This window comes from Dama dama, chromosome 2 (genome assembly GCF_033118175.1).
Source record: "Dama dama isolate Ldn47 chromosome 2, ASM3311817v1, whole genome shotgun sequence".
Taxonomy (NCBI): Eukaryota; Metazoa; Chordata; class Mammalia; order Artiodactyla; family Cervidae; genus Dama; species Dama dama.
This window is the reverse complement of record NC_083682.1, coordinates 53,953,710-54,096,640: the sequence shown is the minus strand read 5'-3', so window position 1 is coordinate 54,096,640 and position 142,931 is coordinate 53,953,710.

Genomic DNA, 142,931 nt, shown 5'->3' with positions numbered 1-142,931 from the left:
GTCTCCACGTGAGGCGGGAGACCCAGGGTCCCTTTCCACGTGCCACAGGGATCCTGGGACTCCTATCCATTTTCAAGAGGAGTCAGGAATCGTCTCCTTTGGAAGCATTGATCTCCGCGGTCCTCTCGAATTTTCAAGGATGTGAGGCCTCCGGTCGCGATGAGGCGGAAAATTAGGTCTTTCTCTGTGGTCTCCACAGGGGATTCAGACATCCCTTCTTCTTGGGAAATGCAAGACGAGCCTGCATTCAATTCACTGCAGGGATATCCGGCCTTACTTCGAGTCAGAGCATCTCGGTGTCCATTCCACTTGAGGCCACAAACTCAGGGTCTCTCTCACATACCTGTAGCTGAGAGAAGCCTCCTCTTGAGGTGATTGTGGAAAGTTGGTATTCCTCATGAGTCGAAGCCAGGGACTAAGCTATCATCTCGAGTTGATTTGGGGTCCACGGAGCCCTTTCGTGTTTCTCCAGTGACCTCAGGATTCCTCTAGACTTGAGACAGTGACCTTGGGTTTTCTCTGGAGTGCCATCAAGGAAATCAAGGCTCCTTTCCTGTTTGATGAGGAACACGGAATTGCTCTGCACGCAGTGCAGGGGATCGGGCCTCATCTCGCGGCGAGGGGGAAGTCTCATGGTTTTTCTCGAGTTGCGGCCGGAACCTGGGGTATATTCTTGAGTTACGACGGGGAGGGCCCTTCCAGACACGTGTTTGTTCAGCGACGTCAGGACTCCTGCCTAGGTGCGAGGGACACTTCGGGATTCTCCTCGAGTCTTGGCATGGCAATTGGGACCCGTCTCCACGTGAGGCGGGAGACCCAGGGTCCCTTTCCACGTGCCACAGGGATCCTGGGACTCCTATCCATTTTCAAGAGGAGTCAGGCATCGTCTCCTTTGGAAGCATTGATCTCCGCAGACCTCTCGAGTTTTCAAAGGATGTGAGGCCTCCGGTCGCGTTGAGGCGGAGGACTAGGTCTTTTTCTGTGGTCTCCACAGGGGATTCAGACATCCCTTCGTATTGGGCGATGCAAGACGAGCCTGAATTCAATTCACTGCAGGGATATCCGGACTTACTTCGAGTCAGAGCATCTTGGTGTCCATTCCACTTGAGGACACAAACTCACGGTCCCTCTCACATACCTGTAGCTGAGAGAAGGCTCCTCTTGAGGTGCTTGTGGAGCGTTGGTATTCCTCTTGAGTCGAAGCCAGGGAATAAGCTATCATCTCGAGTTGATTTGGGGTCCACGGAGCCTTTTTTCTTGCTCAAGTGACCTCAGGATCCCTCTAGACTTGAGACAGTGATCTTGGGTTTTCTCTGGAGTGCCATCAAGGAAATCAAGGCTCCTTTCACGTTTGATGTGGAACACGGAATTGCTCTGCACGCAGTGCAGGGGAATCGGGCCTCATCTCGCGGCGAGGGGGAAGTCTCATGGTTTTTCTCGAGTTGCGGCCGGAACCTGGGGTATATTCTCGAGTTACGACGGGGAGGGCCCTTCCAGACACGTGTTTGTTCAGCGACGTCAGGACTCCTGCCTAGGTGCGAGGGACACCTCGGGATTCTCCTCGAGTCTCGGCATGGCAATTGGGACGCGTCTCCACGTGAGGCGGGAGACCCAGGGTCCCTTTCCACGTGCCACAGGGATCCTGGGAATCCTATACATTTTCAAGAGGAGTCAGGCATCGTCTCCTTTGGAAGCATTGATCTCCGCGGACCTCTCGAGTTTTCAAAGGATGTGAGGCCTCCGGTCGCGATGAGGCGGAGAATTAGGTCTTTCTCTGTGGTCTCCACAGGGGATTCAGACATCCCTTCGTCTTGGGAGATGCAAGACGAGCCTGCATTCAATTCACTGCAGGGATATCCGGCCTTACTTCGAGTCAGAGCATCTCGTTGTCCATTCCACTTGAGGCCACAAACTCAGGGTCCCTCTCACATACATGTAGCTGAGAGAAGCCTCCTCTTGAGGTGCTTGTGGAAACTTGGTATTCCTCTTGAGTCAAAGCGAGGGACTAAGCTCTAATCTCGAGTTGATTTGGGGTTCTCGGAGCACTTTCCTGTTGCTCCAGTGACCTCAGGATCCCTCTAGACTTGAGACAGTGATCTTGGGTTTTCTCTGGAGTGCCGTCAAGAAAATCAAGGCTCCTTTCACGTTTGATGTGGAACACGGAATTGCTCTGCATGCAGTGCTGGGGAATTGTTCCTCATCTCACGTCGAGGGGGAAGTCTCATGGTTTTTCTCGAGTGGCGGCCGGAACCTGGGGTATATTCTCTAGTTACGACGGGGAGGGCCCTTCCAGACACGTGTTTGTTCAGCGACGTCAGGACTCCTGCCTAGGTGCGAGGGACACCTCGGGATTCTCCTCGAGTCTTGGCATGGCAATTGGGACGCGTCTCCACGTGAGGCGGGAGACCCAGGGTCCCTTTCCACGTGCCACAGGGATCCTGGGACTCCTATCCATTTTTAAGAGGAGTCAGGCATCGTCTCCTTTGGAAGCATTGATCTCCGCGGACCTCTCGAGTTTTCAAAGGATGTGAGGCCTCCGCTCGCGATGAGGCGGAGAATTAGGTCTTTCTCTGTGGTCTCCACAGGGGATTCAGACATCCCTTCGTCTTGGGAGATGCAAGACGAGCCTGCATTCAATTCACTGCAGGGATATCCGGCCGTACTTCGAGTCAGAGCATCTCGGTGTCCATTCCACTTGAGGCCACTAACTCCGGGTCCCTCTCACATACCTGTAGCTTAGAGAAGCCTCCTCTTGAGGTGCTTGTGGAGCGTTGGTATTCCTCTTGAGTCGAAGCCAGGGACTAAGCTCTCATCTCGAGTTGATTTGGGGTCCACGGAGCCCTTTCGTGTTGCTCCAGTGACCTCAGGATTCCTCTAGACTTGAGACAGTGATCTTGGGTTTTCTCTGGAGTGCCATCAAGGAAATCAAGGCTCCTTTCACGTTTAATGTGGAACACGAAATTGCTCTGCACGCAGTGCAGGGGAATTGGGCCTCATCTCACGGCGAGGGGGAAGTCTCATGGTTTTTCTCGAGTTGTGGCCGGAACCTGGGGTATATTCTCGAGTTACGACGGGGAGGGCCCTTCCAGACACGTGTTTGTTCAGCGACATCAGGACTCCTGCCAGGTGCGAGGGACACCTCGGGATTATCCTCGAGTCTTGGCATGGAAATTGGGACGCGTCTCCACGTGTGGCGGGAGACCCAGTGTCCCTTTCAACGTGCCACAGTGATCCTGGGACTCCTATCTATTTTCAAGAGGAGTCAGGCATCGTCTCCTTTGGAAGCATTGATCTCCGCGGACCTCTCTGCCGGGCCAGCCGGAAGATTTCAGCGAGCAACACTACGCGTTCCTTTAGGCTAAGAAATAAAGGAGACAGAACAGATGGGGTCGAGAGGATCGCTGCAGTCAACGATGATTCTTTATTTCTCAGGGTTACATATATACTAAACCAAGAAGAGAGGCATCACAAAGAAAATTCTTCCCCATGTACATCATCTTTAAGATAACAATAACCAGAGCTCTCTCATGGCGCCAAAGGCATCCTACTTATCTTAAGGGCAGTCGTGCAAAGCCATCTATCTGCACCTTGTGTACATTCAAGGCTCACTAATGGTCTGTTAGGAGTTAACTTGGATAGTAAATTTCAGAGGGGTGGCGGGACAGAGAGCTATGTCTGCGAACAGACCCTTGATAATCAATCAAGGCAGCTCCCAGAGTCAGCTTTTTCAAGCCGCTCCCCGCAGCTCCCCCTCTTTTATTAAATAAAATGGCACGCCTGATTCTTTTGGCGTAAATAATTACTGTGTAGGACAGCCTTGATGTCCCACAACTCTTTGACAAATTTCTTTATGATACAAGGAGTAATGCACACAAAAAGCGCTAATACCAGAAGCACGGCCACGACCCCTGAAAAAAGATGCCAAAGTGAGGTTATTGAAGGAAAATTGGAAAACAAACTTTTAACAAACTCTTCAGCATTTTCTGCCAAATCCATACTAGCCCGAGGAGCATTTTCTATATCAAGAATTTCCTGATGAAGTTGTAATAGATCTAAGGAAATGTTTTCATTATGCCAAATACCATCTAAATGTAATTTTATCTTATTCCAAGGGGTCTCAGTATTATTATAAATTTTTGGAGTTACACAAATCCAACGATAGTTAGCATGACACCTGATTTTTGCCCTCAGTTTCAAGCCTAATATTTCTTCTCCCAAAATCTCACGGTATCATAGAGGGCATTTAGCCTATCTTCTAGTTTTCTATCTATATCTTCCTGAATTCCTAAAGCTTTTGAAGTGTTCTTTGCTAAATCATCTACAATATTAGCAGTATGTACAGATTGAGCTAAGGATACAGAAGTAGTAGTAGCAGAAGCAATTAAAGTTATAAGCGTTACTACTCCTAGAATTATTAATCCTATCCCCCTTCGTGGCCTAGCAAGGGCTGTACGCACTTTATTCCACAGCTCAAGCCCTGACTCTTCATACCAGGGCTCAGTAAGATTTACAGGCATCATGACGAAGGGTGGTTGTTTAACTATCAGAGCCCCAGAATTATTTTCCATACCTCTTATACAATTAGTCAGGGTACAATTAAAACAATGAACATGATATAGGCCAGCATTTTTAGAAAGAGTCACAGAGCCAACAAGGATCATAAAGGGATAGGGTACGCAGGCCCGAGGATATCTCCAAGTCTCATTCTACCAATACGCTCTCCAGGATAGTACTCCTTTGGTCTTTCCTCCAGTCCGTAAAAGGGACCCATCTGTTCTGAAAGCAGCCAACAGCTTCCATATCTCAGTCTGATACACCGTGGTGCCACCAAGATTCCAAATTCTAGCTGCAAGTTGTCTGCCGCCTTCCTTTCCGGGGTTCCTGTTGGAGTCTGGCGACCAGTCCCAAAGTGAATGTGTGTCATTAGTAATAGAATATACAGTAGCAGTCTCATCTCTACAAAGTTTCCATGGCACAGCTATATATCGTCCTTTTACCCCCAGGCCACAAAATGGAATGTCTTTAGGTCCGGTTCCATTGACTCGTCGTGCATATCCTGTAGATTTCGTAATGCTAGGAATATCCACTATCCAATTACGGTGGTCATGGTCATAATCATAACCAAAGTATTCTGCATCTGTAACAGTAAGACATCCTGAAACATTACGATTTCGGAAAAAGCACATTGGTAATTGTGAAGAGGATCCCGAATAAGAAATACTGGCATTCTGTGGAAAAATATGCTTATCAGAAAACCCCCCCAAAAGTATTGTGTCATTCACATACACAGGAACAGAACTCATTTCCCATCCAACAGGCTGTAAAAGAGGGGGATCAGGAACATACGCCCAGAAGATACTGGCTTCCATGGAACTTATCTGGTTTAAAAGAAGTAATAATGAAATTAATATACTAGTAGGAGAGGCAGGGGAAGGGTTGGAAGCATTCTCACATGCCATCTGTAACAGTGCCTGTATCTGCTGAGCTGTCGGCAGCGGGACCGTCTCCTGGATTGTGAGCTGTCTCATTCGCTCCACCAGTGAACTCCTCTGCCGTGCGTACCAACCTTTCCGGGAGCCAGCGCGGCGCTTCAGCATTCTACGGGAAAACACAAACATGACCTCTCCCCCATATTAGAACTGGATCCGGCCCATGCCATCTGCCTTCCAGCGGGTCTTTCCATCTGACTAATGGCCGTGCCTTTTTATTATCATAGTGCCAAAAACGTTGAGCTGCTGATTTTCCATTTTTATCGAGGCTCAGAAAATTTAAAACAAACAAAGCATGACTAAGAAGATTGTTAGGCGTAATAGCATACAAACTCCCCCTTTTTAATTTTTTCAGTTGGTGCTGAAGGGTTTGATGTGCCCGCTCAACAATTCCTTGGCCCTGTGGATTATATGGGATTCCAGTCTTGTGTACGATGTGCAGCTGGGCACAAAAGGTTTGAAAATTGCGGCCAACATATCCAGGGCCATTGTCTGTTTTGATGCATTTAGGTAGGCCCATAGCAGAAAAACTCCGTAAGCAATGCTGAATACAATGCTTGCTAGCCTCTCCAGATTGAAGTGTGGCCATGATAAAACCAGAGAAAGTATCAATAGTAACATGCACATATTTCAGTTTTCCAAAATCAGAAATATGTGTAACATCCATTTGCCACAAATCATTGGGGAGTAAACCCCGAGGATTGACTCCATATGTTGGGAGCACAAAAAACTGTGGACAAGTAGGACAAGCTTTTACAATTTGACGAGCGGCTTCCCGAGAAATTCCAAATTGCAGCCGTAATGAATTGCTATTCTGATGGTGTATTGCATGAGAGGCCTGTGCTGCAGAGGTAAGGGTTAAGGAAGAATAACATACCGTACGGGTGACTTCATCAGCCAGAGCATTCCCAGCCGCTAAAGGCCCAGGAAGGGCAGTGTGAGCACGTATGTGCCCAAAAAAGCAAGGATGAGTTCGGGCTCGAATGAGATTCTGAATTTTCAAAAACAAGGTTTGAATAGAGGCCTTAGCAGCTCCAATGAGGGGTACTGTTTCAATGACTGAGAGAGCTCTGACAACATAATGACTGTCAGAGTATAAATTAAAACTTTGAGGAACACGTTGCAGAGCCTGGAGTACTGCAAAAAGCTCTACTTCCTGAGCTGATGAATATGAGGTTTGACAATAATAAGATTCATTTTCGATTATCAAACTGGCTATGCCATTGGAAGATCCATCAGTAAAGACAGTTGTCCCCTTTTCCAAAGGGCATTGTTGCACGACTTTTGGAAAAATAAACTGATGCAGCTGTGCAAATTGTAACAATTTATTAGCAGGGTAATGTTGTTTAATCTCCCCTGCATACTGTGCAAGCGCAATTGCCCAATCATCAGAAAATTGAGAGAGCCATAGTTGCTGTTCAGTTGAAAAAGGGATACAGATAAAGTGGGGATCTCTTCCCAAATAAGTCACAGATTCCTGTCTTCCTTTTGCTATTACTTTGGCTACAAGAACATGGTAAGGACTTAATACCCGTAGGGGAGAGACTGATAGATAAATCCACCTTAAAGGATTATCTTGAAACAACACACCGGTAGGTGAATGTTCTGAGGCAAGAATATAAAGTCCCCAAGGCCTTTCATAGTCACAGTAACTGGAGTGCTGCTGTGATAAGGCAGTTTCTACTTTCTGAAGAGCTCGCTCTCCAGCTTCTGTGAGGCTGCGTGGGGAGGTAGGATTCTTATCCCCCTTTAAGATATCAAAAAGAGGCTTCAATTCGTATGTAGCAAGATGTAGGTAGGGTCTAATCCAATTAATGTCCCCGAGCAACTTTTGAAAATCATTAAGTGTTTTCAGATTATCCCTTCGTAATGCAATGGGCTGAACTCCAAATGTTTCTCTTTCTAAACGAAAGCCAAGATAGGAATAAGGAGGAAAGGTTTGCACCTTTTCTTTGGATATTATTAGCCCTACTGCTTTTAAGGCAGGTTCCATGAAGGCATAAACTGCTAATAAATACTCTTTATCAATATGTGCTAGCAGTATATCATCCATGTAATGCAGAATATAAGCATCGGAGTATTTTGTCCGAGTTTCCTGCAATGCTGCTGCAACAAACTTCTGGCACAAGGTGGGGCTATTGGCCATACCCTGTGGCAAAACTTTCCAATGATACCTGAGCATTGGTTGGGAAAAGTTAACAGATGGAACACTAAAAGCAAATCGAGGGCAATCTTGAGGTGCTAGAGGAATAGTATAAAAGCAGTCTTTTAAATCTAAGATTATTATGTGGGCATCCCTCGGAATAGCCATGGGAGAAGGCAATCCTGGTTGTAATGCTCCCATGACTTCCATAGTTTCATTAACCTTTCGCAGATCCTGTAAAAGCCTCCATTTCCCAGATTTTTTCTTAATAACGAAAATGGGTGAATTCCAAGGTGAATTAGACTGTTCAATATGTCCCAGTTCCAACTGTTCCTGCACCAGTTGTTGGGCAGTGTCAATTTTCTCTTTGGAAAGGGGCCACTGATCAACCCACACAGGCTCCCCAGACTTCCAAGTAATAGGATCTGCGTGAATTACAGGAGGATCAGAGGTCCCTTCTAAAAATACCCAAGTCCACTTCTTTTTGGTAACCTTTTTGTCTGAACAGGCGCAACAGTTCCCTGATTATTTCTTCCAAGTCCCGAGGTGGGAAGAAGCCCTTGATCTAAAAGCTGATTGCTAACCTGATCACTGGGGCTGTATAAATATACTCCCATATGAGTCATAACATCTCGTCCCCACAAATTTACAGGGAGGTTTGGGAGGACATAAGGTCTAATGTCTCCTTCGTGACCCTCATGGTCAGTCCAATGTAACAGCTCTGTACTTTGTTCAGGGTTATTAGTTTGACCAATTCCTTGCAATGTTGATATAGCTATCTGTTTAGGCCATTCTCGGGGCCAGTGTCTCTCAGCAATAACAGAAACATCAGCTCCTGTGTCCAGAATGCCTGTAAAGAACTTTCCATTTATTCTTAACGTGAACTCAGGACGATTATTAGTTATTGCCTGGACCCAGTAGGCGTCAGAGGATCCAAAGGCACCTTCCCCTCTCCTGGAAGCCAATGCTTTTCCTGTTTGCACCGCAGGGACCAATATTAATTGAGCTATACGCTGTCCGCTAGCTATGGTGGTAATGCATTGTGGAGAATGGGCCATAATTTTGATTTCTCCTGTATAATCAGCATCAATTACTCCAGGAGCTATGAGCAGCCCTTTTATGGTAGAGCTACTGCGTCCGAGTAAAAGTCCCACGGTTCCATCAGGCAAAGGGCCGTATACCCCAGTGGGCAGAGCCTGCATTCCCATTTCGGGAGTCAGTACTGTGTAGGAGGAGGAACAGAGGTCCAAGCCTGCACTCCCTGAGGTGGCTCTGAACAAGTCTGTAACTCTCCTTCTACCATCTGATTTCCCTGCATTGCCCCATAACATTGTTTCGGTGCCAGGGGCTGGCCCCTCACCCAGTTTCCCGACTGCGAGGGAAGTGGGTTGCCCTGGACATCAATTTTAGATTTACAATCTTTTGCCCAATGTCTTCCTTTTTTACACCTAGGGCATAAATTAGGAGTTTTATTATTCCCTGAATTGGCTCGTTGGGAGCAAAAGGCAGCACGATGTCCAGGCTGGCCACAAACAAAACAGCCAGCATTTCCTCTACTAGGTAATCCTCGTTTATTTTTCATTTGCTGTTGATATAATACTTCTTTTATGCTTTTCCCTTGTAAAGCTGCAGCCAGGGTAATACCCTGCATATAGGAAGGTCCGATATCAGCACATATACGAATGTAATCTGATAGACCTCCCTTTTTTCTGTACGGTCTAAGTGCAGCCTGACAGGCAGAATTTGCATTTTCATAGGCTAATTGTTTAGTAAGCACTATTCCAGCCTGCTCATCAGCTATAATCTTACCTACTGCTTCAAGAAGACGAGCCACAAAATCTTGATATGGTTCATCAGGCCCCTGACGAATTTTTGAAAGATCCTCAGTCTTATTACTAGAGCAAGGGAGCTTTTTCCAAGCCTGCCGGGCAGCATTAGAAATTTGAGCATATGCTCCAGGCAAATAGTTCAATTGAGCATTGGTATTTTGGTAGGCCCCTTCCCCTACCAACATTTCATATGTAGTATTGATCCCTTGTCGCTGGTTTAGTTCAGCTATATGGCCACATTGTTCTGTAAATTCTGATTTCCATAATAAATAGTCCCCTCCTGATAAGCAAGCTCTTGCAATTTGTTTCCAATCACTAGGTGGCAAATTTTGACCTCCTAGGCTCTCTATCATGGTCTGGGTAAAAGGAGCCGTAGGTCCATATTGAGCACAGGCAATTTTTAATTCCTTTAGTTGTTTGAAAGGTAAAGCTTCATAATACCTTTGGTTTTCATGTTCGAATACCGGGAAAGTAGCAGAGAATCCCTGAACAGTTTCTCCAGCTCTTTGGGCTTGTTGCATAGCCTTTTGCAAGGGGGACAAACTGTGTGATTCACGAGTTATATTCAACAAATTTTCAGGTTTGGAAATAGGTGGAGGATCTAATCCAGCAATAGTTGAGGGTGCATAAGCAGGAGGCGCAGTAGAGATTGCACCAGCGCCTTCATCCCTACCTTCCCTTTTTATTTCTTCCTTTATTGTTATTAATAATTTCTGCATGAGTGCCTCCAGACCCTTTGTCGGAGGGGCAGCTGCTGCCTGCACATTCGAATTGTCAGTTACAAGTAATTCCCGATGATCATCCTTATGATAAGCAGCTGCCTGTTCTTCTAAACTTTCCTCATCCTCTGAAGTCAGCGTTCCCTCATTTTCCTTCAAAGGTTTTGCATATTCTAATTCAAAGGTTGTGGGTCCTTTCCCTTCAGGAGTAGCATAAACTTTAGGAGTAGCATAAATTGGTTCTTTGGGTGGGAGCATGTGTTTTAATTTACTCCCTTCCTCATGTTCAAAATCAAGGCAGTCTCTTATTAAAGACCATAATGAAAATGTTTCCACAGGAACCTTATTAGGTCCGTGGAGAGTATAATATGTTTGAATCTGTTTCCCTATCTTTTTCCATATCTCTAAACTCATAGTCCCTTCCTGTGGAAACCAGGGACATACTTCCTCAACAAAACTAAGAAAAGTCTGCAATTTTGTTTTAGTAACCTGAATTCCCCGATCCTTCAACATTATCTGTAACATATGCACAAACAACTGACGACTATTATCTTGTCCCATGGTTTATACTCTCGACAATATTCCTTCCTGCCCCTCAATATACAAATACACACACTCTTACTTACCTTAATAGTTTCAACGGGCAGCGGCCGCAAGGAACTTTCGTCGAGCTCCACGCTGTTGGGCGCCACTTGCCGGGCAAGCCGGAAGATTTCAGCGAGCAACACTACGCGTTCCTTTAGGCTAAGAAATAAAGGAGACAGAACAGATGGGGTCGAGAGGATCGCTGCAGTCAACGATGATTCTTTATTTCTCAGGGTTACATATATACTAAACCAAGAAGAGAGGCATCACAAAGAAAATTCTTCCCCATGTACATCATCTTTAAGATAACAATAACCAGAGCTCTCTCATGGCGCCAAAGGCATCCTACTTATCTTAAGGGCAGTCGTGCAAAGCCATCTATCTGCACCTTGTGTACATTCAAGGCTCACTAATGGTCTGTTAGGAGTTAACTTGGATAGTAAATTTCAGAGGGGTGGCGGGACAGAGAGCTATGTCTGCGAACAGACCCTTGATAATCAATCAAGGCAGCTCCCAGAGTCAGCTTTTTCAAGCCGCTCCCCGCACCTCTCGAGTTTTCAAAGGATGTGAGGCCTCCGGTCGCATTGAGGCGGAGGACTAGGTCTTTCTCTGTGGTCTCCACAGGGGATTCAGACATCCCTTCATCTTGGGAGATGCAAGACGAGCCTGCATTCAATTCACTGCAGTGATATCCAGCCTTACTTCGAGTCAGAGCATCTCGGTGTCCATTCCACTTGAGGACACAAACTCAGGGTCCCTCTCACATACCTGTAGCTGAGAGAAGCCTCCTCTTGAGGTGCTTATGGAAAGTTGGTATTCCTCTTGAGTCGAAGCCAGGGACTAAGCTCTCATCTCGAGTTGATTTGGGGTACACGGAGCCTTTTCGTGTTGCTCCAGTGACCTCTGGATCCCTCTAGACTTGAGACAGTGATCTTGGGTATTCCCTGGAGTGCCATCAAGGAAATCAAGGCTCCTTTCACGTTTGATGTGGAACACGGAATTGCTCTGCCCGCAGTGCAGGGGAATCGGGCCTCATCTCGCGGTGAAGGGGAAATCTCATGGTTTTTCTCGAGTTGCGGCCGGAACCTGGGGTATATTCTCGAGTTACGATGGGGAGGGCCCTTGCAGACACGTGTTTGTTCAGCGATGTCAGGACTCCTGCCTAGGTGCGAGGGACACCTCGGGATTCTCCTCGAGTCTTGGCATGGCAATTGGGACGCGTATCCACGCGAGGCGGGAGACCCAGGGTCCCTTTCCACGTGCCACAGGGATCCTGGGACTCCTATCCATTTTCAAGAGGAGTCAGGCATCGTCTCCTTTGGAAGCATTGATCTCCGCGGACCTCTCAAGTTCTCAAAGGATGTGAGGCCTCCGGTCGCGATGAGGCGGAGGACTAGTTCTTTCTCTGTCGTCTCCACAGGGGATTCAGACATCCCTTCGTCTTGGGAGATGCAAGACGAGCCTGCATTCAATTCACTGCAGGGATATCCGGCCTTACTTCGAGTCAGAGCATCTCGGTGTCCATTCCACTTGAGGCCACAAACTCAGGGTCCCTCTCACATACCTGTAGCTGAGAGAAGCCTCCTCTTGAGGTGCTTGTGGAAAGTTGGTATTCCTCTTGAGTCGAAGCCAGGGACTAAGCTCTCATCTCGAGATGATTTCGGGTCCACGGAGCCCTTTCGTGTTGCTCCAGTGACCTCAGGATCCCTCTAGTCTAGAGACAGTGATCTTGGGTTTTCTCTGGAGTGCCATCAAGGAAACCAAGGCTCCTTTCACGTTTTATGTGGAACACGGAATTGCTCTGCACGCAGTGCAGGGGAATCGGGCCTCATGTCGCGGCGAGGGGGAAGTCTCATGGTTTTTCTCGAGTTGCGGCCGGAACCTGGGGTATATTCTCGAGTTACGACGGGGAGGGCCCTTCCAGACACGTGTTTGTTCAGCGACGTCAGGACTCCTGCCTAGGAGCGAGGGACACCTCGGGATTCTCCTCGAGTCTTGGCATGGCAATTGGGAGGCGTCTCCACGTGAGGCGGGAGACCCAGTGTCCCTTTCCACGTGCCACAGGGATCCTGGGACTCCTATCCATTTTCAAGAGGAGTCAGGCATCGTCTCCTTTGGAAGCATTGATCTCCACGGACCTCTTGAGTTTTTAAAGGATGTGAGGCCTCCGCTCGCGATGAGGCGGAGAACTCGGTCTTTCTCTGTCATCTCCACAGGGGATTCAGTCATCCCTTCATCTTGGGAGATGCAAAACGAGGCTGCATTCAATTCACTGAAGGGATATCCGGCCTTACTTCGAGTCAGAGCATCTCGGTGTCCATTCCACTTGAGGCCACAAACTCAGGGTCCCTCTCACATACCTGTAGCTGAGAGAAGCCTCCTCTTGAGGTGCTTGTGGAAAGTTGGTATTCCTCTTGAGTCTAAGCCAGGGACTTAGCTCACATCTCGAGTTGATTGTGGTCCACCGAGCCCTTTTGTGTTGCTCCAGTGACCGCAGGATCCCTCTAGAATTGAGACAGTGAACTTGGGTTTTCTCTGGAGTGCCATGAAGGAAATCAAGGCTCCTTTCACGTTTGATGTGGAACACGGAATTGCTTTGCACGCAGGGCAGGGGAATCGGGCTTCAAGTCGCGGCGAGGGGGAAGTCTCATGGTTTTTCTCGAGTTGCGGCCGGAACCTGGGGTATATTCTCGAGTTACGACGGGGAGGGCCCTTCCAGACACGTGTTTGTTCAGCGACGTCAGGACTCCTGCCTAGGTGCGAGGGACACCTCGGGATTCTCCTCGAGTCTTGGCATGGCAATTGGGACGTGTCTCCACGTGAGGCGGGAGACCCAGGGTCCCTTTCCACGTGCCACAGGGATCCTGGGACTCCTATCCATTTTCAAGAGGAGTCAGGCATCGTCTCCTTCGGAAGTATTGATCACCGCGGAACTCTCGAGTTTTCAAAGGATATGAGGCCTCCGGTTGTGTTGAGGTGGAGGACTAGGTTTTTCTCTGTGGTCTCCACAGGGGATTCAGACAACCCTTCGTCTTGGGAGATGCAAGACGAGTCTGCATTCAATTCACTGCAGGGATATCCGGCCTTACTTCGAGTCAGAGCATCTCGGTGTCCATTCCACATGAGGCCACAAACTCAGGGTCCCTCTCACATACCTGTAGCTGAGAGAAGCCTCCTCTTGAGGTGCTTGTGGAAAGTTGGTATGCCTCTTGAGTCGAAGCCAGGGACTAAGCTCTCATCTCGAGTTGATTTGGGGTCCACGGAGCAATTTCGTGTAGCTACAGTGACCTCAGGACCCCTCTAGACTTGAGACAGTGATCTTGGGTTTTCTCTGGAGTGCCATCATGGAAATCAAGGCTCCTTTCACGTTTGATGTGGAACACGGAATTGCTCTGCACGCAGTGCAGGGGAATCGGGCCTCATCTCGCGGCGAGGGGGAAGTTCATGGTTTTTCTCGAGTTGCGGCCGGAACCTGGGGTATATTCTCGAGTTACGACGCGGAGGGCCCTTCCAGACACGTGTTTGTTCAGCGACGTCAGGACTCCTGCCTAGGTGCGAGGGACACCTCAGGATTCTCCTCGAGTCTTGGCATGGCAATGGGACGCGTCTCCACGTGAGGCTGGAGACCCAGGGTGTCTTTCCACGTGCCACAGGGATCCTCGGTCTCCTATTCATTTTCAAGAGTAGACAAGCATAGTCTCCTTTGGCAGCATTGATCTCCGCGGACCTCTCGAGTTTTCAAAGATGAGGCCTCCTGTCGCGATGAGGCGGAAAACTTGGTCTTTCTCTGTGGTCTCCACAGGGGATTCAGACATCCCTTCGTCTTGGGAGATGCAAGACGAGCCTGCATTCAATTCACTGCAGGGATATCCGGCCGTACTTCGAGTCAGAGCATCTCGGTGTCCATTCCACTTGAGGCCACAAACTCAGGGTCCCTCTCACATACCTGTAGCTGAGAGAAGCCTCCTCTTGAGGTGCTTGTGGAAACTTGGTATTCCTCTTGAGTCGAAGCCAGGGACTAAGCTCTCATCTCGAGTTGATTTGGGGTTCTCGGAGCACTTTCGTGTTGCTCCAGTTACCTCAGGATCCCTCTAGACTTGAGACAGTGATCTTGGGTTTTCTCTGGAGTGCCATCAAGGAAATCAAGGCTCCTTTCACGTTTGATGTGGAACACCGAATTGCTCTGCATGCAGTGCAGGGGAATTGGGCCTCATCTCACGTCGAGGGGGAAGTCTCATGGTTTTTCTCGAGTGGCGGCCGGAACCTGGGGTATATTCTCTATTTACGATGGGGAGGGCCCTTCCAGACACGTGTTTGTTCAGCGACGTCAGGACACCTGCCTAGGTGCGAGGGACACCTCGGGATTCTCCTCGAGTCTTGGCATGGCAATTGGGATGCGTCTCCACGTGAGGCGGGAGACCCAGGGTCTCTTTCCAAGTGCCACAGGGATCCTGGGACTCCTATCCATTTTTAAGAGGAGTCAGGCATCGTCTCCTTTGGAAGCATTGATCTCCGCGGACCTCTCGAGTTTTCAAAGGATGTGAGGCCTCCGCTCGCGATGAAGCGGAGAATTAGGTCTTTCTCTCTGGTCTCCACAGGGGATTCAGACATCCCTTCGTCTTGGGAGATACAAGACGAGCCTGCATTCAATTCACTGCAGGGATATCCGGCCGTACTTCGAGTCAGAGCATCTCGGTGTCCATTCCACTTGAGGCCACTAACTCCGGGTCCCTCTCACATACCTGTAGCTGAGAGAAGCCTCCTCTTGAGGTGCTTGTGGAAAGTTGGCAGTCCTCTTGAGTCGAAGCCAGGGACTAAGCTCTCATCTCGAGTTGATTTGGGTCCACGGAGCCCTTTCGTGTTGCTCCAGTGACCTCAGGATTCCTCAAGACTTGAGACAGTGATCTTGGGTTTTCTCTGGAGTGCCATCAAGGAAATCAAGGCTCCTTTCACGTTTAATGTGGAACACGAAATTGCTCTGCACGCAGTGCAGGGGAATTGGGCCTCATCTCGCGGCGAGGGGGAAGTCTCATGGTTTTTCTCGAGTTGTGGCCGGAACCTGGGGTATATTCTCGAGTTACGACGGGGAGGGCCCTTCCAGACACGTGTTTGTTCAGCGACATCAGGACTCCTGCCTAGGTGCGAGGGACACCTCGGGATTATCCTCGAGTCTTGGCATGGCAATTGGGACGCGTCTCCACGTGTGGCGGGAGACCCAGTGTCCCTTTCAACGTGCCACAGGCATCCTGGGACTCCTATTTATTTTCAAGAGGAGTCAGGCATCGTCTCCTTTGGAAGCATTGATCTCCGCGGACCTCTCTGCCGGGCCAGCCGGAAGATTTCAGCGAGCAACACTACGCGTTCCTTTAGGCTAAGAAATAAAGGAGACAGAACAGATGGCGTCGAGAGGATCGCTGCAGTCAACGATGATTCTTTATTTCTCAGGGTTACATATATACTAAACCAAGAAGAGAGGCATCACAAAGAAAATTCTTCCCCATGTACATCATCTTTAAGATAACAATAACCAGAGCTCTCTCATGGCGCCAAAGGCATCCTACTTATCTTAAGGGCAGTCGTGCAAAGCCATCTATCTGCACCTTGTGTACATTCAAGGCTCACTAATGGTCTGTTAGGAGTTAACTTGGATAGTAAATTTCAGAGGGGTGGCGGGACAGAGAGCTATGTCTGCGAACAGACCCTTGATAATCAATCAAGGCAGCTCCCAGAGTCAGCTTTTTCAAGCCACTCCCCGCAGCTCCCCCTCTTTTATTAAATAAAATGGCACGCCTGATTCTTTTGGCGTAAATAATTACTGTGTAGGACAGCCTTGATGTCCCACAACTCTTTGACAAATTTCTTTATGATACTAGGAGTAATGCACACAAAAAGCGCTAATACCAGAAGCATGGCCACGACCCCTGAAAAAAGATGCCAAAGTGAGGTTATTGAAGGAAAATTGGAAAACAAACTTTTAACAAACTCTTCAGCATTTTCTGCCAAATCCATACTAGCCCGAGGAGCATTTTCTATATCAAGAATTTCCTGATGAAGTTGTAATAGATCTAAGGAAATGTTTTCATTATGCCAAATACCATCTAAATGTAATTTTATCTTATTCCAAGGGGTCTCAGTATTATTATAAATTTTTGGAGTTACACAAATCCAACGATAGTTAGCATGACACCTGATTTTTGCCCTCAGTTTCAAGCCTAATATTTCTTCTCCCAAAATCTCACGGTATCATAGAGGGCATTTAGCCTATCTTCTAGTTTTCTATCTATATCTTCCTGAATTCCTAAAGCTTTTGAAGTGTTCTTTGCTAAATCATCTACAATATTAGCAGTATGTACAGATTGAGCTAAGGATACAGAAGTAGTAGTAGCAGAAGCAATTAAAGTTATAAGCGTTACTACTCCTAGAATTATTAATCCTATCCCCCTTCGTGGCCTAGCAAGGGCTGTACGCACTTTATTCCACAGCTCAAGCCCTGACTCTTCATACCAGGGCTCAGTAAGATTTACAGGCATCATGACGAAGGGTGGTTGTTTAACTATCAGAGCCCCAGAATTATTTTCCATACCTCTTATACAATTAGTCAGGGTACAATTAAAACAATGAACATGATATAGGCCAGCATTTTTAGAAAGAGTCACAGAGCCAACAAGGATCATAAAGGGATAGGGTACGCAGGCCCGAGGATATCTCCAAGTCTCATTCTACCAATACGCTCTCCAGGATAGTACTCCTTTGGTCTTTCCTCCAGTCCGTAAAAGGGACCCATCTGTTCTGAAAGCAGCCAACAGCTTCCATATCTCAGTCTGATACACCGTGGTGCCACCAAGATTCCAAATTCTAGCTGCAAGTTGTCTGCCGCCTTCCTTTCCGGGGTTCCTGTTGGAGTCTGGCGACCAGTCCCAAAGTGAATGTGTGTCATTAGTAATAGAATATACAGTAGCAGTCTCATCTCTACAAAGTTTCCATGGCACAGCTATATATCGTCCTTTTACCCCCAGGCCACAAAATGGAATGTCTTTAGGTCCGGTTCCATTGACTCGTCGTGCATATCCTGTAGATTTCGTAATGCTAGGAATATCCACTATCCAATTACGGTGGTCATGGTCATAATCATAACCAAAGTATTCTGCATCTGTAACAGTAAGACATCCTGAAACATTACGATTTCGGAAAAAGCACATTGGTAATTGTGAAGAGGATCCCGAATAAGAAATACTGGCATTCTGTGGAAAAATATGCTTATCAGAAAACCCCCCCAAAAGTATTGTGTCATTCACATACACAGGAACAGAACTCATTTCCCATCCAACAGGCTGTAAAAGAGGGGGATCAGGAACATACGCCCAGAAGATACTGGCTTCCATGGAACTTATCTGGTTTAAAAGAAGTAATAATGAAATTAATATACTAGTAGGAGAGGCAGGGGAAGGGTTGGAAGCATTCTCACATGCCATCTGTAACAGTGCCTGTATCTGCTGAGCTGTCGGCAGCGGGACCGTCTCCTGGATTGTGAGCTGTCTCATTCGCTCCACCAGTGAACTCCTCTGCCGTGCGTACCAACCTTTCCGGGAGCCAGCGCGGCGCTTCAGCATTCTACGGGAAAACACAAACATGACCTCTCCCCCATATTAGAACTGGATCCGGCCCATGCCATCTGCCTTCCAGCGGGTCTTTCCATCTGACTAATGGCCGTGCCTTTTTATTATCATAGTGCCAAAAACGTTGAGCTGCTGATTTTCCATTTTTATCGAGGCTCAGAAAATTTAAAACAAACAAAGCATGACTAAGAAGATTGTTAGGCGTAATAGCATACAAACTCCCCCTTTTTAATTTTTTCAGTTGGTGCTGAAGGGTTTGATGTGCCCGCTCAACAATTCCTTGGCCCTGTGGATTATATGGGATTCCAGTCTTGTGTACGATGTGCAGCTGGGCACAAAAGGTTTGAAAATTGCGGCCAACATATCCAGGGCCATTGTCTGTTTTGATGCATTTAGGTAGGCCCATAGCAGAAAAACTCCGTAAGCAATGCTGAATACAATGCTTGCTAGCCTCTCCAGATTGAAGTGTGGCCATGATAAAACCAGAGAAAGTATCAATAGTAACATGCACATATTTCAGTTTTCCAAAATCAGAAATATGTGTAACATCCATTTGCCACAAATCATTGGGGAGTAAACCCCGAGGATTGACTCCATATGTTGGGAGCACAAAAAACTGTGGACAAGTAGGACAAGCTTTTACAATTTGACGAGCGGCTTCCCGAGAAATTCCAAATTGCAGCCGTAATGAATTGCTATTCTGATGGTGTATTGCATGAGAGGCCTGTGCTGCAGAGGTAAGGGTTAAGGAAGAATAACATACCGTACGGGTGACTTCATCAGCCAGAGCATTCCCAGCCGCTAAAGGCCCAGGAAGGGCAGTGTGAGCACGTATGTGCCCAAAAAAGCAAGGATGAGTTCGGGCTCGAATGAGATTCTGAATTTTCAAAAACAAGGTTTGAATAGAGGCCTTAGCAGCTCCAATGAGGGGTACTGTTTCAATGACTGAGAGAGCTCTGACAACATAATGACTGTCAGAGTATAAATTAAAACTTTGAGGAACACGTTGCAGAGCCTGGAGTACTGCAAAAAGCTCTACTTCCTGAGCTGATGAATATGAGGTTTGACAATAATAAGATTCATTTTCGATTATCAAACTGGCTATGCCATTGGAAGATCCATCAGTAAAGACAGTTGTCCCCTTTTCCAAAGGGCATTGTTGCACGACTTTTGGAAAAATAAACTGATGCAGCTGTGCAAATTGTAACAATTTATTAGCAGGGTAATGTTGTTTAATCTCCCCTGCATACTGTGCAAGCGCAATTGCCCAATCATCAGAAAATTGAGAGAGCCATAGTTGCTGTTCAGTTGAAAAAGGGATACAGATAAAGTGGGGATCTCTTCCCAAATAAGTCACAGATTCCTGTCTTCCTTTTGCTATTACTTTGGCTACAAGAACATGGTAAGGACTTAATACCCGTAGGGGAGAGACTGATAGATAAATCCACCTTAAAGGATTATCTTGAAACAACACACCGGTAGGTGAATGTTCTGAGGCAAGAATATAAAGTCCCCAAGGCCTTTCATAGTCACAGTAACTGGAGTGCTGCTGTGATAAGGCAGTTTCTACTTTCTGAAGAGCTCGCTCTCCAGCTTCTGTGAGGCTGCGTGGGGAGGTAGGATTCTTATCCCCCTTTAAGATATCAAAAAGAGGCTTCAATTCGTATGTAGCAAGATGTAGGTAGGGTCTAATCCAATTAATGTCCCCGAGCAACTTTTGAAAATCATTAAGTGTTTTCAGATTATCCCTTCGTAATGCAATGGGCTGAACTCCAAATGTTTCTCTTTCTAAACGAAAGCCAAGATAGGAATAAGGAGGAAAGGTTTGCACCTTTTCTTTGGATATTATTAGCCCTACTGCTTTTAAGGCAGGTTCCATGAAGGCATAAACTGCTAATAAATACTCTTTATCAATATGTGCTAGCAGTATATCATCCATGTAATGCAGAATATAAGCATCGGAGTATTTTGTCCGAGTTTCCTGCAATGCTGCTGCAACAAACTTCTGGCACAAGGTGGGGCTATTGGCCATACCCTGTGGCAAAACTTTCCAATGATACCTGAGCATTGGTTGGGAAAAGTTAACAGATGGAACACTAAAAGCAAATCGAGGGCAATCTTGAGGTGCTAGAGGAATAGTATAAAAGCAGTCTTTTAAATCTAAGATTATTATGTGGGCATCCCTCGGAATAGCCATGGGAGAAGGCAATCCTGGTTGTAATGCTCCCATGACTTCCATAGTTTCATTAACCTTTCGCAGATCCTGTAAAAGCCTCCATTTCCCAGATTTTTTCTTAATAACGAAAATGGGTGAATTCCAAGGTGAATTAGACTGTTCAATATGTCCCAGTTCCAACTGTTCCTGCACCAGTTGTTGGGCAGTGTCAATTTTCTCTTTGGAAAGGGGCCACTGATCAACCCACACAGGCTCCCCAGACTTCCAAGTAATAGGATCTGCGTGAATTACAGGAGGATCAGAGGTCCCTTCTAAAAATACCCAAGTCCACTTCTTTTTGGTAACCTTTTTGTCTGAACAGGCGCAACAGTTCCCTGATTATTTCTTCCAAGTCCCGAGGTGGGAAGAAGCCCTTGATCTAAAAGCTGATTGCTAACCTGATCACTGGGGCTGTATAAATATACTCCCATATGAGTCATAACATCTCGTCCCCACAAATTTACAGGGAGGTTTGGGAGGACATAAGGTCTAATGTCTCCTTCGTGACCCTCATGGTCAGTCCAATGTAACAGCTCTGTACTTTGTTCAGGGTTATTAGTTTGACCAATTCCTTGCAATGTTGATATAGCTATCTGTTTAGGCCATTCTCGGGGCCAGTGTCTCTCAGCAATAACAGAAACATCAGCTCCTGTGTCCAGAATGCCTGTAAAGAACTTTCCATTTATTCTTAACGTGAACTCAGGACGATTATTAGTTATTGCCTGGACCCAGTAGGCGTCAGAGGATCCAAAGGCACCTTCCCCTCTCCTGGAAGCCAATGCTTTTCCTGTTTGCACCGCAGGGACCAATATTAATTGAGCTATACGCTGTCCGCTAGCTATGGTGGTAATGCATTGTGGAGAATGGGCCATAATTTTGATTTCTCCTGTATAATCAGCATCAATTACTCCAGGAGCTATGAGCAGCCCTTTTATGGTAGAGCTACTGCGTCCGAGTAAAAGTCCCACGGTTCCATCAGGCAAAGGGCCGTATACCCCAGTGGGCAGAGCCTGCATTCCCATTTCGGGAGTCAGTACTGTGTAGGAGGAGGAACAGAGGTCCAAGCCTGCACTCCCTGAGGTGGCTCTGAACAAGTCTGTAACTCTCCTTCTACCATCTGATTTCCCTGCATTGCCCCATAACATTGTTTCGGTGCCAGGGGCTGGCCCCTCACCCAGTTTCCCGACTGCGAGGGAAGTGGGTTGCCCTGGACATCAATTTTAGATTTACAATCTTTTGCCCAATGTCTTCCTTTTTTACACCTAGGGCATAAATTAGGAGTTTTATTATTCCCTGAATTGGCTCGTTGGGAGCAAAAGGCAGCACGATGTCCAGGCTGGCCACAAACAAAACAGCCAGCATTTCCTCTACTAGGTAATCCTCGTTTATTTTTCATTTGCTGTTGATATAATACTTCTTTTATGCTTTTCCCTTGTAAAGCTGCAGCCAGGGTAATACCCTGCATATAGGAAGGTCCGATATCAGCACATATACGAATGTAATCTGATAGACCTCCCTTTTTTCTGTACGGTCTAAGTGCAGCCTGACAGGCAGAATTTGCATTTTCATAGGCTAATTGTTTAGTAAGCACTATTCCAGCCTGCTCATCAGCTATAATCTTACCTACTGCTTCAAGAAGACGAGCCACAAAATCTTGATATGGTTCATCAGGCCCCTGACGAATTTTTGAAAGATCCTCAGTCTTATTACTAGAGCAAGGGAGCTTTTTCCAAGCCTGCCGGGCAGCATTAGAAATTTGAGCATATGCTCCAGGCAAATAGTTCAATTGAGCATTGGTATTTTGGTAGGCCCCTTCCCCTACCAACATTTCATATGTAGTATTGATCCCTTGTCGCTGGTTTAGTTCAGCTATATGGCCACATTGTTCTGTAAATTCTGATTTCCATAATAAATAGTCCCCTCCTGATAAGCAAGCTCTTGCAATTTGTTTCCAATCACTAGGTGGCAAATTTTGACCTCCTAGGCTCTCTATCATGGTCTGGGTAAAAGGAGCCGTAGGTCCATATTGAGCACAGGCAATTTTTAATTCCTTTAGTTGTTTGAAAGGTAAAGCTTCATAATACCTTTGGTTTTCATGTTCGAATACCGGGAAAGTAGCAGAGAATCCCTGAACAGTTTCTCCAGCTCTTTGGGCTTGTTGCATAGCCTTTTGCAAGGGGGACAAACTGTGTGATTCACGAGTTATATTCAACAAATTTTCAGGTTTGGAAATAGGTGGAGGATCTAATCCAGCAATAGTTGAGGGTGCATAAGCAGGAGGCGCAGTAGAGATTGCACCAGCGCCTTCATCCCTACCTTCCCTTTTTATTTCTTCCTTTATTGTTATTAATAATTTCTGCATGAGTGCCTCCAGACCCTTTGTCGGAGGGGCAGCTGCTGCCTGCACATTCGAATTGTCAGTTACAAGTAATTCCCGATGATCATCCTTATGATAAGCAGCTGCCTGTTCTTCTAAACTTTCCTCATCCTCTGAAGTCAGCGTTCCCTCATTTTCCTTCAAAGGTTTTGCATATTCTAATTCAAAGGTTGTGGGTCCTTTCCCTTCAGGAGTAGCATAAACTTTAGGAGTAGCATAAATTGGTTCTTTGGGTGGGAGCATGTGTTTTAATTTACTCCCTTCCTCATGTTCAAAATCAAGGCAGTCTCTTATTAAAGACCATAATGAAAATGTTTCCACAGGAACCTTATTAGGTCCGTGGAGAGTATAATATGTTTGAATCTGTTTCCCTATCTTTTTCCATATCTCTAAACTCATAGTCCCTTCCTGTGGAAACCAGGGACATACTTCCTCAACAAAACTAAGAAAAGTCTGCAATTTTGTTTTAGTAACCTGAATTCCCCGATCCTTCAACATTATCTGTAACATATGCACAAACAACTGACGACTATTATCTTGTCCCATGGTTTATACTCTCGACAATATTCCTTCCTGCCCCTCAATATACAAATACACACACTCTTACTTACCTTAATAGTTTCAACGGGCAGCGGCCGCAAGGAACTTTCGTCGAGCTCCACGCTGTTGGGCGCCACTTGCCGGGCCAGCCGGAAGATTTCAGCGAGCAACACTACGCGTTCCTTTAGGCTAAGAAATAAAGGAGACAGAACAGATGGCGTCGAGAGGATCGCTGCAGTCAACGATGATTCTTTATTTCTCAGGGTTACATATATACTAAACCAAGAAGAGAGGCATCACAAAGAAAAGTCTTCCCCATGTACATCATCTTTAAGATAACAATAACCAGAGCTCTCTCATGGCGCCAAAGGCATCCTACTTATCTTAAGGGCAGTCGTGCAAAGCCATCTATCTGCACCTTGCGTACATTCAAGGCTCACTAATGGTCTGTTAGGAGTTAACTTGGATAGTAAATTTCAGAGGGGTGGCGGGACAGAGAGCTATGTCTGCGAACAGACCCCTGATAATCAATCAAGGCAGCTCCCAGAGTCAGCTTTTTCAAGCCGCTCCCCGCACCTCTCGAGTTTTCAAAGGATGTGAGGCCTCCGGTCGCATTGAGGCGGAGGACTAGGTCTTTCTCTGTGGTCTCCACAGGGGATTCAGACATCCCTTCATCTTGGGAGATGCAAGACGAGCCTGCATTCAATTCACTGCAGTGATATCCAGCCTTACTTCGAGTCAGAGCATCTCGGTGTCCATTCCACTTGAGGACACAAACTCAGGGTCCCTCTCACATACCTGTAGCTGAGAGAAGCCTCCTCTTGAGGTGCTTATGGAAAGTTGGGATTCCTCTTGAGTCGAAGCCAGGGACTAAGCTCTCATCTCGAGTTGATTTGGGGTACACGGAGCCTTTTCGTGTTGCTCCAGTGACCTCTGGATCCCTCTAGACTTGAGACAGTGATCTTGGGTATTCCCTGGAGTGCCATCAAGGAAATCAAGGCTCCTTTCACGTTTGATGTGGAACACGGAATTGCTCTGCCCGCAGTGCAGGGGAATCGGGCCTCATCTCGCGGTGAAGGGGAAATCTCATGGTTTTTCTCGAGTTGCGGCCGGAACCTGGGGTATATTCTCGAGTTAAGACGGGGAGGGCCCTTCCAGACACGTGTTTGTTCAGCCACTTCAGGACTCCTGCCTAGGTGCGAGGGACACCTCGGGATTCTCCTCTAGTCTTGGCATGGCAATTGGTACGCGTCTCCACGTGAAGCGGGAGACCCAGAATCCCCGTCCATGTGGACAGGGATCCTGGGACTCCAAACCATTTTCAAGAGGAGTCAGGCATCGTCTCCTTTCGAAGCATTGATCTCCGCGGACCTCTCGAGGTTTCAAAGGATGTGAGGCCTCGGGTCGCGATGAGGCGGGGAACTAGGTCTTTCTCTGTGGTCTCCACAGGGGATTCAGACATCCCTTCGTCTTGGGAGATGCAAGACGAGCTTGCATTCAATTCACTGCAGGGATATCCGGCCTTACTTCGAGTCAGAGTATCTCGGTGTCCATTCCAATTGAGGCCACAAACTCAGGGTACCTCTCACATACATGTAGCTGAGACAAGCCTCCTCTTGAGGTGCTTGTGGAAACTTGGTATTCCTCTTGAGTCGAAGCCAGGGACTAAGCTCTCATCTTGAGTTGATTTGGGGTCCACGGAGCCCTTTCGTTTTGCTCCAGTGACCTCAGGATCCCTCTAGACTTGAGAGAGTGACTTTGGGTTTTCTCTGAAGTGGCATCAAGGAAATCAAGGCTCCTTTCAGGCTTGATGTGGAACACGGAATTGCTCTGCACGCAGTGCAGGGAAATCGAGCCTCATCTCGTGGCGAGGGGTAAGTCTCATGGTTTTTCTCGAGTTGCCGCCGGAACCTTGGGTATATTCTCAAGTTACGACGGGGAGGGCTCTTCCAGACACGTGTTTGTTCAGCGACGTCAGGACTCCTGCCTAGGTGCGAGGGACACCTCGGTATTCTCCTCGAGTCTTGGCATGGCAATTGGGACGCGTCTCCACGTGAGGCGGGAGACCCTGAGTCCCTTTCCACGGGCCACAGGGATCCTGGGACTCCTATCAATTTTCAAGCGGAGTCAGGCATCGTCTCCTTTGGAAGCATTGATCTCCGCGGACCTCTCGAGTTTTCAAAGGATGTGAGGCCTCCGGTCGCGATGAGGCGGAGGACTAGGTCTTTCTCTGTGGTCTCCACAGGGGATTCAGACATCCCTTCGTCTTGGGAAATGCAAGACGAGCCTGCATTCAATTCACTGCACGGATATCCAGCCTTAGTTCAAGTCAAAGCATCTCAGTGTCCATTCCACTTGAGGCCACAAACTCACGGTCCCTCTCACATACCTGCAGCTGAGAGAAACCTCCTCTTGAGGTGCTTGTGGAAAGTTGGTATTCCTCTTGAGTCGAAGACAGGGAATAAGCTCTCATCTCGAGTTGATTTGGGGTCCACGGAGCCCTTTCGTGTTACTCCAGTGACCTCAGGATCCCTCTAGACTTGAGACAGTGATCTTGGGTTTTCTCTGGAGTGCCATCAAGGAAATCAAGGCTCCTTTCACGTTTGATGAGGAACACGGAATTGCTCTGCACGCAGTGCAGGGGAATCGGGCCTCATCTCGCGGCGAGGGGGAAGTCTCATGGTTTTTCTCGAGTTGCGGCCGGAACCTGGGGTATATTCTCGAGTTACGACGGGGAGGGCCCTTCCAGACACGTCTTTTTTAAGCGTCGTCAGGACTCCTGCCTAGGTGCGAGGGACACCTCGGGATTCTCCTCGAGTCTTGGCATGGCCATTGGGACGCGTCTCCACGTGAGGCGGGAGACCCATGGTCCCTTTCTACGTGCCACAGGGATCCTGGGACTCCTATCCATTTAGAGGAGTTAGGCATCGTCTCCTTTGGAAGCATTGATCTTCGCGGACCTCTCGGGGTTTCAAAAGACCTGAGGCCTCCGGTCGCGATGAGGCAGAGAACTAGGTCTTTCTCTGTGGTCTCCACAGGGGATTCAGACATCCCTTCGTCGTTGGATTTGCATGACGAGCCTGCATTCAATTCACTGCAGGGTTATCCGGCCTTCCTTCGAGTCAGAGCATCTCGGTGTCCATTCCACTTGAGGCCACAAACTCAGGGTCCCTCTCACATACCTGTAGCTGAGAGAAGCCTCCTCTTGAGGTGCTTGTGGAAAGTGGGTATTCCTCTTGAGTCGAAGCTAGGGAAGAAGCTCTCATCTCGAGTTAATTTGGGGTCCACGGAGCCCTTTCGTGTTGCTACAGTGACCTCAGGATCCCTCTAGACTTGAGACAGTGATCTTGGGTGTTCTCTGGAGTGCCATCAAGGAAATCAAGGCTCCTTTCATGTTTGATGTGGAACACGGAATTGCTCTTCACGCAGTGCAGGGGAATCGGGCCTCATCTCGCGGCGAGGGGGAAGTCTCATGGTTTTTCTCGAGTTGCGGCCGGAACCTGGGGTATATTCTCGAGTTACGACGGGGAGGGCCCTTCCAGACACGTGTTTCTTCAGCGACGTCAGGACTCCTGCCTAGGTGCGAGGGACACCTCGGGATTCTCCTCGAGTCTTGGCATGGCCATTGGGACGCGTCTCCACGTGAGGCGGGAGACCCAGGGTCCCTTTCCACGTGCCACAGGGATCTTGGGACTCCTATCCATTTTCAAGAGGAGTCAGGCATCGTCTCCTTTGGAAGCATTGATCTCCGCGGACCTCTCGAGTTTTCAAAGGACGTGAGGCCTCCGGTCGCAATGAGGTGGAGAACTAGGTCTTTCTCTGTGGTCTCCACAGGGGATTCAGACATCCCTTCGTCGTGGGAGATGCAAGACGAGCCTGCATTCAATTCACTGCAGGGATATCCGGCCTTCCTTCGAGTCAGAGCATCTCGGTGTCCATTCCACTTGAGGCCACAAACTCAGGGTCCCTCTCACATAACTGTAGCTGAGAGAAGCCTCCTCTTGAGGTGCTTGTGGAAAGTGGGTATACCTCTTGAGTCGAAGCCAGGGAGGAATCTCTCATCTCGAGTTGATTTGGGGTCCACGGAGCCCTTTCGTGTTGCTACAGTGACCGCAGGATCCCTCTAGACTTGAGACAGTGATCCTGGGTGTTCTCTGGAGTGCCATCAAGGAAATCAAGCCTCCTTTCATGTTTGATGTGGAACACGGAATTGCTCTGCACGCAGTGCAGGGTAATCGGGCCTCATGTCGCGGCGAGGGGGAAGTCTCATGGTTTTTCTCGAGTTGCGGGCGGAACATGGGGTATATTCTCGAGTTACGACGAGGAGGGCCCTTCCAGACACGTGTTTGTTCAGGGATGTCAGGACTCCTGCCTAGGTGCGAGGGACACCTCGGGATTCTCCTCGAGTCTTGGCATGGCCATTGGGACGCGTCTCCACGTGAGGTGGGAGTCCCAGAGTCGCTTTTCACGTGCCACAGGGATTCTGGGACCTCTATCCATTTTCTAGAGGAGTCAGGCATCGTCTCCTTTGGAAGCATTCGTCTCCACGGGCCTCGCGAGTTTTCAAAGGATGTGAGGCCTCCGGTCACGATGAGGCGGAGAACTAGGTCTTTCTCTGTGGTCTCACAGTGGATTCAGACATCCCTTCGTCGTGGGAGATGCAAGACGAGCCTGCATTCAATTCACTGCAGGGATATCCGGCCTTCCTTCGAGTCAGAGTATCTCGGTGTCCATTCCACTTGAGGCCACAAACTCAGGGTCCCTCTCACATACCTGTAGCTGAGAGAAGCCTCCTCTTGAGGTGCTTGTGGAAAGTGGGTATTCCTCTTGAGTCGAAGCTAGGGAAGAAGCTCTCATCTCGAGTTGATTTGGGGTCCACGGAGCCCTTTCGTGTTGCTACAGTGACCTCAGGATCCCTCTAGACTTGAGACAGTGATCTTACGTGTTCTCTGGAGTGCCATCAAGGAAATCAAGGCTCCTTTCATGTTTGATGTGGAACACGGAATTGCTCTGCACGCAGTGCAGGGGAATCGGGCCTCATCTCGCTGCGAGGGGGAAGTCTCATGGTTTTTCTCGAGTAGCGGCCGGAACCTGGTGTATATTCTCGAGTTACGACGGGGAGGGCCCTTCCGAACACGTGTTTGTTCAGCGACATCATGACTCCTGCCTAGGTGCGCGGGACACCACGGGATTCTCCGCGAGTCTTGTCATGGCCATTGGGATGCGTCTCCACGTGAAGCGGGATAACCAGGTTCCCTTTCCACGTGCCACAGGGATCCTGGGACTCCTATTCATTTTCAAGCGGAGTCAGGCATCGTCTCGTTTGGAAGCATTGACCTCCGCGGACCTCTCGAGTTTTCAAAGGACGTGAGGCTTCTGGTCGCGATGAGGCGGAGAACTAGGTCTTTCTCTGTGGTCTCCACAGGGGATTCAGACATCCCTTCGTCGTGGGAGATGCAAGACGAGCCTACATTAAAAACACTGCAGTGATATCCGGCCTTCCTTCGAGTCAGAGCATCTCGGTGGACATTCCACTTGAGGCCACACACTCAGGGTCCCTCTCACATACCTGTTGCTGAGAGAAGCCTCTTCTTGAGATGCTTGTGGAAAGTGGGTATTCCTCTTGAGTCGAAGCCAGGGACGAAGCTCTCATCTCGAGTTGATTTGGGGTCCAGTGAGCTCTTTCGTGCTGCTACAGTGACCTCAGGATCCCTCTAGACTTGAGACAGTGATCTTGGGCGTTCTCTGGAGTGCCATCAAGGAAATCAAGGCTCCTTTCATGTTTGATGTGGAACACGGAATTGCTCTGCACGCAGGGCAGGGGAATCGGGCCTCATCTCGCGGCGAGGGGGAAGTCTCATGGTTTTTCTCGAGTTGCGGCCGGAACCTGGGGTATATTCTCGAGTTACGACGGGGAGGGCCCTTCCAGACACGTGTTTGTTCAGGGACGTCACGACTCCTGCCTAGGTGCGAGGGACACCTCGGGATTCTCCTCGAGTCTTGGCATGGCCATTCGGACGCGTCTCCACGTGAGGCGGGAGACCCAGGGTCCCTTTCCACGTGCCACAGGGATCCTGGGACTCCTATCCATTTTCAAGAGGAGTCAGGCATCCTCTCCTTTGGAAGCATTGATCTCCGCGGACCTCTCGAGTTTTCAAAGGACGTGAGGCCTCCGGTCGCAATGAGGAGGAGAACTAGGTCTTTCTGTGTGGTCTCCACAGGGGATTCAGACATCCCTTCGTCGTGGGAGATACAAGACGAGCCTGCATTCAATTCACTGCACGGATATCCAGCCTTCCTTCGTGTCAGAGCATCTCGGTGTCCATTCCACTTGAGGCCACAAACTCAGGGTCCCTCTCACATACCTGTAGCTGAGAGAAGCCTCCTCTTGAGGTGCTTGTGGAAAGTGGGTATTCCTCTTGATTCGAAGCCAGGGAAGAAGCTGTCATCTCGAATTGATTTGGGGTCCATGGAGCCCTTTCGTGTTGCTACAGTGAACTCAGGATCCCTCTAGACTTGAGACAGTGATCTTGGGTGTTCTCTGGAGTGCCATTAAGGAAATCAAGGCTCCTTTCATGTTTGATGTGGAACACGGAATTGCTCTGCACGCAGTGCAGGGGAATCGGGCCTCATCTCGCGGCGAGGGGAAAGTCTCATGGTTTTTCTCGAGTTGCGGCCGGAAGCTGGGGTATATTCTCGAGTTACGACGGGGAGGGCCCTTCCAGACACGTGTTTGTTCGGCGACGTCAGGACTCCTGCCTAGGTGCGAGGGACACCTCGGGATTCTCCTCGAGTCTTGGCATGGCCATTGGGACGCGTCTCCACGTGAGGCGGGAGACCCAGGGTCCCTTTCCACGTGCCACAGGGATCCTGGGACTCCTATCCATTTTCAAGAGGATTCAGGCATCGTCTCCTTTGGAAGCATTGATCTCCGCGGACCTCTCGAGTTTTCAAAGGATGTGAGGCCTCCGGTCGCAATGAGGAGGAGAACTAGGTCTTTCTCTGTGGTCTCCACAGGGGATTCAGACATCCCTTCGTCGTGGGAGATGCAAGACGAGCCGGCATTCAATTCACTGCACGGATATCCGGCCTTCCTTCCTGTCAGAGCATCTCGGTGTCCATTCCACTTGAGGCCACAAACTCAGGGTCCCTCTCACGTATCTGTAGCTGAGAGAAGCCTCCTCTTGAGGTGCTTGTGGAAAGTGGGTATTCCTCTTGAGTCGAAGCCAGGGAGGAAGCTATCATCTCGAATTGATTTGGGGTCCATGGAGCCCTTTCGTGTTGCTACAGTGACCTCAGAATCCCTCTAGACTTGAGACAGTGATATTGGGTGTTCTCTGGAGTGCCATTAAGGAAATCAAGGCTCCTTTCATGTTTGATGTGGAACACGGAATTGCTCTGCACGCAGTGCAGGGGAATCGGGCCTCATCTCGCGGCGAGGGGAAAGTCTCATGGTTTTTCTCGAGTTGCGGCCGGAACCTGGGGTATATTCTCGAGTTACGATGGGGAGGGCCCTTCCAGACACGTGTTTGTTCAGCGATGTTAGGACTCCTGCCTAGGTGCAAGGGACACCTCGGGATTCTCCTCGAGTCTTGGCATGGCCATTGAGACGCGTCTCCACGTGAGGCGGGAGACCCAGGGTCCCTTTCCACGTGCCACAGGGATCCTGGGACTCCTATCCATTTTCAAGAGGACTCGGGCATCGTCTCCTTTGGAAGCATTGATCTCCGCAGACCTCTCGAGTTTTCAAAGGACGTGAGGCCTCCGGTCGCGATGAGTCGGAGAACTAGGTGTTTCTCTGTGGTCTCCACAGGGGATTCAGACATCCCTTCGGCGTGATAGATGCAAGACGAGCCTGCATTCAATTCACTGCAGGGATATCCGGCCTTCCTTCGTGTCAGAGCATCTCCGTGTCCGTTCCACTTGAGGCCACAAACTCAGGGTCCCTCTCACATACCTGTAGCTGAGAGTAGCCTCCTCCTGAGGTGATTGTGGAAAATGGGTATTCCTCTTGAGTCGAAGCCAGGGATGTGGCTCTCATCTCGAGTTGATTTGGGGTCCACGGAGCCCTTTTGTGTTGCTACAGTGACCTCAGGATCCCTCTCGACTTCAGACAGTGATCTTGGGTGTTCTCTGGAGTGCCATCAAGGAAATCAAGGCTCCTTTCATGTTTGATGTGGAACACGGAATTGCTCTGCACGCAGTCCAGGGGAATCGGGCCTCATCTCGCGGCGAGGGGGAAGTCTCATGGTTTTTCTCGAGTTGCGGCCGGAACCTGGGGTATATTCTCGAGTTACGACGGGGAGGGCCCTTCCAGACACGTGTTTGTTCAGCGACGTCAGGACTCCTGCCTAGTTGCAAGGGACACCTTGGGATTCTCCTCGAGTCTTGGCATGGCCATTGGGACGGGTCTCCACGTGAGGCGGGAGACCTAGTGTCCCTTTCCACGTGCCACAGGGATCCTGGGACTCCTATCCATTTTCAAGAGGAGTCAGGCATCGTCTCCTTTGGAAGCATTGATCTCCGCGGAACTCTGGAGTTTTAAAAGGACGTGAGGTCTCCGGTCACGAAGAGGTGGAGAACTAGGTCTTTCTCTGTGGTCTCCACAGGGGATTCAGACATCCCTTCGTCGTGGGAGATGCAAGACGAGCCTGCATTCAATTCACTGCAGGGATATCCGGCCTTCCTTCGAGTCAGATCATCTCGGTGTCCATTCCACTTGAGGCCACAAACTCAGGGTCCCTCTCACATACCTTTAGCTGAGAGAAGCCTCCTCTTGAGGTGCTTGTGAATAGTGGGTATTCCTCTTGAGTCGAAGCTAGGGAAGAAGCTCTCATCTCGAGTTGATTTGGGGTTCACGCAGCCCATTCGTGTTGCTACAGTGACCTCAGGATCCCTCTAGATTGAGACAGTGATCTTGGGTGTTCTCTGGAGTGCCATTAAGGAAATCAAGGCTCCTTTCATGTTTGATGTGGAACACGGAATTGCTCTGCACGCAGTGCAGGGGAATCGGGCCTCATCTCGCGGCGAGGGGAAAGTCTCATGGTTTTGCTCGAGTTGCGGCCGGAACCTGGGGTATATTCTCGAGTTACGACGGGGAGGGCCCTTCCAGACACGTGTTTGTTCAGCGATGTTAGGACTCCTGCCTAGGTGCAAGGGACACCTCGGGATTCTCCTCGAGTCTTGGCATGGCCATTGAGACGCTTCTCCACATGAGGCGGGAGACCCAGGGTCCCTTTCCACGTGCCACAGGGATCCTGGGACTCCTATCCATTTTCAAGAGGACTCAGGCATCGTCTCCTTTGGAAGCATTGATCTCCGCAGACCTCTCGAGTTTTCAAAGGACGTGAGGCCTCCGGTCGCGATGAGTCGGAGAACTAGGTGTTTCTCTGTGGTCTCCACAGGGGATTCAGACATCCCTTCGGCGTGATAGATGCAAGACGAGCCTGCATTCAATTCACTGCAGGGATATCCGGCCTTCCTTCCAGTCAGAGCATCTCCGTGTCCGTTCCACTTGAGGCCACAAACTCAGGGTCCCTCTCACATACCTGTAGCTGAGAGTAGCCTCCTCCTGAGGTGATTGTGGAAAATGGGTATTCCTCTTGAGTCGAAGCCAGGGATGTGGCTCTCATCTCGAGTTGATTTGGGGTCCACGGAGCCCTTTTGTGTTGCTACAGTGACCTCAGGATCCCTCTCGACTTCAGACAGTGATCTTGGGTGTTCTCTGGAGTGCCATCAAGGAAATCAAGTCTCCTTTCATGTTTGATGTGGAACACGGAATTGCTCTGCCCGCAGTCCAGGGGAATCGGGCCTCATCTCGCGGCGAGGGGGAAGTCTCATGGTTTTTCTCGAGTTGCGGCCGGAACCTGGGGTATATTCTCGAGTTACGACGGGGAGGGCCCTTCCAGACACGTGTTTGTTCAGCGACGTCAGGACTCCTGCCTAGTTGCAAGGGACACCTTGGGATTCTCCTCGAGTCTTGGCATGGCCATTGGGACGGGTCTCCACGTGAGGCGGGAGACCTAGTGTCCCTTTCCACGTGCCACAGGGATCCTGGGACTCCTATCCATTTTCAAGAGGAGTCAGGCATCGTCTCCTTTGGAAGCATTGATCTCCGCGGAACTCTCGAGTTTTAAAAGGACGTGAGGTCTCCGGTCACGATGAGGTGGAGAACTAGGTCTTTCTCTGTGGTCTCCACAGGGGATTCAGACATCCCTTCGTCGTGGGAGATGCAAGACGAGCCTGCATTCAATTCACTGCAGGGATATCCGGCCTTCCTTCGAGTCAGATCATCTCGGTGTCCATTCCACTTGAGGCCACAAACTCAGGGTCCCTCTCACATACCTTTAGCTGAGAGAAGCCTCCTCTTGAGGTGCTTGTGAATAGTGGGTATTCCTCTTGAGTCGAAGCTAGGGAAGAAGCTCTCATCTCGAGTTGATTTGGGGTTCACGCAGCCCATTCGTGTTGCTACAGTGACCTCAGAATCCCTCTAGATTGAGACAGTGATCTTGGGTGTTCTCTGGAGTGCCATTAAGGAAATCAAGGCTCCTTTCATGTTTGATGTGGAACACGGAATTGCTCTGCACGCAGTGCAGGGGAATCGGGCCTCATCTCTCGGCGATCGGGAAGTCTCATGGTTTTTCTCGAGTTGCGGCCGGAACCTGGGGTATATTCTCGAGTTACGACGGGGAGGGCCCTTCCAGACACGTGTTTGTTCAGCGACGTCAGGACTCCTGCCTAGGTGCGAGGAACACCTCGGGATTCTCCTCGAGTCTTGTCATGGCAATTGGGACGCGTCTCCACGTGAGGCGGGAGACCCAGGGTCCCTTTCCACGTGCCACAGGGATCCTGGGACTCCTATCCATTTTCAAGAGGAGTCAGGCATCGTCTCCTTTGGAAGCATTGATCTCCGCGGACCTCTCGAGGTTTCAAAAGACGTGAGGCCTCCCGTCGTGATGAGGCAGAGAACTAGGTCTTTCTCTGTGGTCTCCACAAGGGATGCAGACATCCCTCCGTCGTGGGAGATGCAAGACGAGCCTGCATTCAATTCACTGCAGGGATATCCGTCCTTCCTTCGAGTCAGAGCATCTCGGTGTCCATTCCACTTGAGGTCACAAACTCAGGGTCCCTCTCACATACCTGTAGCTGAAAGAAGCCTCCTCTTGAGGTGCTTGTGGAAAGTGGGTATTCCTCTTGAGTCGAACCCAGGGACGTGGCTCTCATCTCGAGTTGATTTGGGGTCCACGGAGCCCTTTTGTGTTGCTACAGTGACCTCAGGATCCCTCTAGACTTGAGACAGTGATCTTGGGTGTTCTCTGGAGTGCCATCAAGGAAATCAAGGCTCCTTTCATGTTTGATTTGGAACACGGAATTGCTCTGCACACAGTACAGGGGAATCGGGCCTCATGTCGCGGCGAGGGGGAAGTCTCATGGTTTTTCTCGAGTTGCGGCCGGAACCTGGGGTATATTCTCGAGTTACGACGGGGAGGGCCCTTCCAGACACGTGTTTCTTCAGCGACGTCAGGACTCCTGCCTAGGTGCGAGGGACATCTCGGGATTCTCCTCGAGTCTTGGCATGGCCATTGGGACGCGTCTCCACGTGAGGCGGGAGACCCAGGGTCCCTTTCCACGTGCCACAGGGATCCTGGGACTCCTATCCATTTTCAAGAGGACTCAGGCATCATCTCCTTTGGAAGCATTGATCTCCGCGGACCTCTCGAGGTTTCAAAGAACGCGAGGCCTCCGGTCGCAATGAGGCAGAGGTCTTTCTCTGTGGTCTCCACAAGGGATTCAGACATCCCTCCGACGTGGGAGATGCAAGACGAGCCTGCATTCAATTCACTGCAGGGATATCCGGCCTTCCTTCGAGTCAGAGCATCTCGGTGTCCATTCCACTTGAGGCCACAAACTCAGGGTCACTCTCACATACCTGTAGCTGAGAGAAGCCTCCTCTTGAGGTGCTTGTGGAAAGTGGGTATTCCTCTTGAGTCGAAGCTAGGGAAGAAGCTCTCATCTCGAGTTCATTTGGGGTTCACGGAGCCCTTTTGTGTTGCTACAGTGACCTCAGGATCCCTCTAGATTGAGACAGGGATCTTGGGTGTTCTCTGGAGTGCCGTTAAGGAAATCAAGGCTCCTTTCATGTTTGATGTGGAACACGGAATTGCTCTGCACGCAGTGCAGGGGAATCGGGCCTCATCTCGCGGCGAGGGGGAAGTCTCATGGTTTTTCTCGAGTTGCGGCCGGAACCTGGGGTATATTCTCGAGTTACGACGGGGAGGGCCCTTCCAGACACGTGTTTGTTCAGCGACGACAGGACTTCTGCCTAGGTGCGAGGGACACCTCGGGATTCTCCTCGAGTCTTGGCATGGCAATTGGGACGCGTCTCCAGGTGAGGCGGGAGACCCAGTGTCCCTTTCCACGTGCCACAGGGATCCTGGGACTCCTATCCATTTTCAAGAGGAGTCAGGCATCGTCTCCTTTGGAAGCATTGATCTCCGCGGATCTCTCGAGTTTTCAAAGGACGTGAGGCCTCCGGTCGCGATGAGGCGGAGAACTAGGTCTTTCTCTGTGGTCTCCACAGGGGATTCAGACATCCCTTCGTCGTGGGAGATGCAAGAAGAGCCTGCATTCAATTCACTGCAGGGATATCCGGCCTTCCTTCCAGTCAGAGCATCTCCGTGTCCGTTCCACTTGAGGCCACAAACTCAGGGTCCCTCTCACATACCTGTAGCTGAGAGTAGCCTCTTCCTGAGGTGATTGTGGAAAATGGGTATTCCTCTTGAGTCGAAGCCAGGGATGTGGCTCTCATCTCGAGTTGATTTGGGGTCCACGGAGCCCTTTTGTGTTGCTACAGTGACCTCAGGATCCCTCTCGACTTCAGACAGTGATCTTGGGTGTTCTCTGGAGTGCCATCAAGGAAATCAAGGCTCCTTTCATGTTTGATGTGGAACACGGAATTGCTCTGCACGCAGTCCAGGGGAATCGGGCCTCATCTCGCGGCGAGGGGGAAGTCTCATGGTTTTTCTCGAGTTGCGGCCGGAACCTGGGGTATAATCTCGAGTTACGACGGGGAGGGCCCTTCCAGACACGTGTTTGTTCAGCGACGTCAGGACTCCTGCCTAGTTGCAAGGGACACCTTGGGATTCTCCTCGAGTCTTGGCATGGCCATTGGGACGGGTCTCCACGTGAGGCGGGAGACCTAGTGTCCCTTTCCACGTGCCACAGGGATCCTGGGACTCCTATCCATTTTCAAGAGGAGTCAGGCATCGTCTCCTTTGGAAGCATTGATCTCCGCGGAACTCTCGAGTTTTCAAAGGACGTGAGGTCTCCGGTCACGATGAGGTGGAGAACTAGGTCTTTCTCAGTGGTCTCCACAGGGGATTCAGACATCCCTTCGTCGTGGGAGATGCAAGACGAGCCTGCATTCAATTCACTGCAGGGATATCCGGCCTTCCTTCGAGTCAGATCATCTCGGTGTCCATTCCACTTGAGGCCACAAACTCAGGGTCCCTCTCACATACCTTTAGCTGAGAGAAGCCTCCTCTTGAGGTGCTTGTGAATAGTGGGTATTCCTCTTGAGTCGAAGCTAGGGAAGAAGCTCTCATCTCGAGTTGATTTGGGGTTCACGCAGCCCATTCGTGTTGCTACAGTGACCTCAGGATCCCTCTAGATTGAGACAGTGATCTTGGGTGTTCTCTGGAGTGCCATTAAGGAAATCAAGGCTCCTTTCATGTTTGATGTGGAACACGGAATTGCTCTGCACGCAGTGCAGGGGAATCGGGCCTCATCTCGCGGTGAGGGGGAAGTCTCATGGTTTTTCTCGAGTTGCGGCCGGAACCTGGGGTATATTCTCGAGTTACGACGGGGAGGGCCCTTCCAGACACGTGTTTGTTCAGCGACGTCAGGACTCCTGCCTAGGTGCGAGGGACACCTCGGGATTCTCCTCGAGTCTTGGCATGGCAATTGGGACGCGACTCCACGTGAGGCGGGAGACCCAGGGTCCCTTTCCACGTGGCACAGGGATCCTGGGACTCCTATCCATTTTCAAGAGGAGTCAGGCATCGTCTCCTTTGGAAGCATTGATCTCCGCGGACCTCTCGAGGTTTCAAAAGACGTGAGGCCTCCGGTCGTGATGAGGCAGAGAACTAGGTCTTTCTCTGTGGTCTCCACAAGGGATGCAGACATCCCTCCGTCGTGGGAGATGCAAGACGAGCCTGCATTCAATTCACTGCAGGGATATCCGTCCTTCCTTCGAGTCAGTGCATCTCGGTGTCCATTCCACTTGAGGTCACAACCTCAGGGTCCCTCTCACATACCTGTAGCTGAAAGAAGCCTCCTCTTGAGGTGCTTGTGGAAAGTGGGTATTCCTCTTGAGTCGAACCCAGGGACGTGGCTCTCATCTCGAGTTGATTTGGGGTCCACGGAGCCCTTTTGTGTTGCTACAGTGACCTCAGGATCCCTCTAGACTTGAGACAGTGATCTTGGGTGTTCTCTGGAGTGCCATCAAGGAAATCAAGGCTCCTTTCATGTTTGATTTGGAACACGGAAGTGCTCTGCACACAGTACAGGGGAATCGGGCCTCATGTCGCGGCGAGGGGGAAGTCTCATGGTTTTTCTCGAGTTGCGGCCGGAACCTGGGGTATATTCTCGAGTTACGACGGGGAGGGCCCTTCCAGACACGTGTTTCTTCAGCGACGTCAGGACTCCTGCCTAGGTGCGAGGGACACCTCGGGATTCTCCTCGAGTCTTGGCATGGCCATTGGGACGCGTCTCCATGTGAGGCGGGAGACCCAGGGTCCCTTTCCACGTGCCACAGGGATCCTGGGACTCCTATCCATTTTCAAGAGGACTCAGGCATCATCTCCTTTGGAAGCATTGATCTCCGCGGACCTCTCGAGGTTTCAAAGGACGCGAGGCCTCCGGTCGCAATGAGGCAGAGGTCTTTCTCTGTGGTCTCCACAAGGGATTCAGACATCCCTCCGACGTGGGAGATGCAAGACGAGCCTGCATTCAATTCACTGCAGAGATATCCGGCCTTCCTTCGAGTCAGAGCATCTCGGTGTCCATTCCACTTGAGGCCACAAACTCAGGGTCACTCTCACATACCTGTAGCTGAGAGAAGCCTCCTCTTGAGGTGCTTGTGGAAAGTGGGTATTCCTCTTGAGTCGAAGCTAGGGAAGAAGCTCTCATCTCGAGTTGATTTGGGGTTCACGGAGCCCTTTTGTGTTGCTACAGTGACCTCAGGATCCCTCTAGATTGAGACAGGGATCTTGGGTGTTCTCTGGAGTGCCGTTAAGGAAATCAAGGCTCCTTTCATGTTTGATGTGGAACACGGAATTGCTCTGCACGCAGTGCAGGGGAATCGGGCCTCATCTCGCGGCGAGGGGGAAGTCTCATGGTTTTTCTCGAGTTGCGGCCGGAACCTGGGGTATATTCTCGAGTTACGAAGGGGAGGGCCCTTCCAGACACGTGTTTGTTCAGCGACGACAGGACTCCTGCCTAGGTGCGAGGGACACCTCGGGATTCTCCTCGAGTCTTGGCATGGTCATTGGGACGCGTCTCCAGGTGAGGCGGGAGACCCAGTGTCCCTTTCCACGTGCCACAGGGATCCTGGGACTCCTATCCATTTTCAAGAGGAGTCAGGCATCGTCTCCTTTGGAAGCATTGATCTCCGCAGACCTCTCGAGTTTTCAAAGGACGTGAGGCCTCCGGTCGCGATGAGGCGGAGAACTAGGTCTTTCTCTGTGGTCTCCACAGGGGATTCAGACATCCCTTCGTCGTGGGAGATGCAAGAAGAGCCTGCATTCAATTCACTGCAGGGATATCCGGCCTTCCTTCCAGTCAGAGCATCTCCGTGTCCGTTCCACTTGAGGCCACAAACTCAGGGTCCCTCTCACATACCTGTAGCTGAGAGTAGCCTCCTCCTGAGGTGATTGTGGAAAATGGGTATTCCTCTTGAGTCGAAGCCAGGGATGTGGCTCTCATCTCGAGTTGATTTGGGGTCCACGGAGCCCTTTTGTGTTGCTACAGTGACCTCAGGATCCCTCTCGACTTCAGACAGTGATCTTGGGTGTTCTCTGGAGTGCCATCAAGGAAATCAAGGCTCCTTTCATGTTTGATGTGGAACACGGAATTGCTCTGCACGCAGTCCAGGGGAATCGGGCCTCATCTCGCGGCGAGGAGGAAGTCTCATGGTTTTTCTCGAGTTGCGGCCGGAACCTGGGGTATATTCTCGAGTTACGACGGGGAGGGCCCTTCCAGACACGTGTTTGTTCAGCGACGTCAGGACTCCTGCCTAGTTGCAAGGGACACCTTGGGATTCTCCTCGAGTCTTGGCATGGCCATTGGGACGGGTCTCCACGTGAGGAGGGAGACCTAGTGTCCCTTTCCACGTGCCACAGGGATCCTGGGACTCCTATCCATTTTCAAGAGGAGTCAGGCATCGTCTCCTTTGGAAGCATTGATCTCCGCGGAACTCTCGAGTTTTCAAAGGACGTGAGGTCTCCGGTCACGATGATGTGGAGAACTAGGTCTTTCTCTGTGGTCTCCACAGGGGATTCAGACATCCCTTCGTCGTGGGAGATGCAAGACGAGCCTGCATTCAATTCACTGCAGGGATATCCGGCCTTCCTTCGAGTCAGATCATCTCGGTGTCCATTCCACTTGAGGCCACAAACTCAGGGTCCCTCTCACATACCTTTAGCTGAGAGAAGCCTCCTCTTGAGGTGCTTGTGAATAGTGGGTATTCCTCTTGAGTCGAAGCTAGGGAAGAAGCTCTCATCTCGAGTTGATTTGGGGTTCACGCAGCCCATTCGTGTTGCTACAGTGACCTCAGGATCCCTCTAGATTGAGACAGTGATCTTGGGTGTTCTCTGGAGTGCCATTAAGGAAATCAAGGCTCCTTTCATGTTTGATGTGGAACACGGAATTGCTCTGCACGCAGTGCAGGGGAATCGGGCCTCATCTCGCGGCGAGGGGGAAGTCTCATGGTTTTTCTCGAGTTGCGGCCGGAACCTGGGGTATATTCTCGAGTTACGACGGGGAGGGCCCTTCCAGACACGTGTTTGTTCAGCGACGTCAGGACTCCTGCCTAGGTGCGAGGGACACCTCGGGATTCTCCTCGAGTCTTGGCATGGCAATTGGGACGCGTCTCCACGTGAGGCGGGAGACCCAGGGTCCCTTTCCATGTGCCACAGGGATCCTGGGACTCCTATCCATTTTCAAGAGGAGTCAGGCATCGTCTCCTTTGGAAGCATTGATCTCCGCGGACCTCTCGAGGTTTCAAAGGACGTGAGGCCTCCGGTCGTGATGAGGCAGAGAACTAGGTCTTTCTCTGTGGTCTCCACAAGGGATGCAGACATCCCTCCGTCGTGGGAGATGCAAGACGAGCCTGCATTCAATTCACTGCAGGGATATCCGTCCTTCCTTCGAGTCAGAGCATCTCGGTGTCCATTCCACTTGAGGTCACAAACTCAGGGTCCCTCTCACATACCTGTAGCTGAAAGAAGCCTCCTCTTGAGGTGCTTGTGGAAAGTGGGTATTCCTCTTGAGTCGAACCCAGGGACGTGGCTCTCATCTCGAGTTGATTTGGGGTCCACGGAGCCCTTTTGTGTTGCTACAGTGACCTCAGGATCCCTCTAGACTTGAGACAGTGATCTTGGGTGTTCTCTGGAGTGCCATCAAGGAAATCAAGGCTCCTTTCATGTTTGATTTGGAACACGGAATTGCTCTGCACACAGTACAGGGGAATCGGGCCTCATGTCGCGGCGAGGGGGAAGTCTCATGGTTTTTCTCGAGTTGCGGCCGGAACCTGGGGTATATTCTCGAGTTACGACGGGGAGGGCCCTTCCAGACACGTGTTTCTTCAGCGACGTCAGGACTCCTGCCTAGGTGCGAGGGACACCTCGGGATTCTCCTCGAGTCTTGGCATGGCCATTGGGACGCGTCTCCACGTGAGGCGGGAGACCCAGGGTCCCTTTCCACGTGCCACAGGGATCCTGGGACTCCTATCCATTTTCAAGAGGACTCAGGCATCATCTCCTTTGGAAGCATTGATCTCCGCGGACCTCTCGAGGTTTCAAAGGACGCGAGGCCTCCGGTCGCAATGAGGCAGAGGTCTTTCTCTGTGGTCTCCACAAGGGATTCAGACATCCCTCCGACGTGGGAGATGCAAGACGAGCCTGCATTCAATTCACTGCAGGGATATCCGGCCTTCCTTCGAGTCAGAGCATCTCGGTGTCCATTCCACTTGAGGCCACAAACTCAGGGTCACTCTCACATACCTGTAGCTGAGAGAAGCCTCCTCTTGAGGTGCTTGTGGAAAGTGGGTATTCCTCTTGAGTCGAAGCTAGGGAAGAAGCTCTCATCTCGAGTTGATTTGGGGTTCACGGAGCCCTTTTGTGTTGCTACAGTGACCTCAGGATCCCTCTAGATTGAGACAGGGATCTTGGGTGTTCTCTGGAGTGCCGTTAAGGAAATCAAGGCTCCTTTCATGTTTGATGTGGAACACGGAATTGCTCTGCACGCAGTGCAGGGGAATCGGGCCTCATCTCGCGGCGAGGGGGAAGTCTCATGGTTTTTCTCGAGTTGCGGCCGGAACCTGGGGTATATTCTCGAGTTACGACGGGGAGGGCCCTTCCAGACACGTGTTTATTCAGCGACGACAGGACTCCTGCCTAGGTGCGAGGGACACCTCGGGATTCTCCTCGAGTCTTGGCATGGCCATTGGGACGCGTCTCCAGGTGAGGCGGGAGACCCAGGGTCCCTTTCCACGTGCCACAGGGATCCTGGGACTCCTATCCATTTTCAAGAGGAGTCAGGCATTGTCTCCTTTGGAAGCATTGATCTCCGCAGACCTCTCGAGGTTTCAAAGGATGTGAGGCCTCCGGTCGTGATGAGGCAGAGAACTAGGTCTTTCTCTGTGGTCTCCACAGGGGATGCAGACATCCCTCCGTCGTTGGAGATGCAAGACGAGCCTGCATTCAATTCACTGCAGGGATATCCGTCCTTCCTTCGAGTCAGAGCATCTCGGTGTCCATTCCACTTGAGGTCACAAACTCAGGGTCCCTCTCACATACCTGTAGCTGAAAGAAGTCTCCTCTTGAGGTGCTTGTGGAAAGTGGGTATTCCTCTTGAGTCGAACCCAGGGACGTGGCTCTCATCTCGAGTTGATTTGGAGTCCACGGAGCCCTTTTGTGTTGCTACAGTGACCTCAGGATCCCTCTAGACTTGAGACAGTGATCTTGGGTGTTCTCTGGAGTGCCATCAAGGAAATCAAGGCTCCTTTCATGTTTGATTTGGAACACGGAATTGCTCTGCACACAGTACAGGGGAATCGGGCCTCATGTCGCGGCGAGGGGGAAGTCTCATGGTTTTTCTCGAGTTGCGGCCGGAACCTGGGGTATATTCTCGAGTTACGACGGGGAGGGCCCTTCCAGACACGTGTTTCTTCAGCGACGTCAGGACTCCTGCCTAGGTGCGAGGGACACCTCGGGATTCTCCTCGAGTCTTGGCATGGCCATTGGGACGCGTCTCCACGTGAGGCGGGAGACCCAGGGTCCCTTTCCACGTGCCACAGGGATCCTGGGACTCCTATCCATTTTCAAGAAGACTCAGGCATCATCTCCTTTGGAAGCATTGATCTCCGCGGACCTCTCGAGGTTTCAAAGGACGCGAGGCCTCCGGTCGCAATGAGGCAGAGGTCTTTCTCTGTGGTCTCCACAAGGGATTCAGACATCCCTCCGACGTGGGAGATGCAAGACGAGCCTGCATTCAATTCACTGCAGGGATATCCGGCCTTCCTTCGAGTCAGAGCATCTCGGTGTCCATTCCACTTGAGGCCACAAACTCAGGGTCACTCTCACATACCTGTAGCTGAGAGAAGCCTCCTCTTGAGGTGCTTGTGGAAAGTGGGTATTCCTCTTGAGTCGAAGCTAGGGAAGAAGCTCTCATCTCGAGTTGATTTGGGGTTCACGGAGCCCTTTTGTGTTGCTACAGTGACCTCAGGATCCCTCTAGATTGAGACAGGGATCTTGGGTGTTCTCTGGAGTGCCGTTAAGGAAATCAAGGCTCCTTTCATGTTTGATGTGGAACACGGAATTGCTCTGCACGCAGTGCAGGGGAATCGGGCCTCATCTCGCGGCGAGGGGGAAGTCTCAAGGTTTTTCTCGAGTTGCCGCCGGAACCTGGGGTATATTCTCGAGTTACGACGGGGAGGGCCCTTCCAGACACGTGTTTGTTCAGCGACGACAGGACTCCTGCCTAGGTGCGAGGGACACCTCGGGATTCTCCTCGAGTCTTGGCATGGCCATTGGGACGCGTCTCCAGGTGAGGCGGGAGACCCAGGGTCCCTTTCAACGTGCCACAGGGATCCTGGGACTCCTATCCATTTTCAAGAGGAGTCAGGCATCGTCTCCTTTGGAAGCATTGATCTCCGCGGACCTCTCGAGGTTTCAAAGGACGTGAGGCCTCCGGTCGTGATGAGGCAGAGAACTAGGTCTTTCTCTGTGGTCTCCACAAGGGATGCAGACATCCCTCCGTCGTGGGAGATGCAAGACGAGCCTGCATTCAATTCACTGCAGGGATATCCGTCCTTCCTTCGAGTCAGAGCATCTCGGTGTCCATTCCACTTGAGGTCACAAACTCAGGGTCCCTCTCACATACCTGTAGCTGAAAGAAGCCTCCTCTTGAGGTGCTTGTGGAAAGTGGGTATTCCTCTTGAGTCGAACCCAGGGACGTGGCTCTCATCTCGAGTTGATTTGGGGTCCACGGAGCCCTTTTGTGTTGCTACAGTGACCTCAGGATCCCTCTAGACTTGAGACAGTGATCTTGGGTGTTCTCTGGAGTGCCATCAAGGAAATCAAGGCTCCTTTCATGTTTGATTTGGAACACGGAATTGCTCTGCACACAGTACAGGGGAATCGGGCCTCATGTCGCGGCGAGGGGGAAGTCTCATGGTTTTTCTCGAGTTGCGGCCGGAACCTGGGGTATATTCTCGAGTTACGACGGGGAGGGCCCTTCCAGACACGTGTTTCTTCAGCGACGTCAGGACTCCTGCCTAGGTGCGAGGGACACCTCGGGATTCTCCTCGAGTCTTGGCATGGCCATTGGGACGCGTCTCCACGTGAGGCGGGAGACCCAGGGTCCCTTTCCACGTGCCACAGGGATCCTGGGACTCCTATCCATTTTCAAGAGGACTCAGGCATCATCTCCTTTGGAAGCATTGATCTCCGCGGACCTCTCGAGGTTTCAAAGGACGCGAGGCCTCCGGTCGCAATGAGGCAGAGGTCTTTCTCTGTGGTCTCCACAAGGGATTCAGACATCCCTCCGACGTGGGAGATGCAAGACGAGCCTGCATTCAATTCACTGCAGGGATATCCGGCCTTCCTTCGAGTCAGAGCATCTCGGTGTCCATTCCACTTGAGGCCACAAACTCAGGGTCACTCTCACATACCTGTAGCTGAGAGAAGCCTCCTCTTGAGGTGCTTGTGGAAAGTGGGTATTCCTCTTGAGTCGAAGCTAGGGAAGAAGCTCTCATCTCGAGTTGATTTGGGGTTCACGGAGCCCTTTTGTGTTGCTACAGTGACCTCAGGATCCCTCTAGATTGAGACAGGGATCTTGGGTGTTCTCTGGAGTGCCGTTAAGGAAATCAAGGCTCCTTTCATGTTTGATGTGGAACACGGAATTGCTCTGCACGCAGTGCAGGGGAATCGGGCCTCATCTCGCGGCGAGGGGGAAGTCTCATGGTTTTTCTCGAGTTGCGGCCGGAACCTGGGGTATATTCTCGAGTTACGACGGGGAGGGCCCTTCCAGACACGTGTTTGTTCAGCGACGACAGGACTCCTGCCTAGGTGCGAGGGACACCTCGGGATTCTCCTCGAGTCTTGGCATGGCCATTGGGACGCGTCTCCAGGTGAGGCGGGAGACCCAGGGTCCCTTTCCACGTGCCACAGGGATCCTGGGAATCCTATCCATTTTCAAGAGGAGTCAGGCATTGTCTCCTTTGGAAGCATTGATCTCCGCGGACCTCTCGAGGTTTCAAAGGATGTGAGGCCTCCGGTCGTGATGAGGCAGAGAACTAGGTCTTTCTCTGTGGTCTCCACAGGGGATGCAGACATCCCTCCGTCGTTGGAGATGCAAGACGAGCCTGCATTCAATTCACTGCAGGGATATCCGTCCTTCCTTCGAGTCAGAGCATCTCGGTGTCCATTCCACTTGAGGTCACAAACTCAGGGTCCCTCTCACATACCTGTAGCTGAAAGAAGCCTCCTCTTGAGGTGCTTGTGGAAAGTGGGTATTCCTCTTGAGTCGAACCCAGGGACGTGGCTCTCATCTCGAGTTGATTTGGAGTCCACGGAGCCCTTTTGTGTTGCTACAGTGACCTCAGGATCCCTCTAGACTTGAGACAGTGATCTTGGGTGTTCTCTGGAGTGCCATCAAGGAAATCAAGGCTCCTTTCATGTTTGATTTGGAACACGGAATTGCTCTGCACACAGTACAGGGGAATCGGGCCTCATGTCGCGGCGAGGGGGAAGTCTCATGGTTTTTCTCGAGTTGCGGCCGGAACCTGGGGTATATTCTCGAGTTACGACGGGGAGGGCCCTTCGAGACACGTGTTTGTTCAGCGACGTCAGGACTCCTGCCTAGGTGCGAGGGACACCTCGGGATTCTCCTCGAGTCTTGGCATGGCCATTGGGACGCGTCTCCACGTGAGGCGGGAGACCCAGGGTCCCTTTCCACGTGCCATAGGGATCCTGGGACTCCTATCCATTTTCAAGAAGACTCAGGCATCATCTCCTTTGGAAGCATTGATCTCCGCGGACCTCTCGAGGTTTCAAAGGACGCGAGGCCTCCGGTCGCAATGAGGCAGAGGTCTTTCTCTGTGGTCTCCACAAGGGATTCAGACATCCCTCCGACGTGGGAGATGCAAGACGAGCCTGCATTCAATTCACTGCAGGGATATCCGGCCTTCCTTCGAGTCAGAGCATCTCGGTGTCCATTCCACTTGAGGCCACAAACTCAGGGTCACTCTCACATACCTGTAGCTGAGAGAAGCCTCCTCTTGAGGTGCTTGTGGAAAGTGGGTATTCCTCTTGAGTCGAAGCTAGGGAAGAAGCTCTCATCTCGAGTTGATTTGGGGTTCACGGAGCCCTTTTGTGTTGCTACAGTGACCTCAGGATCCCTCTAGATTGAGACAGGGATCTTGGGTGTTCTCTGGAGTGCCGTTAAGGAAATCAAGGCTCCTTTCATGTTTGATGTGGAACACGGAATTGCTCTGCACGCAGTGCAGGGGAATCGGGCCTCATCTCGCGGCGAGGGGGAAGTCTCATGGTTTTTCTCGAGTTGCGGCCGGAACCTGGGGTATATTCTCGAGTTACGACGGGGAGGGCCCTTCCAGACACGTGTTTGTTCAGCGACGACAGGAATCCTGCCTAGGTGCGAGGGACACCTCGGGATTCTCCTCGAGTCTTGGCATGGCCATTGGGACGCGTCTCCAGGTGAGGCGGGAGACCCAGGGTCCCTTTCAACGTGCCACAGGGATCCTGGGACTCCTATCCATTTTCAAGAGGAGTGAGGCATCGTCTCCTTTGGAAGCATTGATCTCCGCGGACCTCTCGAGGTTTCAAAGGACGTGAGGCCTCCGGTCGTGATGAGGCAGAGAACTAGGTCTTTCTCTGTGGTCTCCACAAGGGATGCAGACATCCCTCCGTCGTGGGAGATGCAAGACGAGCCTGCATTCAATTCACTGCAGGGATATCCGTCCTTCCTTCGAGTCAGAGCATCTCGGTGTCCATTCCACTTGAGGTCACAAACTCAGGGTCCCTCTCACATACCTGTAGCTGAAAGAAGCCTCCTCTTGAGGTGCTTGTGGAAAGTGGGTATTCCTCTTGAGTCGAACCCAGGGACGTGGCTCTCATCTCGAGTTGATTTGGGGTCCACGGAGCCCTTTTGTGTTGCTACAGTGACCTCAGGATCCCTCTAGACTTGAGACAGTGATCTTGGGTGTTCTCTGGAGTGCCATCAAGGAAATCAAGGCTCCTTTCATGTTTGATTTGGAACACGGAATTGCTCTGCACACAGTACAGGGGAATCGGGCCTCATATCGCGGCGAGGGGGAAGTCTCACGGTTTTTCTCGAGTTGCGGCCGGAACCTGGGGTATATTCTCGAGTTACGACGGGGAGGGCCCTTCCAGACACGTGTTTCTTCAGCGACGTCAGGACTCCTGCCTAGGTGCGAGGGACACCTCGGGATTCTCCTCGAGTCTTGGCATGGCCATTGGGACGCGTCTCCACGTGAGGCGGGAGACCCAGGGTCCCTTTCCACGTGCCACAGGGATCCTGGGACTCCTATCCATTTTCAAGAGGACTCAGGCATCATCTCCTTTGGAAGCATTGATCTCCGCGGACCTCTCGAGGTTTCAAAGGACGCGAGGCCTCCGGTCGCAATGAGGCAGAGGTCTTTCTCTGTGGTCTCCACAAGGGATTCAGACATCCCTCCGACGTGGGAGATGCAAGACGAGCCTGCATTCAATTCACTGCAGGGATATCCGGCCTTCCTTCGAGTCAGAGCATCTCGGTGTCCATTCCACTTGAGGCCACAAACTCAGGGTCACTCTCACATACCTGTAGCTGAGAGAAGCCTCCTCTTGAGGTGCTTGTGGAAAGTGGGTATTCCTCTTGAGTCGAAGCTAGGGAAGAAGCTCTCATCTCGAGTTGATTTGGGGTTCACGGAGCCCTTTTGTGTTGCTACAGTGACCTCAGGATCCCTCTAGATTGAGACAGGGATCTTGGGTGTTCTCTGGAGTGCCGTTAAGGAAATCAAGGCTCCTTTCATGTTTGATGTGGAACACGGAATTGCTCTGCACGCAGTGCAGGGGAATCGGGCCTCATCTCGCGGCGAGGGGGAAGTCTCATGGTTTTTCTCGAGTTGCGGCCGGAACCTGGGGTATATTCTCGAGTTACGACGGGGAGGGCCCTTCCAGACACGTGTTTGTTCAGCGACGACAGGAATCCTGCCTAGGTGCGAGGGACACCTCGGGATTCTCCTCGAGTCTTGGCATGGCCATTGGGACGCGTCTCCAGGTGAGGCGGGAGACCCAGGGCCCCTTTCCACGTGCCACAGGGATCCTGGGACTCCTATGCATTTTCAAGAGGAGTCAGGCATCGTCTCCTTTGGAAGCATTGATCTCCGCGGACCTCTCGAGGTTTCAAAGGACGTGAGGCCTCCGGTCGTGATGAGGCAGAGAACTAGGTCTTTCTCTGTGGTCTCCACAAGGGATGCAGACATCCCTCCGTCGTGGGAGATGCAAGACGAGCCTGCATTCAATTCACTGCAGGGATATCCGTCCTTCCTTCGAGTCAGAGCACCTCGGTGTCCATTCCACTTGAGGTCACAAACTCAGGGTCCCTCTCACATACCTGTAGCGGAAAGAAGCCTCCTCTTGAGGTGCTTGTGGAAAGTGGGTATTCCTCTTGAGTCGAACCCAGGGACGTGGCTCTCATCTCGAGTTGATTTGGGGTCCACGGAGCCCTTTTGTGTTGCTACAGTGACCTCAGGATCCCTCTAGACTTGAGACAGTGATCTTGGGTGTTCTCTGGAGTGCCATCAAGGAAATCAAGGCTCCTTTCATGTTTGATTTGGAACACGGAATTGCTCTGCACACAGTACAGGGGAATCGGGCCTCATGTCGCGGCGAGGGGGAAGTCTCATGGTTTTTCTCGAGTTGCGGCCGGAACCTGGAGTATATTCTCGAGTTACGACGGGGAGGGCCCTTCCAGACACGTGTTTCTTCAGCGACGTCAGGACTCCTGCCTAGGTGCGAGGGACACCTCGGGATTCTCCTCGAGTCTTGGCATGGCCATTGGGACGCGTCTCCACGTGAGGCGGGAGACCCAGGGTCCCTTTCCACGTGCCACAGGGATCCTGGGACTCCTATCCATTTTCAAGAGGACTCAGGCATCATCTCCTTTGGAAGCATTGATCTCCGCGGACCTCTCGAGGTTTCAAAGGACGCGAGGCCTCCGGTCGCAATGAGGCAGAGGTCTTTCTCTGTGGTCTCCACAAGGGATTCAGACATCCCTCCGACGTGGGAGATGCAAGACGAGCCTGCATTCAATTCACTGCAGGGATATCCGGCCTTCCTTCGAGTCAGAGCATCTCGGTGTCCATTCCACTTGAGGCCACAAACTCAGGGTCACTCTCACATACCTGTAGCTGAGAGAAGCCTCCTCTTGAGGTGCTTGTGGAAAGTGGGTATTCCTCTTGAGTCGAAGCTAGGGAAGAAGCTCTCATCTCGAGTTGATTTGGGGTTCACGGAGCCCTTTTGTGTTGCTACAGTGACCTCAGGATCCCTCTAGATTGAGACAGGGATCTTGGGTGTTCTCTGGAGTGCCGTTAAGGAAATCAAGGCTCCTTTCATGTTTGATGTGGAACACGGAATTGCTCTGCACGCAGTGCAGGGGAATCGGGCCTCATTTCGCGGCGAGGGGGAAGTCTCATGGTTTTTCTCGAGTTGCGGCCGGAACCTGGGGTATATTCTCGAGGTACGACAGGGAGGGCCCTTCCAGACACGTGTTTGTTCAGCGACGACAGGACTCATGCCTAGGTGCGAGGGACACCTCGGGATTCTCCTCGAGTCTTGGCATGGCCATTGGGACACGTCTCCAGGTGAGGCGGAAGACCCAGTGTCCCTTTCCACGTGCCACAGGGATCCTGGGACTCCTATCCATTTTCAAGAGGATTCAGGCATCGTCTCCTTTGGAAGCATTGATCTCCGCGGACCTCTCGAGTTTTCAAAGGACGTGAGGCCTCCGGTCGCGATGAGGCGGAGAACTAGGTCTTTCTCTGTGGTCTCCACAGGGGATTCAGACATCCCTTCGTCGTGGGAGATGCAAGAAGAGCCTGCTTTCAATTCACTGCAGGGATATCCGGCCTTACTTCGAGTCAGAGCATCTCGGTGTCCATTCCACTTGAGGCCACAAACTCAGGGTCCCTCTCACGTACCTGTAGCTGAGAGAAGCCACCTCTTGAGGTGCTTGTGGAAAGTTGGTATTCCTCTTGAGTCGAAGCCAGGGACTAAGCTCTCATCTCGAGTTGATTTGTTGCCCACGGAGCCCTTTCGTGTTGCTCCAGTGACATCAGAATCCCTTTAGAGTTGAGACAGTGATCTTGGGTTTTCTCTGGAGTGCCATCAAGGAAATCAAGGCTCCTTTCACGTTTGATGTGGAACACGGAATTGCTCTGCATGCAGTCCAGGGGAATCGGGCCTCATGTCTCGGCGAGGGGGAAGTCTCATGGTTTTTCTCGAGTTGCGGCCGGAACCTGTGGTATATTCTCGAGTTACGACGGGGAGGGCCCTTCCAGTCACGTGTTTGTTCAGCGACGTCAGGACTCCTGCCTAGGTGCGAGGGACACCTCGGGATTCTCCTCGAGTCTTGGCATGGCAATTGGGACGCGTCTCCACGTGAGGCGGGAGACCCAGGGTCCCTTTCCACGTTACACAGGGATCCTGAGTCTCCTATCCATTTTCAAGAGGAGTCAGGGATCGTCTCCTTTGGAAGCATTGATCTCCGCGGACCTCTCGAGTTTTCAAAGGATGTGAGGCCTCCGCTCGCGAAGAGGCGGAGAACTCGGTCTTTCTCTGTCATCTCCACAGGGGATTCAGACATCCCTTCGTCTTGGGAGATGCAAGACGAGCCTGCATTCAATTCATTGCAGAGATATCCGGCCTTACTTCGAGTCAGAGCATCTCGGTGTCCATTCGACTTGAGGCAACAAACTCAGGGGCCCTCTCACATACCTGTAGCTGAGAGAAGCCTCCTCTTGAGGTGCTTGTGGAAAGTTGGTATTCCTCTTGAGTCGAAGCCAGGGACTAAGCTCTCATCTCGAGTTGATTTGTGGTCCACGGAGCCCTTTCGTGTTGCTCCAGTGACCTCAGGATCCCTCTACACTTGAGACAGTGATCTTGGGTTTTCTCTGGAGTGCCATCAAGGAAATCAAGGCTCCTTTCACGTTTGATGTGGAACACGGAATTTCTCTGCACGCAGTGCAGGGGAATTAGGCCTCATCTCGCGGCGAGGGGGAAGTCTCATTGTTTTTCTCGAGTTGCGGCCCGAACCTGGGGTATATTCTCGAGTTACGACGGGGAGGGCCCTTCCAGACACGTGTTTGTTCAGCGACGTCAGGATTCCTGCCTAGGTGCGAGGGACACTTTGGGATTCTCCTCGAGTTTTGGCATGGCAATTGGGACGCGTCTCCACGTGAGGCGGGAGACCGAGGGTCCCTTTCCACCTGCCACAGGGATCCTGTTACTCCTATCCATTTTCAAGAAGAGTCAGGCATCGTCTCCTTTGGAAGCATAGATTTTCACAGACCTCTCGAGTTTTCAAAGGATGTGAGGCCTCCGGTCGTGTTGAGGCGGAGGACCAGGTTTTTCTCTGTCGTCTCCACAGGGGATTCAGACATCCCTTCGTCTTGGGAGATGGAAGACGAGCCTGCATTCAATTCACTGCAGGGATATTGTGCCTTACTTTGAGTCAGAGCATCCCGGTGTCCATTCCACTTGAGGCCACAAACTTAGGGTCCCTCTCACCTACCTGTAGCTGAGAGAAGCCCCCTCTTGAAGTGCATGTGGAAAGTTGGTATTCCTCTTGAGTCGAAGCCAGGGACTAAGCTTCATCTCGAGTTGATTTGGGTTCCACGGAGCCCTTTCTTGTTGCTACAGTGACCTCAGGATCCCTATAGACTTGAGACAGTGATCTTCGGTTTTCTCTGGAGTGCCAACAAGGAAATCAAGGCTCCTTTCACGTTTGATGTGGAACTCGGAATTGCTCTGCACGCAGTGCAGGGCAATCGGGCCTCATCTCGCGGCGAGGGGGAAGTCTCATGGTTTTGCTCGAGTTGCGGCTGGAACCTGGGGTATATTCTCGAGTTACGACAGGGAGGGCCCTTCCAGACACGTGTTTGTTCAGCGAAGTCAGGACTCCTGCATAGGTGCGAGGGACACCTCGGGATTCTCCTGGAGTCTTGGCATGGCAATTTTGACGCGTCTCCACGTGAGGCGGGAGACCCAGGGTCCCTTTCCACGTGCCACAGGGATCCTGACACTCCTATCCATTTTCAAGAGGAATCAGGCTTCGTCTCCTTTGGAAGCATTGATCTCCGCAGTCCTCTCGATTTTTCAAAGGATGTGATGTCTCCGGTCGCGATGAGGCGGAGGACTAGGTCTTTCTCTGTCGTCTCCACAGGGGATTCAGACATCCCTTCGTCTTGGGAGATGCAAGACGAGCCTGCATTCAATTCACTGCAGGGATATCCGGCCTTACTTCGAGTCAGAGCATCTCAGTGTCCATTCGACTTGAGGCCACAAACTCAGGGTCCCTCTCACATACCTGTAGCTGAGAGAAGCCTCCTCTTGAGGTGCTTGTGGAAAGTTGGTATTCCTCTTGAGTCGAAGCCAGGGACTTAGCTCTCATCTCGAGTTGATTTGGGGTCCACGGAGCCATTTCGTGTTGCTCCAATGACCTCAGGATCCCTCTAGACTTGAGACAGTGATCTTGGGTTTTCTCTGGAGTGCCATCAAGGAAATCAAGGCTCCTTTCACGTTTGATGTGGAACACTGAATTGGTCTGCAGGCAATGCAGGGGAATCGGGCCTCATCTCACAGCGAGGGGGAAGTCTCATGGTTTTTCTCGAGTTGCAGTAGGAACCTGGGGTATATTCTCGAGTTAGGACGGGGAGGGCCCTTCCAGACATGTGTTTGTTCATCGATGTCAGGACTCCTGTCTAGGTGCGAGGGACACTTCAGGATTCTCCTCGAGTCTTGGCATGGCAATTGGGACGCGTCTCCACGTGAGGCGGGAGACCCAGGGTCCCTTTCCACGTGCCACAGGGATCCTGGGACTCCTATCCATTTTCAAGAAGAGTCAGGCATCGTCTCCTTTGGAAGCATTGATTTCCACAGACCTCTCGAGTTTTCAAAGGATGTGAGGCCTCCGGTCGTGTTGAAGCGGAGGATCAGGTCTTTCTCTGTCGTCTCCACAGGGGATTCAGACATCCCTTCGTCTTGGGAGATGGAAGACGAGCCTGCATTCAATTCACTGCAGGGATATTGTGCCTTACTTCGAGTCAGAGCATCTTGGTGTCCATTCGACTTGAGGCCACAAACTCAGGGTCCCTCTCACATACCTGTAGCTGAGAGAAGCCTCCTCTTGAGGTGCTTGTGGAAAGTTGGTATTCCTCTTGCGTCAAAGCCAGGGACTTGGCTCTCATCTCGAGTTGATTTGGGGTCCACGGAGCCCTTTCGTGTTGCTCCAGTGACCTCAGGATCCCTCTAGACTTGAGACAGTGATCTTGGGTTTTCTCTGGAGTTCCATCAAGGAAATCAAGGCTCCTTTCACGTTTGATGTGGAACACGGAATTGCTCTGCACGCAGTGCAGGGGAATCGGGACTTATCTCGCGGCGAGGGGGAAGTCTCTTGGTTTTTCTCGAGTTGCGGCTGGACCCTGGGGTATATTCTCGAGTTACGATGGGGAGGGCCCTTCCAGACACGTGTTTGGTCAGCGATGTCAGGACTCCTGCCTAGGTGCGAGGGACACCTCGGGATTCTCCTCGAGTCTTGGCATGGCAATTGGGACGCGTCTCCACGTGAGGCGGGAGACCCAGGGTCCCTTTCCACGTGCCACAGGGATCCTGGGACTCCTATCCATTTTCAGGAGGAGTCAGGCATCATCTCTTTTGGAAGCATTGATCTCTGCAGACCTCTCGAGATTTCAAAGATGTGAGGCCTCCGGACGCGATGAGGCGGAGGACTAGTTCTTTCTCTGTCGTCTCCACAGGGGATTCAGACAACCCTTCGTCTTGGGAGATGCAAGACGAGCCTGCATTCAATTCACTGCAGGGATATCCGGCCTTCCTGCGAGTCAGAGCATCTCGGTGTCCATTCCACTTGAGTCCACAAACTCAGGGTCCCTCTCACGTACCTGTAGCTGAGAGAAGCCTCCTCTTGAGGTGCTTGTGGAAAGTTGGTATTCCTCTTGAGTCGAAGCCAGGGACTAAGCTCTCATCTCGAGTTGATTTGGGGTCCACGGAGCCCTTTCTTGTTGCTCCAGTGACCTCAGGATCCCTCTAGACTTGAGACAGTGATCTTGGGTTTTCTCTGGAGTGCCATCAAGGAAATCAAGGCTCCTTTCACGTTTGATGTGGAACACGGAATTGGTCTGCAGGCAATGCAGGCGAATCGGGCCTCATCTCGCGGCGAGGGGGAAGTCTCATGGTTTTTCTCGAGTTGCGGCCGGAACCTGGGCTATATTCTCGAGTTACGACGGGGAGGGCCCTTCTAGACACGTGTTTGTTCAGCGACATCAGAACTCCTGCCTAGGTGCGAGGGACACCTCGGGATTCTCCTCGAGTCTTGGCATGGCAATTGGGACGCGTCTCCACATGATGCGGGAGACCCAGGGTCTCTATCCACGTGCCACAAGGATCCTGGGACTCCTATCCATTTTCAAGAGGAGTAAGGCATCGTCTCTTTTGGAAGCATTTATCTCCGCGGACCTCTCGAGTTTTCAAGGGATGTGAGGCCTCCGATCGCAATGAGGCGGAGAACTAGGTCTTTCTCTGTGGTCTCCACAGTGGATTCAGACATCCCTTCGTCTTGGGAGATGCAAGACGAGCCTGCATTCAATTCCCTGCAGGGATATCCGGCCTTACTTCGAGTCAGAGCATCTCGGTGTCCATTCAAATTGAGGCCACAAACCTAGGGTCCCTCTCACATACCTGTAGCTGAGGGAAGCCTCCTCTAAAGGTGCTTGTGGATACTTGGCATTCCTCTTGAGACGAAGCCAGGGACTAGCTCTCATCTCGAGTTGATTTGGGGTCCACGGAGCCCTTTCGTGTTGCTACAGTGACCTCAGGATCCCTCTAGACTTGAGACAGTGATTTTGGGTTTTCTCTGGAGTGTCATCAAGGAAATCAAGGCTCCTTTCACGTTTGATGTGGAACACGGAATTGCTCTGCACGCAGTGCAGGGGAATCGGGCCTCATCTCGCGGCGAAGGGGAAGTCTCATGGTTTTTCTCGAGTTACGGCTGGAACCTGGGGTATATTCTCGAGTTACGCCAGGGAGGGCCCTTCCAGACACGTGTTTGTTCAGCAACGTCAGGACTCCTGCCTAGGAGCGGTTGACACTTCGGGATTCTCCACGAGTCTTGGCATGGCAATTGGGACGCGTCTCCTTGTGAGGCGGGAGACCCAGGGTCACATTCCACGTATCACAAGGATCCTGGGACTCCTATCCATTTTCAAGAGGAGTAAGGCATCGTCTCTTTTGGAAGCATTTATCTCCACGGACCTCTCGAGTTTTCAAGGGATGTGAGGCCTCCGATCGCAATGAGGCGGAGAACTAGGTCTTTCTCTGTGGTCTCCACAGTGGATTCAGACATCCCTTCATATTGGGAGATGCAAGAAGAGCCTGCATTCAATTCACTGCAGGGATATCCGGCCTTACTTCGAGTCAGAGCATCTCGGTGTCCATTCCACTTGAGGCCACAAACTCAGGGTCCCTCTCACATACCTGTAGCTGAGAGAAGCCTCCTCTTGAGGTGCTTGTGGAACGTTGGTATTCCTCTTGAGTCGAAGCCAGGGACTAAGCTCTCATCTCGAGTTGATTTGGGGTCCACGCAGAAATTTCGTGTTGCTCCAGTGACATCAGGATCCCTCTAGACTTGAGACAGTGATCTTGGGTTTTCTCTGGAGTGCCATCAAGGAAATCAAGGCTCCTTTCACGTTTGATGTAGAACACGGAATTGCTCTGCACGCAGTTCAGGGGAATCGGGCCTCATCTCGCAGCGAGGGGGAAGTCTCATGGTTTTTCTCGAGTTGCGGCCGGAACCTGGGGTATATTCTCGATTTACAACGGGGAGGGCCCTTCCAGACACGTGTTTGTTCAGCGACGTCAGGACTCCTGCTTAGGTGCGAGGGACACTTCGGGATTCTCCTCGAGTCTTGTCATGGCAATTGGGACGCGTCTCCACGTGAGGCGGGAGACCCAGGGTCCCTTTGCACGTGCCACAGGGATTCTGGGACTCCTATCCATTTTCAAGAAGAGTCAGGCATCGACTCTTTTGGAAACATTGATCTCCGCAGACCTCTCGAGTTTTCAAAGGATGTGAGGCCTCCGGTCGCAATGAGGCGGAGGACTAGGTCTTTCTCTGTGGTCTCCACAGGGGATTCAGACATCCCTTCGTCTTGGGAGATGCAAGACGAGCCTGCATTCAATTCACTGCAGGGATATCCGGCCTTACTTCGAGTCAGAGCATCTCGGTGTCCATTCCACTTGAGGCCACAAACTCAGGGTCCCTCTCACATACCTGTAGCTGAGAGAAGCCTCCTCTTGAGGTGCTTGTGGAAAGTTGGTATTCCTCTTGAGTCGAAGCCAGGGACTAAGCTCTCATCTCGAGTTGATTTGGGGTCCACGGAGCCCTTTCGTGTTGCTCCAGTGACCTCAGGATCCCTCTAGACTTGAGACAGTGATCTTGGGTTTTCTCTGGAGTGCCATCAAGGAAATCAAGGCTCCTTTCCTGTTTGATATGGAACACGGAATTGCTCTGCACGCAGTGCAGGGGAATCGGGCCTCATCTCGTGGCGAGGGGGAAGTCTCATGGTTTTTCTCGAGTTGCGGCCGGACCCTGGGGTATTTTCTCGAGTTAGGATGGGGAGGGCCCTTCCAGACACGTGTTTGTTCAGCGACGTCAGGACTCCTGCCTAGGTGCGAGGGACACCTCGGGATTCTCCTCGAGCCTTGGCATGGCAATTGGCTCGCGTCTCCACGTGAAGCGGGAGACCCAGGGTCCCCGTACATGTGGACAGGGATCCTGGGAATTCTAACCATTTCAAGAGGAGTCAGGCATCGTCTCTTTGGAAGCATTGATCTCCCCGGACCTCCCGAGTTTTCAAAGGATGTGAGGCCTCCGGTCGCGATGAGGCGGAGAACTAGGTCTTTCTCTGTGGTCTCCACAGGGGATTCAGACATCCCTTCGTCTTGGGAAATGCAAGACGAGCCTGCATTCAATTCACTGCAGGGATATCCGGCCTTACTTCGAGTCAGAGCATCTCGGTGTCCATTCCACTTGAGGCCACAAACTCAGGGTCCCTCTCACATACCTGTAGCTGAGAGAAGCCTCCTCTTGAGGTGCTTGTGCAAAGTTGGTATTCCTCTTGAGTCGAAGCCAGGGACTAAGCTCTCATCTCGAGTTGCTTTGGGGTCCCCGCAGAAATTTCGTGTTGCTCCTGTGACATCAGGATCCCTCTAGACTTGAGACAGTGATCTTGGGTTTTCTCTGGAGTGCCATCAAGGAAATCAAGGCTCCTTTCACGTTTGATGTAGAACACGGAATTGCTCTGCACGCAGTGCAGGGGAATCGGGCCTCATCTCGCGGCTAGGGGGAAGTCTCATGGTTTTTCTCGAGTTGCGGCCGGAACCTGGGGTATATTCTCGAGTTACGACGGGGAGGGCCCTTCCAGACAAGTGTTTGTTCAGCGACGTCAGGACTCCTGCCTAGGTGCGAGGGACACCTCGGGATTCTCCTCGATTCTTGGCATGACAATTGGGAGGCATCTCCACGTGAGGCGGGAGACCCAGGGTCCCTTTCCACGTGCCACAGGGATCCTGGGACTCCTATCCATTTTCAAGAGGAGTCAGGCATCGTCTCCTTCCGAGGTACTGATCTCCGCAGACCTCTCGAGTTTTCAAAGGATATGAGGCCTCCGGTTGCATTGAGATGGAGGACTAGGTCTTTCTCTGTGGTCTCCACAGGGGATTCAGACAACCCTTCGTCTTGGGAGTGCAAGACGAGCCTGCATTCAATTCACTGCAGGGATATCCGGCCTTAGTTCGAGTCAGAGCATCTCGGTGTCCATTCCACTTGAGGCCACAAACTCAGGGTCCCTCTCACATACATGTAGCTGAGAGAAGCCTCCTCTTTAGGTGCTTGTGGAAAGTTGGTATTCCTCTTCAGTCGAAGCCAGGGACTAAGCTCTCATCACGAGTTGATTTGGGATCCACGGAGCCTTTTCGTGTTGCTCCAGTGACCTCAGGATACCTCTAGACTTGAGACAGTGATCTTGGGTTTTCTCTGGAGTGCCATCAAGGAAATCAAGGCTCCTCTGACGTTTGATGTGGAACACGGAAATGCTCTGCATGCAGTGCAGGGGAATCGGGACTCAACTCGCGGCGAGGGGGAAATCTCATGGTTTTTCTCGAGTTGCGGCCGGAACCTGGGGTATATTCTCGAGTTAGGACGGGGAGGGCCCTTCCAGACACGTGTTTGTTCAGCGACGTCAGGACTCCTGCCTAGGAGCGAGGAACACCTCAGGATTCTCCTCGAGTCTTGGCATGGCAATTGGGAGGCATCTCCACGTGAGGCGGGAGTCCCAGGGTCCCTTTCCACGTTCCACAGGGATCCTGGGACTCCTATCCATTTTCAAGAGGAGTTAGGCATCGTCTCCTTTGGAAGCGTTGATCTCCGCGGACCTCTCGAGTTTTCAAAGGATGTGAGGCCTCCGCTCGCGATGAGGCGGAGTACTCGGTCTTTCTCTGTCATCTCCACAGGGGATTCAGACATCCCTTCGTCGTGGGAGATGCAAGACGAGCCTGCATTCAATTCACTGCAGGGATATCCGGCCTTACTTCGAGTCAGAGCATCTCGGTGTCCATTCCACTTGAGGCCACAAACTCAGGGTCCCTCTCACGTACCTGTAGCTGAGAGAAGCCACCTCTTCAGGTGCTTGTGGAAAGTTGGTATTCCTCTTGAGTCGAAGCCAGGGACTAAGCTCTCATCTCGAGTTGATTTGTTGCCCACGGAGCCCTTTCGTGTTGCTCCAGTGACATCAGAATCCCTCTAGAGTTGAGACAGTGATCTTGGGTTTTCTCTGGAGTGCCATCAAGGAAATCAAGGCTCCTTTCACGTTTGATGTGGAACACGGAATTGCTCTGCACGCAGTCCAGGGGAATCGGGCCTCATGTCTCGGCGAGGGGGAAGTCTCATGGTTTTTCTCGAGTTGCGGCCGGAACCTGGGGTATATTCTCGAGTTACGACGGGGAGGGCCCTTCCAGACACGTGTTTGTTCAGCGACGTCAGGACTCCTGCCTAGGTGCGAGGGACACCTCGGGATTCTCCTCGAGTCTTGGCATGGCCATTGGGACGCGTCTCCACGTGAGGCGGGAGACCCAGGGTCCCTTTCCACGTTACACAGGGATCCTGAGACTCCTATCCATTTTCAAGAGGAGTCAGGCATCGTCTCCTTTGGAAGCATTGATCTCCGCGGACCTCTCGAGTTTTCAAAGGATGTGAGGCCTCCGCTCGCGAAGAGGCGGAGAACTCGGTCTTTCTCTGTCATCTCCACAGGGGATTCAGACATCCCTTCGTCTTGGGAGATGCAAGACGAGCCTGCATTCAATTCATTGCAGAGATATCCGGCCTTACTTCGAGTCAGAGCATCTCGGTGTCCATTCCACTTGAGGCAACAAACTCAGGGGCCCTCTCACATACCTGTAGCTGAGAGAAGCCTCCTCTTGAGGTGCTTGTGGAAAGTTGGTATTCCTCTTGAGTCGAAGCCAGGGACTAAGCTCTCATCTCGAGTTGATTTGTGGTCCACGGAGCCCTTTCGTGTTGCTCCAGTGACCTCAGGATCCCTCTACACTTGAGACAGTGATCTTGGGTTTTCTCTGGAGTGCCATGAAGGAAATCAAGGCTCCTTTCACGTTTGATGTGGAACACGGAATTTCTCTGCACGCAGTGCAGGGGAATTAGGCCTCATCTCGCGGCGAGGGGGAAGTCTCATTGTTTTTCTCGAGTTGCGGCCGGAACCTGGGGTATATTCTCGAGTTACGACGGGGAGGGCCCTTCCAGACACGTGTTTGTTCAGCGACGTCAGGATTCCTGCCTAGGTGCGAGGGACACTTTGGGATTCTCCTCGAGTTTTGGCATGGCAATTGGGACGCGTCTCCACGTGAGGCGGGAGACCCAGGGTCCCTTTCCACCTGCCACAGGGATCCTGTTACTCCTATCCATTTTCAAGAAGAGTCAGGCATCGTCTCCTTTGGAAGCATAGATTTTCACAGACCTCTCGAGTTTTCAAAGGATGTGAGGCCTCCGGTCGTGTTGAGGCGGAGGACCAGGTTTTTCTCTGTCGTCTCCACAGGGGATTCAGACATCCCTTCGTCTTGGGAGATGGAAGACGAGCCTGCATTCAATTCACTGCAGGGATATTGTGCCTTACTTTGAGTCAGAGCATCCCGGTGTCCATTCCACTTGAGGCCACAAACTCAGGGTCCCTCTCACCTACCTGTAGCTGAGAGAAGCCCCCTCTTGAAGTGCATGTGGAAAGTTGGTATTCCTCTTGAGTCGAAGCCAGGGACTAAGCTTCATCTCGAGTTGATTTGGGTTCCACGGAGCCCTTTCTTGTTGCTACAGTGACCTCAGGATCCCTATAGACTTGAGACAGTGATCTTCGGTTTTCTCTGGAGTGCCAACAAGGAAATCAAGGCTCCTTTCACGTTTGATGTGGAACTCGGAATTGCTCTGCACGCAGTGCAGGGCAATCGGGCCTCATCTCGCGGCGAGGGGGAAGTCTCATGGTTTTGCTCGAGTTGCGGCTGGAACCTGGGGTATATTCTCGAGTTACGACAGGGAGGGCCCTTCCAGACACGTGTTTGTTCAGCGAAGTCAGGACTCCTGCATAGGTGCGAGGGACACCTCGGGATTCTCCTGGAGTCTTGGCATGGCAATTTTGACGCGTCTCCACGTGAGGCGGGAGACCCAGGGTCCCTTTCCACGTGCCACAGGGATCCTGACACTCCTATCCATTTTCAAGAGGAATCAGGCTTCGTCTCCTTTGGAAGCATTGATCTCCGCAGTCCTCTCGATTTTTCAAAGGATGTGATGTCTCCGGTCGCGATGAGGCGGAGGACTAGGTCTTTCTCTGTCGTCTCCACAGGGGATTCAGACATCCCTTCGTCTTGGGAGATGCAAGACGAGCCTGCATTCAATTCACTGCAGGGATATCCGGCCTTACTTCGAGTCAGAGCATCTCAGTGTCCATTCGACTTGAGGCCACAAACTCAGGGTCCCTCTCACATACCTGTAGCTGAGAGAAGCCTCCTCTTGAGGTGCTTGTGGAAAGTTGGTATTCCTCTTGAGTCGAAGCCAGGGACTTAGCTCTCATCTCGAGTTGATTTGGGGTCCACGGAGCCATTTCGTGTTGCTCCAATGACCTCAGGATCCCTCTAGACTTGAGACAGTGATCTTGGGTTTTCTCTGGAGTGCCATCAAGGAAATCAAGGCTCCTTTCACGTTTGATGTGGAACACTGAATTGGTCTGCAGGCAATGCAGGGGAATCGGGCCTCATCTCACAGCGAGGGGGAAGTCTCATGGTTTTTCTCGAGTTGCAGCAGGAACCTGGGGTATATTCTCGAGTTAGGACGGGGAGGGCCCTTCCAGACATGTGTTTGTTCATCGATGTCAGGACTCCTGTCTAGGTGCGAGGGACACTTCAGGATTCTCCTCGAGTCTTGGCATGGCAATTTGGACGCGTCTCCACGTGAGGCGGGAGACCCAGGGTCCCTTTCCACGTGCCACAGGGATCCTGGGACTCCTATCCATTTTCAAGAAGAGTCAGGCATCGTCTCCTTTGGAAGCATTGATTTCCACAGACCTCTCGAGTTTTCAAAGGATGTGAGGCCTCCGGTCGTGTTGAAGCGGAGGATCAGGTCTTTCTCTGTCGTCTCCACAGGGGATTCAGACATCCCTTCGTCTTGGGAGATGGAAGACGAGCCTGCATTCAATTCACTGCAGGGATATTGTGCCTTACTTCGAGTCAGAGCATCTTGGTGTCCATTCGACTTGAGGCCACAAACTCAGGGTCCCTCTCACATACCTGTAGCTGAGAGAAGCCTCCTCTTGAGGTGCTTGTGGAAAGTTCGTATTCCTCTTGCGTCAAAGCCAGGGACTTGGCTCTCATCTCGAGTTGATTTGGGGTCCACGGAGCCCTTTCGTGTTGCTCCAGTGACCTCAGGATCCCTCTAGACTTGAGACAGTGATCTTGGGTTTTCTCTGGAGTGCCATCAAGGAAATCAAGGCTCCTTTCACGTTTGATGTGGAACACGGAATTGCTATGCACGCAGTGCAGGGGAATCGGGCCTTATCTCGCGGCGAGGGGGAAGTCTCTTGGTTTTTCTCGAGTTGCGGCTGGACCCTGGGGTATATTCTCGAGTTACGATGGGGAGGGCCCTTCCAGACACGTGTTTGGTCAGCGATGTCAGGACTCCTGCCTAGGTGCGAGGGACACCTCGGGATTCTCCTCGAGTCTTGGCATGGCAATTGGGACGCGTCTCCACGTGAGGCGGGAGACCCAGGGTCCCTTTCCACGTGCCACAGGGATCCTGGGACTCCTATCCATTTTCAGGAGGAGTCAGGCATCGTCTCTTTTGGAAGCATTGATCTCTGCAGACCTCTCGAGATTTCAAAGATGTGAGGCCTCCGGACGCGATGAGGCGGAGGACTAGTTCTTTCTCTGTCGTCTCCACAGGGGATTCAGACAACCCTTCGTCTTGGGAGATGCAAGACGAGCCTGCATTCAATTCACTGCAGGGATATCCGGCCTTACTTCGAGTCAGAGCATCTCGGTGTCCATTCCACTTGAGGCCACAAACTCAGGGTCCTTCTCACATACCTGTGGCTGAGAGAAGCCAACTCTTCAGGGGCTTGTGGATAGTTGGTATTCCTCTTGAGTCGAAGCCAGGGACTAAGCTCTCATCTCGAGTTGATTTGGGGTCCACGGAGCCCTTTCTTGTAGCTCCAGTGACCTCAGGATCCCTCTAGACTTGAGCCAGTGATCTTGGGTTTTCTCTGGAGTGCCATCAAGGAAATCAAGGCTCCTTTCATGTTTGATGTGGAACACGGAATTGCTCTGCACGCAGTGCAGGGGAATAGGGCCTCATCTCGCGGCGAGGGGGAAGTCTCATGGTTTTTCTCGAGTTGAGGCCGGAACCTGGGGTATATTCTCGAGTTACGACGGGGAGGGCCCTTCCAGACACGTGTTTGTTCAGCGACGTCAGGACTCCTGCCTAGGTGCGAGGGACACCTCGGGATTCTCCTTGAGTCTTGGCATGGCAATTGGGACGCGTCTCCACGTGAGGCAGGAGACCTAGGGTCCCTTTCCACGTGCCACAGGGATCCTGGGACTCCTATCCACTTTCAAGAGGAGTCAGGCATCATTTCCTTTGGAAGCATTGATCTCCGCGGACCTCTCGAGATTTCCAAGGATGTGAGGCCTCCGTTCGCGTTGAGGCGGAGGACTAGGTCTTTCTCTGTGGTCTCCACAGGGGATTCAGACATCCCTTCGTCTTGGGAGATGCAAGACGAGCCTGCATTCAATTCACTGCAGGGATATCCGGCCTTACATCGAGTCAGAGCATCTCTGTGTCCATTCCACTTGAGGCCACAAACTCAGGGTCCTTCTCACATACCTGTAGCTGAGAGAAGCCTCCTCTTGTGGTGCTTGTGGAAAGTTGGTATTCCTCTTGAGTCGAAGCCAGGCACTAAGCTCTCATCTCGAGTTGATATGGGGTCCAGGGAGCCCTTTCGTGTTGCTCCAATGACCTCAGGATCCCTCTAGACTTGAGACAGTGATCTTGGGTTTTTTCTGGAGTGCCATCAAGGAAATCAAGGCTCCTTTCACGTTTGATGTGGAACACGAAATTGCTCTGCACGCAGTGCACGGGAATCGGGTCTCATCCAGCGGCGAGGGGGAAGTCCCATGGTTTTTCTCGAGTTGCGGCCGGAACCTGGGGTATATTCTCGAGTTACGACGGGGAGGGCACTTGCAGACACGTGTTTGTTCAGCGACGTCAGGACTCCTGCCTAGGTGCGAGGGACACCTCGGGATTCTCCTCGAGTCTTGGCATGGCAATTGGGACGCGTCTCCACGTGAGGCGGGAGACCCAGGGTCCCTTTCCACGTGCCACAGGGATCCTGGGACTCCTATCCATTTTCGAGAGGAGTCAGGCATCGTCTCCTTTGGAAGCATTGATCTCCGCGGACCTCTCGAGTTTTCAAAGGATGTGAGGCCTCCGGTCGCGATGAGGCGGAGGACTAGGTCTTTCTCTGTGGTCTCCACAGGGGATTCAGATAACCCTTCCTCTTGGGAGATGCAAGAGGAGCCTGCATTCAATTCACTGCAGGGATATTCGGCATTACATCGAGTCCGAGCATCACGGTGTCCAATCCACTTGAGGCCACAAACTCAGGGTCCTTCTCACATACCTGTGGCTGAGAGAAGCCAACTCTTCAGGGGCTTGTGGATAGCTGGTATTCCTCTTGAGTCGAAGCCAGGGACTAAGCTCTCATCTCGAGTTGATTTGGGGTCCACTGAGCCCTTTCGTGTTGCTCCAGTGACCTCAGGATCCCTCTAGACTTGAGCCAGTGATCTTGGGTTTTCTCTGGAGTGCCATCAAGGAAATCAAGGCTCCTTTCACGTTTGATGTGGAACACGGAATTGCTCTGCACGCAGTGCAGGGGAATTGGGCCTCATCTCAGGGCGAGGGGGAAGACTCATGGTTTTTCTCGAGTTGCGGCCGGAATCTGGGCTATATTCTCGAGTTACGACGGGGAGGGTCCTTCCAGACACGTATTTGTTCAGCGACGTCAGGACTCCTGCCTAGGTGCGAGGGACACCTCGGGATTCTCCTCGAGTCTTTGCATGGCAATTGGGACGCGTCTCCACGTGAGGCGCGAGACCCAGGGTCTCTTTCCACGTGCCTCAGGGATCCTGGGACTCCTATCCATTTGCAAGAGGAGTCATTCATCGTCTCCTTTGGAAGCATTGATCTCAGCGGACCTCTCGAGTTTTCAAAGGATGTGAGGCCTCCGTTCGCATTGAGCCGGAGGACTAGGTCTTTCTCTGTGGTCTCCACAGGGGATTCAGACATCCCTTCGTCTTGGGAGATGCAAGACGAGCCTGCATTCAATTCACTACAGGGATATCCGGCCTTACTTCGAGTCAGAGCATCTCGGTGTCCATTCAACTTGAGGCCACAAACTCAGGGTCGCTCTCACATACCTGTTGCTGAGAGAAGCCTCCTCTTGAGGTGCTTGTGGAAAGTTGGTATTCCTCTTGAGTCGAAGCCAGGGACTAAGCTCTCATCTCGAGTTGATTTGGGGTCCACGGAGCCCTTTCATTTTGCTCCAGTGACCTCAGGATCCCTCTAGACTTGAGACAGTGATCTTGGGTTTTCTCTGGAGTGCCATCAAGGAAATCAAGGCTCCTTTCACGTTTGATGTGGAACACGGAATTGCTCGGCACGCAGTGCAGGGGAATCGGGCCTCATCTCGCGGCGAGGGGGAAGTCTCATTGTTTTTCTCGAGTTGCGGCCGGAACCTGGGGTATATTCTCGAGTTACGACGGGGAGGGCCCTTCCAGACACGTGTTTGTTCAGCGACGTCAGGACTCCTGCCTAGGTGCGAGGGACAACTCGGTATTTTCCTCGAGTCTTGGCCTGGCAATTGGGACGCGTCTCCACGTGAGGCGGGAGACCCAGGGTTCCTTTCCACGTGCCACAGGGATCCTGGGACTCCTATGCATTTTCAAGAGGAGTCAGTCATCATCTCCTTTGGAAGCATTGATCTCCGCGGACATCTCGAGTTTTCAAAGGATGTGAGGCCTCCAGTCGTGAAGAGGTGGAGAACTAGGTTTTCTCTGTGGTCTCCAAAGGGGATTCAGACATCCCTTCATCTTGGGAGATGGAAGACGAGCCTGCATTCAATACACTGCAGGGATATCCGGCCTTACTTCGAGTCAGATCATCTCGGTGTCCATTCCACTTGAGGCCACAAATTCAGGGTCCCTCTCACATACCTGTAGCTGAGAGAAGCCTCCTCTTGAGGTACTTGTGGAAAGTTGGTATTCCACTTGAGTCGAAGCCAGGGACTAAGCTCTCATCTCGAGTTAATTTGGGGTCCACGCAGCCCTTTCCTGTTGCTCCAGTGACCTCAGGATCCCTCTAGACTTGAGACAGTGATCTTGGGTGTTCTCTGGAGTGCCATCAAGGAAATCAAGGCTCCTTTCACGTTTGATGTGGAACACGGAATTGCTCTGCACGCAGTGCAGGGGAATCGGGCCTCATCTCTGGGCGAGGGGGAAGTGTCATGGTTTTTCTCGAGTTGCGGCCGGAACCTGGGGTATATTCTCGAGTTACGACGGGGAGGGCCCTTCCAGACACGTGTTTGTTCAGCGACGTCAGGACTCCTGCCTAGGTGCGAGGGACACCTCTGGATTCTCCTCGAGTCTTGGCATGGCAATTGGGACGCGTCTCCACGTGAGGCGGGAGACCCAGGGTCCCTTCCAACGTGCCACAGGGATCCTGGGACTCCTATCCATTTTCAAGAGGAGTCACGCATCGTCTCCTTTGGAAGCATTGATCTCTGCGGACCTCTCGAGTTTTCAAAGGATGTGAGGCCTCCGGTCCCAATGAGGCGGAGGACTAGGTCTTTCTCTGTCGTCTCCACATTGGATTCAGACATCCCTTCGTCTTGGGAGATGCAAGACGAGCCTGCATTCAATTCACTGCAGGGATATCCGGCCTTACTTCGAGTCAGAGCATCTCAGTGTCCATTCCACTTGAGGCCACAAACTCAGGGTCTCTCTCACATACCTGTAGCTGAGAGAAGCCTCCTCTTGTGGTGCTGTGGAAAGTTGGAATCCTCTTGAGTCGAAGCCAGGGACTAAGCTCTCATCTCGAGTTGATATGGGGTCCAGGGAGCCCTTTCGTGTTGCTCCAATGACCTCAGGATCCCTCTAGACTTGAGACATTGATCTTGGGTTTTCTCTGGAGTGCCATGAAGGAAATCAAGGCTCCTTTCACGTTTGATGTGGAACACGGAATTGCTCTGCACGCAGTGCAGGGGAATCGGGCCTCATGTCGCGGCGAGGGGGAAGTCTCATGGTTTTTCTGGAGTTGCGGCCGGAACCTGGGGTATATTCTCGAGTTACGACGGGGAGGGCCCTTCCAGACACGTGTTTGTTCAGCGACGTCAGGACTCCTGCCTAGGTGCGAGGGACACCTCGGGATTCTCCTCGAGTCTTGGCATGGCAATTGGGACGCATCTCCACGTGAGGCGGGAGAACCAGTGTCCCTTTCCACGTGCCACAGGGATCCTGGGACTCCTATCAATTTTCAAGAGGAGTCAGGCATCGTCTCCTTTGGAAGCATTGATCTCCATGGACCTCTCGAGTTTTCAAAGGATGTGAGGCCTCCGGTCGCGATGAGGCGAGAACTAGGTCTTTCTCTGTGGTCTCCACAGGGGATTCAGACATGCCTTCGCCTTGGGAGATGTAAGACGAGCCTGCATTCAATTCACTGCAGGGATATCTGGCCTTTGTTCGAATCAGAGCATCTCGGTGTATATTCCACTTGAGGCCACAAATTCAGGGTCCCTGTCACATACCTGTAGCTGAGAGAAGCCTCCTCTTGAGGTGCTTCGAAAGTTGGTATTCCTCTTGAGTCGAAGCCAGGGACTAAGCTCTCATCTCGAGTTGATTTGGGGTCCACGGAGCCCTTTTGTGTTGCTACAGTGACTTCAGGATCCCTCTAGACTTGAGACAGTGATCTTGGGTTTTCTCTTGAGTTACAAATAGGAAATCAAGGCTCCTTTCACGTTTGATGTGGAATACGGAATTGCTCTGCATGCAGTGCAGGGGAATCGGGCCTCATCTCGCGCCGAGGGGGAAGTCTCATGGTTTTTCTCGAGTTGCGGCCGGAACCTGGGGTATATTCACGAGTTATGACGGGGAGGGCCCTTCCAGACACGTGTTTTTTCAGCGACGTCAGCACTACTGCCTATGTGCGAGGGAACCTCGGGATTCTCCTCGAGTCTTTGCATGGCAAGTGGGACGCGTCTCCACGTGAGGCGGGAGCCCCAGGGTTCATTTCCACGTGCCACAGGGATCCTGGGACTCCTATCCATTTTCAAGAGGACTCAGGCATCGTCTCCTTTGGACGCATTGATCTCCGCGGACCTCTCGAGTTTTCAAAGGATGTGAGGCCTCCGGTCGCGATGAGGCGAGAACTAGGTCTTTCTCTGCGGTCTCCACAGGGGATTCAGACATGCCTTCGTCTTGGGAGATGTAAGACGAGCCTGCATTCAATTCACTGCAGGGATATCTGGCCTTACTTCGAATCAGAGCATCTCGGTGTATATTCCTCTTGAGGCCACAATTTCAGGGTCCCTCTCACATACCTGTAGCTGAGAGAAGCCTCCTCTTGAGGTGCTTCGAAAGTTGGTATTCCTCTTGAGTTGAAGCCAGGGACTAAGCTCTCATCTCGAGTTGATTTGGGGTCCACGGAGCCCTTTTGTGTTGCTACAGTGACTTCAGGATCCCTCTAGACTTGAGACAGTGATCTTGGGTTTTCTCTGGATTTACAACAAGGAAATCAAGGCTCCTTTCACGTTTGATGTGGAACACGGAATTGCTCTGCACGCAGTGCAGGGGAATCGGGCCTCATCTCGCGCCGAGGGGGAAGTCTCATGGTTTTTCTCGAGTTGCGGCCGGAACCTGGGGTATATTCTCGAGTTACGACGGGGAGGGCGCTTCCATACACGTGTTTGTACAGCAAGGTCAAGACTCCTGCCTAGGTGCGAGGGATACCTCGGGATTCTCCTCGAGTCTTTGCATGGCAATTGGGACGCGTCTCCACGTGAGGCGCGAGACTCAGTGTCTCTTTCCACGTGCCTCAGGGATCCTGGGACTCCTATCCATTTGCAAGAGGAGTCATTCATCGTCTCCTTTGGAAGCATTGATCTCAGCGGAACTCTCGAGTTTTCAAAGGATGTGAGGCCTACGTTCGCATTGAGCCGGAGGACTAGGTCTTTCTCTGTGGTCTCGACAGGGGATTCAGTCATCCCTTCGTCTTGGGAGATGCAAGACGAGCCTGCATTCAATTCACTACAGGGATATCCGGCCTTACTTCGAGTCAGAGCACCTCGGTGTCCATTCCACTTGAGGCCACAAACTCAGGGTCCCTCTCACATACCTGTAGCTGAGAGAAGCCTCCTCTTGAGGGGCTTATGGAAAGTTGGTATTCCTCTTGAGTCGAAGCCAGGGACTAAGCTCTCATCTCGAGTTGATTTGGGGTCCAAGGGGAAATTTCGTCTTGCTCCAGTGACGTCAGCATCCCTCTAGACTTGAGACAGTGATTTTGGGTTTTCTCTGGAGTGCCATCAAGGAAATCAAGGCTCCTTTCACGTTTGATGTGGAACACGGAATTGCTCTGCACGCAGTGCAGGGGAATCGGGCCTCATCTCGCGGCGAAGGGGAAGTCTCATGGTTTTTCTCGAGTTACGGCTGGAACCTGGGGTATATTCTCGAGTTACGCCGGGGAGGGCCCTTCCAGACACGTGTTTGTTCAGCAACGTCAGGACTCCTGCCTAGGAGCGGTTGACACTTCGGGATTCTCCACGAGTCTTGGCATGGCAATTGGGACGCGTCTCCTTGTGAGACGGGAGACCCAGGGTCACATTCCACGTATCACAGGGACCCTGCGACTCCTATCCATTTTCAAGAGGAGTCAGGCATCGTCTCCTTTGGAAGCATTGATCTCCGCAGACCTCTCGAGTTTTCAAAGGATGTGAGGCCTCCGGTCGCGTTGAGGCGGAGGACCAGGTCTTTCTCTGTCGTCTCCAAAGGGGATTCAGACATCCCTTTGTCTTGGGAGATGCAAGACGAGCCTGCATTCAATTCACTGCAGGGATATCCGGCCTTACTTCGAGTCAGAGCATCTCGGTGTCCATTCCACTTGAGGCCACAAACTCAGGGTCCTTCTCACATACCTGTGGCTGAGAGAAGCCAACTCTTCAGGGGCTTGTGGATAGTTGGTATTCCTCTTGAGTCGAAGCCAGGGACTAAGCTCTCATCTCGAGTTGATTTGGGGTCCACGGAGCCCTTTCTTGTAGCTCCAGTGACCTCAGGATCCCTCTAGACTTGAGCCAGTGATCTTGGGTTTTCTCTGGAGTGCCATGAAGGAAATCAAGGCTCCTTTCATGTTTGATGTGGAACACGGAATTGCTCTGCACGCAGTGCAGGGGAATCGGGCCTCATCTCGCCGCGAGGGGGAAGTCTCATGGTTTTTCTCGAGTTGCGGCCGGAACCTGGGGTATATTCTCGAGTTACGACGGGGAGGGCCCTTCCAGACACGTGTTTGTTCAGCGATGTCAGGACTCCTGCCTAGGTGCGAGGGACACCTCGGGATTTTCCTCGAGTCTTGGCATGGCCATTGGGACGCGTCTCCACGTGAGGCGGGAGACCCAGGGTCCCTTTCCACGGGCCACAGGGATCCTGGGACTCCTATCCATTTTCAAGAGGAGTCAGGCATCGTCTCCTTTGAAGCCATTGATCTCCGCGGACCTCTCGAATTTTCAAAGGATATGAGGCCTCCCGTTGGGTTGAGGCAGAGAACTAGGTCTTTCTCTGTGGTCTCCACAGGGGATTCAGACATCCCTTCGTCGTGGGAGATGCAAGACGAGCCTGCATTCCATTCACTGCAGGGATATCCGGCCTTCCTTCGAGTCAGAGCATCTCGGTGTCCATTCCACTTGAGGTCACAAACTCAGGGTCCCTCTCACATACCTGTAGCTGAGAGAAGCTTCCTCTTGAGGTGCTTGTGGAAAGTGGGTATTCCTCTTGAGTCGAAGCTAGGGAAGAAACTCTCATCTCGAGTTGATTTGGGGTTCACGAAGCACTTTCGTGTTGCTACAGTGACCTCAGGATCCCTCTAGATTGAGACAGTGATCTTGGGTGTTCTCTGGAGTGCCATTAAGGAAATCAAGGCTCCTTTCATGTTTGATTGGAACACAGAATTGCTCTGCACGCAGTGCAGGGGAATCGGGCCTCATCTCGCGGCGAGGGGGAAGTCTCATGGTTTTTCTCGAGTTGCGGCCGGAACCAGGGGTATATTCTCGAGTTACGACGAGGAGGGCCCTTCCAGACACGTGTTTGTTCAGCGACGTCAGGACTCCGGCCTAGGTGCGAGGGACACCTCGGCATTCTCCTCGAGTCTTGGCATGGCCATTGGGACGCGTCTCCACGTGAGCCGGGAGACCCAGGGTCCCTTTCCACGTGCCACAGGGATCCTGGGACTCCTATCCTTTTTCAAGAGGAGTCAGGCATCGTCTCCTTTGGAAGCATTGATTTCCGCGGACCTCTTGAGTTTTCAAAGGACGTTAGGCCTCCGGTCGCGATGAGGCGGAGAACTAGGTCTTTCTCTGTGGTCTCCACAGGGGATTCAGACATCCCTTCGTCGTGGGAGATGCAAGACGAGCCTGCATTCAATTCACCTCACGGATATCCGGCCTTCCTTCGAGTCAGAGCATCTCGGTGTCCATTCCACTTGAGGCCACAAACTCAGGGTCCCTCTCACATACCTGTAGCTGAGAGAAGCCTCCTCTTGAGGTGCTTGTGGAAAGTGGGTTTTCCTCTTGAGTCGAAGCCAGGTTCGTGGCTCTCATCTCGAGTTGATTTGGGGTTCACGGAGCCCTTTCGTGTTGCTCCAGTGACCTCAGGATCCCTCTAGACTTGAGACAGTGATCTTGGGTTTTCTCTGGAGTGCCATCAAGGAAGTCAAAGATCCTTTCACGTTTGATGTGGAACACGGAATTGCTCTGCACGCAGTGCAGGGGAATCGGGCCTCATCTCGTGGCGAGGGGGAAGTCTCATTGTTTTTCTCGAGTTTCGGCCGGAACCTGGGGTATACTCTCGTGTTATGACGGGGAGGGCCCATCCAGACACGTGTTTGTTCAACGACGTCAGAACTCCTGTCTAGGTGCGAGGGACACCTCGGGATTCTCCACGAGTCTTGGCATGGCAATTGGGACGCGTCTCCACGTGAGGCGGGAGACCCAGGGTCCCTTTCCACGTGCTACAGGGATCCTGGGACTCCTATCCATTTTCAAGAGGAGTCAGGCATCGTCTCCTTTGGAAGCATTGATCTCCGCGGACCTCTCGAGTTTTCAAATGATGTGAGGACTCCGGTCGCGATGAGGCGGAGAACTAGGTCTTTCTCTGTGGCCTCCACAGGGGATTCAGACATCCCTTCGTCTTGGGAGATGCAAGACGAGCCTGCATTGAATTCACTGCAGGGATATCCGGCCTTACTTCGAGTCAGAGCATCTCGGTGTCCATTACACTTGAGGAAACAAACTCAGGGGCCCTCTCACATACCTGTAGCTGAGAGAAGCCTCCTCTTGAGGTGCTTGTGGAAAGTTGGTGTTCCTCTTGAGTCGAGGCCAAGGACTAAGCTTTCATCTCGAGTTGACTTGGGGTCCACGGAGCTCTTTCGTGTTGCTACAGTGACCTCAGGATCCCTCTAGACTTGAGACAGTGATTTTGGCTGTTCTCTGGAGTGCCATTAAGGAAATAAAGGCTCCTTTCATGTTTGATGTGGAACACGGCATTGCTCTGCACGCAGTGCAGGGGAATCGGGCCTCATCTCGCGGCGAGGGGGAAGTCTCATGGTTTTTCTCGAGTTGCGGCCGGAACCTGAGGTATATTCTCGAGTTACGATGGGGAGGGCCCTTCCAGACACGTGTTTGTTCAGCGACGTCAGGACTCCTGCCTAGGTGCGAGGGACACCTTGGGATTCTCCTCGAGTCTTGGCATGTCCATTGGGACGCGTCTCCTCGTGAGGCGGGAGACCCAGGGTCGCTTTCCACGTGCCACAGGGATCCTGGGACTCCTATCCATTTTCAAGAGGAGTCAGGCATCGTCTCCTTTGGAAACATTGATCTCCGCGGACCTCTCGAGTTTTCAAAGGACCTGAGGCCTCAGGTCGCGATGAGGCGGAGAACTCGGTCTTTCTCTGTGGTCTCCACAGGGGATTCAGACATCCCTTCGTTGTGGGAGATGCAAGAAGAGCCTGCATTCAATTCACTGCAGGGATATCCGGCCTTCTTTCGAGTCAGAGCATCTCGGTGTGCATTCCACTTGAGGCCACAAATTCAGGGTCCCTCTCACATACCTGTAGATGAGAGAAGCCTCCTCTTGAGGTGCTTGTGGAAAGTGGGTATTCCTCTTGAGTCGAAACCAGGGACTAAGCTCTCATCTCGAGTAGATTTGGGGTCCACGGAGCCCTTTCGTGTTGCTACAGTGACCTCAGGATCCCTCTAGACTTGAGACTGTGATCTTGGGTGTTCTCTGGAGTGCCATCAAGGAAATCAACGCTCCTTTCATGTTTGATGTGGAACATGGAATTGCTCGGCACGCAATGCAGGGGAATCGGTCCTCATCTCGCGGCGAGGGGGAAGTCTCATGGTTTTTCTCGAGTTGCGGCCGGAACCTGGGGTATATTCTCGAGTTACGACGGGGAGGGCCCTTCCAGACACGTGTTGGTTCAGAGCCGTCAGGACTCCTGCCTAGGTGCGAGAGACACCTCGGGATTCTCCTCGAGTCTTGGCATGGCCATTGGGACGCGTCTCCACGTGAGGAGGGAGACCCAGGTTCGCTGTCCACGTGCCTCAAGGATCCTGGGACTCCTATCCATTTTCAAGAGGAGTCAGGCATCGTGTCCTTTGGAAGCATTGATCTCCGCGGACCTCTCGAGTTTTCAAAGGACGTGAGGCCTACGGTCGCGATGAGATGGAGAACTAGGTCTTTTTCTGTGGTCTCCACAGGGGATTCAGACATCCCTTTGTCGTGGGAGATGCAAGACGAGCCTGCATTCAATTCGCTGCAGGGATATCCGGCCTTCCTTCGAGTCAGAGCATCTCGGTGTCCATTCCACTTGAGGCCACAAACTCAGGGTCCCTCTCACATACCTGTAGCTGAGAGAAGCCTCCTCTTGAGGTGCTTGCGGAAAGTGGGTTTTCCTCTTGAGTCGAAGCCAGGGACGAAGCTCTCATCTCGAGTTGATTTGGGGTCCACGGAGCCCTTTTTTGTTGCTCCAGTGACCTCAGGATCCCTCTAGACTTGAGACAGTGATCTTGGGTGTTCTCTGGAGTGCCATCAAGGAAATCAAGGCTCCTTCCATGTTTGATGTGGAACACGGAATTGCTCTGCACGCAGTGCAGGGGAATCGGGCCTCATCTCGCGGCGAGGGGGAAGTCTCATGGTTTTTCTCGAGTTGCTGGCGGAACCTGGGGTATATTCTCGAGTTACGACGGGGAGGGCCCTTCCAGACACGTGTTTCTTCAGCGACGTCAGGACTCCTGCCTAGGTGCGAGCGACACCTCGGGATTCTCCTCAAGTCTTGGCATGGCCATTAGGACGTGTCTCCAAGTGAGGCGGGAGACCCAGGGTCCCTTTCCACGTGCCACAGGGATCCTGGGACTCCTATCCATTTTCAAATGGAGTCAGGCATCGTCTCCTTTGGAAACATTGATCTCTGCGGACCTCTCGAGGTTTCAAAGGACGTGAGGCCTCCTGTCGCGATGAGGCAGAGAACTAGGTCTTTCTCTGTGGTCTCCACAAGGGATTCAGACATTCCTTCGTCGTGGGAGATGCAAGACGAGCCTGCATTCAATTCACTGCAGGGATATCCGGCCTTCCTTCGAGTCAGAGCATCTCGGTGTCCATTCCACTTGAGGCCACAAACTCAGGGTCCCTCTCACATACCTGTAGCTGAGAGAAGCCTCCTCTTGAGGTGCTTGTGGAAAGTGGGTATTCCTCTTGAGTCGAAGCTAGGGAAGAAGCTCTCATCTCGAGTTGATTTGGGGTTCACGGAGCCCTTTCGTGTTGCTACAGTGACCTCAGGATCCCTCTAGATTGAGACAGTGATCTTGGGTCTTCTCTGGAGTGCCATTAAGGAAATCAAGGCTCCTTTCATGTTTGATGTGGAACACGGAATTGCTCTGCATGCAGTGCAGGGGAATCGGGTCTCATCTCGCGGCGAGGGGGAAGTCTCATGGTTTCTCTCGAGTTGCGGCCGGAACCTGGGTAATATTCTCGAGTTACGACGGGGAGGGCCCTTCCAGACACGTGTTTGTTCAGCGACGTCAGGACTCCTGCATAGGTGCGAGGGACACCTCGGGATTCTCCTCAAGTCTTGGCATGGCCTTTGGGACGTGTCTCCACGTGAGGCGGGAGACCCAGGGTCCCTTTCCACGTGCCACAGGGATCCTGGGACTCCTATCCATTTTCAAGAGGAGTCAGGCATTGTCTCCTTTGGAAGCATTGATCTCCGCGGACCTCTCGAGGTTTCAAAGGACGTGAGGCCTCCGGTCGCGATGAGGCGGAGAACTAGGTCTTTCTCTGTGGTCTCCACAGGGGATTCAGACACCCTTCGTCGAGGGAGATGCAAGACGAGCCTGCATTCAATTCACTGCAGGGATATCCGGCCTTCCTTCGAGTCAGAGCATCTCGGTGTCCATTCCACTTGAGGCCACAAACTCAGGGTCCCTCTCACATACCTGTAGCTGAGAGAAGCCTCCTCTTGAGGTGCTTGTGGAAAGTGGGTATTCCTCTTGAGTCGAAGCCAGGGAAGAAGCTATCATCTCGAGTTGATTTGGGGTCCAAGGAGCCCTTTCGTGTTGCTACAGTGACCTCAGGAGCCCTCTAGACTTGAGACAGTGATCTTGAGTGTTCTCTGGAGTGCCTTTAAGGAAATAAAGGCTCCTTTAATGTTTGATGTGGAACACGGAATTGCTCTGCACGCAGTGCAGGGGAATCGGCCTCATCTCGTGGCGAGGGGGAATTCTCATGGTTTTTCTCGAGTTGCGGCCGGAACCTGGGGTATATTCTCGAGTTACGACGGGGAGGGCCCTTCCAGACACGTGTTTCTTCAGCGACGTCAGGACTCCTGCCTAGGTGCGAGGGACAGCTCGGGATTCTCCTCGAGTCTTGGCATGGCCATTGGGACGCGTCTCCACGTGAGGCGGGAGACCCAGGGTCGCTTTCCACGTTCCACAGGGATCCTGGGACTCCTATCCATTTTCTAGAGGAGTCAGGCATCGTCTCCTTTGGAAGCATTGATCTCCGCGGACTTCTCGAGTTTTCAAAGACGTGAGGCCTCCGGTCGCGATGAGGCGGAGAACTAGGTCTTTCTCTGTGGTCTCCACAGGGGATTCAGACATCCCTTCGTCGTGGGAGATGCAAGAAGAGCCTGCGTTCAATTCACTGCAGGGATATCCGGCCTTCCTTCGAGTCAGAGCATCTCGGTGTCCATTCCACTTGAGGCCACAAACTCAGGGTCCCTCTCACATACTTGTAGCTGAGAGTAGCCTCCTCCTGAGGTGATTGTGGAAAGTGGGTATTCCTCTTGAGTCGAAGCCAGGGATGTGGCTCTCATCTCGAGTTGATTTGGGGTCCACGGAGCCCTTTTGTGTTGCTACAGTGACCTCAGGATCCCTCTAGACTTGAGACAGTGATCTTGGGTGTTCTCTGGAGTGCCATCAAGGAAATCAAGGCTCCTTTCATGTTTGATGTGGAACACGGAATTGCTCTGCACGCAGTCCAGGGGAATCGGGCCTCATCTCGCGGCGAGGGGGAAGTCACATGGTTTTTCTCGAGTTGCGGCCGGAACCTGGGGTATATTCTCGAGTTACGACGGGGAGGGCCCTTCAAGACACGTGTTTGTTCAGCGATGTCAGGACTCCTGCCTAGATGCGAGGGACACCTCGGGATTCTCCACGAGTCTTGGCATGGCCATTGGGACGCGTCTCCACGTGAGGCGGGAGACCCAGGGTCCCTTTCCACGTGCCACAGGGATCCTGGGACTCCTATCCATTTTCAAGAGGAGTCAGGCATCGTCTCCTTTGAAGCCATTGATCTCCGCGGACCTCTCGAATTTTCAAAGGATGTGAGGCCTTCCGTCGCGATGAGGCAGAGAACTAGGTCTTTCTCTGTGGTCTCCACAGGGGATTCAGACATCCCTTCGTCGTGGGAGATGCAAGACGAGCCTGCATTCAATTCACTGCAGGGATATCCAGCCTTCCTTCGAGTCAGAGCATCTCGGTGTCCATTCCACTTGAGGCCACAAACTCAGGGTCCCTCTCACATACCTGTAGCTGAGAGAAGCCTCCTCTTGAGGTGCTTGTGGAAAGTGGGTATTCCTCTTGAGTCGAAGCTACGGAAGAAGCTCTCATCTCGAGTTGATTTGGGGTTCGCGAAGCCCTTTCGTGTTGCTACAGTGACCTCAGGATCCCTCTAGATTGAGACAGTGATCTTGGGTGTTCTCTGGAGTGCCATTAAGGAAATCAAGGCTCCTTTCATGTTTGATGTGGAACACGGAATTGCTCTGCACGCAGTGCAGGGGAATCGGGCCTCATCTCGCGGCGAGGGGGAAGTCTCATGGTTTCTCTCGAGTTGCGGCCGGAACCAGGGGTATATTCTCGAGTTACGTCGAGGAGGGCCCTTCCAGACACGTGTTTGTTCAGCGACGTCAGGACTCCGGCCTAGGTGTGAGGGACACCTCGGGATTCTCCTCGAGTCTTGGCATGGCAATTGGGACGGGTCTCCACGTGAGGCGGGAGACCCAGGGTCCCTTTCCACGTGCCACAGGGATCCTGGGACTCCTATCCATTTTAAAGAGGAGTCAGGCATTGTCTCCTTTGGAAGCATTGATCTCCGCGGACCTCTCGAGTTTTCAAAGGACGTTAGGCCTCCGGTCGCGAGGAAGTGGAGAACTAGGTCTTTCTCTGTGGTCTCCACAGGGGATTCAGACATCCTTCGTCATGGGAGATGCAAGACGAGCCTGCATTCAATTCACTGCAGGGATATCCGGCCTTCCTTCGAGTCAGAGCATCTCGGTGTCCATTCCACTTGAGGCCACAAACTCAGGGTCCCTCTCACATACCTGTAGCTGAGAGTAGCCTCCTCCTGAGGTGCTTGTGGAAAGTGGGTATTCCTCTTGAGTCGAAGCCAGGGACGAAGCTCTCATCTCGAGTTGATTTGCGGTCCATGGAGCCCTTTCTTGTTGCTACAGTGACCTCAGGATCCCTCTAGACTTGAGACAGTGATCTTGGGTGTTCTCTGGAGTGCCATCAAGGAAATCAAGGCTCCTTTCATGTTTGATGTGGAACACGGAATTGCTCTGCACGCAGTGCAGGGGAATCGGGCCTCATCTCGCGGCGAGGGGGAAGTCTCATGGTTTCTCTCGAGTTGCGGCTGGAACCTGGGGTATATTCTCGAGTTACGACGGGGAGGGCCCTTCCAGACACGTGTTTGTTCAGCGATGTCAGGACTCCTGCCTAGGTGCGAGGGACACCTCGGGATTTTCCTCGAGTCTTGGCATGGCCATTGGGACGCGTCTCCACGTGAGGCGGGAGACCCAGGGTCCCTTTCCACGGGCCACAGGGATCCTGGGACTCCTATCCATTTTCAAGAGGAGTCAGGCATCGTCTCCTTTGGAAGCATTGATCTCCGCGGAACTCTCGAGTTTTCAAAGGACGTGAGGCCTCCGGGCGCGATGAGGTGGAGAACTAGGTCTTTCTCTGTGGTCTCCACAAGGGATTCAGACATCCCTCCGTCGTGGGAGATGCAAGACGAGCCTGCATTCAATTCACTGCAGGGATATCCGGCCTTCCTTCGAGTCAGAGCATCTCGGTGTCCATTCCACTTGAGGCCACAAACTCAGGGTCACTCTCACATACCTGTAGCTGAGAGAAGCCTCCTCTTGAGGTGCTTGTGGAAAGTGGGTATTCCTCTTGAGTCGAAGCTAGGGAAGAAGCTCTCATCTCGAGTTAATTTGGGGTTCACGCAGCCCATTCGTGTTGCTACAGTGACCTCAGGATCCCTCTAGATTGAGACAGTGATCTTGGGTGTTCTCTGGAGTGCCATTAAGGAAATCAAGGCTCCTTTCATGTTTGATGTGGAACACGGAATTGCTCTTCACGCAGTGCAGGGGAATCGGGCCTCATCTCGCGGCGAGGGGGAAGTCTCATGGTTTTTCTCGAGTTGCGGCCGGAACCTGTTGTATATTCTCGAGTTACGACGGGGAGGGCCCTTCCAGACACGTGTTTGTTCAGCGACGTCAGGACTCCTGCCTAGGTGCGAGGGACACCTCGGGATTCTCCTCGAGTCTTGGCATGGCCATTGGGACGCGTCTCCACGTGAGGCGGGAGACCCAGTGTCCCTTTCCACGTGCCACAGGGATCCTGGGACTCCTATCCATTTTCAAGAGGAGTGAGGCATCGTCTCCTTTGGAAGCATTGATCTCCGCGGACCTCTCGAGTTTTCAAAGGACGTGAGGCCTCCGGTCGCGATGAGGCGGAGAACTAGGTCTTTCTCTGTGGTCTCCACAGGGGATTCAGACATCCCTTCGTCGTGGGAGATGCAAGACGAGCCTGCATTCAATTGACTGCACGGATATCCGGCCTTCCTTCGAGTCAGAGCATCTCGGTGTCCATTCCACTTGAGGCCACAAACTCAGGGTCCCTCTCACATACCTGTAGCTGAGAGAAGCCTCCTCTTGAGGTGCTTGTGGAAAGTGGGTATTCCTCTTGAGTCGAAGCCAGGGACTAAGCTCTCATCTCGAGTTGATTTGGGGTCCACGGAGCCCTTTCGTCTTGCTACAGTGACCTCAGTATACCTCTACACTTGAGACAGTGATCTTGGATGTTGTCTGGAGTGCCATTAAGGAAATAAAGGCTCCTTTCATGTTTAATGTGGAACACGGCATTGCTCTGCACGCAGTGCATGGGAATCGGGCCTCATCTCGTGGCGAGGGGGAAGTCTCATGGTTTTTCTGGAGTTGCGGCCGGAACCTGGGGTATATTCTCGAGTTACGACGGGGAGGGCCCTTCCAGACACGTGTTTCTTCTGCGACGTCAGGACTCCTGCCTAGGTGCGAGGGACACCTCGGGATGCTCCTCGAGTCTTGGCATGGCCATTGAGACGCGTCTCCACGTGAGGCGGGAGACCCAGGGTCCCTTTCCACGTGCCACAGGGATCCTGGGACTCCTATCCATTTTCAAGAGGAGTCAGGCATCGTCTCCTTTGGAAGCATTGATCTCCGCGGACCTCTCGAGTTTTCAAAGGACGTGAGGCCTCCGGTCGCGATGAGGCGGAGAACTACGTCTTTCTCTGTGGTCTCCACAGGGGATTCAGACATCCCTTCGTCGTGGGAGATGCAAGAAGAGCCTGCGTTCAATTCACTGCAGGGATATCCGGCCTTCCTTCGAGTCAGAGCATCTCGGTGTCCATTCCACTTGAGGCCACAAACTCAGGGTCCCTCTCACATACTTGTAGCTGAGAGTAGCCTCCTCCTGAGGTGATTGTGGAAAGTGGGTATTCCTCTTGAGTCGAAGCCAGGGATGTGGCTCTCATCTCGAGTTGATTTGGGGTCCACGGAGCCCTTTTGTGTTGCTACAGTGACCTCAGGATCCCTCTAGACTTGAGACAGTGATCTTGGGTGTTCTCTGGAGTGCCATCAAGGAAATCAAGGCTCCTTTCATGTTTGATGTGGAACACGGAATTGCTCTGAACGCAGTCCAGGGGAATCGGGCCTCATCTCGCGGCGAGGGGGAAGTCTCATGGTTTTTCTCGAGTTGCGGCCGGAACCTGGGTATATTCTCGAGTTACGACGGGGAGGGCCCTTCCAGACACGTGTTTGTTCAGCGACGTCAGGACTCCTGCCTAGGTGCGAGGGACACCTCGGGATTCTCCTCGAGTCTTGGCATGGCCATTGGGACGCGTCTCCAGGTGAGGCGGGAGACCCAGGGTCCCTTTCCACGTGCCACAGGTATCCTGGGACTCCTATCCATTTTCAAGAGGAGTCAGGCATCATCTCCTTTGGAAGCATTGATCTCCGCGGAACTCTCGAGTTTTCAAAGGACGTGAGGCCTCCGGGCGCGATGAGGTGGCGAACTAGGTCTTTCTCTGTGGTCTCCACAAGGGATTCAGACATCCCTCCGTCGTGGGAGATGCAAGACGAGCCTGCATTCAATTCACTGCAGGGATATTCGGCCTTCCTTCGAGTCAGAGCATCTCGGTGTCCATTCCACTTGAGGCCACAAACTCAGGGTCACTCTCACATACCTGTAGCTGAGAGAAGCCTCCTCTTGAGGTGTTTGTGGAAAGTGGGTATTCCTCTTGAGTCGAAGCTAGGGAAGAAGCTCTCATCTCGAGTTGATTTGTGGTTCACGCAGCCCATTCGTGTTGCTACAGTGACCTCAGGATCCCTCTAGATTGAGACAGTGATCTTGGGTGTTCTCTGGAGTGCCATTAAGGAAATCAAGGCTCCTTTCATGTTTGATGTGGAACACGGAATTGCTCTTCACGCAGTGCAGGGGAATCGGGCCTCATCTCGCGGCGAGGGGGAAGTCTCATGGTTTTTCTCGAGTTGCGGCCGGAACCTGTTGTATATTCTCGAGTTACGACGGGGAGGGCCCTTCCAGACACGTGTTTGTTCAGCGACGTCAGGACTCCTGCCTAGGTGCGAGGGACACCTCGGGATTCTCCTCGAGTCTTGGCATGGCCATTGGGACGCGTCTCCACGTGAGGCGGGAGACCCAGTGTCCCTTTCCACGTGCCACAGGGATCCTGGGACTCCTATCCATTTTCAAGAGGAGTGAGGCATCGTCTCCTTTGGAAGCATTGATCTCCGCGGACCTCTCGAGTTTTCAAAGGACGTGAGGCCTCCGGTCGCGATGAGGCGGAGAACTAGGTCTTTCTCTGTGGTCTCCACAGGGGATTCAGACATCCCTTCGTCGTGGGAGATGCAAGACGAGCCTGCATTCAATTGACTGCACGGATATCCGGCCTTCCTTCGAGTCAGAGCATCTCGGTGTCCATTCCACTTGAGGCCACAAACTCAGGGTCCCTCTCACATACCTGTAGCTGAGAGAAGCCTCCTCTTGAGGTGCTTGTGGAAAGTGGGTATTCCTCTTGAGTCGAAGCCAGGGAAGAAGCTATCATCTCGAGTTGATTTGGGGTCCACGGAGCCCTTTCGTCTTGCTACAGTGACCTCAGTATACCTCTAGACTTGAGACAGTGATCTTGGGTGTTGTCTGGAGTGCCATTAAGGAAATAAAGGCTCCTTTCATGTTTAATGTGGAACACAGCATTGCTCTGCACGCAGTGCATGGGAATCGGGCCTCATCACGTGGCGAGGGGGAAGTCTCATGGTTTTTCTGGAGTTGCGGCCGGAACCTGGGGTATATTCTCGAGTTACGACGGGGAGGGCCCTTCCAGACACGTGTTTCTTCAGCGACGTCAGGACTCCTGCCTAGGTGCGAGGGACACCTCGGGATGCTCCTCGAGTCTTGGCATGGCCATTGAGACGCGTCTCCACGTGAGGCGGGAGACCCAGGGTCCCTTTCCACGTGCCACAGGGATCCTGGGACTCCTATCCATTTTCAAGAGGAGTCAGGCATCGTCTCCTTTGGAAGCATTGATCTCCGCGGACCTCTCGAGTTTTCAAAGGATGTGAGGCCGCCGGTCGCGATGAGGCGGAGGACTAGGTCTTTCTCTGTGGTCTCCAGTGGGGATTCAGACATCCCTTCGTCTTGGGAGATGCAAGAGGAGCCTGCATTCAATTCACTGCAGGGATATCCTGACTTACTTCGAGTCAGAGCATCTCGGTGTCCATTCCACTTGAGGCCACAAACTCAGGGTCCCTCTCTCATACCTGTAGCTGAGAGAATCCTCCTCTTGAGGTACTTCTGGAAAGTGAGTATTCCTCTTGAGTCGAAGCCAGGGAAGAAGCTCTCATCTCGACTTGGTTTGGGGTCCACGGAGTCCGTTAGTGTTGCTACAGTGACCTCAGAATCCCTCTAGACTTGAGACAGGGATCTTGGGTGTTCTCTGGAGTGCCATCAAGGAAATCAAGGCTCCTTTTACGTTTGATGTGGAACACAGAATTGCTCTGCACGCAGTGCAGGGGAATCAGGCCTCATCTCGTGGCGACGGGAAGTCGCATGCTTTTTCTCGAGTTGCAGCCGGAACCTGGGGTATATTCTCGAGTTACGACTGGGAGGGCCTTTCCAGACACGTGTTTGTTCAGCGACCTCAGGACTCCTGCCTAGGTGCGAGGAACACTTCGGGATTATCCTCGAGTCTTGGCATGGCAATTGGGACGCGTCTCCACATGAGGCGGGAGACCCAGAGTCCCTTTCCACGTGCCGCAGGGATCCTGGGACTCCTATCCATTTTCAAGAGGAGTCAGGCATCGTCTCCTTTGGAAGCATTGATCTCCGCATACCTCTCGAATTTTCAAAGGATGTGAGGCCTCCTGTCGCGATAAGGCGGTGGACTAGGTATTTCTCTGTTGTCTCCACAGGGGATTCAGACATCCCTTCGTCTTGGGAGATGGAAGACGAGCCTGCATTCAATTCACTGTTGGGATATCCGGCCTTACTTCGAGTCAGAGCATCTCGGTGTCCATTCCACTTGAGGCCAAAAACTCAGGGTACCTCTCACATACCTGTAGCTGAGAGAAGCCTCCTCTTGAGGTGCTTGTGGAAAGTTGATATTCCTCTTGAGTCGAAGCCCGGGACTAAGCTCTCATCTCGAGTTGATTTGGGTCCACGGAGCCCTTTCGTGTTGCTCCAGTGACCTCAGGATCCCTCTAGACTTGAGACAGTGATCTTGGGTTTTCTCTGGAGTGCCATCAATGAAATCAAGGCTCCTTTCACGTTTGATGTGGAACACGGAATTGCTCTGCACGCAGTGCAGGGGAATCGGGCCTCATCTCGCGGCGAGGGGGAAGTCTCATGGTTTTTCTCGAGTTGCGGCCGGAACCTGGGGTATATTCTCGAGTTATGACGGGGAGGGCCCTTCCAGACACGTGTTTGTTCAGCGACGTCAGGACTCCTGCCTAGGTGCGAGGGACACCTCGGGATTCTCCTCGAGTCTTGGCATGGCAATTGGGACGCGTCTCCACGTGAGGCAGAATACCCAGGGTCCCTTTCCACGTGCCACAGGTATCCTGGGACTCCTATCCATTTTCAAGAGGAGTCAGGCATCGTCTCCTTTGGAAGCATTGATCTCCGCGGACATCTCGAGTTTTCAAAGGATGTGAGGCCGCCGGTCGCGATGAGGCGGAGGATTAGGTCTTTCTCTGTGGTCTCCACAGGGGATTCAGACATCCCTTCGTCTTGGGAGATGCAAGACGAGCCTGCATTCAATTCACTGTTGGGATATCCGGCCTTCCTTCGAGTCAGAGCATCTCGGTGTCTATTCCACTTGAGGCCACAAACTCAGGGTCCCTCTCACATACCTGTAGCTGAGAGAAGCCTCCTCTTGAGGTGCTTGTGGAAAGGTGGTATTCCTCTTGAGTCGAAGCCAGGGACTAAGCACTCATCTCGAGTTGATTTGGGGTCCAGGGAGCTCTTTCTTGTTGCTACAGTGACCTCAGGATCCCTCTAGACTTGAGACAGTGATCTTGGGTGTTCTCTGGAGTGCCATCAAGGAAATCAAAGCTCCTTTCATGTTTGATGTGGAACACGGAATTGCTCTGCACGCAGTGCAGGGGAATCGGGCCTCATCTCGCGGCGAGGGGAAAGTCTCATGGTTTTTCTCAAGTTGCGGCCGGAACCTGGGGTATATTCTCGAGTTTCGATGGGGAGGGCCCTTCCAGACACGTGTTTGTTCAGGGACGTCAGGACTCCTGCCTAGGTGCGAGGGACACGTCGGGATTCTCCTCGAGTCTTGGCATGGCCATTGGGACGCGTCTCCACGTGAGGCGGGAGACCCAGGGTCCCTTTCCAAGTGGCACAGGGATCCTGGGACTCCTATCCATTTTCAAGAGGACTCAGGCATCGTCTCCTTTGTAAGCATTGATCTCCGCGGACGTCTCGAGTTTTCAAAGGACGTGAGGCCTCCTGTCGCGATGAGTCGTAGAAATAGGTCTTTCTCTGTGGTCTCCAGTGGGGATTCCGACATCCCTTCGTCTTGGGAGATGCAAGAGGAGCCTGCATTCAATTCACTGCAGGGATATCCTGACTTACTTCGAGTCAGAGCATCTCGGTGTCCATTCCACTTGAGGCCACAAACTCAGGGTCCCTCTCACACACCTGTAGCTGAGAGGAGCCTCCTCTTGAGGTGCTTGTGGAAAGTTGGAATTCCTCTTGAGTCCAAGCCAGGGACTAAGCTCTCATCTCGAGTTGATTTGGGGTCTACGGAGCCCTTTCGTGTTGCTACAGTGACCTCAGGATCCCTCTAGACTTGAGACAGTGATCTTGGGGATTCTCTGGAGTGCCATCAGGGAAATCAAGGCTCCTTTCACCTTTGATGTGGAACACGGAATTGCCTTGTACGCAGTGCAGGGGAATCGGGCCTCATCTCGCGGCGAGGGGGAAGTCTCATTGTTTTTCTCGAGTTGCAGCCGGAACCTGGGGTATATTCTCGAGTTACAATGGGGAGGACGCTTCCAGACACGTGATTGTTCCGCGTAGACAGGACTGCGTCCTAGGTGTGAGGGCCACCTCCGGATTTTGTTCGAATCTTGGCATGGCAATTGGGACGCGTGTCCCCGTAAGGCGGGAGTCCCAGGGTCCCTTTCCACGTGCCACAGGGATCCTGGGACTCCTATCCATTTTCAAGAGGAGTCAGGCATCGTCTCCTTTGGAAGCATTGATCTCCGCGGACCTCTCGAATTTTCAAAGGATGTGAGGCCACCGGTCGCGATGATGTGGAGAACTAGGTTTTTCTCTGTGGTCTCCACAGGGGATTCAGATATCCCTTCGTCTTGGGAGATGCAAGACGAGCCTGCATTCAATTTACTGCAGGGATATCCGGCCTTACTTCGAGTCAGAGCATCTCGGTGTCCATTCCACATGAGGCCACAAACTCAGGGTCCGTCTCACATAGCTGTAGCTGAGAGAAGCCTCCTCTTGACATGCTTGTGGAAAGTTGGTATTCCTCTTGAGTCGAAGCCAGTGACTAAGCTCTCATCTCGAGTTGACTTGGGGTCCACGGAGCCCTTTCCTGTTGCTACAGTGACCTCAGGATCCCTCTAGACTTGAGACAGTGATCTTCGGTTTTCTCTGGAGTGCCATCAAGGAAATCAAGGCTCCTTTCATGTTTGATGTGGAACACGGAATTGCTCTGCACGCAGTGCAGAGGAATCGGGCCTCATCTCGTGGCGAAGGGGAAGTCTCATGGTTTTTCTCTAGTTGCGGCTGGAACCTGGGGTATATTCTGCAGTTACGACGGGGAGGGCCCTTCCAGACACGTGTTTGTTCAGCGACGTCAGGACTGCTGCCTAGGTGTGAGGGACACCTCGGGATTCTCCTCGAGTCTTGGCATGGCAATTGGGACGCGTATCCACGTGAGGCGGGAGACCCAGTGTCCCTTTCCACGTGCCACAGGGATCCTGGGACTCCTATCCATTTTTAAGAGAAGTCAGGCATCGTCTCCTTTGGAAGCATTGATCTCAGCGGACCTCTCGAGTTTTCAAAGGATGTGAGTCCTCCGCTCGCGATGAGGCGGAGAACTCGGTCTTTCTCTGTCATCTCCACAGGGGATTCAGACACCCCTTCGTCTTGGAAGATGCAAGACCAGCCTGCATTCAATTCACTGCAGGGATATCCCGCCTTACTTCGAGTCAGAGCATCTCGGTGTCCATTCCACTTGAGGCAACAAACTCAGGGGCCCTCTAACATACCTGTAGCTGAGAGAAGCCTCCTCTTGAGGTGCTTGTGGACAGTTGGTATTCCTCTTGAGTCGAAGCCAGGGACTAAGCTCTCATCTCGAGTTGATTTGTGGTCCACGGAGCCCTTTTGTGTTGCTCCAGTGACCTCAGGATCCCTCTAGACTTGAGACAGTGAACTTGGGTTTTCTCTGGAGTGCCATCAAGGAAATTAAGGCTCCTTTCACGTTTGATGTGGAACACGGAATTGCTCTGCACGCAGGGCTGGGGAATCGGGCCTCATCTCGCGGCGAGGGGGAAGTCTCATGGTTTTTCTCGAGTTGCGGCCGGAACATGGGTATATTCTCGAGTTACGACGGGGAGGGCCCTTCCAGACACGTGTTTGTTCAGCGACGTCAGGACTCCTGCCTAGGTGCGAGGGACACCTCGGGATTCTCCTCGAGTCTTGGCATGGAAATTGGCTCGCGCCTCCACGTGAAGCGGGAGACCCTGGGTCCCCGTCCATGTGGACAGGGATCCTGGGAATTCTAACCATTTTCAAGAGGAGTCAGGCATCGTCTCCTTTGGAAGCATTGATCTCCCCGGACCTCTCGAGTTTTCAAAGGATGTGAGGCCTCCGGTCGCGATGAGGCGGAGAACTAGGTCTTTCTCTGTGGTCTCCACAGGGGATTCAGACATCCCTTCGTCGTGGGAGATGCAAGAAGAGCCTGGTTTCAATTCACTGCAGGGATATCCGGCCTTACTTCGAGTCAGAGCATCTCGGTGTCCATTCCACTTGAGGCCACAAACTCAGGGTCCCTCTCACATACCTGTAGCTGAGAGAAGCCTCCTCTTGAGATGCTTGTGGAAAGTTGGTATTCCTCTTGAGTCGAAGCCAGGAACTAAGCTCTCATCTCAAGTTGATTTGGGGTCGACGGAGGCCATTCGTGTTGCTGCAGTGACCTCAGGATCCCCCTAGCCTTGAGACAGTGATCTTCGGTTTTCTCTGGAGTGCCATCAAGGAAATCAAGTCTCCTTTCACGTTTGATGTGGAACACGGAATTGTTCTGCACGCAGTCCAGGGGAATCGGGACTCATCTCGCGGCGAGTGGGAAGTCTCATGGTTTTCCTCGAGTGGCGGCCGGAACCTGGGGTATATTCTCGAGTTACGACGGGGAGGGTCCTTCCAGACACGTGTTTGTTCAGCGACGACAGGACTCCTGCCTAGGTGCGAGGGACACCTCGGGATTCTCCTCGAGTCTAGGCATGGCAATTGGGACGCGTCTCCACATGAGGCGGGAGACCCAGGGTCCCTTTCCACGTGCCATAGGTATCCTGGGACTCCTATCCATTTTCAAGAGGAGTCAGGCATCGTCTCCTTTGGAAGCATTGCTCTCCGTGGACATCTCGAGTTTTCAAAGTATGTGAGGCCTCCGGTCGCGATGAGGCGGAGAATTAGGTCTTTCTCTGTGGTCTCCACAGGGGATTCAGACATCCCTTCGTCTTGGGAGATGCAAGACGAGCCTGCATTCAATTCATTGCAGGGATATCCGGCCTTACTTCGAGTCAGAGCATCTTGGTGTCCATTCCACTTGAGGCCACAAACTCAGGGGCCCTCTCACATACCTGTAGCTGAGAGAAGCCTCCTCTTGAGGTGCTTGTGGAAAGTTGGTATACCTCTTGAGTCGAAGCCAGGGACTAAGCTCTCATCTCGAGTTGATTTGGGGTCCACGGAGCCCTTTCGTGTTGCTACAGTGACCTCAGGATCCCTCTAGACTAGAGACAGTGATCTTGGGTTTTCTCTGGAGTGCCATCAAGGAAATCAAGGCTCCTTTCACTTTTGATGTGGAATACGGAATGGCTCTGCACACAGGGCAGGGGAATCGGGCCTCATCTCGCGGCGAGGGGGAAGTCTCATGTTTTTTCTCGATTTGCGGCCGGAACCTGGGGTATATTCTCGAGTTACGACGGGGAGGTCCCTTCCAGACACGTGTTTGTTCAGCGACGTCAGCACACCTGCCTAGGTGCGAGGGACACCTCGGGATTCTCCTCGAGACTTGGCATGGCAATTGGGATGCGTCTCAACGTGAGGCGGGAGACCCAGGGTCCCTTTCCATGTGCCACAGGGATCCTGGGACTCCTATCCATTTTCAAGAGGAGTCAGGCATCGTCTCCTTTGGAAGCATTGATCTCTGCAGACCTCTCGAGTTTTCAAAGGATGTGAGGCCTCCGGTCGCGATGAGGCGGAGGACTAGGTCTTTCTCTGTCGTCTTCACAGGGGATTCAGACATCCCTTCGTCTTGGGAGATGCAAGACGAGCCTGCATTCAATTCACTGCAGGGATATCCGGGCTTACTTCGAGTCAGAGCATCTCGGTGTCCATTCCACTTGAGGCCACAAACTCAGGGTCCCTCTCACATACCTGTAGCTGAGAGAAGCCTCCTATTGAGGTGCTTGTGGAAAGTTGGTATTACTCTTGAGTCGAAGCCAAGGTCTAAGCTCTCATCTCGAGTTAATTTAGGGTCCATGGAGCCCTTTCATGCTGCTCCAGTGACCTCAGGATCCCTCTAGACTTGAGACAGTGACTTTGGGTTTTCTCTGGAGTGCCATCAAGGAAATCAAGGGTCCTTTCACGTTTGATGTGAATCACGGAATTGCTCTGCACGCAGTGCAGGGGAATCGGGCCTCATCTCGCGGCGAGGGGGAATTCTTATGGTTTTTCTTGAGTTGCGGCTAGAACCTGGTGTATATTCTCGAGTTACGACGGGGAGGGCCCTTCCAGACACCTGTTTGTTCAGCATCGTCAGGACTCCTGCCTAGGCGCCAGGGACAACTAGGGATGCTCCTCGAGTCTTGGCATGGCAATTGGGACGCGTCTCCACGTGAGGCGCGAGACCCAGGGTCCCTTTCCACGTGCCACAGGGATCCTGGGACTCCTATCCATTTTCGAGAGGAGTCAGGCATCGTCTCCTTTGGAAGCATTGATCTCCGCAGACCTCTCGAGTTTTCAAAGGATGTGAGGCCTCCGGTCGCGATGAGGCGGAAAACTAGGTCTTTCTCTGTGGTATCCACATTGGATTCAGACATCCCTTCGCTTGGGAGATGCAAGACGAGCCTGCATTCAATTCACTGCAGGGATATCCAGCCTTACTTCGAGTCAGAGTATCTTCGTGTCCATTCCACTTGAGGCCACAAACTCAGGGTCCCCCTCACATACCTGTAGCTGAGAAAAGCCTCCTCTTGAGGTGCTTGTGGAAAGTTGGTATTCCTCTTGAGTCGAAGCCAGGGACTAAGCTTTCATCTCGAGTTGATTTGGGGTCCACGGAGCCCTTTCTTGTTGCTACAGTGACCTCAAGATCCCTCTAGACTTCAGACAGTGATCTTGGGGTTTCTCTGGAGTAAAATCAAGGAAATCAAGGCTTCTTTCTCATTTGATGAGGAACACGGAATTGCTCTGCACGCAGTGCAGGGGAATAGGGCCTCATCTCACGGCGAGTGGGAAGTCTCATTGTTTTTCTCGAGTTGCGCCCAGAACCTGGGGTATATTCTCGAGTTCCGACGGGGAGGGCCCTTCCAGACACGTATTTGTTCAGCGACCTCAGGACTCCTGCCTAGGTGCGAGGGACACCTCGGAATTCTCCTCGAGTCTTGGCATGGCAATTGGGACGCGTCTCCACTGGAGGCGTGAGACCCAGGGTCCCTTTCCACGTGTCACAGGGATCCTGGGACTCATATTCATTTTCAAGAGGAGTCAGGCATCGTCTCCTATGGAAGCATTGATCTCCGCGGACCTCTCGAGTTTTCAAAGGATGTGAGGTCTCAGGTCGCGATGAGGCGGAGAACTCGGTCTTTCTCTGTGACCTCCACAGGGGATTCAGTCATCCCTTCGTCTTGGGAGATGCAAGACGAGCCTGCATTCAATTCACTGCAGGGATATACGGCCTTACTACGAGTCAGAGCATCTCGGTGTCCATTCCACTTGAGGCCATAAACTGAGGGTCCCTCTCACATACATGTAGCTGAGAGAAGCCTCCTCTTGACGTGCTTGTGGAAAGTTGGTATTCCTCTTGAGTCGAAGCCAGGGTCTAAGCTCTCATTTCGAGTTGATTTGGGGTCCACGGAGCCCTTTCCTGTTGTTATAGTGACCTCAGGATCCCTCTAGACTTGAGACAGTGATCTTGGGTATTCTCTGGAGTGCCATCAAGGAAATCAAGGCTCCTTTCACGTTTGATGTGGAACACGGAATTACTCTGCACGCAGTGCAGGGGAATCGGGCCTCATCTCACGGCGAGGGGGAAGTCTCATGGTTTTTCTCGAGTTGCGGCCGGAACCTGTCGCGTAATCTCGAGTTACGATGGGGAGGGCCCTTCCAGACACGTGTTTGTTCAGCAACGTCAGGACTCCTGCCTAGGTGCGAGGGACAACTCGGGATTCTCCTCGAATCTTGGCTTGGCAATGGGACGCGTCTCCACATGAGGCGGGAGACCCAGGGTCCCTTTCCACGTGCCACAGGGATCCTGGGACTCCTATCCATTTTCAAGAGGAGTCAGGCATCGTCTCCTTTGGAAGCATTGATCTCCGCGGACCTCTCGAGTTTTCAAAGGATGTGAGGCCTCCGGTCGCGATGAGGCGGAGAACTATGTCGTTCTCTGTGGTCTCCACAGGGCATTCAGACATCCCATCGTCTTGGAATGTGAAAGACGATCCTGCATTCAATTCACTGCAGGGATATCCGGCCTTACTTCGAGTCAGAGCATCCCTGTGTCCATTCCATTTGAGGCCACAAAATCAGGGTCCCTTTCACATACCTGTAGCTGAGAGAAGCGTCTTCTTGAGGTCCTTGTGGAAAGTTGGTATTCCTCTTGAGTCGAAGCCAGGGACTAAGCTCTCATCTCGAGTTGATTTGGAGTCCACGGAGCCCTTTCGCGTTTCTACAGTGACCTCAGGATCCCTCTAGACTTGAGACAGTGATCTTGCTTTTTCTCTGGAGTGCCATCAAGGAAATCAAGCCTCCTTTCATGTTTCATGTGCATCACGGAATTGCTGTGCAAACAGTGCAGGGGAATCGGGCCTCATCTCGCGGCGAGGGGGAAGTCTCATGGTTTTTCGCGAGTTGCGCCCGGAACCTGGGGTATATTCTCGAGTTACGACGGAGAGGGCCCTTCCAGACACGTGTTGGTTCAGCGACCTCAGGACTCCTGCCTAGGTGCGAGGGACACCTCGGGATTATCCTCGAGTCGTGGCATGGCAATTGGGACGCGTCTCCACGTGAGGCGGGAGACCCAGGGTCCCTTTCCACGTGTCACAGGGATCCTGGGACTCCTATCCATTTTCAAGAAGAGTCAGGCATCGTCTCCTTTGGAAGCATTGATCTCCGTGGACCTCTCGAGTTTTCAAAGAATGTGAGGCCTCCGGTCGCGATGAGGCGGAGAACTAGGTCTTTCTCTGTGGTCTCCACAGGGGATTCAGACATCCCTTCGTCTTGGGAGATGCAAGACGAGCCTGCATTCAATTCACTGCAGGGATATCCGGCCTTACTTCGAGTCAGAGCATTTCAGTGTCCTTTTCAGTTGAGGCCACAAACTCAGGGTCCCTCTCACATACCTGTAGCTGAGAGAAGCGTCCAATTGAGATGCTTGTGGAAAGTTGGTCTTCCTCTTGAGTCGAAGCCAGGGACTAAGCTCTCATTTCGAGTTGATTTGGGGTCCACGGAGCCCTTTCGTGTTTCTCCAGTCACCTCAGGATCCCTCTAGACTTGACACAGTGATCTTGCTTTTTCTCTGGAGTGCCATCAAGGAAATCAAGCCTCCTTTCATGTTTGATGTGGATCACGGAATTGCTCTGCACACAGTGCAGGGGAATAGGGCCTCATCTCGCGGCGAGGGGGAAGTCTCATGGTTTTTCTCGAGTTGCGGCCGGAACCTGGGGTATATTCTCGAGTTACGACTGGGAGGGCCCTTCCAGACACGTGTTTGTTCAGCGACGTCAGCACACCTGCCTAGGTGCGAGGGACACCTCGGTATTCTCCTCGAGTCTTGGCATGGCAATTGGGATGCGTCTCCACGTGAGGCAGGAGACCCAGGGTCCCTTTCCACGTGCCACACGGATCCTGGGACTCCTATCCATTTTCAAGAGGAGTCAGGCATCGTCTCCTTTGGAAGAATTGATCTCCGCGGGCCTCTCGAGTTTTCAAAGGATGTGAGGCCTCCGGTCGCGATGAGGCGGAGAACTAGGTCTTTCTCTGTGGTCTCCACAGGGGATTCAGACATCCCATCGTCTTGGGAGATGAAAGACGAGCCTGCATTCAATTCACTACAGGGATATCTGGCCTTACTTCCAGTCAGAGCATCTCGGTGTCCATTCCACTTGAAGCCACAAACTCAGGGTCCCTCTCACATACATGCAGCTGAGAGAAGCCTCCTCTTGAGGTGCTTGTGGAAAGTTGGTATTCCTCTTGAGTCGAAGCCAGGGACTAAGCTCTCATCTGGAGTTGATTTGACGTCCACGGGGCCCTTTCGTGTTGCTACAGTGACCTCAGGATCCCTCTAGACTTGAGACAGTGATCTTGGGTTTCCTCTGTCGTGCCATCAAGGAAATCAAGGCTCCTTTCATGTTTGATGTGGAACACGGAATTGCTCTGCACGCAGTGCAGGGGAATCGGGCCTCATCTCGCGGCGAGGGGAAGTCTTATGGTTTTTCTCGAGTTGCGGCCAGAACCTGGCGTATATTCTCGAGTTACGACCGGGAGGGCCCTTCCAGACACGTGTTTGTTCAGCGACGTCAGGACTCTTGCCTAGGTGCTAGGGACACCTCGGGATTCTCCTTCAATCCTGGCATGGCAATTGGAACCCGGCTCCACCTGAGGCAGGAGACCACGGGTTCCTTTCCACGTGCCACAGGGATCCTGGGACTCCTATCCAATTTCAAGAGATTCAGCAACGTCTCCTTTGGAAGCATTGATCTCCGCGGACCTTTTGAGTTTTCACACGATGTGAGGCCTCCGGTCGCGATGAGGCCGAAAACTAGGTCTTTCTCTGTGGTCTCCACAGGTGATTCAGACATCCCTTCCTCTGGGGAGATGCAGGACGAGCCTGCATTCAATTCACTGCAGGGATATCCGGCCTTACTTCGAGTCAGAGCATCTCGGTGTCATTTCCACTTGAGGCCACAAACTCAGGGTCCCTCTCACATACCTGTAGCTGAGAGAAACCTCCTCTTGAGGTGCTTGTGGAAAGTTGGTATTCCTCTTGAGTCGAAGCCAGGGACTAAGCTCTCATCATGAGTTGATTTGGGGTCCACGGAGCCCTTTCGTATTGCTACAGTGACCTCAGGATCCCTCTAGACTTGAGACAGTGATCTTGGGTTTTCTCTGGAGTGCCATCAAGGAAATCAAGGCTCCTTTCACGTTTGATGTGGAACATGGAATTTCTCTGCACGCAGTGCAGGGGAATCGGGCCTCATCTCGGGGCAAGTGGGAAGTCTCATGGTTTTTCTCGTGTTGAGACCGGAACCTGGGGTATATTCTCGAGTTACGACGGGGAGGGCCCTTACAGACACGTGTTTGTTCAGCGACGTCAGCACTCCTCCCAAATTGCGAGGGACACCTCGGGATTCTCCTCGAGTCTTGGCATGGCAATTGGGACGCGTCTCCACGTGAGGCGGGAGACCCAGGGTCCCTTTCCACGTGCCACAGGGATCCAGGCACTCCTATTCATTTTCAAGAGGAGTCAGGCATCGTCTCCTTTGGAAGCACTGATCTCCGCGGACCTCTCGAGTTTTCAAAGGATGTGAGGCCTCCGGTCGCGATGAGGCGGAGAACTAGGTCTTTCTCTTTAGTCTCCACAGGGGATTCAGATATCCCTTCGTTTTGGGAGATGCAAGACGAGCCTGCTTTCACTTCACTGGAGGGATATTCCGCCTTGCTTCGAGTCAGAGCATCTCGGTGTCCATTCCACTTGAGGCCACAAATTCAGGGTCCTTCTCACAATCCTGTGGCTGAGAGAAGCCTTCTCTTGAGGTGCTTGTGGAAAGTTCGAATTCCTCTTGAGTCGAAGCCAGGTACTAAGCTCTCATCTCGAGTTGATTTGGGGTCCACGGAGCCCTTTCGTGTTGCTCCAGTGACCTCAGGATCCCTCTAGACTTGAGACAGTGATCTTGGGTTTTCTCTGGAGTGCCATCAAGGAAATCAAGGCTCCTTTCACGTTTGATGTGGAACACGGAATTACTCTGCACGCAGTGCAGGGGAATCTGGCCTCATCTCGCGGTGAGGGGGAAGTCTCATGGTTTTTCTCGAGTTGCGGCCGGAACCTGGGGTATATTCTCGAGTTACGAGGGGGAGGGCCCTCCAAGACACCTGTTTTTTCAGCGACGTCAGGACTCCTGCCTAGGCGTGAGGGACACCTCGGGATGCTCCTCGAGTCTTGGCATGTCAATTGGGACGCGTCTCCACGTGAGGCGGGAGACCCAGTTTCCCTTTCCACGTGCCACAGTGATCCTGGGACTCCTATCCATTCTCAAGAGGAGTCAGGCATCGTCTCCTTTGGAAGTATTGATCTCCGCCGACCTCTCGAGTTTTCAAATGATGTGAAGCCTCTGGTTGCGATGAGGCGGAGAACTAGGTCTTTCTCTGTGGTATCCACACTGGATTCAGACATCCCTTCCTCTTGGGAGATGCAAGACGAGCCTGCATTCAATTCACTGCAGGGATATCCGGCCTTACTTAGAGTCAGAGCATCTCGGTGTCCGTTCCACGTGAGGCAACAAACTCAGGGTCCCTCTCACATACCTGTAGCTGAGAGAAGCCTCCTGTTGAGGTGCTTGTGGAAAGTTGGTATTCCTCTTGAGTCGAAGCCAGGGCCTAAGCTCTCATCTCGAGTTGATTTGGTGTCCACGGAGCCCTTTCCTGTTGCTACAATGACCTCAGGATCCTGCTAGTGTTGAGACAGTGATCTTGGGTTTTCTATGGAGTGCCATTAAGGAAATCAAGGCTCCTTTCATGTTTGATGTGGAACACGGATTTGCTGTGCACGCAGTGCAGGGGAATCGGCCCTCATCTCGCAGGGGAGGGGGAAGTCTCATGGTTTTTCTCGAGTTGCGGCCGGAACCTGTCGCATAATCTCGAGTTACGATGGGGAGGGCCCTTCCAGACCCGTGTTTGTTCAGTGACGTCAGGACTCCTGCCTAGGTGCGAGGGATACCTCGGGATTCTCCTCGAGTCTTGGCATGGCAATTGGGACGCCTCTCCATGTGAGGCGGGAGACCCAGGGTCCCTTTCCACGTGCCACAGGGATCCTGGGACTCCTATCCATTTTCAAGAGGAGTCAGGCATCGTCTCCTTTGGAAGCATTGATCTCCGCGGACCTCTCCAGTTTTTAAAGGATGTGAGGCCTCCGGTCGCGATGAGGCGGAGAACTAGGTCTTTCTCTGTGGTCTCCACAGGGGATTCAGACATCCCTTCTTCTTGGTAGATGCAAGACGAGCCTGCATTCAATTCACTGCAGGGATATCTGGCCTTAGTTCGAGTCAGAGCATCTCGGTGTCCATTCCACTTGAGGCCACAAACTCAGGGTCCCTCTCACATACTTGTAGCTGAGAGAAGCCTCCTCTTGAGGTGCTTGTGGAAAGTTGGTATTCTTCTTGAGTCGAAGCCAGGGTCTAAGCTCTCATTTCGAGTTGATTTGGGGTCCACGGAGCCCTTTCCTGTTGTTATAGTGACCTCAGGATCCCTCTAGACTTGAGACAGTGATCTTGGGTATTCTCTGGAGTGCCATCAAGGAAATCAAGGCTCCTTTCACGTTTGATGTGGAACACGGAATTACTCTGCACGCAGTGCAGGGGAATCGGGCCTCATCTCACGGCGAGGGGGAAGTCTCATGGTTTTTCTCGAGTTGCGGCCGGAACCTGGGGTATATTCTCAAGTTACGATGGGGAGGGCCCTTCCAGACACGTGTTTGTTCAGCGACGTCAGCTCTCCTGCCTAGGTGCGAGGGACACCTCGGGATTCTCCTCGAGTCTTGGCATGGCAATTGGGACGCGTCTACACGTGAGGCGGGAGACCCAGGGTCCCTTTCCACGTGCCACAGGGATCCTGGGACTTCTATCCATTTCCAAGAGGAGTCAGGCATCGTCTCCTTTGGAAGCATTGATCTCCGCGGACCTCTCGGGTTTTCAAAGGATGTGAGGCCTCCGGTCGCGATGAGGCGGAGAACTAGGTCTTTCTCTGTGGTCTCCCCAGTGGATTCAGACATCCCTTCGTTTTGGGAGATGCAAGACCAGCCTGCTTTCACTTCACTGCAGGGATATTCAGCCTTACTTCGAGTCAGAGCATCTCGGTGTCCATTCCACTTGAGGCCACAAACTCAGGGTCCTTCTCACATACCTGTAGCTGAGAAAAGCCTCCTCTTCAGGTGCTTGTGGAAAGTTGGTATTCCTCTTGAGTCGAAGCCAGGGACTAAGCTCTCATCTCGAGTTGATTTGGGGTCCACGGAGTCCTTTCGTGTTGCTCCAGTGACCTCAGGATCCCTGTAGACTTGAGACCGTGATCTTTGGTATTCTCTGGAGTGCGATCAAGGAAATCAAGGCTCCTTTCACGTTTGATGTGGAACACGGAATTGCTCTGCACACAGTGCAGGGGAATCGGGCCTCATCTCGCGGCGAGGGAGAAGTCTCATGGTTTTTCTCGAGTTGCAGCCGGAACCTGGGGTATATTCTCGAGTTACGACGGGGAGGGCCCTTCCAGACACGTGTTGGTTCAGCGACGTCAGGACTCCTGCCTATGTGCGAGGGACACCTCAGTATTCTCCTCGAGTCTTGGCATGGCAATTGCGACGCGTCTCCACGTGAGGCGGGAGACCCAGGGTCGCTTTCCACGTGCCACAGGGATCCTGGGACTCCTATCCATTTTCAAGAGGAGTCAGGCATCGTCTCCTTTGGAAGCATTAATCTCGGCGGACCTCTCGAGTTTTCAAAGGATGTGAGGCCTCCGGTCTCGATGAGGCGGAGAACTAGGTCGTTCTCTGTGGTCTCCACAGGGGATTCAGACATCCCTTCGTCTTTGGAGATGCAAAACGAGTCTGCATTCAATTCACTGCAGGGATATCTGGCCTTACTTCGAGTCAGAGCATCTCGGTGTCCATTCCACTTGAGGCCAAAAACTCAGGGTCCCTCTCACATACCTGTAGCTGAGAGAAGCCTCCTCTTGAGGTGCTTGTGGAAAGTTGGTATTCCCCTTGAGTCGAAGCCAGGGACTAAGCTCTCATCTCGAATTGATTTGGGGTCCATGGAGCCCTTTCTTGTTGCTACAGTCACCTCAGGATCCCTCTAGACTTGGGACAGTGATCTTGGGTTTTCTCTGGAGTTACATCAAGGAAATCAAGGCTCCTTTCACGTTTGATGTGGAACACGGAATTGCTCTGCACACAGTGCAGGGCAATCGGGCCTCATCTCGCGGCGAGGGGGAAGTCTCATGGTTTTTCTCGAGTTGCGGCCGGAACCTGGGGTATATTCTCGAGTTACGACGGGGAGGGCCCTCCAGACACCTGTTTGTTCAGCGACGTCAGGACTCTGGCCTAGGTGCGAGGGACACCTCGAGATTCTCCTCGAGTCTTGGCCTGGCAATTGGGACGCGTCTCCACGTGAGGCGGGAGATCCAGAGTACCTTTCCACGTGCCACAGGGATCCTGGGACTCCTATCCATTTTCAAGAGGAGTCAGGCATCGTCTCCTTTGGAAGCATTGATCTCCGCGGACAGCTCGACTTTTCAAAATATGTGAGGCCTCCGGTCGCGATGAGGCGGAGGACTAGGTCTTTCTCTGTGGCCTCCACAGGGGATTCAGACATCCCTTCGTCTTGGGAGATGCAAGACGAGCCTGCATTCAATTCACTGCAGGGGTATCCGGCCTTACTTCGAGTCAGAGCATCTCGGTGTCCATTCCACTTGAGGCCACAAACTCAGGGTACCTCTCACATCCATGTAGCTGAGAGAAGCCTCTTCTTGATGTGCTTGTGGAAAGTTGGTATTCCTCTTGAGTCGAAGCCAGGGACTAAGCTCTCATCTCGAGTTGATTTGGGGTCCACGGAGCCCTTTTGTGTTGCTACTGTGACCTCAGGATCCCTCTAGACTTGAGACAGTGATCTTGGGTTTTCTCTAGAGTGCCATCAAGGAAATCAAGTCTCCTTTCACGTTTGATGTGGAACACGGAATTGCTCTGCACGCAGTGCAGGGGAATCGGGCCTCATCTCGCGGCGAGGGGGAAGTCCTATGGTTTTTCTCGAGTTGCGGCCGGAACCTGGGGTATATTCTCGAGTTACCACGGGGAGGGCCCTTCCAGACACGTGTTTGAACAGCGACGTCAGGACTCCTGCCTAGGTGCGAAGGATACCTCGGGATTCTCCTCGAGTCTTCGCATGGCAATTGGGACGCGTCTCCACGTGAGGCGGGAGATCCAGGGTACCTTTCCACGGGCCACAGGGATCCTGCGACTCCTATCCATTTTCAAGAGGATTCAGGCATCGTCTCCTTTGGAAGCATTGATCTCCGTGGACCTCTCGAGTTTTCAAAGGATGTGAGGCCTCCTGTCGCGATGAGGCGGAGAACTAGGTCTTTCTCTGTGGTCTCCACAGGGGATTCAGACATCCCTTCGACTTGGGAGATGCAAGACGAGCCTGCATTCAATTCACTGCAGGGATATCCGGCCTTAATTCGAGTCAGAGCATCTCGGTGTCCATTCCACTTGAGGCCACAAACTCAGCGTTCCTCTCACATACCTGTAGCTGAGAGAAGCTTCCTCTTGAGGTGCTTGTAGAAAGTTGGTATTCCTCTTGAGTCGAAGCCAGGGACTAAGCACCCATCTCCAGTTGATTTGGGGTCCACAGAGCCCTTTCGTGTTGCTACAGTGACCTCAGGATCCCTCTAGACTTGAGACAGTGATCTTGGGTTTTCTCTGGAGTGCCATCAAGGAAATCAAGGCTCCTTTCACGTTTGATGTGGAACACGGAATTCCTCTGCACGCAGTGCAGGGGAATCAGGCCTCATCTCGCGGCGAGGGGGAAGTCTCATGGTTTTTCTCGAGTTGCGGCCGGAACCTGGGGTATATTCTCGAGTTACGATGGGGAGGGCCCTTCCAGACACGTGTTTGTTCAGCGACGTCAGGACTTCTGCCTAGGTGCGAGGGTCACCCGGGATTCTCCTCGAGTCTCGGCATGGCATTTGGGACGCGTCTCCACGTGAGGCGGGAGACCCAGGGTCCCTTTCCACGTGCCACAGGGTTCCTGGGACTCCTATCCATTTTCGAGAGGAGTAAGGCATCTTCTCCTTTGGAAGCATTGATCTCCGTGGACCTCTCTAGTTTTCAAAGGATGTGAGGCCTCCTGTCGCGATGAGGCGGAGAACTAGGTCTTTCTCTGTGGTCTCCACAGGGGATTCAGACATCCCTTCATCTTGGGAGATTGAAGACGAGCCTGCATTCAATTCACTGCAGGGATATCCGGCCTTACTTCGAGTCAGAGCATTTCGGTGTCCTTTTCAGTTGAGGCCACAAACTCAGGGTCCCTCTCACATACCTGTAGCTGAGAGAAGCCTCCACTTTAGATGCTTTTGGAAAGTTGGTATTCCTCTTGAGTCGAAGCTCGGGGCTAAGCTCTCATCTCGAATTGTTTTGGGGTCCACGGAGCCCTTTCGTGTTTCTCCAGTGACCTCAGGATCCCTCTAGACTTGACACAGTGATCTTCCTTTTTCTCTGGAGTGCCATCAAGGAAATCAAGCTTCCTTTCATGTTTGATGTGGATCACGGAATTGCTCTGCACACAGTGCAGGGGAATCGGGCCTCATCTCGCGGCGAGGTGGAAGTCTCATGGTTTTTCTCGAGTTTCGGCCGGAACCTGGGGTATATTCTCGAGTTACGACGGGGAGGGCCCTTCCAGACACGTGTTTGTTCAGCGACCACAGGACTCCTGCCTAGGTGCGAGGGACACCTCGGAATTCTCCTCGATTCTTGGCATGGCAATTGGGACGCGTCTCCACGTGAGGCGGGAGACCCAGGGTCCCTTTCCACGTGTCACAGGGATCCTGGGACTCATATCCATTTTCAAGAGGAGTCAGGCATCGTCTCCTTTGGAAGCATTGATCTCCGCGGACCTCTCGAGTTTTCAAAGGATGTGAGGACTCCGGTCGCGATGAGGCGGAGGACTAGGTCTTTCTCTGTGGTCTCCACAGGGGATTCAGACATCCCTTCGTCTTGGGAGATGCAACACGAGCCTGCATTCAATTCACTGCAGCGATATCCGGCCTTACTTCCAGTCAGAGGATCTCGGTGTCCATTCCACTTGAGGCCACAAACTCAGGGTTCCTCTCACATACCTGTAGCTGAGAGAAGCCTCCTCTTGAGGTGCTTGTGGAAAGTTGGTAATCCTGTTGAGTCGAATCCAAGGACTAAGCTCTCATCTCGACTTGATTTGGGGTCCACGGAGCCCTTTCGTGTTGCTCCAGTGACCTCAGCATCCCTCTAGACTTGAGACAGTGATCTTGGGTTTCCTCTGGAGTGCCATCAAGGAAATCAAGGCTCCTTTCACGTTTGATGTGTAACACGGAATTGCTCTGCACGCAGTGCAGGGGAATCGGGCCTCATGTCGGGGCGAGGGGGAAGTCTCATTGTTTTTCTCGAGTTGCGGCCGGAACCTGGGGTATATTCTCGAGTTACGACGGGGAGGGCCCTTCCAGACACGTGTTTGTTCAGCGACGTCAGCACTCCTGCCTAGGTGCGAGGGACAACTCGGGATTCTCCTCGAGTCTTGGCATGGCATTTGGGACGCGTCTCCACGTGAGGCGGTAGACCCAGGGTCCCTTTCCACGTGCCACACGGATCCTGGGACTCCTATCCATTTTCGAGAGGAGTAAGGAATCTTCTCCTTTGGAAGCATTGATCTCCGCGGACCTCTCTATTTTTCAAAGGATGTGAGGCCTCCTGTCGCGATGAGGCGGAGAACTAGGTCTTTCTCTGTGGTCTCCACAGGGGATTCAGATATCCCTTCGTCTTGGGAGATTGAAGACGAGCCTGCATTCAATTCACTGCAGGGATATCCGGCCTTAATTCGAGTCAGAGCATCTCGGTGTCTATTCCACTTGAGGCCACAAACTCAGGGTCCCTCTCACATACCTGTAGCTGAGAGAAGCCTCCTCTTGAGGTGCTTGTGGAAAGTTGGTATTCCTCTTGAGTCGAAGCCCGGGGCTAAGCTCTCATCTCGAGTTGATTTGGGGTCCACGGGGCCCTTTCGTGTTGCTACAGTGACCTCAGGATCCCTCTAGACTTGAGACAGTGATCTTGGGTTTCCTCTGGAGTGCCATCAAGGAAATCAAGGCTCCTTTCATGTTTGATGTGGAACACGGAATTGCTCTGCACGCAGTGCATGGAAATCAGGCCTCATCTCACGGCGAGGGGGAAGTCTCATGGTTTTTCTAGAGTTGCAACCGGAACCTGGGGTATATTCTCGAGTTACGATGGGGAGGTACCTTCAGGTCGCGTGTTTTTTCAGCGACGTCAGGATTCCTGCCTAGGTGCGAGGGACACCTCGGGATTCTCCTCGAGCCTTGGCATGGCAATTGAGATGCGTCTCCCCGTGAGGCTGGAGACCCAGCGTCCCTTTCCACGTGCCACAGGGATCCTGGGACTGCTATCCATTTGCAAGAGGAGTCAGGCATCGTCTCCTTTGGAAGCATTGATCTCCGCGGACCTCTCGAGTTTTCAAAGGATGTGAGGCCTCCGGTCGCCATGAGGCTGAGAACTAGGTCTTTCTCTGTGCTCTCCACAGGGGATTCAGACATCCCTTCGTCTTGGGAGATGCAAGACGAGCCTGCATTCAATTCACTGCAGGGATATCTGGCCTTACTTCGAGTCAGAGCATCTCGGTGTCCATTCCACTTGAGGCCACAAACTCAGGGTACCTCTCACATCCATGTAGCTGGGAGAAGCCTCCTCTTGAGGTGCTTGTGGAAACTTGGTATTCCTCTTGAGTCGAAGCCAGGGACTAAGCTGTCATCTCGAGTTGATTTGGGGTCCACGGAGCACTTTCGTGTTCCTCCAGTAACCTCAGGATCCCTCTAGACTTGAGACAGTGATCTTGGGTTTTCTCTGGAGTGCCATCAAGGAAATCAAGGCTCCTTTCACGTTTGATGTGTAACACGGAATTGCTCTGCACGCAGTGCAGGGGAATCGGGCCTCATGTCGGGGCGAGGGGGAAGTCTCATGGTTTTTCTCGAGTTGCGGCCGGAACCTGGGGTATATTCTCGAGTTACGACGGGGAGGGCCCTTCCAGACATGTGTTTGTTCAGCGACGTCAGGACTCCTGCCTAGGTGCGAGGGACACCTCGGGATTCTCCTCGAGTCTTGGCATGGCAATTGGGACGCGTCTCCACGTGAGGCGGGAGACCCAGTGTCCCTTTCCCCGTGCCACAGGGATCCTGGGACTCCTATCCATTTCCAAGAGGAGTCAGGCATCGTCTCCTTTGGAAGCATTGATGTCTGCAGACTTCGCGAGTTTTCAAGGGATGTGAGGCCTCCGGTCACGATGAGGCGGAGGACTAGGTCTTTCTCTGTGGTCTCCACAGGGGATTCAGACATCCCTTCGTCTTGGGAGATGCAAGACGAGCCTGCATTCAATACACTGCAGGGATATCCGGCCTTACTTCGAGTCAGAGCATCTCTGTTTCCATTCCACTTGAGGCCACAAACTCAGGGTCCCACTCACATACCTGTAGATGCGAGAAGCCTCCTCTTGAGGTGCTTGTGGAAAGTTGGTATTGCTCTTGAGTCGAAGCCATTGACTAAGCTCTCATCTCGAGTTGATTTGGGGTCCACGGAGCCCTTTTGTGTTGCTCCTGTGACCTCAATCCCTCTTGACTTGAGACAGTGATCTTGGGTTTTCTCTGGAGTGCAATCAAGTAAATCAAGGCTCCTTTCACGTTTGATGTGGAACACGGAATTGCTCTGAACGCAGTGCAGGGGAATCAGGCCTCATCTCGCGCCGAGGGGGAAGTTTCATGGTTTTTCTCGAGTTGCGGCCGGAACCTGGGGTATATTCTCGAGTTTCGAAGGGGAGTTCCCGTCCAGACACGTGTTTGTTCAGCGACGTCAGGACTTCTGCCTAGGTGCGAGGGACACCTCGGGATTCTCCTCGAGTCTTGGCATGGCAATTGCGAGGCGTCTCCACGTGAGGCGGGAGACCCAGGGTCCCTTTCCACGTGCCAAAGGGATCCTGGGACTCCTATCCATTTTCAAGAGGAGTCAGGCATCGTCTCCTTTGGAAGCATTGATTTCCGCGGACCTCTCGAGTTTTCAAAGGATGTGAGGCCTCCGGCCGCGATGAGGCGGAGAACTAGGTGTTTCTCTGTGGTCTCCACAGGGGATTCAGACATCCCTTCGTCTTGGGAGATGCAAGACGAGCCTGCATTCAATTCACTGCAGGGATATCTGGCCTTACTTCGAGTCAGAGTATCTCGGTGTCCATTCCACTTGAGGCTACAAACTCAGGGTCCCTCTCCCATACCTGTAGCTGAGAGAAGCCTCGTCTTGAGGTGCTTGTGGAAAGTTGGTATTCCTCTTGAGTCGAAGCCAGGGACTTAGCTCTCATCTCGAGTGGATTTCGGGTCCACGGAGCCCTTTCGTGTTGCTACAGTGACCTCAGGATCCCTCTAGACTTGAGACAGTGATCTTGGGTTTTCTCTGGAGTGCCATCAAGGAAATCAAGGCTCCTTTCACGTTTGATGTGGAACACGGAATTGCTCTGCACGCAGTGCAGGGGAATCGGGCCTCATCTCGCGGCGAGGGGGAAGTCTCATGGTTTTTCTCGAGTTGCGGCCGGAACCTGGGGTATATTCTTGAGTTACGATGGGGAAGGAACTTCCAGACACGTCTTTGTTCAGCGACGTCAGGACTCCTGCCTAGGTGCGAGGAACATGTCGGGATTCTCCTCGAGTCTTGGCATGGCAATTGGGACGCGTCTCCACGTGAGGTGGGAGACCCAGGGTCCCTTTCCACGTGCCACAGGGATCCTGGGACTCCTATCCATTTTCAAGAGGAGTCAGGCATCGTCTCCTTTGGAAGCATTGATCTCCGCGGACCTCTCGAGTTTTCAAAGGATGTGAGAGCTCCGGTCGCGATGAGGCGGAGGACTACGTCTTTCTCTATCGTCTCCACAGGGGATTCAGACATCCCTTAGTCTTGGGAGATGCAAGACGAGCCTGCATTCAATTCACTGCAGGGATATCCGGCCTTACTTCGAGTCACAGAATCTCGGTGTCCATTACACTTGAGGCCACAAATTCAGGGTCCGTCTCACATACCTGTAGCTGAGAGAAGCCTCCTCTTGAGGTGCTTGTGGAAAGTTGGTATTCCTCTTGAGTCGAAGCCAGGGACTAAGCTCTCATCTCGAGTTGACTTGGGGTCATCGGAGCCCTTTGGTGTTGTTCCAGTGACCTCAGGATCCCTCTAGACTTGAGACAGTGATCTTGGGTTTTCTCTGGAGTGCCATCAAGGAAATCAAGGCTACTTTGACTTTTGATGTGGAACACGGAATTGCTCTGCACGCAGTGCAGGGGAATCGGGCCTCATCTCGCGGCGAGGGGGAAGTCTCATTGTTTTTCTGGAGTTGCGGGCGGAACCTGGGGTATATTCTCGAGTTACGACGGGGAGGGCCCTTCCAGACACGTGTTTGTTCAGCGACGTCAGGACTCCTGCCTAGGTTCAAGGGACACCTCGATATTCTCCTCGAATCTTCGCATGGCAATTGGGAAGCGTCTCCACATGAGGCGGGAGATCCAGCGTCCCTTTCCACATGCCACAGGGATCCTGGGACTCCTATCCATTTTCAAGAGGAGTCCGGCATCGTCACCTTTGGAAGCATTGATCTCCGCGGACCTCTCCAGTTTTCAAAAGATGTGAGGCCTCCGGTCGCGATGAGGCGGAGGACTAGGTCTTTCTCTGTGGTCTCCACAGGGGATTCAGACATCCCTTCGTCTTGGGAGATGCAAGACGAGCCTGCATTCAATTCACTGCAGGGATATCTCGCCTTACTTCGAGTCAGAGCATCTCGGAGTCCATTCCACTTGAGGCCACAAACTCAGGGTCCCTCTCACATACCTGCTGCTGAGAGAAGCCTTCTCTTGAGGTGCTTGTGGAAAGTTGGTATTGCTCTTGAGTCGAAGCAAGGGACTAAGCTCTCATCTCGAGTTGATTTGGGGTCCACGGAGCCCTTTCGTGTTGCCTAGTGAACTCAGGATCCCTCTAGACTTGAGACAGTGATCTTGGGTTTTCTCTGGAGTGCCATCAAGGAAATCAAGGCTCCTTTCACGTTTGATGTGGAACACGGAATTGCTCTGCACGCAGTGCATGGGAATCGGGCCTCATCTCGCGGCGAGGGGGAAATCTCATAGTTTTTCTCGAATTGCGGCCGGAACCTGGGGTATATTCTCGAGTTACGACGGGGAGGGCCCTTCCAGACACGTGTTTGTTCAGCGACGTCAGGACTCCTGCCTAGGTGCGAGGGACACCTCGGGATTCTCCTCGAGTCTTGGCATGGCAATTGGGACGCGTCTCCACGTGAGCCGGGAGGCCCAGGGTCCCTTTCCACGTGCCACAGCGATCCTGGGACTCCTGTCCATTTTCAAGAGGAGTCAGGCATCGTCTCCTTTGGAAGCATTGATCTCCGCGGACCTCTCCAGTTTTGAAAGGATGTGAGGCCTCCGGTCGCGATGAGGCGGAGAACTAGGCCTTTCTCTGTCGTCTCCACAGGGGATTCAGACATCCCTTCGTCTTGGCAGATGCAAGACGAGCCTGCATTCAATTCACTGCAGGGATATCCGGCCTTAATTCGAGTCAGAGCATTTCGGTGTCCATTCCACTTGAGGCCACAAACTCAGGGTCCCTCTCACATACCTGTAGCTGAGAGAAGCCTCCTCTCGAGATGCTTGTGGAAAGTTGGTATTCCTCCTGAGTCGAAGCGAGGGACTAAGCTCTCATCTCGAGTTGATTTGGTGTCCACGGAGCCCTTTCGTGTTTCTCCAGTGACCTCAGGATCCCTCTAGGCTTGACACAGTGATCTTGCTTTTTCTCTGGAGTGCCATCAATGAAATCAAGCCTCCTTTCATGTTTGATGTGGATCTCGGAATTGCTCTGCACACAGTGCAGGGAATCGGGCCTCATCTTGCGGAGAGGGAGAAGTCTCATGGTTTTTCTCGAGTTGCGGCCGGAACCTGTGGTATATTCTCGAGTTACGACGGGGAGGGCCCTTCCAGACACCTGTTTTTTCAGCGACCTCAGGACTCCTGCCTAGGTGCGAGGGACACCTCGGGATTCTCCTCGAGTCTTGGCATGGCAATTGGGACGCGTCTCCACGTGAGGCGGTAGACCCAGGGTCCCTTTCCACGTGCCACAGGGATCCTGGGTCTCATATCCATTTTAAGAGGAGTCAAGCATCTTCTCCTTTGGAAACATTGATCTCCGCGGACCTCTCGACTTTTCAAAGTATGTGAGGCCTCCGGTCGCGATGAGGCGGAGAACTAGGTCTTTCTCTGTGGTCTCCACAGGGGATTCAGACATCCCTTCGTCTTGGCAGATGCAAGACGAGCCTGCATTCAATTCACTGCAGGGATATCCGGCCTTACTTCGAGTCAGAGCATCTCGGTGTCCATTCCACTTGAGGCCACAAACTCAGGGTCCCTCTCACATACCTGTAGCTGAGAGAAGCCTCCTCTTGAGGTGCATGTGGAAAGTTGGTATTCCCCTTGAGTCGAAACCCGGGGCTAAGGTCCCATCTCGAGTTGATTTGGGGTCCACGGGGCCCTTTCGTGTTGCTACAGTGACCTCAGGATCCCTGTAGACTTGAGACAGTGATCTTGGGTTTTCTCTGGAGTGCCATCAAGGAAATCCAGGCTCCTTTCACGTTTGATGTGGAACACGGAATTGCTCTGCACGCAGAGCAGGGGAATCGGGCCTCATCTCGCGGCGAGGGGGAAGTCTCATGGTTTTTCTCGAGTTGCGGGCCGAACCTGGGGTATATACTCGAGTTACGACGGGGAGGGCCCTTCGAGACACGTGTTTGTTCAGCGACGTCAGGACTCCTTCCTAGGTGGGATGGACACCCGGGATTCTCCTTGAGTCTTGACATGGCAATTGGGACGCGTCTCCACGTGAGGCCGGAGACCCAGGGTCCCTTTCCTCGTGCCATAGGGATGCTGGGACTCCTATCCATTTTCAAGAGGAGTCAGGCATCGTTTCCTTTGGAGCATTGATCTCCGCGGACCTCTCGAGTTTTCAAAGGATGTGAGTACTCCGGTCGCAATGTGGCGAGAACTAGGTCTTTCTCTGTGGTCTCCACAGGGGATTCAGACATCCCTTTGTCTTGGGAGATGCAAGACGAGCCTGCATTCAATTCACTGACGCGATATCCGGCCTTACTTCGAGTCAGAGCATCTCGGTGTCCATTCCACTTGAGGCCACAAACTCAGGGTCCCTCTCACATACCTGTAGCTGAGAGAAGCCTCCTCTTGAGGTGCTTGTGGATAGTTGGTATTCCTCTTGAGTCGAAGCCAGGGACTAAGCTCTCATCTCGATTTAATTTTGGGTCCACGGAGCCCTTTCATGTTGCTCCAGTGACCTCAGGATCCCTCTAGACTTGAGACAGTGATCTTGGGTTTTCTCTGGAGTGCCATCAAGGAAATCAAGGCTCCTTTCACGTTTGATGTGGAACACGGAATTGCTCTGCACGCAGAGCAGGGGAATCGGGCCTCATCTCGCGGCGAGGGGGAAGTCTTATGGTTTTTCTCGAGTTGCGGCCGGAACATGGGGTATATTCTCGAGTTACGACGGGGAGGGTCCTTCCAGACATGTGTTTGTTCAGAGACATCAGGACTCCTGGCTAGGTGCGAGGGACAACTCGGGATTCTCCTCGAGTCTTGGCATGGCAATTGGGACGCGTCTCCACGTGAGGCGGGAGACCCAGAGTCCCTTTCCACGTGCCACAGGGATCCTGGGACTCCTATCCATTTTCAAGAGGAGTCAGGCATCCTCTCCTTTGGAAGCATTGATCTCCGCGGACCTCTCGAGTTTTCAAAGGATGTGAGGCCTTTCGATCGCGATGAGGCGGAGGATTACTTCTTTCTCTGTCGTCTCCACAGGGGATTCAGATATCCCTTCGTCTTGGGAGATGCAAGACGAGCCTGCATTCAATTCACTGCAGGGATATCCGGCCTTACTTCGAGTCAGAGCATCTCGGTGTCCATTCCACCTGAGGATACAAACTCAGGGTCCCTCTCACATACCTGTAGCTGAGAGAAGCCTCCTCTTGAGGTGCTTGTGGAAAGTTGGTGTTCCTCTTGAGTCGAAGCCAAGGACTAAGCTCTCATCTCGAGTTGACTTGGGGTCCACGGAGCCCTTTCGTGTTTCTCCAGTGACCTCAGGATCCCTCTAGACTTGGGACAGTGATCTTGGGTTTTCTCTGGAGTGCCATCAAGGAAATCAAGGCTCCTTTCACGTTTGATGTGGAACACGGAATTGCTCTGCACGCAGTGCAGGGGAATCAGGCCTCATCTCGCGGCGAGGGGGAAGTCTCATGGTTTTTCTCGAGTTGCGGCCGGAACCTGGGGTATATTCTCGAGTTACGACTGGGAGGGCCCTTCCAGACACGTGTTTGTTCAGCGACGTCAGGACTCCTTCCTAGGTGCGAGGGACACCTCGGGATTCTCCACGAGTCTTGGCATGGCAATTGGGACGCATCTCCACGTGAGGCGGGAGACCCAGGGTCCCTTTCCACGTGCCACAGGGATCCTGTGACTCCTATCCATTTTCAAGAGGAGTCAGGCATCGTCTCCTCTGGAAGCATTGATCTCCGCATACCTCTCGAATTTTCAAAGGATGTGAGGCCTCCGGTCGCGATGAGTCGGAGAACTAGGTCTTTCTCGGTGGTCTCAACAGCAGATTCAGACATCTCTTCGTCTTGGGAGACGCAAGACGAGGCTGCATTCAATTCACTGCAGGGATATCCGGCCTTACTTCGAGTCAGAGCATCTCGGTGTCCATTCCACTTGAGGCCACAAACTCAGGGTCCCTCTCACATACCTGTAGCTGAGAGAAGCCTCCTCTTGACGTGCTTGTGGAAAGTTGGTATTTCCCGTGAGTTGAAGCCAGGGACTAAGCTCTCATCTCGAGTTAATTTGGGGTCTACGGAGCCCTTTCGTGTTGCTCCATTGACCTCAGGATCCCTCTAGACTTGAGACAGTGATCTTGGGTTTTCTCTGGAGTGCCATCAAGGAAATCAAGGCTCCTTTCAAGTTTGATATGGAACATGGATTTGCTCTGCACACAGTGCAGGGGAATCGGGCCTCATGTTGCGGCGAGGGGAAGTCTCATGGTTTTTCTCGAGATGCGGCCGGATCCTGGGGTATATTCTCGAGTTACGACGGCGAGGGCCCTTCCAGACACGTGTTTGTTCAGCGACGTTAGGACTCCTGCCCAGGTGCGAAGGACAACTCGGGATTCTCCTCGAGTCTTGGCATGGCAATTGGGACGCGTCTCCACATGAGGCGGGAGACCCAGGGTCCCTTTCCACGTGCCACAGGGATCCTGGGAATCCTAACCATTTTCAAGAGGAGTCAGGCATCGTCTCCTTTGGAAGCATTGATCTCCACGGACCTCGAGTTTTCAATGGATGTGAGTCCTCCGGTCGCGATGTGGCGAGAACTAGTTCTTTCTCTGTGGTCTCCACAGGGGATTCAGACATCCCTTCGTTTTGGGAGATGCAAGACGAGCCTGTATTCAATTCACTGCAGGGATATCCGGCCTTACTTCGAGTCAGAGCATCTCGGTGTCCATTCCACTTGAGGCCACAAACTCAGGGTCCCTCTCACATACCTGTAGCTGAGAGAAGCCTCCTCTTGAGCTGCTTGTGGAAAGTTGGTATTCCTCTTGAGTCGAAGCCAGGGACTAAGCTCTCATCTTGAGTTGATTTGGCGTCCACGGAGCCCTTTCGTGTTGCTCCAGTGACCTCATGTTCCCTCTAGACTTGAGACAGTGATCTTGGGTTTTCTCTGGAGTGCCATCAAGGAAATCAAGGCTCCTTTCACGTTTGATGTGGAACACGGAATTGCTCTGCACGCAGTGCAGAGGAATCGGTCTTCATCTCACGGCGAGGGGGAAGTCTCATGGTTTTTCTCGAGTGGCTGCCGGAACCTTTGGTATATTCTCGAGTTACGACGGGGTGTGCCCTTCCAGACACGTGTTTGTTCAGCGACGTCAGAACCAATGCCTAGGTTCGATGGACACCTCGGTATTCTCCTCGAGGCGTGGAATGGCAATTGGGACGCATCTCCACGTGAGGCGGGAGACCCAGGGTCCCGTTCCACGTGCCACAGGGATCCTGGGACTCCTATCCATTTTCAAGAGGAGTCAGGCATCGTCTCCTTTGGAAGCATTGATCTCCGCGGACCTCTCGGATTTTCAAAGGATGTGAGGCCTTTGATTGCGATGAGATGGAGAACTAGTTCTTTCTCTGTGGTCTCAACAGGGGATTCAGATATCCCTTCCTCTTGGGAGATGCAAGACGAGCCTGCATTAAATTCACTGCAGGGATATCCGGCCTTACTTCGAGTCAGAGCATCTCGGTGTCCATTCCACTTGAGGCCACAAACTCAGGGTCCCTCTCACATACCTGTAGCTGAGAGAAGCCTCCTCTTGAGGTGCTTGTGGAAAGTTGGTATTCCTCTTGAGTTTAAGCCAGGGACTAACCTCTAATCTCGAGTTGATTTGGGTTCCACGGAGCCCTTTGTTGTTGCTACAGTGACCTCAGGATCCCTCTAGACTTGAGACAGTGATCTTGGGTTTTCTCTGGAGTGCCATCAAGGAAATCAAGGCTCCTTTCACGTTTGATGTGGAACACGGAATTGCTCTGCACGCAGTGCAGGGGAATCGGGCCTCATCTCGTGGCGAGGGTGAAGTCTCATAGTTTTTCTCGAGTTTCGGCCGGAACTTGGGGTATATTCTCGAGTTACGACGGGGAGGGCCCTTCCAGACACGTGTTTGTTCAGCGACGTCAGGACTCCTGCCTAGGTGCGAGGGACACCTCGGGATTCTCCTCGAGTCTTGTCATGGCAATTGGGACGCGTCTCCATGTGAGATGGGAGACCCAGGTCCGTTTCCACATGCCACAGGGATCCTGGGACTCCTATCCATTTTCAAGAGGAGTCAGGCATCGTCTCCTTTGGAAGCATTGATCTCCGCGGACCTCTCGAGTTTTCAAAGGATGTGAGGCCTCCGGTCGCGATGAGGTGGAGAACTAGGTCTTTCTCTGTGGTCTCCACAGGGGATTCAGACATCCCTTCGTCTTGGGAGATGCAAGACGAGCCTGCATTCAACTCACTGCAGGGATATCCGGCCTTACTCCGAGTCAGAGCATCTCGGTGTCCATTCCACTTGAGGCCACAAACTCAGGGTCCCTCACACATACCTGTAGCTGAGAGAAGCCTCCTCTTGAGGTGATTGTGGAAAGTTGGTATTCCTCTTGAGTCGAAGCCAGGGACTAAGCTCTCATCTCGAGTTGATTTGGGGTCCACGGAGCCCTTTCGTGTTGAAACAGTGAGCTCAGGATCCTTCTAGACTTGAGACAGTGATGTTTGGTTTTCTCTGGAGTGCCATCAAGGAAATCAAGCCTCCTTTCACGTTTGATGTGGAACACGGAATTGCTCTGCACACAGTGCAGGGGAATCGGGCCTCATCTCGCGGCGAGGGGGAAGTCTCATGGTTTTTCTCGAGTTGCGGCCGGAACCTGGGGTTTATTCTCGAGTTACGACGGGGAGGGCCTTTCCAGACACGTGTTTGTTCAGCGACGTCAGGACTTTTGCCTAGGTGCGAGGGACACCTCGGGATTCTCCTTCACTCCTGGCATCGCAATTGGGACGCGTCTCCACGTGAGGCGGGAGATCCAGGGTACCTTTCCACGTGCCACAGGGATCCTGGGACTCCTATCCATTTTCAAGAGGATTCAGGCATCGTCTCCTTTGGAAGCATTGATCTCCGCGGACCTCTCGAGTTTTCAAAGGATGTGAGGCCTCCGGTCGCGATGAGGCGGAGGACTAGGTCTTTCTCTGTGGTCTCCACCGGGGATTCAGACATCCCTTCATCTTGGGAGATGCAAGACGAGCGTGCATTCAATTCACTGCAGGGTTATCCAGCCTTACTTCGAGTCAGAGTATCTCGGTGTCCATTCCACATGAGGCCACAAACTCAGGGTCCTTCTCACATACCTGTTGCTGAAAGAAGCCTCCTCTTGAGGTGCTTGTGGATAGTTGCTATTCCTCTTGAGTCGAAGCCAGGGACTAAGCTCTCATCTCGAGTTGATTTGGGTTCCACGGAGCCCTTTCGTGTAGCTCCAGTGACCTCAGGATCCCTCTAGACTTGAGACAGTGATAGTGATCTTGCATTTTCTCTGGAGTGCCATCAAGGAAATCAAGGCTCCTTTCACGTTTGATGTGGAACACGGAATTGCTCTGCATGCAGTGCAGGGGAATTGGGCCTCATCTCGCTGCGAGGGGGAAGTCTCATTGTTTTTCTCGAGTTGCGGCCGGAACCTGATTTATATTCTCGAGTTACGACGGGGAGGGCCCTTCCAGACACGTGTTTGTTCAGCGACGTCAGGACTCCTGCCTAGGTGCGAGGGACACCTCGGGATTCTCCTCGAGTCTTCGCATGGAAATTGGGACGTGTCTCCACGTGAGGCGGGAGAACCAGCATCCCTTTCGACGTGCCACAGGGAACCTGGGACTCCTATCCATTTTCAAAAGGAGTCAGGCATCGTCTCCTTTGGAAGCATTGATCTCCGCGGACCTCTCGAGTTTTCAAAGGATGTGAGGCCTTCGGTCGCAATGAGGCGGAGAACTAGGTCTTTCTCTGTGGTCTCCACATGGGATTCAGACATCCCTTCACCTTGGGAGATGCAAGACGAGCCTGCATTCAATTCACTGCAGGGATATCCGGCCTTACTTCGAGTGACAGCATTTCGGTGTCCATTCCACTTGAGGCCACAAACTCAGGGTCCCTCTCACATACATATAGCTGAGAGAAGCCTCCTCTTGAGGTGCTTGTGGAAAGTTGGTATTCCTCTTGAGTCGAAGCCAGGGACTAAGCTCTCATCTCGAGTTGATTTGGGGTCCACGGAGCCCTTTCCTGTTGCTCCAGTGACCTCAGGATCCCTCTAGACTTGAGACAGTGATCTTGGGTTTTCTCTGGAGTGCCATCAAGGAAATCAAGGCTCCTTTCACGTTTGATGTGGAACACGAAATTGCTCTGCATGCAGTGCAGGGGAATCGGCCATGATTTCGCGGCGAGGGGGAAGTCTCATGGTTTTTATCGAGTTGTGGCAGGAACCTGGGGTATATTCTCGAGTTACGACGGGGAGGGCCCTTCCAGACACGTGTTTGTTCAGCGAAGTAAGGACTCCTGCCTAGGTGCGAGGGACACCTCCGGATTCTCCTCGAGTCTTGGCATGGCAATTGGGATGCGTCTCCACGTGAGGCTGGAGACCCAGGGTGTCTTTCCACGTGCCACAGGGATCCTCGGTCTCCTATTCATTTTCAAGAGTAGACAAGCATAGTCTCCTTTGGCAGCATTGATCTCCCGGACCTCTCGAGTTTTCAAAGATGTGAGGCCTCCTGTCGCGATGAGGCGGAGAACTTGGTCTTTCTCTGTGGTCCCCACAGGGGATTCAGACATCGCTTCGTCTTGGGAGATGCAAGACGACCCTGAATTCATTTCACAGCAGGGATATCCGGCCTTACTTCGAGTCAGCGCATCTCAGTGTCCATTCAACTTGAGGCCACAAACTCAGGGTCCCTCTTACATACCTGTAGCTGAGAGAAGCCTCCTCTTGTGGTGCTTGTGGAAAGTTGGTATTCATCTTGAGTCAAAGCCCAGGACTAAGCTCTCATCTTGAGTTGATTTGGGGTCCATGGAGCCGTTTCGTGTTGCTCCAGTGACCTCAGGATCCCTGTAGACTTGAGACAGTGATCTTGGGTTTTCTCTGGAGTGCCATCAAGGAAATCAAGGCTCCTTTCACGTTTGATGTGGAACACGGAATTTCTCTGCACGCAGTGAAGGGGAATCGGGCCTCATCTCGCGGCGAGGGGGATGTCTCATGGTTTTTCTCGAGTTGCGGCCGGAACCTGGGGTATATTCTCGAGTTACGACGGGGAGGGCCTTTCCAGACACTTGTTTGTTCAGCGACGTCAGGACTCCTGCCTAGGTGCGAGGGACACCTCGGGATTCTCCTCGAGTCTTGGCATGGCAATTGGGATGCGTCTCCACGTGACGCGGGAGACCCAGGGTCCCTTTCCACGTGCCACAGGGATCCTGGGACTCCTATCCATTTTCAAGAAGAGTCAGGCATCTTCTCCTTTGGAAGCATTGATCTCCGCGGAACTCTCGAATTTTCAAAGGATGTGAGGCCTCCGGTCGCGATGAGGCGGAGAACTAGGTCTTTTTCTGTGGTCTCCACAGGGGATTCAGACAACCCTTCGTCTTGGGACATGCAAGACGTGCCTGCATTCAATTCACTGCAGGGATATCCGGCCTTACTTCCAGTCAGAGCATCTTGGTGTCCATTCCACTTGAGGCCACAAACTCAGGGTCCCTCTCACATACCTGTAGCTGAGAGAAGCCTCCTCTTGAGGGGCTTGTGGAAAGTTCGTATTCCTCTTGAGTCGAAGCCAGGGACTAGGCTCTCATCACGAGTTGATTTGGGGTCCACGGAGCCCTTTCATGTTGCTTCAGTGACCTCAGGATCCCTCTAGACTTGAGACAGTGATCTTGGGTTTTCCCTGGAGTGCCATCACGGAAATCAAGCCTCCGTTTACCTTTGATGTGGAACACGGAATTGCTCTGCACGCAGTGCAGGGGAATTGGGCCTCATCTCGCGGCTAGGGGGAAGTCTCATGGTTTTTCTCGCGTTGTGGCCGGAACCTGGGGTATATTCTCGAGTTACGACGGGGAGGGCCCTTCCAGACACGTGTTTGTTCAGCAACGTCAGTCCTCCTGCCTAGGTGCGAGGGACACCTCGGGATTCTCCTCGAATCTTGGCATGGCAATTGGGACGCGTCTCCACGTGAGGCGGGAGACCCAGGTTCCCTTTCCACGTGCCACAGGGATCCTTGGACTCCTATCCATTTTCAAGAGGAGTCAGGCATCGTCTCCTTTGGAAGCATTGATCTCCTCGGACCTCTCGAGTTTTCAAAGGATGTGAGGCCTCCGGTCGCGATGAGGCGGAAGTCGAGGTCTTTCTCTGTGGTCTCCATTGGGGATTCAGACAACCCTTCGTCTTGGGAGATGCAAGACGAGACTGCATTCAATTCACTGCAGGGATATCCGGCCTTTATTCGAGTCAGAGCATCTCGGTGTCCATTCCACTTGAGGCCACAAACTCAGGGTCCCTCTCACATACCTGTAGCTGAGAGAAGCCTCCTCTTGAGGTGCTTGTGGAAATTTGGTATTCCTCTTGAGTCTAAGCCAGGGACTAAGCTCTCATCTCGAGTGGATTTGGTGTTCACGGAGCCCTTTGTTGTTGCTCCAGTGACCTCAAGATCTCTCTAGACTTGAGACAGTGATCTTGGGTTTTCTCTGGAGTGCCATCAAGGAAATCAAGGCTCCTTTCACGTTTGATGTGGAACACGGAATTGCTCTGCATGCAGTGCAGGGGAATCAGGCCTCAACTCGCGGCGAGTGGGAAATCTCATGGTTTTTCACGAGTTGCGGCCGGAACCTGGGGTATATTCTCGAGTTACGACGGGGAGGGCCTTCAAGACAGGTGTTTGTTCAGCGACGACAGGACGCCTGCCTAGGTGCGAGGGACACCTCGGGATTCTCCTCGAGTCTTGGCATGGCAATTGGGACGCGTCTCCACGTGAGGCGGAGACCCAGTGTCCCTTTCCACGTGCCACAGGGATCCAGGGACTCCTATCCATTTCCAAGAGGAGTCAGGCATCGTCTCCTTTGGAAGCACTGATCTCCGCGGACCTCTCGAGTTTTCAAAGGATGTGAGGCCTCTGGTCGCGATGAGGCGGAGAACTAGGTCTTTCTCTGTGGTCTCCACAGGGGATTCAGACATCCCTTCTTCTTGGGAGATGCAAGACGAGCCTGCATTCAATTCACTGCAGGGATATCCGGCCTTACTTCGAGTCAGAGCATCTTGGTGTCCATTCCATTTGAGGCCACAAACTCAGAGTCCCTCTCACATACCTGTAGATGAGAGAAGCCTCCTCTTGAGGTGCTTGTGGAAAGTTGGTATTCCTCTTGAGTCTAAGCCAGGGACTACGCTCTCATCTCAAGTTGATTTGCGGTCCACGGAGCCCTTTCCTGTTGCTCCAGTGACCTCAGGATCCCTCTAGACTTGAGACAGTGATCTTGGGTTTTCCCTGGAGTGCCATGAAGGAAATCAAGGCTCCTTTCACCTTTGATCTGGAACACGGAATTGCTCTGCATGCAGTGCAGGGGAATCGGGCCTCAACTCGCGGCGAGTGGGAAATCTCATGGTTTTTCACGAGTTGCGGCCGGAACCTGGGGTATATTCTCGAGTAACGACGGGGAGGGCCCTTCAAGACAGGTGTTTGTTCAGCGACTTCAGGACTCTTGCCTAGGTGCGAGGGACACCTCAGGATTCTCCTCGAGTCTTGGCATGGCAATTGGGACGCGTCGCCACGTGAGGCGGAGACCCAGTGTCCCTTTCCACGTGCCAAAGGGATCCAGGGACTCCTATCCATTTTCAAGAGGAGTCAGGCATCGTCTCCTTTGGAAGCACTGATCTCCGCGGACCTCTCGAGTTTTCAAAGGATGTGAGGCTTCTGGTCGCGATGAGGCAGAGACCTAGGTCTTTCTCTGTGGTCTCCACAGGGGATTCAGACATCCCTTCTTCTTGGGCGATGCAAGACGAGCCTGCATTCAATTCACTGCAGGGATATCCGGCCTTACTTCGAGTCAGAGCATCTCGGTGTCCATTCCACTTGAGGCCACAAACTCAGGGTCCCTCTCACATACCTGTAGATGAGAGAAGCCTCCTCTTGAGGTGCTTGTGGAAAGTTGGTATTCCTCTTGAGTCTAAGCCAGGGACTAAGCTCTCATCTCAAGTTGATTTGGGGTCCACGGAGCCCTTTCCTGTTGCTCCAGTGACCTCAGGATCCCTCTAGACTTGAGACAGTGATCTTGGGTTTTCTCTGGAGTGCCATCAAGGAAATCAAGGCTCCTTTCACGTTTGATGTGGAACAAGGAATTGCTATGCACGCAGTCCAAAAGAATCGGGCCTCTTCTCGCGGCGAGGGGGAAGTGTCATGGTTTTTCTCGAGTTGCTGCTGGAACCTGGGGTATATTCTCGAGTTACGACAGGGAGGGCCCTTCCAGACACGTGTTTGTTCAGCGACGTCAGGACTCCTGCCTAGGTGCGAGGGACACCTCGGGATTCTCCTCGAGTCTTGGCATGGCAATTGGGACGCGTCTCCACGTGAGGCGGGAGACCCAGGGTCCCTTTCCACGTGCCACAGGGATCCTGGGACTCCAATCCATTTTCAAGAAGAGTCAGGCATCTTCTCCTTTGGAAGCATTGATCTCCGCGGACCTCTCGAGTTTTCAAAGGATGTGAGGCCTCCGGTCGCGATGAGGCGGAGGTCGAGGTCTTTCTCTGTGGTCTCCACAGGGGATTCAGACAACCCTTCGTCTTGGGAGATGCAAGACGAGACTGCATTCAATTCACTGCAGGGATATCCGGCCTTTATTCGAGTCAGAGCATCTCGGTGTCCATTCCACTTGAGGCCACAAACTCAGGGTCCCTCAAATATACCTGTAGCGGAGAGAAGCCTCCTCTTGAGGTGCTTATGGAAAGTTGGTATTCCTCTTGAGTCGAAGCCAGGGACTAAGCTCTCATCTCGAGTTGATTTGGGGTCCACGGAGCCCTTTCGTATTGCTCCAGTGACCTCAGGATCCCTCTAGACTTGAGACAGTGATCTTGGGTTTTCTCTGGAGTGCCATCAAGGAAATCAAGGCTCCTTTCACGTTTGATGTCGAACACGGAATTGCTCTGCATGCAGTGCAGGGGAATCGGGCCTCAACTCGCGGCTAGGGGGAAATCTCATGGTTTTTCTAGAGTTGTGGCCGGAACCTGGGGTATATTCTCGAGTAACGACGAGGAGGGCCCTTCCAGATACGTGTTTGTTCAGCGACGTCAGGACTCCTGCCTAGGTGCGAGGGACACCTCGGGATTCTCCTCGAGTCTTGGCATGGCAATTGGGACGCGTCTCCACATGAGGCGGGAGACACAGGGTCCCTTTCCACGTGCCACAGGGATCCTGGGACTCCTATCCATTTTCAAGAGGAGTCAGGCATCGTCTCCTTTGGAAGCATTGATCTCCGCGGACCTCTTGAGTTTTCAAAGGATGTGAGGCCTCCTATCGCGATGAGGCGGAGAACTAGGTCTTTCTCTGTGGTCTGCACAGGGGATTCAGACATCCCTTCGTCTTGGGAGATGCAAGATGAGACTGCATTCAATTCACTGCAGGCATATCCGGCCTTACTTCGAGTCAGAGCATCTCGGTGTCCATTCCACTTGATGCCACAAATTCAGGGTCCCTCTCACATACCTGTAGCTGAGAGAAGCCTCCTCTTAAGGGGCTTTTGGAAAGTTGGTATTTCTCTTGAGTCGAATCCAGGGACTAAGCTCTCATCTCGAGTTGACTTGGGGTCCACGGAGGCCTTTCGTGTTGCTCCAGTGACCTCAGGATCCCTCTAGACTTGAGACAGTGATCTTGGGTTTTCTCCGGAGTGCCATCAAGGAAATCAAGGCTCCTTTCACGTTTGATGTGGAGCACGGAATTGCTCTGCACGCAGGGCAGGGGAATCGGGCCTCATCTCGCGGCGAGGGGGAAGTCTCATGGTTTTTCTCGAGTTGCGGCCGGAACCTGGGGTATATTCTCGAGTAACGACGGGGAGGGCCCTTCAAGACAGGTGTTTGTTCAGCGACTTCAGGACTCTTGCCTAGGTGCGAGGGACACCTCAGGATTCTCCTCGAGTCTTGGCATGGCAATTGGGACGCGTCGCCACGTGAGGCGGAGACCCAGTGTCCCTTTCCACGTGCCAAAGGGATCCAGGGACTCCTATCCATTTTCAAGAGGAGTCAGGCATCGTCTCCTTTGGAAGCACTGATCTCCGCGGACCTCTCGAGTTTTCAAAGGATGTGAGGCTTCTGGTCGCGATGAGGCAGAGACCTAGGTCTTTCTCTGTGGTCTCCACAGGGGATTCAGACATCCCTTCTTCTTGGGAGATGCAAGACGAGCCTGCATTCAATTCACTGCAGGGATATCCGGCCTTACTTCGAGTCAGAGCATCTCGGTGTCCATTCCACTTGAGGCCACAAACTCAGGGTCCCTCTCACATACCTGTAGATGAGAGAAGCCTCCTCTTGAGGTGCTTGTGGAAAGTTGGTATTCCTCTTGAGTCTAAGCCAGGGACTAAGCTCTCATCTCAAGTTGATTTGGGGTCCACGGAGCCCTTTCCTGTTGCTCCAGTGACCTCAGGATCCCTCTAGACTTGAGACAGTGATCTTGGGTTTTCTCTGGAGTGCCATCAAGGAAATCAAGGCTCCTTTCACGTTTGATGTGGAACAAGGAATTGCTATGCACGCAGTCCAAAAGAATCGGGCCTCTTCTCGCGGCGAGGGGGAAGTGTCATGGTTTTTCTCGAGTTGCTGCTGGAACCTGGGGTATATTCTCGAGTTACGACAGGGAGGGCCCTTCCAGACACGTGTTTGTTCAGCGACGTCAGGACTCCTGCCTAGGTGCGAGGGACACCTCGGGATTCTCCTCGAGTCTTGGCATGGCAATTGGGACGCGTCTCCACGTGAGGCGGGAGACCCAGGGTCCCTTTCCACGTGCCACAGGGATCCTGGGACTCCAATCCATTTTCAAGAAGAGTCAGGCATCTTCTCCTTTGGAAGCATTGATCTCCGCGGACCTCTCGAGTTTTCAAAGGATGTGAGGCCTCCGGTCGCGATGAGGCGGAGGTCGAGGTCTTTCTCTGTGGTCTCCACAGGGGATTCAGACAACCCTTCGTCTTGGGAGATGCAAGACGAGACTGCATTCAATTCACTGCAGGGATATCCGGCCTTTATTCGAGTCAGAGCATCTCGGTGTCCATTCCACTTGAGGCCACAAACTCAGGGTCCCTCAAATATACCTGTAGCGGAGAGAAGCCTCCTCTTGAGGTGCTTATGGAAAGTTGGTATTCCTCTTGAGTCGAAGCCAGGGACTAAGCTCTCATCTCGAGTTGATTTGGGGTCCACGGAGCCCTTTCGTATTGCTCCAGTGACCTCAGGATCCCTCTAGACTTGAGACAGTGATCTTGGGTTTTCTCTGGAGTGCCATCAAGGAAATCAAGGCTCCTTTCACGTTTGATGTCGAACACGGAATTGCTCTGCATGCAGTGCAGGGGAATCGGGCCTCAACTCGCGGCTAGGGGGAAATCTCATGGTTTTTCTAGAGTTGTGGCCGGAACCTGGGGTATATTCTCGAGTAACGACGAGGAGGGCCCTTCCAGATACGTGTTTGTTCAGCGACGTCAGGACTCCTGCCTAGGTGCGAGGGACACCTCGGGATTCTCCTCGAGTCTTGGCATGGCAATTGGGACGCGTCTCCACATGAGGCGGGAGACACAGGGTCCCTTTCCACGTGCCACAGGGATCCTGGGACTCCTATCCATTTTCAAGAGGAGTCAGGCATCGTCTCCTTTGGAAGCATTGATCTCCGCGGACCTCTTGAGTTTTCAAAGGATGTGAGGCCTCCTATCGCGATGAGGCGGAGAACTAGGTCTTTCTCTGTGGTCTGCACAGGGGATTCAGACATCCCTTCGTCTTGGGAGATGCAAGATGAGACTGCATTCAATTCACTGCAGGCATATCCGGCCTTACTTCGAGTCAGAGCATCTCGGTGTCCATTCCACTTGATGCCACAAATTCAGGGTCCCTCTCACATACCTGTAGCTGAGAGAAGCCTCCTCTTAAGGGGCTTTTGGAAAGTTGGTATTTCTCTTGAGTCGAATCCAGGGACTAAGCTCTCATCTCGAGTTGACTTGGGGTCCACGGAGGCCTTTCGTGTTGCTCCAGTGACCTCAGGATCCCTCTAGACTTGAGACAGTGATCTTGGGTTTTCTCCGGAGTGCCATCAAGGAAATCAAGGCTCCTTTCACGTTTGATGTGGAGCACGGAATTGCTCTGCACGCAGGGAAGGGGAATCGGGCCTCATCTCGCGGCGAGGGGGAAGTCTCATGGTTTTTCTCGAGTTGCGGCCGGAACCTGGGGTATATTCTCGAGTTACCAAGGGGAGGGCCCTTCCAGACACGTGTTTGTTCAGCGACTTCAGGACTCCTGCCTAGGTGTGAGGGACACCTCGGGATTCTCCTCGAGTCTTGGCATGGCAATTTGGACGCGTCTCCACGTGAGGCGGGAGACCCAGGGTCCCTTTCCACGTGCCACAGGGGTCCTGGGACTCCTATCCATTTTCAAGAAGAGTCAGGCATCGTCTTCTTTGGAAGCATTGATCTCCGCGGACCTCTCGAGTTTTCAAAGGATGTGAGGCCTCCGGTCTCGATGAGGCGGAGAACGAGGTCTTTCTCTGTGGTCTCCACAGGGGATTCAGACAACCCTTCGTCTTGGTAGATGCAAGACGAGCCTGCATTCAATTCACTGCAGGGATATCCGGCCTTACTTCGAGTCAGAGCATCTCGGTGTCCATTCCACTTGAGGCCACAAACTCAGGGTCCCTCTCACATACATGTAGCTGAGAGAAGCCTCCTCTTGAGGTGCTTGTGGAACGTTGTTATTCCTCTTGAATCTAAGCCAGGGATTAAGCTCTCATCTCGAGTTGATTTGGGGTCCACGGAGCCCTTTCCTGTTGGTCCAGCGACCTCAGGATCCCTCTAGACTTGAAACAGTGATCTTGGGTTTTCTCTGGAGTGCCATCAAGGAAATCAAGGCTCCTTTCACGTTTGATGTGGAACACGGAATTGCTCTGCATGCAGTGCAAGGGAATCGGGCCTCAACTCGCGGCGAGGGGGAAGTGTCATGGTTTTTCTTGAGTTGCGGCCGGAACCTGGGGTATATTCTCGAGTTACGACGGGGAGGGCCCTTCCAGACACGTGTTTGTTCAGCGACGTCAGGACTCCTGCCTAGGTGCGAGGGACACCTCGGGATTCTCCTCGAGTCTTGGCATGGCAATTGGGACGCGTCTGCACGTGAGGCGGGATTCCCAGGGTCCCTTACCACGTGCCACAGGGATCCTGGGACTCCTAACCATTTTCAAGAAGAGTCAGGCATCTTCTCCTTTGGAAGCATTGATCTCCGCGGACCTCTTGAGTTTTCAAATGATGTGAGGCTTCCGGTCTCGATGAGGCGGAGAACTAGGTCTTTCTCTGTGGTCTCCACAGGGGATTCAGACATCCCTTCGTCTTGGGAGATGCAAGACGAGCCTGCATTCAATTCACTGCAGGGATATCCGGCCTTACTTCGAGTCAGAGCATCTCGGTGTCCATTCCACTTGAGGCCACAAACTCAGGGTCCCTCTCACATACCTGTAGCTGAGGCAAGCCTCCTCTTGAGGTGCTTGTGGAAAGTTGGTATTCCTCTTGAGTCGAATCCAGGGACTAAGCTCTCAACTCGAGTTGATTTGTGGTCCACGGAGCCTTTTCGTGTTGCTCCAGTGACTCAGGATCCCTCTAGACTTGAGACAGTGATCTTGTGTTTGCTCTGGAGTGCCATCAAGGATATCAAGGCTCCTTTCACGTTTGTTGTGGAACACGGAATTGCACTGCACGCAGTGCAGGGGAATCGGGCCTCATCTCACGGTGAAGGGGAAATCTCATGGTTTTTCTCGAGTTGCGGCCGGAACCTGGGGTGTATTCTCGAGTTACGACGGGGAGGGCCCTTCCAGACACGTGTTTTTTCAGCGACGTCAGGACTCCTGCCTAGGTGCGAGGGACACGTCGGGATTCTCCTCGAGTCTTGGCATGGCAATTGGGACGTGTCTCCACGAGAGGCGGGAGACCCAGGGTCCCTTTCCACTTGCCACAGGGATCCTGGGACTCCTATCCATTTTCAAGAGGAGTCAGGCATCGTCTCCTTTGGAAGCACTGATCTCCACAGACCTCTCGAATTTTCAAAGGATGTGAGGTCTCCGCTCGCGATGAGGCGGAGGACTAGGACTTTCTCTGTGGTCTCCACAGGGGATTCAGACATCCCTTCATCTTGGGAGATGCAAGAGGAGCCTGCATTCAATTCACTGCAGGGATATCCGGCCTTACTTCGAGTCAGAGCATCTCGGTGTCCATTCCACTTGAGGCCACAAACTCAGGGTCCCTCTCACATACATGTAGCTGAGAGAAGCCTCCTATTGAGGTGCTTATGAAAAGTTGGTATTCCTCTTGAGTCGAAGCCAGGGACTAATCTCTCATCACGAGTTGATTTGGGGTCCACGCAGCCCTTTCGTGTTGCTCCAGTGACCTCAGGATCCCTCTAGACTTGAGACAGTGATCTTGGGTTTTCTCTGGAGTGCCATCAAGGAAATCAAGGTTCCTTTCACGTTTGATGTGGAACACGGAATTGCTCTGCACGCAGTGCAGGGGAATCGGGCCTCATCTCGCGGAGAGGGGGAAGTCTCATGGTTTTTCTCGAGTTGCGGCCAGAACCTGCGGTATATTCTCGAGTTACGATGCGGAGGGCCCGTCCAGACACGTGTCTGTTCAGCGACATCAGAACTCCTGCCTAGGTTCGATGGACACCTCGGTATTCTCCCCGAGTCTTGGCATGGCAATTGGGACGCGTCTCCACGTGTGGCCTGAGACCCAGTGTCGTTTTTGACGGGCCACAGGGATTCTGGGACTCCTATCTATTTTCAAGAGGAGTCATGCATCGTCTCCTTTGGAAGCATTGATCTCCGCGGACCTCTCGAATTTTCAAAGGATGTGAGGCCTCCGGTCGCGTTGAGGCGGAGGACTAGGTCTTTCTCTGTGGTCTCCACAGGGGATTCAACATCCCTTCGTCTTGGGAGATGCAAGACGAGGCTGCATTCAATTCACTGCAGGGATATCCAGCCTTACTTCGAATCAGAGCATCTCGGTGTCCATTCCAAGTGAGGCCACAAACTCAGGGTCCCTCTCACATACCTGGAGCTGAGAGAAGACTCCTCTTGAGGTGCTTGTGGAAAGTTGGTACTTCTCTTGAGTTGAAGCCAGGGACTAAGCTCTCATCTCGAGTTGATTTGGGTTCCACGGAGCCCTTTCATGCTGCTACAGTGGCCTCAGGATCCCTCAAGACTTGAGACAGTGACTTTTGGTTTTCTCTGGAGTGCCATCAAGGAAATCAAGGCTCCTTTCACGTTTGATGTGGAACACGGAATTGCTCTGCACGCAGTGCAGGGGAATCGGGCCTCATCTCGCGGCGAGGGGGAAGTCTCATGGTTTTTCTTGAGTTCCGGCCGGAACCTGGGGTATATTCTCGAGTTACGACGGGGAGGGCCCTTCCGGACACGTGTTTGTTCAGCGTCGTCAGGACTCCTGCCTAGGTGCGAGGGACACCTCGGGATTCTCCTCGAGTCTTGGCATGGCAATTGGGACGCGTCTCCACGTGAAGCGGGAGACCCAGGGTCCCTTTCCACTTGCCACAGGGATCCTGGTACTCCTATTCATTGTCAAGAGGAGTCAGGCATCGTCTCCTTTGGAAGCATTGATCTCCGCGGACCTCTCGAGTTTTCAAAGGATGTGAGGACTCCGGTCGCGATGAGGCGGAGAACTAGTCTTTCTCTGTGGTCTCCACAGGGGAATCAGACATCCCTTCGTCGTGGGAGATGCAAGACGAGCCTGCATGCAATTCACTGCACGGATATCCGGCCTTCCTTCGAGTCAGAGCATCTCGGTGTCCATTCCACTTGAGGCCACAAACTCAGGGTCCCTCTCACATACCTGTAGCTGAGAGAAGCCTCCTCTTGAGGTGCTTGTGGAAAGTGGGTATTCCTCTTGAGTCGAAGCCAGCGAAGAAGCTATCATCTCGAGTTGATTTGGGGTCCACGGAGCCCTTTCGTGTTGCTACAGTGACCTCAGGATCCCTCTAGACTTGAGACAGTAATCTTGGGTGTTCTCTGGAGTGCCATCAAGGAAATCAAGGCTCCTTTCATGTTTGATGTGGAACACGGAATTGCTCTGCACGCAGTGCAGGGGAATCGGGCCTCATCTCGCAGCGAGGGGGAAGTCTCATGGTGTTTCTCGAGTTGCGGCCGGAACCTGCGGTATATTCTCGAGTTACGACGGGGAGGGCCCTTCCAGACACGTGTTTGTTCAGCGACGTCAGGACTCCTGCCTAGGTGCGAGGGACACCTTGGGATTCTCCTCGAGTCTTGGCATGGCCATTGGGACGTGTCTCCACGTGAGCGGGAGACCCAGGGTCCCTTTCCACGTGCCACAGGGATCCTGGGACTCCTATCCATTTTCAAGAGGAGTCAGGCATCGTCTCCTTTGGAAGCATTGATCTCCGTGGACCTCTCGAGGTTTCAAAGGACGTGAGGCCTCCGGTCGCGATGAGGCAGAGAACTAGGTCTTTCTCTGTGGTCTCCACAAGGGATTCAGACATCCCTTCGACGTGGGAGATGCAAGAAGAGCCTGCATTTAATTCACTGCAGGGATATTCGGCCTTCCTTCGAGTCAGAGCATCTCGGTGTCCATTCCATTTGAGGCCACAAACTCAGGGTCCCTCACACATACCTGTAGCTGAGAGAAGCCTCCTCTTGAGGTGCTTGTGGAAAGTGGGTATTCCTCTTGAGTCGAAGCTAGGGAAGAAGCTCTCATCTCGAGTTGATTTGAGGTTCACGGAGCCCTTTCGTGTTGCTACAGTGACCTCAGGATCCCTCTAGATTGAGACAGTGATCTTGGGTGTTCTCTGGAGTGCCATTAAGGAAATCAAGGCTCCTTTCATGTTTGATGTGGAACACGGAATTGCTCTGCACGCAGTGCATGGGAATCGGGCCTCATCTCGCGGCGAGGGGGAAGTCTCATGGTTTTTCTCGAGTTGCGGCCGGAACCTGGGGTATATTCTCGAGTTACGACGGGGAGGGCCCTTCCAGACACGTGTTTGTTGAGCGACATCAGGACTCCTGCCCAGGTGTGAGGGACACCTCGGGATTCTCCTCGAGTCTTGGCATGGCCATTGGGACGCGTCTCCACGTGCAGCGGGAGACCCAGAATCCCCGTCCATGTGGAGAGGTATCCTGGGACTCCTAACAATTTTCAAGAGGAGTCAAGCATCGCCTCCTGTGGAAGCATTGATCTCCGAGGACCTCTCGAGTTTTCAAAGGATGTGAGGCCTCCGGTCGCGATGAGGCGGAGGACTAGGTCTTTCTCTGTGGCCTCCACAGGGGATTCAGACATCCCTTCGTTTTGGGAGATTGAAGACGAGCCTGCATTCAATTCACTGCAGGGATATCTGGCCTTACTTCGAGTCAGAGCATCTCGGTGTCCATTCCACTTGAGGCCACAAAATCAGGGTCCCTCTCACATACATGTAGCTGAGAGAAGCCTCCTCTTGAGGTGCTTGTGGAAAGTTGGTATTCCTCTTAAGTCGAAGCCAGGGACTAAGCTCTCATCTCGAGTTGATTTGGGGTCCACGGAGCTCTTTCATGCTGCTACAGTGGCCTCAGGATCCCTCTATACGTGAGACAGTGACTTTGGGTTTTCGCTGGAGTGCCATCAAGGAAATCAAAGCTCCTTTCAGGCTTGATGTGGAACACGGAATTGCTTTGCACGCAGTGCAGGGAAATCGAGCCTCATCTATCGGCGAGGTGGAAGTCTCATGGTTTTTCTCGAGTTGCGGCCGGAACCTGGGGTATATTCTCGAGTTACGACGGGGAGGGCTCTTCCAGACACGTGTTTGTTCAGCGACGTCAGGACTCCTGCCTAGGTGCGAGGGACACCTCGGGATTCTCCTCGAGTCTTGGCATGGCAATTGGGACGCGTCTCCACGTGAAGCGGGAGACCCAGGGTCAATTTCCACGTGCCAAAGGGATCCTGGATCTCCTATCCATTTTCAAGAAGAGTCAGGCATCGTCTCCTTTGGAAGCATTGATCTCCGCCCACCTCTCGAGTTTTAAAAGGATGTGAGGCCTTCGGTCGCGATGAGGCGGAGGACTAGGTCTTTCTCTGTCGTCTCCACAGCGGATTCAGACATCCCTTCATCTTAGGAGATGCAAGACGAGCTTGCATTCAACTCACTGTAGGGATATCCGGCCTTACTTCGAGTCAGAGCATTTCGGTGTCCATTCCACTTGAGGCCACAAACTCAGGGTCCCTCTCACATACCTGTAACTGAGAGAAGCCTCCTCTTGAGGTGCTTGTGGAAAGTTGGTATTGCTCTTGATTCGAAGCCAGGGACTAAGCTCTCATCTCGAGTTGATTTGGGGTCCACGGAGCCCTTTCGTGTTGCTACAGTGACCTCAGGATCCCTCTAGACTTGAGACAGTGATCTTGGGTTTTCTCTGGAGTGCCATCAAGGAAATCAAGGCTCCTTTCACGTTTGATGTGGAACACGTAATTGCTCTGCACGCAGTGCAGGGGAATCGGGTCTCATCTCACGGCGAGGGGGAAGTCTCATGGTTTATCTCGAGTTGCGGCCGGAACCTGGGGTATATTCTCGAGTTACGACGGGGAGGGCCCTTCCAGACACGTGTTTGTTCAGGGACGTCAGGACCCCTGCCTAGGTGCGAGGGACACCTCGGGATTCTGCTCGAGTCTTTGCATTGCAATTGCAACGCGTCTCCACATGAGGCGGGAGACCCAGGGTCCCTTCAACGTGCCACAGATATCCTGGGACTCCTATCCATTTTCAAGAGGAGTCAGGCATCGTCTCCTTTGGAAGCATTGATCTCCGTGGACCTCTCGAGTTTTCAAAATATGTGAGGCCTCCGGTCGCGATGAGGCGGGGAACTAGGTCTTTCTCTGTGGTCTCCACAGGGGATTCAGACATCCCTTCGTCTTGGGAGATGCAAGACGAGCCTGCATTCAATTCACTGCAGGGATATCCGGCCTTACTTCGAGTCAGAGCATCTCTGTGTCCATTCCACTTGAGGCCACAAAATCAGGGTCCCTCTCACATACCTGTTGCTGAGAGAAGCCTCCTTTTGAGGTGCTTATGGAAAGTTGGTATTCCTCTTGAGTCGAAGCCAGGGACTAAGCTCTCATCTTGAGTTGATTTGGGTTCCACGGAGGCTTTTCGTGTTGCTCCAGTGACCTCAGGATCCCTCTAGACTTGAGACAGTGATCTTGGGTTTTCTCTGAAGTGCCATCAAGGAAATCAAGGCTCCTTTCACGTTTGATGTGGAACACGGAATTGCTCTGCACGCAGTGCAGGGGAATTGGGCCTCATCTCAGGGCGAGGGGGAAGTCTCATGGTTTTTCTCGAGTTGCGGCCGGAACCTGGGGTATATTCTCGAGTTATGACGGGGAGGACCCTTCCAGACACGTGTTTTTTAAGCGACGTCAGGACTCTTGCCTAGGTGCGAGGGACACCTCAGGATTCTCCACGAGTCTTGGCATGGCAATTGGGACGCGTCTCCACGTGAGGCGGGAGACCCAGGGTCCCTTTCCACGTGCCACAGGGATCCTGGGACTCCTTACAATTTTCAAGAGGAGTCAGGCATCGTCTCCTTTGGAAGCATTGATCTCCGCGGACCTCTCGAGTTTTCAAAGGATGTGAGGCCTCCGGTCGCGATGAGGCGGGGAACTAGGTCTTTCTCTGTGGTCTCCACAAGGGATTCAGACATCCCTTCGTCTTGGGAGATGCAAGACGAGCCTGCATTCAATTCACTGCAGGGATATCCGGCCTTACTTCGAGACAGAGCATCTAGGTGTCCATTCCACTTTAGGCCACAAACTCAAAGTACCTCTCACATATATGTAGCTGAGACAAGCCTCCTCTTGATGTGCTTGTGGAAACTTGGTATTCCTCTTGAGTCGAAGCCGGGGACTAAGCTCTCATCTTGAGTTGATTTGGGGTCCACGAAGCCCTTTCGTGTTGCTCCAGTGACCTCAGGATCCCTCTAGACTTGAGACAGTGATCTTGGGTTTCTCTGGAGTGCCATCAAGGAAATCAAGGCTCCTTTCCCGTTAGATGTGGAACACAGAATTGCTCTGCACGCAGTGCAGGGGAATCGGGCCTCATCTGGCGGCGAGGGGGAAGTCTCATGGTTTTTCTCGAGTTGCGGCCGGAACCTGGGGTATATTCTCGAGTTACAACGGGGAGGGCCCTTCCAGACACGTGTTTGTTCAGCGACGTCAGGACTCCTGCCTAGGTGCGAGGGACACTTCGGGATTCTCCTCGAGTCTTGTCATGGCAATTGGGACGCGTCTCCACGTGAGGCGGGAGACCCAGGGTCCCTTTGCACGTGCCACAGGGATTCTGGGACTCCTATCCATTTTCAAGAAGAGTCAGGCATCGACTCCTTTGGAAGCATTGATCTCCGCAGACCTCTCGAGTTTTCAAAGGATGTGAGGCCTCCGGTCGCGATGAGGCGGAGGACTAGGTCTTTCTCTGTGGCCTCCACAGGGGATTCAGACATCCCTTCGTCTTGGGAGATAGAAGACGAGCCTGCATTCAATTCACTGCAGGGATATCCAGCCTTACTTCGAGTCAGAGCATCTCGGTGTCCATTCCACTTGAGGCCACAAACTCAGGGTCCCTCTCACATACCTGTAGCTGAGAGAAGCCTCCTCTTGAGGTGCTTGTGGAAAGTTGGTATTCCTCTTTAGTCGAAGCCAGGGACTAAGCTCTCATCTCGAGTTGATTTGGGGTCCACGCAGAAATTTCGTGTTGCTCCTGTGACATCAGGATCCCTCTAGACTTGAGACAGTGATCTTGGGTTTTCTCTGGAGTGCCATCAAGGAAATCAAGGCTCCTTTCACGTTTGATGTAGAACACGGAATTGCTCTGCACGCAGTGCAGGGGAATCGGGCCTCATCTCGCGGCGAGGGGGAAGTCTCATGGTTTTTCTCGAGTTGCGGGCGGAACCTGGGGTATATTCTCGAGTTACGACGGGGAGGGCTCTTCCAGACAAGTGTTTGTTCAGCGACGTCAGGACTCCTGCCTAGGTGCGAGGGACACCTCGGTATTCTCCTCGAGTCTTGGCATGGCAATTGGGACGCGTCTCCACGTGAGGCGGGAGACCCAGAGTCCCTTTCCACGTGCCACAGGGATCCTGGGACTCCTATCAATTTTCATGCGGAGTCAGGCATCGTCTCCTTTGGAAGCATTGATCTCCGCAGACCTCTCGAGTTTTCAAAGGATGTGAGGCCTCCGGTCGCGATGAGGCGGAGGACTAGGTCTTTCTCTGTGGTCTCCACAGGGGATTCAGACATCCCTTCGTCTTGGGAGATGGAAGACGAGCCTGCATTCAATTCACTGCACGGATATCCAGCCTTAGTTCAAGTCAAAGCATCTCAGTGTCCATTCCACTTGAGGCCACAAACTCAGGGTCCCTCTCACATACCTGCAGCTGAGAGAAGCCTCCTCTTGAGGTGCTTGTGGAAAGTTGGTGTTCCTCTTGAGTCGAAGCCAGGGAATAAGCTCTCATCTCGAGTTGATTTGGGGTCCACGGAGCCCTTTCGTGTTGCTCCAGTGACCTCAGGATCCCTCTAGACTTGAGACAGTGATCTTGGGTTTTCTCTGGAGTGCCATCAAGGAAATCAAGGCTCCTTTCACGTTTGATGAGGAACAGGGAATTGCTCTGCGCGCAGTGCAGTGGAATCGGGCCTCATCTCGCGGCGAGGGGGAAGTCTCATGGTTTTTCTCGAGTTGCGGCCGGAACCTGGGGTATATTCTCGAGTTACGACGGGGAGGGCCCTTCCAGACACGTGTTTTTTAAGCGACATCAGGACTCCTGCCTAGGTGCGAGGGACATCTCGGGATTCTCCTCGAGTCTTGGCATGGCAATTGGGACGCGTCTCCACGTGAGGCGGGAGACCCAGGGTCCCTTTCCACATGCCACAGGGATCCTGGGACTCCTATCCATTTTCAAGAGGAGTCAGGCATCGTCTCCTTTGGAAGCATTGATCTCCGTGGACCTCTCGAATTTTCAAAGGATGTGAGGCCTCCGGTCACGTGAGGCGGAAGACTAGGTCTTTCTCTGTTTCCTCCACAGGGGATTCAGACATCCCTTCGTCTTGGGAGATGGAAGACGAGCCTGCATTCAATTCACTGCAGGGATATCCGGCCTTACTTCGAGTCAGAGCATCTCGGTGTCCATTCCACTTGAGGTCACAAACTCAGGGTCCCTCTCACATACCTGTAGCTGTGAGAAGCCTCCTCTTGAGGTGCTTTTGGAAAGTTGGTATTCCTCTTGAGTCGAAGCCAGGGACTAAGCTTTCATCTCGAGTTGATTTGGGGTCCACGGAGCCCTTTCATGCTGCTACAGTGGCCTCAGGATCCCTCTAGACGTGAGACAGTGACTTTGGGTTTTCGCTGGAGTGCCATCAAGGAAATCAAGGCTCCTTTCAGGCTTGATGTGGAACACGGAATTGCTTTGCATGCAGTGCAGGGAAATCGAGCCTCATCTCGCCGCGAGGGGGAAGTCTCATGGTTTTTCTCGAGTTGCGGGCGGCACCTGGGGTATATTCTCGAGTTACGACGGGGAGGGCTCTTCCAGAAACGTGTTTGTTCAGCGACGTCATGACTCCTGCCTAGGTGCGAGGGCCACCTCTGGATTCTGCTCGAGTCTTGGCATGGCAATTGGGACGCGTCTCCACGTGAGGCGGGAGACCCAGGGATCCTTTCCACATGCCACAGGGATCCTGGGACTCCTATCAATTTTCAAGCGGAGTCAGGCATCGTCTCCTTTGGAAGCATTGATCTCCGCAGACCTCTAGAGTTTTCAAAGGATGTGAGGCCTCCAGTCGGGATGAGGCGGAGACTAGGTCTTTCTCTGTGGTCTCCACAGGGGATTCAGACATCCCTTCGTCTTGGGAGATGCAAGACGAGCCTGCATTCAATTCACTGCAGGGATATCCGGCCTTACTTCGAGTCAGAGCATCTCGGTGTCCATTCCACTTGAGGCCACAAACTCAGGGTCCCTCTCACATACCTGTAGCTGAGAGAAGCCTCCTCTTGAGGTGCTTGTGGAAAGTTGGTATTCCTCTTGAGTCGAAGCCAGGGACTAAGCTCTCATCTCGAGTTGATTTGGGGTCCACGGAGCCCTTTCGTGTTGCTCCAGGGACCTCAGGATCCCTCTAGACTTGAGACAGTGATCTTGGGTTTTCTCTGGAGTGCCATCAAGGAAATCAAGGCTCCTTTCACGTTTGATGTGGAACACGGAATTGCTCTGCATGCAGTGCAGGGGAATCGGGCCTCATCTCGCGGCGAGGGGAAGTCTCATGGTTTTTCGCGAGTTGCGGCCGGAACCTGGGGTATATTCTCGAGTTACGACGGGGAGGGCCCTTCCAGACACGTGTTTTTTAAGCGACGTCAGGACTCTTGCCTAGGTGCGAGGGACACCTCGGGATTCTCCTCGAGTCTTGGCATGGCAATTGGGACGCGTCTCCACGTGAGGCGGGAGACCCAGGGTCCCTTTGCACGTGCCACAGGGATTCTGGGACTCCTATCCATTTTCAAGAAGAGTCAGGCATCGACTCCTTTGGAAGCATTGATCTCCGCAGACCTCTCGAGTTTTCAAAGGATGTGAGGCCTCCGGTCGCGATGAGGCGGAGAACTCGGTCTTTCTCTGTGGTCTCCACACGGGATTCAGACATCCCTTCGTCTTGGGAGATGGAAGACGAGCCTGCATTCAATTCACTGCAGGGATATCCAGCCTTAGTTCAAGTCAAAGCATCTCAGTGTCCATTCCACTTGAGGCCACAAACTCAGGGTCCCTCTCACATACCTGTAGCTGAGAGAAGCCTCCTCTTGAGGTGCTTGTGGAAAGTTGGTATTCCTCATGAGTCGAAGTGAGGGACTAAGCTCTTATCTCGAGTTGATTTCGGGTCCACGGAGCCCTTTCTTGTTGCTCCAGTGACCTCAGGATCGCTCTAGACTTGAGACAGTGATCTTGGGTTTCTCTGGAGTGCCATCAAGGAAATCAAGGCTCCTATCACGTTTGATGTGGAACACGGAATTGCTCTGCATGCAGTGCAGGGGAATCGGGCCTCATCTCGCGGCGAGGGGGAAGTCTCATGGTTTTTCTCGAGTTGCGGCCGGAACCTGGGGTATATTCTGGAGTTACGACGGGGAGGGCCCTTCCAGACACGTGATTGTTCAGCGACGTCAGGACTCCTGCCTAGGTGCGAGGGACACCTCGGGATTCTCCACGAGTCTTGGCATGGAAATTGGGACGCGTCTCCACGTGAGGCGGGAGACCCAGGGTCCCCGTCCATGTGGACAGGGATCCTGGGACTCCTAACCATTTTCAAGAGGAGTCAGGCATCGTCTCCTTTGGAAGCATTGATCTCCGTGGACCTCTCGAGTTTTCAAAGGATGTGAGGCCTCCGGTCACGTGAGGCGGAAGACTAGGTCTTTCTCTGTTTCCTCCACAGGGGATTCAGACATCCCTTCGTCTTGGGAGATGGAAGACGAGCCTGCATTCAATTCACTGCAGGGATATCCGGCCTTACTTCGAGTCAGAGCATCTCGGTGTCCATTCCACTTGAGGCCACAAACTCAGGGTCCCTCTCACATACCTGTAGCTGTGAGAATCCTCCTCTTGAGGTGCTTTTGGAAAGTTGGTATTCCTCTTGAGTCGAAGCCAGGGACTAAGCTTTCATCTCGAGTTGATTTGGGGTCCACGGAGCCCTTTCTTCTTGCTCCAGTGACCTCAGGATCCCTCTAGACTTGAGACAGTAATCTTGGGTTTTCTCTGGAGTGCCATCAAGGAAATCAAGGCTCCTTTCACGTTTGATGTGGAACACGAAATTGCTCTGCACGCAGTGCAGGGGAATCGGGCCTCATCTCGCGGCGAGTGGGAAGTCTCATGGTTTTTCTCGAGTTGCGGCCGGAACCTGGGGTATATTCTCGAGTTACGACGGGGAGGGCCCTTCCAGACACGTGTTTGTTCAGCGACGTCAGGACTCCTGCCTAGGTGCGAGGGACACCTCTGGATTCTGCTCGAGTCTTGGCATGGCAATTGGGACGCGTCTCCACGTGAGGCGGGAGACCCAGGGTCCCTTTCCACGTGCCACAGGGATCCTGGGACTCCTATCAATTTTCAAGCGGAGTCAGGCATCGCCTCCTTTGGAAGCATTGATCTCCGTGGACCTCTAGAGTTTTCAAAGGATGTGAGACCTCCACTCGCGATGAGGCGGAGACTAGGTCTTTCTCTGTGGTCTCCACAGGGGATTCAGACATCCCTTCGTCTTGGGAGACGCAAGACGAGCCTGCATTCAATTCACTTCAGGGATATCCGGTCTTATTTCGAGTCAGAGCATCTTGGTGTCCATTCCATTTGAGGCCACAAACTCAGGGTCCCTGTCACATACCTGTTGCTGAGAGAAGCCTCCTCTTGAGGTGCTTGTGGAAAGTTGGTATTCCTCTTGAGGCGAAGCCAGGGACTAAGCTCTCATCTCGAGTTGATTTGTGGTGTACGGAGCCCTTTCCTGTTACTCCAGTGACCTCAGGATCCCTCTAGACTTGAGACAGTGATATTGGGTTTTCTCTGGAGTGCCATCAAGGAAGTCAATGTTCCATTCACGTTTGATGTGGAACACGGAATTGCTCTGCACGCAGTGCAGGGGAATCGGGCCTCATCTCACGGCGAGGGGGAAGTCTCATGGTTTCTCTCGAGTTGCGGCCAGAACCTGGGGTATATTCTCGAAATACGACGGGGAGGGCCCTTCCAGACACGTGTTTGTTCAGGGACGTCAGGACTCCTGCCTAGGTGCGAGGGACATGTCGGGATTCTCCTCTTCTATTGGCATGGCCATTGGGACGCGTCTCCACGTGAGGCGGGAGACCCAGGGTCCCTTTCAAGTGCCACAGGGATCCTGGGACTCCTATCCATTTTCAAGAGGACTCAGCCATCGTCTCCTTTGGAAGCATTGATTTCCGCAGACCTCTCGAGTTTTCAAAGGACGTGAGGCCTCCGGTCGCGATGAGGTGGAGAACTAGGTCTTTCTCTATGGTCTCCACAGGGGATTCAGACATCCCTTCGTCGTGGGAGATGCAAGAAGAGCCTGGTTTCAATTCACTGCAGGGATATCCGGCCTTCCTTCGAGTCAGAGCATCTCAGTGTCCATTCCACTTGAGGCCACAAACTCAGGGTCCCTCTCACATACCTGTAGCTGAGAGAAGCCTCTTCTTGAGGTGCTTGTGGAAAGTGGGTATTCCTCTTGAGTCGAAGACAGGGAGGAATCTCTCATCTCGAGTTGATTTGGGGTCCACGGAGCCCTTTCGTGTTGCTACAGTGACCTCAGGATCCCTCTAGACTTGAGACAGTGTTCTTTGGTGTTCTCTGGAGTGCCATCAAGGAAATCCAGGCTCCTTTCATGTTTGATGTGGAACACGGAATTGCTCTGCAAGCAGTGCAGGGGAATCGGGCCTCATCTCCCGGCGAGGGGGAATTCTCATGGTTTTTCTCGAGTTGCGGGCGGAACCTGGGGTATATTCTCGAGTTACGACGGGGAGGGCCCTTCAAGACACGTGTTTGTTCAGCGATGTCAGGACTCCTGCCTAGATGCGAGGGACACCTCGGGATTCTCCTCGAGTCTTGGCATGGCCATTGGGACGCGTCTCCACGTGAGGCGGGAGACCCAGGGTCCCTTTCCACGTGCCACAGGGATCCTGGGACTCCTATCCATTTTCAAGAGGAGTCAGGCATCGTCTCCTTTGAAGCCATTGATCTCCGCGGACCTCTCGAATTTTCAAAGGATGTGAGGCCTCCCGTCGCGATGAGGCAGAGAACTAGGTCTTTCTCTGTGGTCTCCACAGGGGATTCAGACATCCCTTCGTCGTGGGAGATGCAAGACGAGCCTGCATTCAATTCACTGCAGGGATATCCGGCCCTCCTTCGAGTCAGTGCATCTCGGTGTCCATTCCACTTGAGGCCACAAACTCAGGGTCCCTCTCACATACCTGTAGCTGAGAGAAGCCTCCTCTTGAGGTGCTTGTGGAAAGTGGGTATTCCTCTTGAGTCGAAGCTAGGGAAGAAGCTCTCATCTCGAGTTGATTTGGGGTTCGCGAAGCCCTTTCGTGTTGCTACAGTGACCTCAGGATCCCTCTAGATTGAGACAGTGATCTTGGGTGTTCTCTGGAGTGCCATTAAGGAAATCAAGGCTCCTTTCATGTTTGATGTGGAACACGGAATTGCTCTGCACGCAGTGCAGGGGAATCGGGCCTCATCTCGCGGCGAGGGGGAAGTCTCATGGTTTCTCTCGAGTTGCGGCCGGAACCAGGGGTATATTCTCGAGTTACGTCGAGGAGGGCCCTTCCAGACACGTGTTTGTTCAGCGACGTCAGGACTCCGGCCTAGGTGTGAGGGACACCTCGGGATTCTCCTCGAGTCTTGGCATGGCCATTGGGACGCGTCTCCACGTGAGGCGGGAGACCCAGGGTCCCTTTCCACGTGCCACAGGGATCCTGGGACTCCTATCCATTTTAAAGAGGAGTCAGGCATTGTCTCCTTTGGAAGCATTGATCTCCGCGGACCTCTCGAGTTTTCAAAGGACGTTAGGCCTCCGGTCGCGAGGAAGTGGAGAACTAGGTCTTTCTCTGTGGTCTCCACAGGGGATTCAGACATCCTTCGTCATGGGAGATGCAAGACGAGCCTGCATTCAATTCACTGCAGGGATATCCGGCCTTCCTTCGAGTCAGAGCATCTCGGTGTCCATTCCACTTGAGGCCACAAACTCAGGGTCCCTCTCACATACCTGTAGCTGAGAGTAGCCTCCTCCTGAGGTGCTTGTGGAAAGTGGGTATTCCTCTTGAGTCGAAGCCAGGGACGAAGCTCTCATCTCGAGTTGATTTGCAGTCCATGGAGCCCTTTCGTGTTGCTACAGTGACCTCAGGATCCCTCTAGACTTGAGACAGTGATCTTGGATGTTCTCTGGAGTGCCATGACGGAAATCAAGGCTCCTTTCATGTTTGATGTGGAACACGGAATTGCTCTGCACGCAGTGCAGGGGAATCGGGCCTCATCTCGCCGCGAGGGGGAAGTCTCATGGTTTTTCTCGAGTTGCGGCCGGAACCTGGGGTATATTCTCGAGTTACGACGGGGAGGGCCCTTCCAGACACGTGTTTGTTCAGCGATGTCAGGACTCCTGCCTAGGTGCGAGGGACACCTCGGGATTTTCCTCGAGTCTTGGCATGGCCATTGGGACGCGTCTCCACGTGAGGCGGGAGACCCAGGGTCCCTTTCCACGGGCCACAGGGATCCTGGGACTCCTATCCATTTTCAAGAGGAGTCAGGCATCGTCTCCTTTGAAGCCATTGATCTCCGCGGACCTCTCGAATTTTCAAAGGATATGAGGCCTCCCGTTGGGTTGAGGCAGAGAACTAGGTCTTTCTCTGTGGTCTCCACAGGGGATTCAGACATCCCTTCGTCGTGGGAGATGCAAGACGAGCCTGCATTCCATTCACTGCAGGGATATCCGGCCTTCCTTCGAGTCAGAGCATCTCGGTGTCCATTCCACTTGAGGTCACAAACTCAGGGTCCCTCTCACATACCTGTAGCTGAGAGAAGCTTCCTCTTGAGGTGCTTGTGGAAAGTGGGTATTCCTCTTGAGTCGAAGCTAGGGAAGAAGCTCTCATCTCGAGTTGATTTGGGGTTCACGAAGCACTTTCGTGTTGCTACAGTGACCTCAGGATCCCTCTAGATTGAGACAGTGATCTTGGGTGTTCTCTGGAGTGCCATTAAGGAAATCAAGGCTCCTTTCATGTTTGATTGGAACACAGAATTGCTCTGCACGCAGTGCAGGGGAATCGGGCCTCATCTCGCGGCGAGGGGGAAGTCTCATGGTTTTTCTCGAGTTGCGGCCGGAACCAGGGGTATATTCTCGAGTTACGACGAGGAGGGCCCTTCCAGACACGTGTTTGTTCAGCGACGTCAGGACTCCGGCCTAGGTGCGAGGGACACCTCGGCATTCTCCTCGAGTCTTGGCATGGCCATTGGGACGCGTCTCCACGTGAGCCGGGAGACCCAGGGTCCCTTTCCACGTGCCACAGGGATCCTGGGACTCCTATCCTTTTTCAAGAGGAGTCAGGCATCGTCTCCTTTGGAAGCATTGATTTCCGCGGACCTCTTGAGTTTTCAAAGGACGTGAGGCCTCCGGTCGCGATGAGGCGGAGAACTAGGTCTTTCTCTGTGGTCTCCACAGGGGATTCAGACATCCCTTCGTCGTGGGAGATGCAAGACGAGCCTGCATTCAATTCACCTCACGGATATCCGGCCTTCCTTCGAGTCAGAGCATCTCGGTGTCCATTCCACTTGAGGCCACAAACTCAGGGTCCCTCTCACATACCTGTAGCTGAGAGAAGCCTCCTCTTGAGGTGCTTGTGGAAAGTGGGTATTCCTCTTGAGTCGAAGCCAGGGTCGTGGCTCTCATCTCGAGTTGATTTGGGGTTCACGGAGCCCTTTCGTGTTGCTCCAGTGACCTCAGGATCCCTCTAGACTTGAGACAGTGATCTTGGGTTTTCTCTGGAGTGCCATCAAGGAAGTCAAAGATCCTTTCACGTTTGATGTGGAACACGGAATTGCTCTGCACGCAGTGCAGGGGAATCGGGCCTCATCTCGTGGCGAGGGGGAAGTCTCATTGTTTTTCTCGAGTTTCGGCCGGAACCTGGGGTATATTCTCGTGTTATGACGGGGAGGGCCCATCCAGACACGTGTTTGTTCAACGACGTCAGAACTCCTGTCTAGGTGCGAGGGACACCTCGGGATTCTCCACGAGTCTTGGCATGGCAATTGGGACGCGTCTCCACGTGAGGCGGGAGACCCAGGGTCCCTTTCCACGTGCTACAGGGATCCTGGGACTCCTATCCATTTTCAAGAGGAGTCAGGCATCGTCTCCTTTGGAAGCATTGATCTCCGCGGACCTCTCGAGTTTTCAAATGATGTGAGGACTCCGGTCGCGATGAGGCGGAGAACTAGGTCTTTCTCTGTGGCCTCCACAGGGGATTCAGACATCCCTTCGTCTTGGGAGATGCAAGACGAGCCTGCATTGAATTCACTGCAGGGATATCCGGCCTTACTTCGAGTCAGAGCATCTCGGTGTCCATTACACTTGAGGAAACAAACTCAGGGGCCCTCTCACATACCTGTAGCTGAGAGAAGCCTCCTCTTGAGGTGCTTGTGGAAAGTTGGTGTTCCTCTTGAGTCGAGGCCAAGGACTAAGCTTACATCTCGAGTTGACTTGGGGTCCACGGAGCTCTTTCGTGTTGCTACAGTGACCTCAGGATCCCTCTAGACTTGAGACAGTGATTTTGGCTGTTCTCTGGAGTGCCATTAAGGAAATAAAGGCTCCTTTCATGTTTGATGTGGAACACGGCATTGCTCTGCACGCAGTGCAGGGGAATCGGGCCTCATCTCGCGGCGAGGGGGAAGTCTCATGGTTTTTCTCGAGTTGCGGCCGGAACCTGAGGTATATTCTCGAGTTACGATGGGGAGGGCCCTTCCAGACACGTGTTTGTTCAGCGACGTCAGGACTCCTGCCTAGGTGCGAGGGACACCTTGGGATTCTCCTCGAGTCTTGGCATGTCCATTGGGACGCGTCTCCTCGTGAGGCGGGAGACCCAGGGTCGCTTTCCACGTGCCACAGGGATCCTGGGACTCCTATCCATTTTCAAGAGGAGTCAGGCATCGTCTCCTTTGGAAACATTGATCTCCGCGGACCTCTCGAGTTTTCAAAGGACCTGAGGCCTCAGGTCGCGATGAGGCGGAGAACTCGGTCTTTCTCTGTGGTCTCCACAGGGGATTCAGACATCCCTTCGTTGTGGGAGATGCAAGAAGAGCCTGCATTCAATTCACTGCAGGGATATCCGGCCTTCTTTCGAGTCAGAGCATCTCGGTGTGCATTCCACTTGAGGCCACAAATTCAGGGTCCCTCTCACATACCTGTAGATGAGAGAAGCCTCCTCTTGAGGTGCTTGTGGAAAGTGGGTATTCCTCTTGAGTCGAAGCCAGGGAAGAAGCTATCATCTCGAGTTGATTTGGGGTCCAAGGAGCCCTTTCGTGTTGCTACAGTGACCTCAGGAGCCCTCTAGACTTGAGACAGTGATCTTGAGTGTTCTCTGGAGTGCCTTTAAGGAAATAAAGGCTCCTTTAATGTTTGATGTGGAACACGGAATTGCTCTGCACGCAGTGCAGGGGAATCGGCCTCATCTCGTGGCGAGGGGGAATTCTCATGGTTTTTCTCGAGTTGCGGCCGGAACCTGGGGTATATTCTCGAGTTACGACGGGGAGGGCCCTTCCAGACACGTGTTTCTTCAGCGACGTCAGGACTCCTGCCTAGGTGCGAGGGACAGCTCGGGATTCTCCTCGAGTCTTGGCATGGCCATTGGGACGCGTCTCCACGTGAGGCGGGAGACCCAGGGTCGCTTTCCACGTTCCACAGGGATCCTGGGACTCCTATCCATTTTCTAGAGGAGTCAGGCATCGTCTCCTTTGGAAGCATTGATCTCCGCGGACTTCTCGAGTTTTCAAAGACGTGAGGCCTCCGGTCGCGATGAGGCGGAGAACTAGGTCTTTCTCTGTGGTCTCCACAGGGGATTCAGACATCCCTTCGTCGTGGGAGATGCAAGAAGAGCCTGCGTTCAATTCACTGCAGGGATATCCGGCCTTCCTTCGAGTCAGAGCATCTCGGTGTCCATTCCACTTGAGGCCACAAACTCAGGGTCCCTCTCACATACTTGTAGCTGAGAGTAGCCTCCTCCTGAGGTGATTGTGGAAAGTGGGTATTCCTCTTGAGTCGAAGCCAGGGATGTGGCTCTCATCTCGAGTTGATTTGGGGTCCACGGAGCCCTTTTGTGTTGCTACAGTGACCTCAGGATCCCTCTAGACTTGAGACAGTGATCTTGGGTGTTCTCTGGAGTGCCATCAAGGAAATCAAGGCTCCTTTCATGTTTGATGTGGAACACGGAATTGCTCTGCACGCAGTCCAGGGGAATCGGGCCTCATCTCGCGGCGAGGGGGAAGTCTCATGGTTTTTCTCGAGTTGCGGCCGGAACCTGGGGTATATTCTCGAGTTACGACGGGGAGGGCCCTTCAAGACACGTGTTTGTTCAGCGATGTCAGGACTCCTGCCTAGATGCGAGGGACACCTCGGGATTCTCCTCGAGTCTTGGCATGGCCATTGGGACGCGTCTCCACGTGAGGCGGGAGACCCAGGGTCCCTTTCCACGTGCCACAGGGATCCTGGGACTCCTATCCATTTTCAAGAGGAGTCAGGCATCGTCTCCTTTGAAGCCATTGATCTCCGCGGACCTCTCGAATTTTCAAAGGATGTGAGGCCTTCCGTCGCGATGAGGCAGAGAACTAGGTCTTTCTCTGTGGTCTCCACAGGGGATTCAGACATCCCTTCGTCGTGGGAGATGCAAGACGAGCCTGCATTCAATTCACTGCAGGGATATCCGGCCTTCCTTCGAGTCAGAGCATCTCGGTGTCCATTCCACTTGAGGCCACAAACTCAGGGTCCCTCTCACATACCTGTAGCTGAGAGAAGCCTCCTCTTGAGGTGCTTGTGGAAAGTGGGTATTCCTCTTGAGTCGAAGCTACGGAAGAAGCTCTCATCTCGAGTTGATTTGGGGTTCGCGAAGCCCTTTCGTGTTGCTACAGTGACCTCAGGATCCCTCTAGATTGAG